Source organism: Ursus maritimus, unplaced genomic scaffold, assembly GCF_017311325.1.
Source record: "Ursus maritimus isolate PB19 unplaced genomic scaffold, ASM1731132v1 scaffold_20, whole genome shotgun sequence".
Taxonomy (NCBI): Eukaryota; Metazoa; Chordata; class Mammalia; order Carnivora; family Ursidae; genus Ursus; species Ursus maritimus.
Window position 1 is genome coordinate 3,645,208 of NW_024424453.1, and position 144,179 is coordinate 3,789,386.

Consider the following 144,179-nt stretch of genomic DNA (forward strand, 5'->3'; position numbering starts at 1 on the left):
ATATATTTACATTAACAATGAGGCTTATGTTATCATATGCTTTCACATTGCTGTTCAGGGTGTTTTCATTTTAAATTGAATTATTCCCATAAGCATTTTGTATCAGATTTCTCGGTATTTATTTAGTTGTGCATTTTTGTTTTGTTTTGTTTTGTTTTGCCTGGGAAATACTTGCTTCTTCATCTTAAAATAATTTTAATGTGTAAATTATTCTTAGTTGTAAGTTTCTTTCAGCAATTGAATGCTATCATCTCACTTTTTCCGGGCCCGTCAAGTTCCTACTGAGTAATTCATGGATAGTCTTACAGGTGTTCCCTTATATGTAGAGTCAATTTTTTTTTCTGCTTCAAAATTCTGTTTTTCTCCTTGGCCTTTGACAATTTAATAATAACACATCTCACAGTAGTCTTGAGTTGATCCTGTTTGGGGACTTTAAAGCATCATGAATCTATATGTTCATTTTCTTCTCAAGATATGGAAAGTTTTCAGGGGTGGCTTTGGCTGGCTCTAAGGGAGAATAGCATAGGCTCCAGGCACCCCAACAGCTAAGCTCAGAGTCACCCAAGACTGTGGGTGTCCTCAGCAGCCAAATTTTGAGTAACCATGGCAACAGAAAGGGTTGCCGGGGTTCTCAGCGGTAATGGCTGCATGCATTCTTCACCTATCCTTTTCTTGACCACTGCAGTTAGTCATGGCCTAGGGGATCTATCTTAGCATAGGGTAGCGGGGTGTGGGTGTACAATGTTGGTGCTGGTTCAAAATGCAGGTGTGGACAGACTAATCTTGGTATCTGTGTCTGGGTCACATGTGTATATATGGTGGTGACAGTTCAGGGGCACAGATGCACATGAGGTTATGGTGACGCCATTGTCTGTGGCTGAGCATGTACAGAGGGAACACAGAGCTAGAGTTTGGGGGATGGGAAAGTACAAAGCAGTGGTGACACCAGCGACTGGTGTATGGCTGATATGTGGTGGTTGTGACACTGGGTTGTGATACTGTTGTAGAGGGGCCACAGGGCCAGGACTCAGTGTATGTAGATATATGTGGCGTGGCCATGGACCTGGAGTGTGGGATGCCGCACACGCATAGCAGCAATGACACTTGGGGATTCGTGATGTGGGCAGGTGAAGAGCGGCAGGGCCAGGGTCAGGGATGCATTCACGCATGGAGCAATGGCAGCACCAGGGCCCAGGGATGGGAACACATGGAAAATCATGGATCTGGAATTTGGAGCATGTCCACAGTGGCACCAGGATGGGGTGTGGAGCACAAAGCAGTTGTTTGTTCCCTGTGGGTGTATACACTAGCATGACCTTCAAGTAGCTCTGTCAGCTGTGATCTGCATTGGTCAAGACTAGAGGTGGGGATAACTGATGTTGAAAGCAGTGATTTTCCAGTAGTGGTATAGGCTTCTGGGGTCCTTCTGTTTTTTCCTTTCCTTGTGGGGTTGCCACAGCAGACTGGAACCCTCTTGGTGCTGAGTGTGCCGGAGTGGGGCATGCAGTGACACAGGTAAAATTCCTCCTACACTTTCCTATTTGTTTCTGTGCGTGTGTTTCAATGGGTGATCCAGCGTCTTTTTTGTGTTGTGGCAGTCTTTTAGAGCTATTTGCATCAATAAGGAGTTTTTATTTTTTATTTTTGTGAGGGGTCAAGCATTGGGATTTCCTGACACATCATTCTTGATCTTATCCCGTTTAATTCCTTTGATTAAAAAATATAACTAGTGTGTTTTAATAGCCATATAAACTTAATTTTATCAGCAAAAGATGTATTATTATATAATAATAAATGGATTAGGTATGTATGGATGAGTGAGGAATAAGTAATGAATAACTGTTTTACGAAACCCTAATGTTTCTCAGTTTAAATATGCACCCTGGCCTTCAACATCCTAAACATTTGTGAATTTATAGGTGTAATCCCAAATCATGTGAATAATTACCAAATCCAAAGGGTGGATGTTGGATTAATTTGTCTCTAAAATTATTTGTAACTGATTACACAACCGTGACTATTAGTCCTCCAGGACCACCACTGTCTTGACTCATTAAAGATTGTAGTTTAATAGTCTTTGTTTAAAAATATCTTTATTCCTCAATATGAAGCGTAAAATAACTTTCATGTCTATATTACAGTTAAATAGGATTGTACAGGTTATTGGACTTCAACATTTATATTATCCAGAATTTCATGGGGTTTGCCAAGAATGACTGACACAATAGTGGATGTTGTCATATGTTAAAATTAAAGAGTGATAAGAGGGAGACTTCAGAGTTTACAATTTTACTTATTACTAAAGCTGTTTGATATTTAAGAGATTTTTATTAACATTAGAAAAAATATTGTATACATTTGGCAAATTATATACAAAAAGCTTGTGATACTTACTGGTCTTGCCCAAAATTACTGACTCATTTGTTGTGATTTTAAAAGACTACCTTGTAAAAAAAAATGTTGATTCACTATGGTTTACCAAGTTATTAATTACTTCCCTTTCAAAATATATTCCTTATCTAAGAGAATATATTTTACATAGTTATCATTATAATATAGGCACTATTTTGATATATCAAAACTATTCAACTGGATTGCTACTTAAACTTCATAACGATAATTTTAAGAAAGTATAACAAATTTGACAGCCATAATTTTATATCCATTCTTCTAAGTTTTTTAGATAGTATTAAATATGTACCTGACACATGATTTAAATTATTAAAATATTTAATAATCATTGAATTGATATTTTCCAAGTTTATAACCATAAGAATTTTTAATATTGCACATATATTTCTTTCACACAAGCACAGTCTTAATATTTTATCCATGGATGATTTTGAATGGTTGCTTAAATTAATTTTCATTATTAACCATCATTCTTGCTCTCTCTCATATATGTAAAAGTAATTTATATAGTTTCAATTATATTGAACCAAAAATTTTATTTTCTCCAAATTTCTAGTCATATGAAACATGTCTATAAAATCAAAATAAACACTGGTTCTATTTTCAGTCTGTCAAACTCAAAAGAAGGCCAGTTATATTGTATTATAGGTCACACCAGTAAACCTAAAGAGAAGTGTTCTTGATTTCAAAAATCAGTTTTAGCAAAAGTGAATTTTGGTAAGAAACACAGATATACCCATATACATGAATACATGTACCAATTGTCTCATTTTGCCCTCAGCAATCTAAAATATGGCCGAATTACTGGGTCTTTTGATATGCAATTAGGAAGAAAAGCTGTAGGGGAATATCCAGCTATGGTTGCTAATTCAAAATTTCGTTTTTGAAAATTATATTCCTCAACTTTAGATCTCAATTTTTAACTTTTGAAAGTTGATAGGAGTTTAAAAGATTATTTAAAGATATAAGGCAGAAAATTTTGGATAAGATACTTAGATCTTTTCTCTGTATTGAGTAAGAATCTTCCCATACACACCTGAAAGTCATCTCTTATTTCCCTTAGAGGACACACCAAGGAACTCTTATGCCTTCTCTAAATCATGCACAGGCTGGTGGGCTGCTTAAATACTATATTGGTTTTTAACACTGGTATATTAGAGGGGTGAACCCAAGTTGAATTATTAAAGTTCAAAATCATTTATAAAATGTCATCACCAGGAGCATTTGCTTATCTATCACACTAAAATGCCATTAACATTCACAGCTCAAACATCAAAGGATAAACTATCTTAACTCCCACTAGAAAAGACAGTTGTTAGAGATCCACATTTGTGACTATCAGACACTTTTCACATTCAAATCTTCTTAAAATCTTAGTCACACTTTTCCTTTAAGACTTAACATTTGTGTTTTTTGTTTTAATAATTCCTCAGTGTCCTTAATCATTGATTTTTAATAAATAGTAATGATGAGGATTATGATTTTTAACCAAATAAACACTATTACTATTGCTTTACAATGATGTTTGGTCCTCAATAAATTTACAGTTGATACTAAAAAAATTTTTTTTTCTGATAACACCATTGAAGAGAAATGATTAAGAACTAAAGTGTAGGCAGAGCCAGTGCAAGATGGTTGCTCGGGAAGATCCTGAACTCACCTCCTCCCATAAGCACAACAAATCTACAGCTACATAAGGAACAATTCCCTCTGAAAATCCTTCATAACTAGCTGAAGAGCTCCTCTCCAATAAGGGGTAAAAGGACCACAATGAGACAGAGATGTAGTCTTGCCAAAGTCCCCATGCCCAGCACAGCAAATCAACCAACAGGAGGATTCTCACAAATTTTGAGCTTCTCCCTGAGAAGCAAGGGGTTTGTACCCCACATTAAGCACCACAATGTTTGGGACCTGAACTAGAGAGAGGAGTTACTTGTTAACCCAGCAAGGCTTACATCCACTAGAACTATAGGGTCACAGGGAATGAAGTATGTGCTCTTAGGAAACAAATTGAGGGTTACAGAAGGGAGGGGGCTGGAGGGATGGGGTAACCATGTGATGGGTATTAAAGAGGGCACATGCTGTGATGAGCACTAGGTGTTACATGCAACTAATGAATCACTGAACGCTACATCAAAAATTAATGATGTAGTATATGTTGGCTAACATAAGATGATAAAAAGCAAAAGAAAAGAAAGAAAACAGTGAAATGAAGATAACAGGGGGAAAAAAAAAGAAAAAGAAAAGAAAAGAGATCATATGCAGATCACTTGCACTGGGACCCAGCCAAAAAAGCAGTGTTTGGAAAAGAGCCTAGACCATGTGTGAATGAGATTCATTTGCTAATCTTAATTTGCTGGAGGGGCAAAAGTAAAGTGACTCATCCTACTACACCCCTCCTGTTGTCCCAAAAGGGCCAGCAGGTGGGTGTCCCATCCATTTCATGGCCCCCCAAATCCAGCAGGCATACACAGCCTATAAAAAGTGGTGCCATTTGAGTGCTGGGCTCTGGAGGCCAGGGAGTATCGTTTTTCTGTGCCCATGGGCCTAAAAGAATCAAAGAGACACCTCAAGAAACGACCAGATCAAATGCAAGATTAAATGGTAAGGTTCATAATCTAAACAAGGCCACCATTCAAGAGCAGGACAGAGCTGTTTCACTGAATACATAGAAACAAACATTAAGCACCCAATCAAAATGAACAGAAGAATATCTTCCAAATGGAAGAAGATGAAACTCCAGAAAAAGGCTCAATGAAGAAGAGTTTACAATATGCTGAAGAGTTTACAATAACAGTCATAAAGATGCTTACTGTACTCAGGAGAAAAATGAACAAAGAGAGAACTTCAATAAAGAGAAAATATAAGCATAAAAAAGGTCATAGAGCTGGAGAGTATAATAATTGAACTGAAAAATACACTAGAAGAGTTCAATAGACAACTAAGGAGAAGAATCAATGATCTGGAAGGTAGGGCATCGGAACTCACTCAAACAGCAGCAAAAAGAAAAAAGAAGTTCAAAAAATGGAGATAGCTGAGGGAACAATGGGACAACATCAACTGTAATAATACTTACATTATAAGGGTCCCAGAAAAAGTAGTTATAGAAAGGAGCAGAAAACTTATTTGAAGATATAATGGTTGAAAACTTCCTTAAGCTGGGGAAGGAAACAGATACCCAAATCCAGGAAGCCCAGAGAGTTCCAAATAAGATGAATGAATGCAAAGATATCCTCACCAAGACACACTATAAGAAGCACGTCACATGTTAAAGAGAGAACCTTAAATGCAGCAAAGGAAAACAACTTATGTAAAAGGGATCCAGGACAAGACTATAAGTGTAGTTATCAGCAGAAATTTTGCAGGCCAGATAGAGTAGAAGAGTATATTCAAAATGCGAAAAGCAGAACACTTTTTGGAAGGAAAACTTCCAAACTCATTCTATTAGACCAGCATTACCCTGATTCCAAAACCAAATACTCCACTAAAAAAAAAAAAAAAAAAAAAAAAAAAAAACTACAAGCCAACATCCCTGATGAACATACATAAGAAAAATTGTCAACAAAATACCAGCAAATTGAATCCAACAGTGCATTAAAAGAACCATTCACCACAGTCAAGTGGGATTTATTTCTGGTTTCCAAGGGTGGTTCAATATTCACAAATCAAGCAAGGTGGTACACCACATTAGTAAAAGAAAGGATAAGAACCATATGATCATTTCAATAGATACAGAAAAAAATACTTGAAGTATAACATCCATTCTTGATAAAAACCCTCAACAATATAGGTTTAGAGGGAACATACCTCAACATCATAAAGGTGATATATGAAAAACCCACAGATAATATCATCCTCAATGGGGAAAAACTGAGAGCTTTTTCTCTATGTTCAGGAAAAAGACAGACACATGCACTCTCCCCACTGTTACTTAACATAGTACTGGATGGGTGCCTGGATGGCTCAGTTGGTTAAGCATCCAATCCTTGATTTTGGCTCAGGTTGTGATCTCAGGGTCATGAGATCAAGCCCTGTGTCAGGCTCTGTACTGGGCATGGAGTCTGCTTAAGATTCTCTCCCACCCCCTCTGCCTCTTGCCATATGCTCTATTGCTCTAAAAAATAAGTAAATAAAAATGAACATAGTACTGGAAGTCCTAGCCACCACAGACAACAAAAAAGAAATAAAAAGCTTCCAAATCATCATAGAAATCAAACTTTCACTATTTATGGACTACATGATACTATATTTAGAAAACCCAAAGGACTCCACCAAAAAATTGCTAGAACTGATACATGAATTATGTAATGTCACAGGATACAAAAATCAACATAAATCTGTTGCATTTTTAAACACCAATAACTAAGCAGCAGAAATAGAAATCAAGGAATCGATTCCACTTATAATTGTACCAAAATCCATAAGATACCTAGGAATAAACTTAACCAAAGATGTGGAAGACCTATACTCTGAAAACTGTAGGACGTTTATGAAAGAAACTGAAGAGGACACAAAGAAATGGAAAAACATTCCAAGCTCATGGATTGGAAGAACAACTGTTGTTAAAATGTTTATACTACCCAAAGCTAGCACATGTTTAATCCAATCTCTATCAAAATACCACAAACGTTTTTCACAGAGCTAGAATGAACAATCTTAAAATTTGTATAGAAACACAAAGGACCCTAAAGGGACAAAGTAACTTTAAAAAGAAAAGCAAAGCTCAAGGCACCACAATTCCAGACTTCCAGTTATATTATAAAGCTGTAGTGATCAAAACTGTATGGTACTGGCAGAAAAACAGACACATGGATCAATGGAGCAGAATAGAAAACCCAGAAATGGACCTACAAGTGTATGGTCAACTAACCTTCAATGATGCAGGAAAGAACAACCAATTGAAAAAAGACAGTCTCTTCAATAAATGGTCTTGAGGAAGCTGGACAGCAACATGCAAAAGAATGAAACTGGACCACTTTCTTACACTATACACAAAAATAAATTCAAAATGGATGAAAAGGCTTAAATGAGAGACATCAAAATCCTAGAGGAGAACACAGGCACCACAACCTCTTTGACATCAGCCATAGAAACTTCTTACTAGATATGTTTCCAGAGGCAAGGGAAACAAAAGCAAAAATGAAGTATTGGGACTTCATCAAGATAAAAAGCTTCTACATAGCAAAGGAAACAATCAACAAAACTAAAAGGCAACCTTCAGAATGGAAGAAGATATTTTCAAATGAATCTTATAAAGGGTTAGTATCCAAAATGTATAAAAAACTTATCAAACTCAACATTGCAAGAAATAATCCAGTTGAGAAATGGGCAGAAGACATAACTAGACATTTTTCCAAAGAAATACAGATGGCCAACAGACCCATGAAGAGATGCTCAACATCAATCATCATCAAGGAAATACAAATCAAAACCCCAATGAGATACTACCTCACACCTGTCAGAATGGCTAAAATTAACAACACAGGAAACAAGAGATGTTGGTGAGCATGCAAAGAAAGGAGAACCCTCTTACTCTGTTGGTAGGAATGCAAACTGATGCAGCCACTCTGGAAAACAGTATGGAGTTTCCTCAAAAAGTTAAAAATAGAACTACCCGACGACTTAGCATTTGCACTACTAGGTGTTTACCCAAAGGATAAAAAAATACAGACTCAAAGGGGGTACATGCGCCCTGATGTTTTCAGCAGTATTAAGAATAGCCAAATTACAGAAAGAGCCCAAATGTCCCTCAATTGATGAGTGGATAAAGTAGTAGTACGTACACACACACACACACACACACACACACACACACACACAATGGAATATTACGCAGCCATCAAAAAGAATGAAATCCTGCCATTTGCAATGACGTGGATGGAGCTAGAGAGTATAAATGCTAAGTGAAATAAATCAGAGAAAGACAAATACCATATGATCTCACTCATATGTGGAATTTAAGGAACAGAACAGATGGACATATCAGGATAACAAAAGAGAGGAAACCATAAAACAGACTCTTAAGAGAACAAACTGAAAGGTGCTGGAGGAAAGGTGGGTTGGGGGGATGGGATTTAAGGAGGGCACTTGTGATGAGCACTGGGTGTTATATGTAAGTGATGAATCACTAAATTCTACTCCTGAATCTAATATTACACTTTAAGTTAACTGGAATTTAAATAAAACTTGAAACTAAAACAAGAACAAAAAAAAATTTTGTAGATACCGTCTCAACAAAAGAGGTTAAGACATGATTTGAAACGTGCGTATTTAGATTTCCTGGAAAAAAGACAAGAGAATAGTGAAGTAGAAATCTACCTAGAATATCAGTCTGCAGATCCTAATTGTCTTGTTTGGCTTCTAATTACGTCCAAGCCTCTGGAGGAAGATCAGCTCCGGCAAGAGCGCAAACAGAATGTTTTTTCCTAATTACAAGTATCCAGAGTCTCATTTCCTGCTTCGTTTTCCCTTATATTCCTCCTTTATATTCTAGTTTTCCATAGAACAGACCCCTTCTACTAAATGCCTTCCAAATATCCCTTTTTATTCTTACATCTCTAAGGCAATTTCCTACCCACCATCCCTGTTTTCTCTAAAATAAGGTCAATTCACCCCAGTGTCCTAATACTTCTCTAATATTAAATGTTCTTACCTGATGTTCTTCTTTGAGGGCAGAGCTGGCATGAAGGCATTGGACACTGCTATTGCTAGGCCAGATTTTTTATCTACTCCAAATACCAGAGCAATGATTACTTATATTTTCAATGCAGAATTTGACATATCTAGTGTCATTAAGTCTTTACTAAATGTGCGTGCAGGGAATAACATTTCTGCCCTAATTAAGGTAAAGGTTAAAATTGAGAGGTATTATCAAGCAATATTCTGTATTACATCGATACCATTTAAAGTCTGATTCTTGTTATCCTACTGGAAAAGAAAACACAATCTATGCATAGTGCTGCTTAAATGGCTTAAAAAAAAAATTCCTATCACCAATTACCTTACTGCCCCTGAGTAAAATCCAGTATTTATTTTTAAATATGAGGACAAAAATGTATTCATGGTTATGTGCCTAAGGATTCATTGAGATTTTCATCTCAAAATTATAATTTATCTTACAACGGACTAAGAAAAATGTTGTAAAAACAATTTGATTTCATCAAAGACATTTGATACACTTAGAAAAGTACTCATATATATTCTTTTAGATATATTTTGCTTCATGAAATTATATTCTGTAAATATTTGCAAGAGTAGAGAGAATAGTGTATTTTCCCTAAACTTCAAAAAAGATAAATTCTGAAAAGATGATACTACAGCAGAGTTATTTCAAACCAGTATATACCACCCCCGCCAAGGAAAGATTCGTGTTAAACCAAATTCATTTTGTTTCCGCATGAATGCATGTGGAGTTATTCTTTGAAACACATAGGGAAACAGTAAAAATTCTTCGACACCGAAGGTACAATATAAAAAACAGTAGAAAGAAAAAAAAAATAAGACAAAAATGCTTAATATTTAACTTGCATCTTTGCAATTTAAATGTATGTATTTTAGACTATTCATATTTACAGGTATTGACTCTGCAGGAATCTACTCAAATACCTCAGAGTGTAAAAACTGATAGACTAGCTAGTTAGTATGATGACAACAGCAAGGCTATTTTAGATCCCAAACTGTGTATTTAAAAAATTAAGTCCTATATGGTGAAACTAGAATAACAATATTATTTTTCTGGATATGTTGCTTAACTGACATTTTCAGCTCATTTATCTTTTAAGAATTACTTTATTATTTTTTTGAGCACAATTGCCATTATTAAGTCATGACTGTATAGGCCTGATACCAAAGCAAGTTATAATTTTATCAGCATCTATGCCCAGACGTTAAAATTTACTAAGAAAAATCATGCAAAAATTTGTCTGATTATAGACAAATGACATAAAAAAGTAATGTCTATGAGTCTAATTAACAAGCATTACTTGCAAATGAATGTTTTTCCAACTAATTGCAAAAATTTCTTAATAAGAGGGAAAGAAAGTTAAAGCTACTGCAGAATAGAGTTGTATAAAGGGAATTTTAGACAGCAACCTAAAGTTGCATTAGACCTAGTGTGCTGCAAAATTAGTTCTAGGGTTTGACATATGATATAAATTTATCTCATATTGAGACTGTGGGGACTCAGTATTCCTTGCTGAATGTATTTAAGAGGCTTTTAGTATTATTTTGGCCTTCTGAAATTTGTTCTTACCTTCCCACTGGGTTTGAGAGAAATAGCTGGAACGATCCTGATTGAAGGCAATAAGCCCCACATTTGCCAGGTTCATGTTGAAGTTTTTAAAGTTTTCTGTGATAAAGTGAGATACTTCCTGGTATTTGTCAATTACACTTTGAAAAGCTTTTGGTTCTGACCTGTAGGTTGTAAATTTACTATCGATGGGCCAGAAGAGGAATGTTTTAAAACTTGGAGGTGTTTAAAGATTTAGTTGGGGCTGAAAAGAGCCTTAAAACCCTCACATTGCCAGCAAAAGGGGTCCAAGAGACTATAACAGCAGGTACATGGATTGAAAAGAAGATTATATCTTCAGTAATTACTGAACCCTGTTGCCACCTGTTCATGAAGCATTTCCCAGCTCCCTACGTCAAAATGAATTGCTTCCTCTGCTCTGCTTCAATAGCACTCTGGGCATTCTCGATACCTCTCTTATTTGTATTATACTTCGTTGCATACACGTCTGTTTTGTTTTGTCTTTTTCCAACAGATTAAAAGTTTCTTGACCGTCAATAACTTTTTATTCATCTCTGTAACTCCTGCAGATAGATTAATGCCTGTTACTTAACAGGTATCACTGAAAGTTGTCTGGCTTAAAATTAATTCCAGAAGGCACTGTGAACAAGATAGAGAATAAAAGAAGAAACTGAAGTTAAAAACTAACAAAACACATAAACCACACACCGTGAAAGAATTAAGTAAGTCAAATACAAGAGAATCAGTATCCCCACAAAAGTACAGATAATAGAAGACTTTTTTCAAGTTATAAAATATGAATGCTTACAATTTTTTAAAAAAATGATCAGTTAAGTAATAGAAATCAAAGTGGAGATGCTCTTCAAAAAAGATCCAAACAATAAAACCCATTTAGAAATAAAACAACAGTTAGGTAAATTAAATTAGGCACTAATGGACAGGATAAACAGAGAGTGTAAAAGAGAAAATTTAGATTCTCGTCTTCAAGTAATGATGGACTAGCAAATTTAAATAAAGTCTGCCACTGAGAATAACCGGGAAAAAAAAAAAAAAACTATACACTTGTAGATCTTAATTCTGCTTCCAGGTATTGCATAGGCAAAATCGTGGAGAAACCTAATGGAAAAATCTTCGCCTTGGCTTTGGGGGATATTTCTTCCCTTGGACTGTCTGATAACCTCAGCTAAGAGTTGCAGAAAATTAACAGTTTTAACAGCCTTTTGCGTTAGTGGTTTAACAAATGGAGTTAGAATGTGCCAAGAAGCTGAGAAGGCAGATTGAGTCCAGTAAAAACCACTGGTTTTAAGTTGGCAGTTCAAGATGAAGGAAAATGTGAGTTGGAAATAGATCCTTGACATTTCAGAAACCCAAATCTATCCTTAAGGTATCACAAACACTGAAACTGGATGCAGATGACCCATCAGAATTATTAATGCTTCCAATCTTGCTCTTGCCCTGAACTAAGAGTAAGAGTATATTGTCTCTGGAGAAAGTAGACATTACTTCAGCCGTCAATTACTACAAAAAAGGATTCATTAAAAAATCTCTAGAACACAATAATGAATCCTCCAGTCTACAAGAAAGCCACAAACTCCAAATAACCAGTAAGTATTATAAAGTGATCATTTACATGCTTCATTTACAAGAGTAAAGATGATCATACGGGGTTAAATTTTAGCAAAACTCAGCTTTTAAGAAGAAATATAAAAACGTGATAAAATTAAGAGAATGGGGAAAAAGATTTACTATGCAAACAACTAATCAAGGGAAGCTAGTATACATTTATTAACATCAATTAAAGTAAGTCTTACAGCAAAAGCATTAAAGAAATAAGACACTAGATAATAAAATGGTTAAATTTATCAAAAAGATAAAAATTCTCAATTTGTGTGAAAGGAATAACATGGGTTCAGGTATAAAGCAGAAACTGACAGAAATAAAAAATAGATAAATCTGTAATCATATGAGGCTATTTAACATACCTGTCAAAATCTAATAGAAAGGCAAACAAAGTATTAACAATATTATTGAAGATATTGAACAAGGTGATTATATCCTGGTTTAACTGAGATTACAAATCCAAACTCCAAAATACAGAGTCATGTCAAGATCACACTCAATGTTTAAAAAATTAGCTTTGTCAGGGTATAAATCAAGATGTAACAAATGTCAGGAGACTGAATTTATACAGGACATGCTCTCTGTCATCAGTGGGAAAAAGCTAGAATTCATGAACAAAAAGATAACTGGAAAATACCCATATGTTTGGAAATAAACTTATAAACCTATGAGTCAAAGAAAAATATCAGAGGAAATAAGAAAATATTTGAACAGACTGACATTTGAAACACTATATATCAATAATAATAGAGATAGCAGCAGTAATTATATGAGATGGTATTACAAGAGTAGAAAAAATAGAACAGATAAGCCACAAGATAGGAATATACTGGTACTTGGATTATAACAAAAGGGCCCTTGCTAAGTGGTAGGGAAAGAGCCATCTTTTTAATAACTAGTACTAGATAAATTGGACATCCACCCGCAACTGATGAAACCTTCCCACCCCTGCCTCATGTCTACACACAATGGATAGTTCAAAGTGGACCTCAGAATGAAATATGAAGGAAAAAACTAAGATTGCTTAAAAATGATAAAGGATAATATTTTTAAAAACTTGGTATAGAGAAAGATCTCTTAAAGCACAGACATCATTAAACCTAAATAAAAATTTGGGATATATTAAAGTTAAATATCTCTTAATAACACTCAGTATGTGAATGTGAAAGACAAACTACTGACTGAAATTATTTACAATATATAACAAAAAACTCTTATTCAGTACAAAAAATATCTACCAATCAACAGAGGACATTTAGCTCATTAAAAAAATGGGCAAAAAAATTGAATTGGTACTTCAATGCGTGAACTTAGCTACTAAAAGTGAACATAAAGAATGTGTATGCTCATCCCAGGACTACATCTGAATCATCCCGGGCTTGATTAGAGAAGCGGGACCGGATAAGCAATATGGACTAAGGATTTATTATTGCCAATAACTCTTCCTCAATTGCGGGAGCTGGTTAAACAGTTCATGTAAGACTTTTTGATTCTACTGTGGAGGCCTGATGTCAGAGGGCTTGTAGTCAGGAATAAAGATGGGGGTGAACTGCAGAAGAGAGAAAAAAAAAAATGGAAACAGCAAAGAAGTTACGAGGACAAATTGAATTCATGAGGGCAGACTGAAGCATAGCCTGACAAATTGGAGCTCTATCCTGCCACTAACCAAGGCGTCTCAATGATAGGTATGACCCTCAGCATGAGCTGGTGCCCTTTCCCCAGAGCTGCCCATGCACCTGGTCTAGAATTCAGAAACACTGGCACTGCCCTGAAATAGTTACTGCTTATCTTCTTCCTTCTAATTTTACACAAATTTAATTGTCTTCTATTCATTCCACAGAGACGGAAGATGGCCAAGCATGTGCCACTCAGCACAGGACAGATGAGAATGACAGCTTTCCACACATCCGTAGTCTGGGGAAGGAGGACACTGCACCTCGTAGGGTGACACAGGGTTGCATTTGGGAACAGAACCACCAGGGACCGCGGAGGCAGGGTTCGGAGCATCAAATGGTGAGGTGCCCCCTAGGTCCCCAGGAGGATGAGATTGGTTTACGTGAATAATTCCCCAGGATCGCAGGGAACTGAAACCCACTACTCAAGATAAGACCTGCTCTCTGTGCCCTTGAAAAGGAGGGCTGTTTGGCTGGGGGACCTTATCTAAGTGAGCGGAGCAGGAAGGGGAACCTGCAGTTCAGCCGTGGCATCCCAAGGGTCACACAGTTAAAATATTTAACATGAGCTAGTGAAGAGTAAAACAGGGACTTCAAGAATTGAAATTTATTATCTAAGACTTAGTGAGTGGAGGGGTGTCTCCATTTAACACCTCAATTTGGCCTGTTCTTAAACATAAGAAGACTGAATGGCACTTCACAGCAGATTACCACAAGCTTCATGTGTGATCTCACCCAGTAAGACCTCCATTATCTAATCTCCAGAATTATTGAAATTACTGATTCTGATATTCAATCACCAAATATTTTGCTATCTATAGATTAGGCTAAGATGTTTTATCCAGTGCCTATTTCAACGGTCTCTCAGCTTTAACTTGCCTCCTCTTCTGAACAGAAACAATATGCCTTTTCAAGGCAACCTAAGCAGCCTTTCCACTGCACACAATCTTTGCTGTCAAGATCTTAACTGCATCCACCTGTCTCTGGCATCACAAGAATGACATTATACATATGAAGGCCACCATATAAGGCCTCACCAGGACACTCCTTATTCTTGCTGGAGTTCCTGATAATGACCAAGACACACATTTCATTTCTCACAATGCACAATTCTGGGCCCTTGAAAAAGGAAGTCAATGGAACTTCCATCTTCCCCATAGGCCCCAGGCAGCTGGTTTAACTAACAGGCATAAATGGGTTCCTTAGAGAACTCCTATTTAAGTTGCAAGGTGGGAAATGGAAAAACTGCTAGGTGTCATTGTTGCAACAGGCATTAGTTAGTCTAAATCCATGCCCCCTGGGTATACACACTGCCCACAACAATGGCCTACAGCTCCCTCAATTGCCTATACTGGTCACAAAAGCCCTCTAAAACTCATTTCAGTGACAACATCGCCATGTGCACTTACTCTTCCGGTCTAGTGCCTAGCTTGCTATCTAAGGAGGAATCTTTCTGACACCCTAAAGTCTCAGTTATCACCAAGATTTAAACTAATGGCAAGGCATCAAGAAAGCAACTGAGATGCAAGGCCTAAGATTAAAGGTTAATAATATGTGGTATGTTGCTATCAGTGGGATTGAAGAGCCTCAAATGGCCTAAATCAAATTTCTCCTTGCCAGTTTGCTCTCATGGATGAGGTCTCTTCGTCAAACAACCCTCTTTATAAAGAGAACCAGACACAGTTCCTTCTTGTTCCAGAGTAGTACGTTCAGAATTAAACCACAGAATTATTCAAACAAGCCAATCATTTCCTGTCGTGGGAACTAGGGGACACCTCACCCTCTTAATATTACAAAATCATGCCCTCAATTTTTCACTAGGTTCACTATGTTCCCTGTGCAGTGCTGCATGGAATGGTGTTCTCTTTCCCCAGGCTATGAGTTACATGACTAATAAACTGCTCTGTATCTCCTCTGCTCCATGTCAGGTGTCCTGTGTTTGACCATGCCCTTAACTCTAAGGTATAAATCTCTCCTTCACCAATGGAGAGAAGACAGCATGATTAAAATAGGGAAGGAAGGGAAAAAGGTAGAAAATATGTTAGGATCATAAACATAGGCTCTAGAATTTAAAAGACAGGAGACATTTTTTCCCTCCCCAATGAATTAAGAGCATGTATTACCTGTATTTGTTCTTAGGTTATAGATCCTAGAGCAAACTTTAGTTTTGTTATTTAGAACATAAGTATTGTTTTCTATATAGTGCTTGATTGGTTTACTGATCTTTCAAGATATATTATTGTATCATTTCTATGATAGGTTTCCATTCTTTTGTGAGGTGAGGAACTGTGCATTGAGTTTTTTTTTTAATTGTGTTTAAAATGTGGTATATGCATTCCAAGAAGAAAATTTACTCGGCACCACTACCTGTTAAATAAAAGGCAGAGTACCATTCTTACAGTGTCTGTCATCAGCATTTTACTAGGGATGTCAACAAGTCCTATTAACAGGAAAAGAAATCTAGAACACATTGGTCCTATTACGAACACTCAAATGCTTAGATATTAAAAATCTACATTCTAACCTAAGAAATTATATTTAGAAGTTATATTTAAATATATCAGTATACATATGTATGTATGTATTGAATTCTCTACAGGCACAGAGCAAAGAAATACAATTCAAAATATTGTACTTTTTTTTCATGCACATTTTCATTTGTGATTTTACTTTAAGGAAGGGAACAGACTTTGTTATAGGCCCCAGAGAAACCTTTTTTTTAAAGGGAAAGAGAAGTAGATACATTATAATTGAGAAAAACCTTATTCACAGAGGTTCTTTAATATATCATCCCCTGTCTTGTCAAAAGTATAAACAAGAACAGATATCCCTTTTTCTTTGGCTCTTCTAAGTACTCTAAAGTTCTTCAAGTCAACTAACTTCTGAGGTAAAATGGTAGTGATAACTCTTTATTTCTGTAGTTGGCAAATATATATAATAAATAATTGGACAAATGAATGAACAAATTGCTGAAAACAGCAAGTAACATTTTGCTTGTTTGTTTGCTTTTAAATTGTTTTTTTTTAAATCATTTCAACCCCTAAATTTGTAAAGCATAGGGATTTGATTATAATAAAGACTATAATGAGGTATATTACCCTGTTTACTTTTGTTCTCTTCAATGTTGCCTTTGAAGTTTGAGTGAAGATCTTATAACATGATACTAATTATAAGTTCAAAAGCATCAAATAGTAACGATGTTTCAATAAAACTTCAGAAGCCTAGAGCACTAAATGATAGATTCTAAATAACATGGCATATCCTTCAAACAGGCCATGTATTTAAAATATATTATCATCATTCTTGATCAGTAAAAGTAAACAATGTTCAGGGGGAAATTTATCAAATGAAAGCCGTATTGTTGTATAGCATAAGAATTCTAATATGTTGTAAAATTGTTTTATTGGACACGAGGAAAGAGTAATGATTGGGCAAATGACCATATCTAAACTTAATTAGATACATTTATCACTTTAACTTTAGACAAAACATTTATATTTGACGTTATCCATCTAGACCAGGAGTGGGCAAATATGACCATGGGCCAAATCTGGCCCACCTTCTTATCGATAAAGATATATTGAAGCACAGCCAAGTTCATTCATTGGTATATTGTCTGTGACTGCCTTTGCATTAATAAAGCAGAGTTCAATCGTCATGACAGAGACCAGATGGCTTGCAAAGCCACATATTTTACTCTCTGGACCTATATAGAGAAAGTTTGCTGGCACCTAACCTAGACCATTCAGTTAGATCAAACATGATTGGTAAGTATTATTTGAATATCTTCTATACTTTATATAGTTTCAGCTAACATTTGTAAATCACTGCCCCTATTCTCTATATCTTATTGATATTATTGTTAAAGGAATATTAGAGTGATTGTGAACTGGAATGGAGACGTAATGCATTTTACTAAACCACAGTATTAATTATGGTGCTCCAAAAATATATTGATTAATAATCTTAGATAAGTTTTAGTGGGGTGTCGTCAAAATAAGGGAAAACAGGTATTGATTGATCTCATGTGGTACAGAATAGCATCTCTTTTCTTCATATCTCCATATCAATTCAGTAACCTATGTAAGTATAAATTAAATTTTTTAAAAAACTGATATTGATGAAAAAGAGAAGTATATTAAAACAAGTTTGGAATGGGAGTTGCAAAAACACCAGGACCTTGAACTTGTATTACTACAGTGTGGATAAAGGGACAGAATGCTCAAAGTCAGAGGATCTTGAGAGATTCTGTAGTGTTTTCTCAGGCGACACCAAGTTTGAAGCGATGTATGTCCTGAGAAGATGTTGGAGAACTTGCTGGCATATGTCTGACATCTGAAAGGGTGTAGGCCTCTGTTAAGCCAGCTTATAAATGGTAATAAAGAATTATTCTGGTTTATATGTTTTCTTATGTAAACTCTGATAATAAGGGAAGAAAACATTTTCAACTGTCAAATTGTATGCAAGCAATTGCATATTATCATTCAATTCCTGAGGTATGATAGGTGCTAATTTTACAACCATCAATTTCCATTATTTTATTATTATAATTAATCTTGCAGCCAGCAAGATAATGGGATGCATTGTTCCGGGAAGAGAATATATTGTAACAGAGTCAGAGTAATTAACTAATAAATATTTAAAATGCATTTTTTACATTTTTAATAATAATTTTTTATTATGTTAGTCACCATGCAGTACACCCAAGTTTTTGATGTAAAGTTCCATGATTCATTACTTGCGTATAACACCCTGTGCACCATGCAATATGTGCCCTCCTTAATACCCATCACCGGCCTATCCCGATCCCCCACCCCTCTCCCCTCTGAAGCCCTCAGTTTGTTTCCCAGAGTCCATAGTCTCTTTAAAGAGAATTTTGTTAACTGTGTGGTTATATAAGTTTTGGAATTTGTGTAAAAAGAATTTAAAACTCATATAATTAATTGGCCATAATTCAGGTAGCAAGAATAAAGTTTTGATCAGGAAAACACATAGAAATTCAGGCATGAAAAGAGGAAGGCACAGTTCTGACATACTTTCAAACACAAGAAAGTGGAAGGAAACAGAATGGAGTTTAGTAGCATTGTGCGGGGAATTAAAAATGCCTGAGAGCACATAAGGATGTTTTTTAATGGTAAATAAAATGTGTTCATAAGCAGGAGAGCCCAGGACCCTCTTAAACATTCTTCTCCAGCTCACATAGTGGTGAAAAGCAGTGGTAAATGACATCTCTCCTTTCTGTAAAAATCCCTCCATGGAATGGAACAACACAATATAACCTAGGGAGCTAGTGAATTTCATTTTCTGGTAGCCCCCCAGTGTCAACTTGAGTGGAGGAAGCTCCTGCATTAGTTGCCCCCCCCAACCTCTCACTCTCATGCCAACAAAGAGGATTAAAAAACAAGTGCAGAACAGTAATACCCAAATATTTATATACACTATGGATTAGGTCCCACTTGGAAAGTTTTTTGACTAAAGATAAATCTACTTTAAAATTTTAAAAATGTGCTATATACAGGTGTTTTAAAGAATATTCCACAAGTTCCAAAGCCATGTCCAAAGGAGGCTCCAGAAAGATAATTCAAACAAGAACAATAGAATGGCTAAACATTGTATAGTTCATCTAAAGTGACTATTCTGAAGATAAACACATACTGAGATGCATGGGCCTGTTGTGTTTGCTACAAAATCAGTCTCATTAGAAGATATATACAAATATATTTTCATACCTCATATACTTCTGAATCCAAATCATAAGACTATCTGCTTCAATTAATGACAGGCAGATTACAAAGGGAAAGAGGAGCACCTAGAGAATTCTACTAGAACAAAGCTATTAGTAACACTCAGCACAGAAGCACTGAAGTGTTTTAAGTAAAAAGCACTGTTTACTTTTCTAGTCCATGTTCTAAAGACAAAATGAAACCTTTAAGTACATTTGCATACATTAATACCGGAAGGAGTTTGAGGAAAAATTAAAACGAATATCCACTCTCCTCTGCTTTGGTTGTCTCTCCAGTGATTTTTAAAAAGCATGTGTTAATTGTGCTAGGAAAACTAAAAATAAATAGCCTTTGGCCAATGAGCTAGACTCCAAAGTGAGATCACCTGACCCCATCTCAGTTAGTTGTACTGTTTGACATGCTGACTCACGGAAGTCCTCTCATCTTTTTAAAATATATCTTGAGTATGTTTCTATCTGCTGAAGCTTATATCTGGTTCAATTCTTCTTTCTAGACTAGATATTAAGACTATCAACACTTTACTTTTCCCTAGACTCCTATTCACTGATATGCACAGTGCTCCAAAAAACATGCTTCATTTACCAGGAGAAAGAACCCTGCAGTGTATCTCAAGCCTGAAGGAATTGACGTACAGCACTTCATTTGGAGGCCCAGTTAATGGAAATGATTCTGGGGCACACTGGTTTCTTATAGGTATTCGCTGCTGAAGAAAGAAGTTTAAGTCTCAATAGTACATCCAAAAGAAAACCAAAGCCATTTCAAGTGGCAAAATAAGAACTAAAAGAATGATCAAAATACTTTCAAAAAATTACACACATGCATGTATGTGTATGTATGTGTGTAGTTGGAAAAAACTTTTAAATTAGCAAAGGCTAATTGATTTCTCTCTTTTTAAAAATTATATAAAGACTTCTAGTTACTCATTAACTCCACTAATGAGTTATGTAGCCATCAGAGGTCAAAATTAGAACGGCAGAAACTAAGGCAAAAGAGGATTTAATTTTCTTTCCAATAACGTTTCAAAAATATACATTGTTCAGATTGGAGTCCACAGCTGACTCCATGCATTTAAGGTGTTACATTATTAGGTTAAGTGACACAAATTTCAGAAAGTAATCACTGCAGCTTTTACTGAAGAAACAGTTTGTTTCTGGTAAGTGACTTTCTTGGGCAATATTTTCAAAAAATATATACATGATATTGTTATAACTTCACTGTAGAATCTTTCACCTAGCATCTGAGGTGTTATGCCCACATGTCTTCAGTTGATCGCTCAGCAGTGCATTCAGAGAAAGGATGATGAGGAAATTGGAGACGGAGACCCAATACAACTACCCTTTTAAATCCACCTTCTCTCCTGAATGTAGCTAAACAGGAATACTTGTTATAGCAAACGAGCAGCTTTGGCAAACTAGAACCACATACCCCAGGGGACCACCGCAGTATGATACCAGTGCTCGATGATTACATTCCTACCTCTCAAAGATGGAGAGAAACAAGTTTCCAGCTCCATGCTGATTTTCTAGTGATAATTGAATCATACCTTATCCATCCCCTAAATAACTGAATTAGCCAAGTAATCAAGGCTATTTAACCACATTCCAAATACAGAACTATCTTAAATATTCAAACTAGAAATGTTCAAAATAGAACTTACAATCCATTACCTCACCTGCTAGTTCTTTTTCCTGTGACACCTATTTCTGAATTTTTTAAGTGCACAATATAGTATTATCAACTATAGATATTATACAGATCTCTAGAACTTACTCATCTTGTGTAACTGAAACTTTTCACCCTTTGAACAGCAACTCCCTGTTTCCCTCTCCCCACACAGCCAGCCCTTGGCAGCTACCGTCTATTTTCTGTCTCTCTGAGTTTGACAATTTTAGTACCTCATGTAAGTGGAATCACACAGTATGGCTTCTAGATCTTTGCTATTGTGAATAATACCACAATGAACATGGGGCAGAAGACTTGAATAGACATTTCTCCAAAATGACATGAATATAAAATGGCAATGAGTATATAAAAAGATGTTCAATATCACTAATCATCAGAGAAATTCAAGTCAGAAGCACAAAAAGATATTACCTCATACTTGTTAGGATGGCTATTACAAAAAAAAAAAAAGTGTTGGAGAGCATACGAAGAAATTTGAATGCTTGTACACTGTTGATGGCAAGTATAATAATACAGCCACTCTGGAAAACAGTACAGTGGCTCCTCAAAGAAAAAAAAAAAAGAATTACCATATGATCCAGTAATCCCACTGTGGGTATATATCTATAGTAATTCTTAAAGAAAACAGAAGATGTAAGAACAATCCTTAACCATTTTATGAGTCCAGTATTACCTCAATATCAAAATCATACAGTGACATTGCAAAAAGTAGATTCCCAGATCAATATTCCTCATGAACATAGACATGAACATCCTCAAGGAACTATTAGGGTAAAACCAGCAACTTATAGAGAAGATAGTGTACTTTAACCATTTTGGATTTATAGAAGGGATAGAAAGCTAACATTCAAAAACCAATGAATGCATTTTACCATATTACAGAATAAAGAAGAAAAAACTTATGATAATTTCTAGGCATAGAAAAATCATTTGACAAAAGTAAGCAACAATTCAGGTAAATATTTGCACAACCTAAAAACAGATGAGGACTTCTTTAATCTGATAAAAGTCATCAACTAGAATTCTACAGCTAACATTATACTTAAGGGTTAAATATTGGTAACTTTCCCCACTATTAAAATAAAAGAGTAAAAATATGCACTCTGAATTTTTCATCAATGTTGCATTAGAAGCTCTAGATGTTACAATAAAGGAAGAGGAAGAAAGTCATAGAAATCAGATTAAAAAGTATAAAACTTTATATTTGCAGATTGCATAATTATGTACATAGAAAATCCTTAGGGATTTAAAAAAATACTTGAACTAGTAAGAACTTAGTTTGCAGGTACAAGGTTAATATACAGAAATCAATATTTCTATATAAACACTTAGAAAATTAATTAAGAAAAATAATTCTGTTTATAATAGTATCAGAAACCATTGAGTTCTTAGGAATAAAAATACCAAAAGATGTGGAATATCTCTGTGTTGGAAAAATAAAGAACATAGATAAAAGAAATTAAAAGATACCTAGGTAAATCAGATACAATACCAAGTCTTCTATCAATGTTCATGGTATACAAGGGGGTTGCCAAACTACAGCCCATGGGTTGAGTCTGCTCCACAGCCTGTTTTTGTAAGGAAGTTTCATAGAGCACAGCCACATTCATTCATTTGCACATTGTCCATGGCTACTTTCATGTTACAACCATAGAGCTGAGTATGGACACACACATGTGCCCGGCTACACTTGAAGTACAGACTACCTAGTCCTCTGTAGAAACAGTTGACTTATGCTGTAGACTAGATGATGACTGGTTTCTGTATATTAACCTTGTATCCTATGACCTGACTAAATTCATTTAACAGTACTAGTTTATCTGCAGATTCCCTGGGGAAGTGCCGGCTAAAGGAAGAAACTTATCAGACAACAAAGTAGCTGCTATACCTGCTGACTTTATTTCAGGAGTTACCGAGAGAACGAAGGTGGGCCTACATTCTGGGTGTGTTCAACAAAGGGGAGTAGAATGTCAAGTTTCAGAGTAGCAAATATATCACCATGTGGACACTCTCTCATGACAGGTAGCTAAGTCCATGATAAAGAGATTGAGAGATGGTACTAGTGTGCTGCTAGGCCATCTATCATGCTCTTGGCATCAGTATGTACATCAGTTCCCTTTGACCTCAAGTCCCATAGTGATGATGCCAACGGGTCCAGAAGGATGCTGCACTTGCAGAAGCTTTGCACTGCAGCTGTGGGACATGAAGTTTGGGGAACATGCTAGTGTACAGCAAATGATAAGTAGTCTTCTCTTTGTCCCAGAGGGAAAACGATCTCTTCCCTCAAGATTGCTTGCTGCAAACACATACTAATGAAGGAAAAAGAGTCTAGAGTGGTCAGAGCTTGTACAGTTGTCAAGGGCATGCAGAGTCACTCAAGGTCATAATAAAATGCCATAGACTAAGTGGCTTAAACACGGAAATTAATCTTCGCAGAGTTTCAGAGGATCAAAGTCTGAGATCAGGGTGCCAGCATGGTGGGTTTGGTGAGGCCTCTCTTCCTGAATTGCAGACAACTGCCTGGGAGGATAGGGTTGGGAGACGGGAGAGGAAAAGTGAAAGAGAAGGAGACACACAGAGATGGAGACAAAGAGAATAAGCTCTCCAGTGTCCTTGCTTATAAAGGCACTAATCTTATTATGTGGACCCTGTTTCTCAGGACCTTATCTAAACTACCTCCTAAAGGCCCCATCTCCGAATACCATCACACTGGGCATTAGGTCTAAAACATACATTTTGAAAGGACACATTCACTCCATACCAAGGCCTATGATGGATTGCCTATCCCAATGTTGAGAGATTAAATAACATAAGAAATGAAAAATATTCCTTGGACTTTGAGACTATGAGGTTGGTAGTCAACTTGGAGTTAAAATTTCAATGGTATGTGTGGGCAGAAATTAGATTAGAAGGGAGCAAGGTGTGAATAGGAAGTTGAGAAAGCAGGGCCAGAATATAAACTTAGAAAATAACTTTAAATCCAATGAGCTCATGGTGTTAATGTGCTGATGGCGTGAACTGCAATTAATTTCAAAGTTAGAGTGACTCTAACTTTGAGTCGCTGTCATAATTCTGAAGGCTCTGAGGTGAATATTATTTACATAAAATGAAGCATTCCACATGTTGCAGCACAGTTCATGATTGATGGGAAAATCTTTTGCCCTTTTTTGTTGCTTTTGTTTGCTGTTTGATAAACATATAATCCTTTTCTAATGACTACTTGCTAACTAAGCACACTTAAGCAAGAAAACTACCATTCATTTAATGTCTCCTAAATGCTATGCCCAACATTTTTACCTCTTTTAGTCTTCAAAGCAATCCTGTGACATGGATTTTTTAATTACCATTTTATACCCCATTAAAATGTGGCAGTGTCTGATTTTAAAGCCCATCCTCCCAATTCCTAGTCTATGTTGTTTTCCTACAATACATGGTTTTGAAGGAATAGGCCATGGCTTAGTTTTTTCACTGAACATTAAGAAAACCAACTAAGGATTCAAGGAAAAGAGGTGGAGGAAAAGGGAGCTCAGATATCAATGGAATGGTATTTTCCAGTGCCTGTCACTATGATAATTGAAAAAAAGGAAAATTCATAAGTTATCTTTTTATTTTTCATAAAAAATAAAAATGCATAATGTTAGAATTAGCAAGAAACTTTCTAGAACTAAATTTGGGACTCCAACCCAAATATGTCACAAATACACTTTAATAATGAAAGTACTGTTAACTGATGAGCATGCAAATATTATATGTGGCACTTATTAATCATTATGGAAAGGTCTGAATGTAAAATACCTAGTCCTCAATTTTAATTAAAGGAATCTCGTCTAGAGCTTTAAAGGAATAATCAGCAAAATTGATTAGGAAGTCAAAAATTAACAGATTTTTTTTTCTCTTAAGATATGGGAAACATCATAGCTTATAACAATACTTATAATGGCAGCATTTGAAAAGATAATTGTTTAACAATTCTGTCAATATCACTTCTAGGGTGTCTATCGGGAGACATTTGAAAGGATTAACTTCTCCCCCATACATGTGTTCTCTCAGTGGTTCTCTTATACATTGAAAGATAACATAACTTCTCATACATTGAGATGGTTAATATTTCTCCTACCAGGACACTGAAGATACAGTGATGTAGGGCAATTACTTTGGACTCACACCCAGCAGTGTTCAAATTCCAGATTGTCCACTTATAAGGTGACATTTGAAAAATTACTTAACTCCTCAAAAATGTTAGTTTCTTCATCTATGGGGTGTAATAAACACTAACATGTTTATTAGGATAATGAAATTATTATCATTAGCATATTGTAATTGCAATAAATGACCTCTACTTTTTATCATTATTAGGAGTGATTCAAGTGTTTTCTCATAATATAGATCAGGAAGCTCAGAGATTCATTTGAAATCACTCTCTAGACCACTCTTGCCTCCTCCTGAGTGATAGATTGAAAACACAAACTCCTTCAAATAAAGAAAATAATAAATATGAGACAGCAAGACACTTGTCAACAGGAGACACTGTCACCTTTCAACTTCTTTGTTGGTATAGCAAAAGAAAGGAATCAGGGTGTGCTTGAGAGAAACAGAATTCTTTTAGAAGCCTCTATATTAAAAAAGACAGGCCAGCATAAATGAATTTTTTATGACTTGAATGATTTTTCTTATGCTCTCACTCTGAGTGGTGTCTGAAAGAAATTAGGACTACATCTTGTCTTCTTGTTGTTAAATAAGGCATATGAAGAAAACAAAATATGTGGTTCTCTTAGAATATAATTTTCTTTCTCTAAATCTCTTTTACTTAGAAAGCTTGATAATAAAAATATTTTGTAATTGAATGTGATTCTCAAATATCGCAAAATACCTCAAATATCTATAAAAATAGGCCAATATTTGTGAATTAGTCTCTCTCCCAAACTATTCCCAGACTGGGATGTCAATCTGCCTTAATATAAAGCTCCTTAGATCTGCAAGTCCATTTGGATAGAGGACGGCTATACACCTATCTATATATCACTAGTAAAATCCTGTAGGCAGCTAATTTATGAAAAAGAACATCTTACCAGGTATATTCTGAATTTGGTGATTTAGTTAGAGTTCTTTATTCCTCTCACACTGTATTAGCTTACTAAATAAGTCATACTTGTAACATTTTCTCCATTAGGCTACCTTGAAGGGCTAAAATCTAACCAACCAACCAACAAGCACTGGACTTCCAAGTCAAACTGTAGACAGAGCATATGGATTGGTCTCCTCTACCCTGTAAAGATCCACAAAGAGAAGAAGGACAAAGAAAACCAACAGGGGGAATGAGAAAAGTCAACAACAAAATAGGATGGTGAGTTTCCAGTGACAACAACAAACAGAAGCCATAGTCTCAGAAGGGGCTTAAAACAGAGGTGGAAGCCAGTCTTTCTCCAGAGACCTCAGAGGCTACAAATCAGGTATCAGTGAGGACAGGAACCTGCAGCAATTTTTCTCTAGGGAATGTCTGTTGATTAGCTCTACCACTTGACAGCCCTGTCCATCCATGCATGGAATTTACTTTTAGGCAAAATCACTTGCTCTGTTTGGCCTTCACAGTTGCAAAAAAAAAAAAAAAAAATGCCTGAAGAGATCAGGGACATCTTTTGGGTATTGATACTTCAACAGGGTTCCTCTGCATGTTGCTGCACAGGGAAAGAGGATGCTTGATTACTGGTCATTCATTAATTCACTCTAGGACTATTTGGTTTGGGAAGTCTTCTAGATAATGGGGATACAGAAATTAATCAAACAGGCACAAATCCCATAAACCGTGAAGTGTACATGGTGGACAAGGGTGGGAGGGTAAGCCAATAAACACACAAATGGATAGTTTATATTGCATATATGGATAGGTCATATTGAGAAAATACAGCAGAGCAGGAAAAACAGGAGCTGTGTTTGAGAGAGAGAGAGAGAGAGAGAGTGTGTGTGTGTGTGTGTGTGTGTGTGTGGTGTGGAGAGGGTCACAGCCAGTGAAAGCACCTCAACTACAACTGCAGCATAGCATATAACTTTCCACTTAGGAGTAAGGAATATTTTAAAAATACAACTATTTATATAACAGCAGAAAATACTCATACCAGATACCTACTTTGTTAAAAATAAAAGCAGCAAAAATCTCTAGATATTTGAAACACACACACAACACAAAAATAAGGAACCAAAAGAAACAACTAGGATTATTGAAACCAAAATAAAAATAAGTTAGGAAAGGGGGTAAAATGTTTTGAATTCTTATTAATAGTCTTAAAGTCATACAGAGATATACATAGATGCTCTCAAGCTTGAGCACCCTTGTTGAAAGAATTAAAACAAAGGGGTACAAGTTTATGATCTCAGTAGGTGATGTAAGACAAACGAACTTCACCCTCAAAAGGATGTTAACCAAATTTATCTCTAAAAATACAGAATGCTAAAAGAAAATTGAAGGCTTTAAAGTTACATAAAAAAATAATTCTTTAAGATTTTATTTATTTGAGAGAGAGCACAAGAGAGCACATTAGTTGGGGGGGGTAGAGGGAGAAGCAGATTCTGCTGAGCAGGGAGACTGAGGCAGGGGCTTGATCCCAGGACACCAAGATAAGAACCTGAACTGAAGGCTGCCGTTTAACCGACTGAGCCACCCAGGTGCCCCTGGAAAAATAATTCTGAACACAGAACTTTAAACACAGTCAAACTAATCAAGAAAATTTCAGAGAAGCTAGACTCAAAAGTTTATTTAACAGAGGCAGTTTCTGAAAGACAGTATTTTTTTAAAAAAAGAATTTATTCCAGCAAAACAAAAAAATGACACTAAAGCAAACTTGAGTTCCAAGAAACCCTGGCACTAATCCAATAGGGCAGGGTAGAGAGTTTCCATCTAATAACTGTGCCCAGCCCCAGGATGGAAGAGAAAGTCAGAGGGCTTGAATCTACATCTACGGGAACTTCGACATCACTCAGCCCACTTTGCCCACCGTCGCTCTACAAGTAAGGCAACATTCCTGCTGGACAGCTCCTGAGGTGTGCACTGAGATACAGCCTATACACCAAGGGAATATTCTTCATGAGCAGGAAATTGATGTTAAGGGACCCAACTGTTAGAACTGAAAACAGTTTTGGAAATATTTATGGAATCATGGAATCAGTAAATCAGCAGGGGCTGCTTAGTTTAAAATGTCTTATTTTAACTCATGTGTTTATTTATTTTTTTCCTGGAGGAAGTTACCTTAGAAACAAGGTTTATTGGCCCATAAACATTAGCAAATTTTTTAAATGCTATATAAAAAGACACGTTTTTGAAATTTCAATAATCTGTTGCCATTTTACTAATTGCTTACTTTATCTCAAGCTATTGTGTATATCAGATGAAGACTTAGTTACAATTTTTGGACATTACCCTCAATGTGTGGGATTTGAAATATGTTACTGTGACCACACGTGAGATGACACTTAAGTCATTTTAAATGAAATGTTTTTTAATTCAAAAAACAAAGCAATCATATCTCTTAAATATCACTTATTCTCTTTGAGATTTAACTTTTAACATAGCAAGAATAATCTATTTAAAGACAACATTAAGTACAATATACATAAAATGAATACATTAAATTTTACCTCTTATTTTCTACAGCTATTTGAATTCCAATATCTATACATCCTAAATGATTCTTTTAGATTCTATGTAAAAAAACAAACAAAAAAACAGACAGTCCTTCCTTACCAGAAAGGCAAAAGAAAATTTACTAAAATTGCATTCTTTCCATAGATGGATCATTATGAAGAATATTTTGAAATTCTCTGGAAAATGAAATTTTGGCAATTGCTAGGATTAAATAAATTTCCTATTTAAATAAAAGAAGGGCTGATAGAGCCTTGGCATTTAAACACAAACAAAAGAAAGATAAGACTAGTCCTCCTAATGTGTTATTGCTTGATTTATTTAGGCCTTATGTAAGCAAAATTTGGTAGGAATAAATCACAAAAGAATGCACAATATTTAAAGTTCTGAGTTGGATAACAGTGAGGCTCATCCGAACTTCTATGTACTACACCATCCCAGGGATATTTTTTATAGTTTAATTTGATTTAAAATAAAAATCCCCTTTCTCCAACCTATTTCCTAACCTCTCCTTCTCTTGAAAGCTGGAGCAAACTGCTGTTTCTGCAGGTCCTACTTCCAGGTCTTAGGGTGAATGTAAACATCTATAGTTAGTGTGAAGTGCAATTCTGTGGCTCAGAATCCTATCATACCTAAATTTGTATACCCTTTTGAGAAACAGGTTTCCGTATGTTCTGAGGACGAAATGCCTTCTATTGCCTTTGCCTCAATTATTTGGTCAAAAGCTTTATAAACTGCCTGGCAAACTGTCTGGCTCTTGCTATTCCTAGGACTTGGCCTTGCTCTTATCAGTTGCTCTTAAGTAGATTAGGGACCTATTCTTAAGTATTTCACTTAGGTTTAATGCTTTTTATACTGTCTGACATGCTTCTTTAATGCAGATTATTTGCCTTATGATTTCCAAATATTGTAGCTTGTAAAGTCCTGGTCTATTGATATTTTAGCTATTGGAACACTCTGTTAATCACTTTAGACCATATGTGTCACCTTCTTACTTGTACAAAAGTCTGTTTTTGTCATTTCCCACACATATAATTTTTGTTTGACTAACTGGATTCTAAGGCCAGAACTGTATTTTTTCTTTTTCCAGAAAGCAGAGATTGTTTATAATGTCTGAACTCTAAACCACACTAACTTCCGTTTTATCCTACAGAAAGTAATTGAACAAAGTCTAAGTCTCAAGATACGTCAATCCCTGACTATGCACATGCATGCATTCAGACATTCATGAAACATGAAAACAACTGTTTCTCTTAAAATGGCTTTCTCAGGGGCGCCTGGGTGGCTGTGTCATTAAGCATCTGCCTTAGGCTCAGGGCATGATCCCAGAGTCTTGGGATCGAGCCCCACATCAGGCTCCTCCGCTGGGAGCCTGCTTTTTCCTCTCCCACTCCCCCTGCTTGTGTTCCCTCTCTCACTGGCTGTCTCTCTCTGTGTCAAATAAATAAATAAAATCTTTAAAAAAATAAAAAAAATAAAATAAAATGGCTTTTTCAAACATCAGAGTATTTCTCTACAAGACTATGAATTTAAGAGTATGAACTGTGAGCTTATAGGTAAAAAAACACTATTATATGGGCATGTTATTTATAGTATCACTCTAATGGAATTTTTCTTGTGGTACAAAACACATTGGACGGTTTTAAAGATCATGTACCTGAACCAATTAGCAATAAAATAAGACAACACAAGCTAGGGACAATCTTTCCTTCTTGCAACTGTCTTGCTGGGTTTTAATTGTATTCTATCAGGTAATAGGAATCCATTCAGGGAAACAGAAACCATGATAGGTATTTCAAACAGAGAGAATTTAATACAAGGAATTGCACACAGGTGTTGGATGCAGAAAGAACCAACAAACTATGTCAAGGAATCTCAGGTTAGTAACAGTAGGAAACAGCTAAAACTACCAGAACTGGAGAAGTAAGAGAAAGAAGAGGTTCTTATGCTTTTACATAAGGCACATGTAGCTAACGTGTGGCGGCCAGCAGAGGCCACCTGAGGCTGAGGCACAGACTCCGGAAGGGCCCGGCCCTTCCTCTCAGCTTCTCAAACCACTGAGACGACTTCAACATGCATGGCTAGCTGGGTTGATGCTGAAGCAGAATGAAGCTGGAGCCTGGGGACACTAAATCAGCTCCCTTACCCCCTTCCATCACCCAGTCATTTGCCAGTGCCTCTATGCTCAAATTCTAAGAGGAAGACCACTAAAAAGGGAGTCTGGAAACACCCTTCGCATATGAGCAGATCCACCAGGGTGAGGGAAGGCTGAGTGATGATAGATATGTAAATAATGATATACAATCAATACATATAGAAAATTTGTAAATAACTATTATATCACATATGATTTGTAGGTAACTGATAGATACTGATATATACACCTTAAAAACATAATGTGGCTTTCTAGAGTATAAAATTTTCAGCATGAAGTTCAAATCCCATAGCTTGGGGTATAGGAATTTTCATTATGTGGTTATCACATATTTCTTCATTATATGCTTTCACTCTTACAGTAATCTCATCAGGCCAGCTTTTCTTTATGCTCAAGTGTAGCTCATTGATAGCATATTAAATATCATTAGAAAAGGTACTATTAAAATAGATTTAAAGTTAACAACTAAATAATTTAAAAACCAAAAAGATGTTTACATTCTCCACAGAATGCCATTTTTCCCATTTTTAATTCAGAAAGTAAAATATGTATTGTTTTACTTGTTCTCCAGAAAAAATAAATTGAGTAGTTATTGGACCTAACTTCATGTTCAAAAATGTTTACATATTTTCAAATGAACTTGTTTTAAAAAGAATCTACATTGTAGTAATTTTTCAAAGTACTTCTCTAAGAAAATTAAAAAAAAACTTTAGAATGTTGTACATCCATTTTCACTAATTAAAAGGCTCAAATAAATTGTTTATTTTTGCTGAGGAGTTGTTCAAATTATAAAGTGTCTCTCATCCCACTGCCTTCAAAAATCAGTGTGCTGTTGCATTATTCATCCAAACGGCATTTCAACAGATTAGCAGTTTAAGTAAGAATAAAATAGATTTTTATAAATATTCCAAACTATTTGATTACACTGTTGGAAAGGCTTGTAAACATTATGGATTATGAGATTTTACTGCCATCTTCTGATGAAAATACTTTATGAGGAAAGCAAAATGTTTAGAGATTGTTCAAAAGACATTCTCAGTGTTTTACTTGTGCTTGGAGATGGGATACTAGAGTAACATATGGAAATACGTTAGTAACACACATATAACTTCCTTACTGCTCCATTTCCTCAAACATGTTATTACTACGGTGCTGATTTCCTTCTTGGCCATTTTAAACAAAAGATTCAATATTCTCTGGTTTAATTGGAATAAAAGTAATTGGAAAGATTTAGTCATGCTCCATTTTAAATTGGTAAATTTAAATACTATACCATGATTTAGCCAATTGCAAAAAATTAGCAGGGTTTTAGTCTGGAGGATCGTTACTATATTTAACATATATATAAAGACCTTCAGGTTTATGCTCTTTCTGAAAAAAATGTACTGTTCAAATTCTGTTCTTCTGTTTTTTTGTTTGTTTGTTTTAACGTATAAAGTCTGAAGGAAAAATTAATGAGATTATCATCCAAATTCCTCAGATGATTACACTGGAATACAGTGCTTGGTTCTGCCATGAGCTTGCAGTATAATTTTATGCTAGTTATACTTGTGCCCCTAATTCAAAATAAGTTCAGTATTTCCTAATAACCAGTTTCAGAACATCATGCCTATGCACTCCTTCATAAACTTCTGAGGTGACAAAATACTGGATTCCCCTCTTTGTCCCTCACCAAATATTTCCCTCACATTTGCAGTTATAGGCTGAGATACCAGAAAGTTGGTCTAGTATAATTTGGGTTAGAAAACACTGGATGATTGAAAGGCCTATACTCAGAAAATTCAAACATTTATGAAAAAATGGAAGATGACACAAAGGGAAAGACATTCATGCTCATGGATTGAACAAATATTGTTAAAATGTCTATTGTATCCAAGGCAATCTACATATTAAATGCTATCCCTATCAAAATACCAAAAGCATTTTTCACAGAACTAGAATAACCTTAAAATTTTTATGGAACCTCAAAAACCATAAAGAGCCAACATAATCATGAAACAAACGAAGAGGAGGTATCACAATTCCAGACTTTAAGTGGTATTACAAAGCTGTAGTGATGAGCACTGGGTGTTATACACAACTAACGAATCATTGAACACTACATCAAAAACTAATGATGTACTATATGTTGGTTGGCTACTGAATTTAATAAAAAAATAAAAGTAAAAAAAAAAGCTGTAGTAATCAAAACAGTATGTGATACTGGCTCAAAAATAGACATATAGATCAATGGAACAGAACAGAAAGTCCAGAAATAAACCCACAATTGTATGGTCAATTCATCTTCAATAAAAGAGGCAAAAATACACAAGGAGAAAAAGCATCTTAAATTGTGTTGAGAAAACTGGACAGCAACATGCAAAAGAATGAAATTGGACCACTTTCTTACACCATACACTAAAATAAATTCAAAGTGGATTAAAGACCTGAATATGAGACCTGGAACCATAAAAATCCTAGGAAAGAGCGCAGGAGGTTATTTCTCTGACATTGGCCATAACAACATTTTTCTAGATAGGTCTCCTGAGACAAGGGAAACAAAAGCAAAAATACTTATTGGAACTACATCAGAGTAAAAATTTCTTCACATCAAAGGACATGACAAACAAAACTAAAAGACAACCTACTGAATGGGAGAAGATATTTGCAAGTGACATAGCTGATAAAGGGTTAGTATCCCAAATCTACAAAGAACCTATCAAAACAACACCAAAAGAATAATTATTTAAAGACAACATTAAGTACAATATACATAAAATGAATACATTAAATTTTACCTCTTATTTTCTACAGCTATTTGAATTCCAATATCTATACATCCTAAATGATTCTTTTAGATTCTATGTAAAAAAACAAACAAAAAAACAGACAGTCCTTCCTTACCAGAAAGGCAAAAGAAAATTTACTAAAATTGCATTCTTTCCATAGATGGATCATTATGAAGAATATTTTGAAATTCTCTGGAAAATGAAATTTTGGCAATTGCTAGGATTAAATAAATTTCCTATTTAAATAAAAGAAGGGCTGATAGAGCCTTGGCATTTAAACACAAACAAAAGAAAGATAAGACTAGTCCTCCTAATGTGTTATTGCTTGATTTATTTAGGCCTTATGTAAGCAAAATTTGGTAGGAATAAATCACAAAAGAATGCACAATATTTAAAGTTCTGAGTTGGATAACAGTGAGGCTCATCCGAACTTCTATGTACTACACCATCCCAGGGATATTTTTTATAGTTTAATTTGATTTAAAATAAAAATCCCCTTTCTCCAACCTATTTCCTAACCTCTCCTTCTCTTGAAAGCTGGAGCAAACTGCTGTTTCTGCAGGTCCTACTTCCAGGTCTTAGGGTGAATGTAAACATCTATAGTTAGTGTGAAGTGCAATTCTGTGGCTCAGAATCCTATCATACCTAAATTTGTATACCCTTTTGAGAAACAGGTTTCCGTATGTTCTGAGGACGAAATGCCTTCTATTGCCTTTGCCTCAATTATTTGGTCAAAAGCTTTATAAACTGCCTGGCAAACTGTCTGGCTCTTGCTATTCCTAGGACTTGGCCTTGCTCTTATCAGTTGCTCTTAAGTAGATTAGGGACCTATTCTTAAGTATTTCACTTAGGTTTAATGCTTTTTATACTGTCTGACATGCTTCTTTAATGCAGATTATTTGCCTTATGATTTCCAAATATTGTAGCTTGTAAAGTCCTGGTCTATTGATATTTTAGCTATTGGAACACTCTGTTAATCACTTTAGACCATATGTGTCACCTTCTTACTTGTACAAAAGTCTGTTTTTGTCATTTCCCACACATATAATTTTTGTTTGACTAACTGGATTCTAAGGCCAGAACTGTATTTTTTCTTTTTCCAGAAAGCAGAGATTGTTTATAATGTCTGAACTCTAAACCACACTAACTTCCGTTTTATCCTACAGAAAGTAATTGAACAAAGTCTAAGTCTCAAGATACGTCAATCCCTGACTATGCACATGCATGCATTCAGACATTCATGAAACATGAAAACAACTGTTTCTCTTAAAATGGCTTTCTCAGGGGCGCCTGGGTGGCTGTGTCATTAAGCATCTGCCTTAGGCTCAGGGCATGATCCCAGAGTCTTGGGATCGAGCCCCACATCAGGCTCCTCCGCTGGGAGCCTGCTTTTTCCTCTCCCACTCCCCCTGCTTGTGTTCCCTCTCTCACTGGCTGTCTCTCTCTGTGTCAAATAAATAAATAAAATCTTTAAAAAAATAAAAAAAATAAAATAAAATGGCTTTTTCAAACATCAGAGTATTTCTCTACAAGACTATGAATTTAAGAGTATGAACTGTGAGCTTATAGGTAAAAAAACACTATTATATGGGCATGTTATTTATAGTATCACTCTAATGGAATTTTTCTTGTGGTACAAAACACATTGGACGGTTTTAAAGATCATGTACCTGAACCAATTAGCAATAAAATAAGACAACACAAGCTAGGGACAATCTTTCCTTCTTGCAACTGTCTTGCTGGGTTTTAATTGTATTCTATCAGGTAATAGGAATCCATTCAGGGAAACAGAAACCATGATAGGTATTTCAAACAGAGAGAATTTAATACAAGGAATTGCACACAGGTGTTGGATGCAGAAAGAACCAACAAACTATGTCAAGGAATCTCAGGTTAGTAACAGTAGGAAACAGCTAAAACTACCAGAACTGGAGAAGTAAGAGAAAGAAGAGGTTCTTATGCTTTTACATAAGGCACATGTAGCTAACGTGTGGCGGCCAGCAGAGGCCACCTGAGGCTGAGGCACAGACTCCGGAAGGGCCCGGCCCTTCCTCTCAGCTTCTCAAACCACTGAGACGACTTCAACATGCATGGCTAGCTGGGTTGATGCTGAAGCAGAATGAAGCTGGAGCCTGGGGACACTAAATCAGCTCCCTTACCCCCTTCCATCACCCAGTCATTTGCCAGTGCCTCTATGCTCAAATTCTAAGAGGAAGACCACTAAAAAGGGAGTCTGGAAACACCCTTCGCATATGAGCAGATCCACCAGGGTGAGGGAAGGCTGAGTGATGATAGATATGTAAATAATGATATACAATCAATACATATAGAAAATTTGTAAATAACTATTATATCACATATGATTTGTAGGTAACTGATAGATACTGATATATACACCTTAAAAACATAATGTGGCTTTCTAGAGTATAAAATTTTCAGCATGAAGTTCAAATCCCATAGCTTGGGGTATAGGAATTTTCATTATGTGGTTATCACATATTTCTTCATTATATGCTTTCACTCTTACAGTAATCTCATCAGGCCAGCTTTTCTTTATGCTCAAGTGTAGCTCATTGATAGCATATTAAATATCATTAGAAAAGGTACTATTAAAATAGATTTAAAGTTAACAACTAAATAATTTAAAAACCAAAAAGATGTTTACATTCTCCACAGAATGCCATTTTTCCCATTTTTAATTCAGAAAGTAAAATATGTATTGTTTTACTTGTTCTCCAGAAAAAATAAATTGAGTAGTTATTGGACCTAACTTCATGTTCAAAAATGTTTACATATTTTCAAATGAACTTGTTTTAAAAAGAATCTACATTGTAGTAATTTTTCAAAGTACTTCTCTAAGAAAATTAAAAAAAAACTTTAGAATGTTGTACATCCATTTTCACTAATTAAAAGGCTCAAATAAATTGTTTATTTTTGCTGAGGAGTTGTTCAAATTATAAAGTGTCTCTCATCCCACTGCCTTCAAAAATCAGTGTGCTGTTGCATTATTCATCCAAACGGCATTTCAACAGATTAGCAGTTTAAGTAAGAATAAAATAGATTTTTATAAATATTCCAAACTATTTGATTACACTGTTGGAAAGGCTTGTAAACATTATGGATTATGAGATTTTACTGCCATCTTCTGATGAAAATACTTTATGAGGAAAGCAAAATGTTTAGAGATTGTTCAAAAGACATTCTCAGTGTTTTACTTGTGCTTGGAGATGGGATACTAGAGTAACATATGGAAATACGTTAGTAACACACATATAACTTCCTTACTGCTCCATTTCCTCAAACATGTTATTACTACGGTGCTGATTTCCTTCTTGGCCATTTTAAACAAAAGATTCAATATTCTCTGGTTTAATTGGAATAAAAGTAATTGGAAAGATTTAGTCATGCTCCATTTTAAATTGGTAAATTTAAATACTATACCATGATTTAGCCAATTGCAAAAAATTAGCAGGGTTTTAGTCTGGAGGATCGTTACTATATTTAACATATATATAAAGACCTTCAGGTTTATGCTCTTTCTGAAAAAAATGTACTGTTCAAATTCTGTTCTTCTGTTTTTTTGTTTGTTTGTTTTAACGTATAAAGTCTGAAGGAAAAATTAATGAGATTATCATCCAAATTCCTCAGATGATTACACTGGAATACAGTGCTTGGTTCTGCCATGAGCTTGCAGTATAATTTTATGCTAGTTATACTTGTGCCCCTAATTCAAAATAAGTTCAGTATTTCCTAATAACCAGTTTCAGAACATCATGCCTATGCACTCCTTCATAAACTTCTGAGGTGACAAAATACTGGATTCCCCTCTTTGTCCCTCACCAAATATTTCCCTCACATTTGCAGTTATAGGCTGAGATACCAGAAAGTTGGTCTAGTATAATTTGGGTTAGAAAACACTGGATGATTGAAAGGCCTATACTCAGAAAATTCAAACATTTATGAAAAAATGGAAGATGACACAAAGGGAAAGACATTCATGCTCATGGATTGAACAAATATTGTTAAAATGTCTATTGTATCCAAGGCAATCTACATATTAAATGCTATCCCTATCAAAATACCAAAAGCATTTTTCACAGAACTAGAATAACCTTAAAATTTTTATGGAACCTCAAAAACCATAAAGAGCCAACATAATCATGAAACAAACGAAGAGGAGGTATCACAATTCCAGACTTTAAGTGGTATTACAAAGCTGTAGTGATGAGCACTGGGTGTTATACACAACTAACGAATCATTGAACACTACATCAAAAACTAATGATGTACTATATGTTGGTTGGCTACTGAATTTAATAAAAAAATAAAAGTAAAAAAAAAAGCTGTAGTAATCAAAACAGTATGTGATACTGGCTCAAAAATAGACATATAGATCAATGGAACAGAACAGAAAGTCCAGAAATAAACCCACAATTGTATGGTCAATTCATCTTCAATAAAAGAGGCAAAAATACACAAGGAGAAAAAGCATCTTAAATTGTGTTGAGAAAACTGGACAGCAACATGCAAAAGAATGAAATTGGACCACTTTCTTACACCATACACTAAAATAAATTCAAAGTGGATTAAAGACCTGAATATGAGACCTGGAACCATAAAAATCCTAGGAAAGAGCGCAGGAGGTTATTTCTCTGACATTGGCCATAACAACATTTTTCTAGATAGGTCTCCTGAGACAAGGGAAACAAAAGCAAAAATACTTATTGGAACTACATCAGAGTAAAAATTTCTTCACATCAAAGGACATGACAAACAAAACTAAAAGACAACCTACTGAATGGGAGAAGATATTTGCAAGTGACATAGCTGATAAAGGGTTAGTATCCCAAATCTACAAAGAACCTATCAAAACAACACCAAAAGAATAATCCAATTTAAAAATGGGCAGAAGACATGAACAGGCATTTCTCCAAAGAAGACATACAGATGGCCAACCAACACAACAAAAGATGCTCAACATCACTCATCATCAAGGAAATGCAAAACAAAACCACAGTGAGATGTTATCTCACACCTGTCAGAATGGCTAAAATCAATGACACAAAAAACAAAAAGGTGTTGGCAAGGATAAAGAGAAAGAGAAACCCTCTTGCACTGTTGGTGGGAATGCAAACTGATGAAGCAACTCTGGAAAACAGTATGGAGGTTCTTCAAAAATTTAAAAGTAGAACTACCTTATGATCTAGAAATTGTACTTGTAGTACTTACTCAAAAGATACAAAAATATGGATTAAAAGGGCATATGCACTCCTATGTTTATAGCAGCATTATCTGTAATAGCCAAACTGTGGAAACAGCCCAAGTGTCCATCAACTGATGAATGGATAAAGAAGTAGTGTATGTAAACACACACACACACACACACACACACACACACACACACACACTGGAATATTACTCAGCCACAGAAAACAATGAAATGTTGCCATTTGCAACAACTTGGATGGATCTAGAGAGCATTAAGCTACGTGTAATAGGCCAGAGAAAGACAAATCCATATGATTTCACTCACATACGGAATTCAAAAAATGAACAGAGGGGAAAAAAAAGAGAGCGACAAGCCAGGAAATAGACTCTTAACTATAGAGAGATGGTTACCAGAAGGGAAGTGGGTGTGAAAGTGTGAAATAGGTGAAGGGCATTGAGAATACAGTATCTCAATGAGCATAAAGTAATATGTGGAATGTTAAATCACTATATCATACACCTGAAATGAATATAACACTGTATGTTAACTATACTGGAATTTTTTTAAAAATTTGGATGATTGATCACAGGCTTCAAGCTCTTGACACTTATGAACTGTGACCACTTTAGCGGATGGATTGTGCTCAAACTATCGGATAGAGCTTGATGTAAAGCTCACCAGAAATGTTGAAAACTCCTTTTTTTTAAAGCATATTTTATTTTATAACTTTGCCATTAGGTTTTTCCTTCAGTTTTGTCTATGATTATAATCTTCCCAGTTCTCCCTTATCTGTGGAAAAGTGGTTTTAGAAAATTGTGTGATTTGTTAAATTTAATTGTGAAGATGGGCTCATTTATACTTTTCCTAAACATATTTTTATTTTCGTAATTTTGTGACACTTTAAAGAGTTGGCTCTAAATGTGGGAATTAGGTAGACATCTCACTTACGCACAAAACACAGTGTTTTAGTGTTGAGATAGCAACACTAGACCAATGATGGTGACTAGCTCATACCACATCATTGTGTAAATGACAAGATGTACTCCTTGTAGACACAATGCAAAAAGCACATTTCTTTGTCTAAAAGACCCCCAACCAGGAACATGAGTTTGGTGAATGGAGCTAAATGAAAGTCAATATGCAATGCATAACCTGCACAACCATATACAGTGACCCTAACTAAAGTAAGATTCTGAGATTTCTTGAGTTTCTCAGCTTAATTGGTGCCTGAAGTAGATTTTTAAGGTTTCTTTGCCTACTCTTTCTCTGCCCATCAAGTAAATGAGTAAATGTGAGAAACTGTCAGGGATCTGTCCTTGACCTCTTCTGTGCTCACTCTACCTTTTTTTTTCTTGACAATCTCAATCCTTTTTATGACCATGTATTCAATGCCCCAGATATACCCACGGTAGTATTTCCTTCCTGGTTCTCCAGGAAGAAATATGTCCTTTATCCTCTTGAAATCTGCACTTGCATGTTTTGCATTCATCTCAAACCCTAAGTGCTCAAAACTCAACTTGTGATCTACCTTTCAAGTCTATTCCTTCTTCAGTAGTTCTAATTTCAATAAATTGCCCCATTATCCGCTACTTCACCTTCTTTCTCCAAAACTGTACATTTATCTCCATCTTCACTACTACTTCACTTCCATATACTATCTTTGTTTCTCATCGTAAGTGTGACAAGTTGTCTGAGTCTCCCCATGATGCTTCTATCCATCTCCACTCTCTTCTCACTTTTGTCAGAAAGTCTTTTAAACACAGAGGTCTGGTCATGTCCTCTGCTCAGAATTCTTCTAAGGTTTCCTATTTCTTGGAGCACGTATGATTGGCTCCCTGCTCATCATTCTTGCTTAGGTACATCTCTCTCTTGATCTTTATGCTGGATTTCACAATATATCTTTTGAGGACCTACTATTACCATTTTCTCTGCTCTAGAGCATCCTGTCATTACACCTAATTAGTGGCTATTTTTCTTCAGTTCTCAGCTGAAAAGTTATTCTTCTGAGCCCAAGATTAAGTAGTTATTCTTGCAACTCCTTACCCCTCAATAATATAAACTCTTCTAGTATCTTGATTTTATTTTTACCTTTACTACTTGGAGTTAATTACTATGTCTACCTGGACTGTAAACTCCATGAGGACAGGGACCTCATCTGCCATGTTCATGACAACATCTCAACCATCTGACATGTGTCTGACAGACACAGAGACACTCAGTAAATATGGTTGGTTATGACATTTATTCATTTACTTTTTCCACAAATCTTTTTTAGAGCTACTATAAACAAGCAATGTGCTATTATGTTTGTAAATAAATTTACTGACTGTAATACAAAGTATGGGTTGGAGTCAGTAAAATATGAAAATAAATGGAACCATATTTTACCATCTTTTATGCTGATTTTATTCAAAACAACTGTGATCATATTATTTACAGCCCTACTTTGACTTTCCCAAGTTTTATGGTACTTTTTGTTGATAAGAAGTTACCATAACCATGGGGATCCTGTTTATTTCCATGGTGAATATAGTTAAAATATCTTCTCAGAAAGTTACCTCTGGTTTATATTCATTTAGTTCATTAAGTGTCAGGAAATGTCAATGTCATTTACTCACTAGCATATGTTTCACAGGTTTGTTTAACTTTGAACTTCCTTTATTTCTTCATTTAATTATCTGCCATGTTTTAAATACTTTTCAAAGATCATGAACTTCAAATTATGTTGAATGAAAGCAACTTCTTTACAACTGTTAAAACTTCAAAAGATGCTGGTGTTGTTTTATAAAACTACCACTAAGTCATCTGTGATGTTAATAAAATGAATTTATTCTCCACAAAATTATTTTTCTAAATATCTGAGCAAAAGTTATCTTTTATACTATGCTGAAAATATTTAGTTTTATCACTGAGTTCATATTTTCATAATTTTCATTTTCTTCCTTATAGATATTTTATTTTCCAAGTTGTATATAGAATACTAGAAAAATCAGCTGTACCTGCTAGTTATTAATAAAAATTGTCGTAAAACTAGTCCACATGATTTTTTGAGAATGAATAAAGCTTTTTACTAATTAAAATGTTAGGCTGCTTAGATCAGTTTATAACTAGATACTACACACAAGGATGTGAGATATCTACTAAGAAAACTCTTGATAGTACAAGTCAGCAAACATTCCACTTTTCAGTAATAAGCTTCACAAAATTAGACTAAAATTCAGATTATAGAAATGGCAGGATATCCTGTGATTATAGCTGAAATGTGTTTATTTGGGAAAATCTATTACCAGCACATTAGATTTTTTTTAATGTTTACGTATAATATGAGCTTGTTCAAACATTTGAAAATGAGGTTGAGTCCTCAACAGATAATGATAAACTTATGCAAATCAGCCACATCTTATGATGTAGCAGATTGCATTGTTTATTAAGAACCAAAAGCCTTAAATATATCAATGTTCACAGAGTGGCACCACTCTGCAGTGAAGATAGTTTGTGAGAGCTGCACACGCAAGTGATTTTATATATATATTTCTTATTTGTACACAATGATCCTATTATGATTCTACTCTAAGGAAGTTCACAAGGCAAAGCTGCTAAGTCCTTCACCTTGTTACTACAAATGTGTGGTGGTTACTTTGGGGGACTTGTTTTTTATATTACCAGCAGAACGTTGAATCATATTTCAGCTCTTTATAATTTAATTTCTTACCAGGTTTTCAGCTCTATAAGGATAAAAACAGTGCATTGCGTCTTTGTACTTCCAAATGCCCTAGCCTAAATTGTAGCATGCTGAGGGTAACATGGAGGTGCTGAGTGATCCTGCTACTCCATATGCAGTTATGGGGCGTTATCAGCATCATCTGGAGCTCATAAGAAATGAAGAATCTCAGACCCTACTCCAGCCTTGGCAAATTAAAATCTGAGTTTTAACAAAATTCCCCAAATCATCCAATTCACATTAAAATGCTAGAAACACTGGTGTGAAGGACATGATGTAATTTAAAGATAGGGATTTGAAACCCAGCTTTGTCACATATTGTCTCCAGAACTCTGAAAATCCCTTAAACATCTTTGAGTCTTATTTCCTTACCTGAAAAATGAGAAATTAACTGTTTTGAATCTTTCAATTATTACGAATATCCAGAATTATATAAAAATCTGAATATTTGTGAAAAAGTTCAACAACCTTTACCTTTATATACAGTGTTAAGAAAACCAAGTATTTGTTATATTCGTTGCATATGTTTTGCATGCTTTCACCTGTTTTGACTTTAATATTGGCATGTTTACTGTGTAAAAATTTAATGCTTACATTGTCAAATATATTTTTGTTCTGATTATTATTTAGAAAAGCCTTTTTTACTCAAATGCTTCATTTTTCTCAGTTCATATTTTGAATTATGTTGTATATTTTGAAGGAAAGCATACAGAACAATGTACAAAGCAAAAGTTTCCACCCCATGATTTATTCAAAAGTGAACAAAGCATACAACCACCAGCTAGAGTAAGAACCAGGCAATTCTAGCACCCCAGAACCCTATTCTCTAACTGCGCTCCTTTCCAATCACCACCCCATCCTTTCACTCCAGTGGTGACCACTATACTGATCTCTAAAACCCCAGATTATACAAAATTTTAAAAACAGGCAAAACTAAGTGAAATAAAATACTATGTATTTCTTGTATCATGTTCTTTTAATGTAGAAATTTGAGAGATTCATGTTGCTGCCTAAGTTTGTGCATGTATTTTTCTCTAAGACATTTTTATCTTATGCATAGGCCATTTTACTGTTGATGTTTCGGTGGTTTCAATTTAGAGCTATTATACTGCCACTACAAATACTCTTGTACATGTATTTTGGTACAAACGTGCACCCATTTCTTTTGGCTGTCACCTAGGAGTGTAGTTTCTTTGTCATAAGGAATACATATGTTCAAGTTTAGTGATTATACTTGTACCAGCAGTGTGTGGGAGTGTCAGTTGCTCTATAGCTTCCCTACCACTTGATGTTACCTTTTTCATTATAGCGCCTCCAGTGACTGGATAGTACCATAATAATAATGTGATTTTAATTAGCTTTTCCCTGCTAATAATTTGATTATCCTTAAACATGGCAATTATCCACTTAGACATCTTCCGTGAGAAGATGTCTTCCGTGTTACCTATTTTTTTTTATATTGGGTGTTTGTATTTATAAGGGTTCTTTAGATAATATAAACAGCATTCCTTTGTTGATACATAATCTAAAGAACCCTCACATAAATATATCAAATACCATATGACTCACAATATATTATCTTTTTACTCTCTAGCATCTACCGACTAACAAAAGTCCTTATGCTAATACAGTTCCAAGTATCAGTTCTTCCCTTCTTGATTAGGCTTTTTTGGGGGGGCGGGGGTGAAGGGAGGCAAGAGGGGAGTAGATCTTTTTAAGAATTTACTAGCCAGGGGTGCCTGGGTAGCACAGTTGGTTAAGCATCTAACTCTAGGTTTTGGCTTATGGTCATGGGATTGAGCCCCATGTGTTGGCCTCTGTGTTCAGCATGGAGTTGGCTTGGGATTCTCTCTCCCTCTCCCTCTGCCCCTCCTGCTCATGGGGTGCTCTCTCTCTGAAATAAATAAATTAATTAAAAAAAAAAAAAGAATCTCCTAGCCAGATATCATGGAGATATATTTCCTTTCATCCTGTGTAAGTTCTGTGGTTTTCTCTTTTACATTTAGATATATACAATCCACCAAGAATTGATTTTTATATATGGTTGAGATAGTTTACATTCATAATACATTTAAAAGTATGTATATTCTGGTGACTCAGTTTCATTTTTTTTTTTTAAGTCTGTCCTTTCTCCACTAACCTACTATACCATTTTGGCCACCATTTAAGTGTCATACGTATATGAGTGTTTCTAAATTCATTTCACTTTCCTTTCCAGTGATATAACAGACTTTCCTTGTGCCAATACCACGCATTCCTTTAATTACTATAGCTTTATAAAAAACCTTGTTTTCTGACAGAGTAAACCCTCCTAACTTGCTTTTTAATAGAGTCTTGGCTCTGGGAATTCTAATTATACACATATGTTAGAGTTATTTATCTAATCTCCTATGACTTTTATGCTCTTTTTTGTATTTCTTGGTTTTATTCCTTATATTTATTCCTTTACTTCCCATTATCCATGTTAGTATACACATTTTCCCCTATTTTCTCCAGTTTAATAATTCTAAGTTTTATCTAATTTGCTAATAAATCCACATATTTAGTCTTAAATATCCATGATTACAGTTTCAATTCTAGAATTTGCTTTTCTTTTTATTGTTTCATTTTTGTGCTGAAATTAACAATTTTATTTTCTATTGCACCATAACCATTTGCCATTATTACTTACCAGTCTAGTTTGGAGTGACATCAGCAACATGGCAATAAAAGACATTTCTCCTTTTAATGCTCTTTATAATCAATGAATTAAACATGCACACAGTAACAAGAACACCTCTGTGGAAATTTTCAGACTGCATCTTGCTCCAACAGACTCAGAAGGAATTTTGCCTACCAGTGCAGCAGGTAGGAAATAGTCAAATCTCCATATGGGCTGTGAAACCAATGGAACCAGAAAGACTGCCTGGACCTCCTCTGACTGTTATGTAAGAATTGAGTTAGTGCTGAACTGGGCAGGTACTCACCCAGAAGAGAGAACTTGCTCAAGTCCAACTCTTAAAAAACACTCCAACACACTATTAGAGGCAAAAAAAGAAAAAGAAAAAAAAAAAAAGAAAGAAAGAAAAAGAAGAATACAAGTTTGTAGTTGCAGTAGAGGTGATAAGAGACACCTTCTCACTGCTGCCTCATCCCCAAGGAGGTATTGATTGGGGTTGGTTTATCTGGCAGAGGTGACTTCTACCACAAGGCAAGAAGAAGGTCGTTAGAGAGAGCCCAGAGACTCCAACTGGCCCAGACATTGCTGGAGAAACCCCGCTCTCTCCACCAGCACACAGTGGACTGAGGTGGGAACTCTGTGATTGAAGGGAAGGAGGATATAGGGAAAGAAACAGTAAGAATTTCGAACAGACTTGAAGGCATTGAGCTCAGCAGAAAGTTTACCCATGAACCTCTGGGAACACTACCTTTTGGGATTTCTCCACCAGGACATGGACATCCCCAACAAACCAAGTGCTAGATCCACACCTCTTCTCACTCTGCTACCACCTCCTTGTGCATGCCCTCCAGTGCTGCCACAAGAGGAAGCTCTAGTAGATAGGGAGCATGCTCAGAAAGGCAATGATGGGTAGCAAGGAAGAAACCACAAACTCAAGCTACAGTGCCACTTTTTGGAAAACAAAAGACGTTTCTAATAGCCAGCCTGGTGTATTGTAAGAAACAAAGATGACATAAAAGCTAAGTTAAGGAGGTGTCTGCTACTTCAAATGCAAAAGCAGAAACACATAACTACAAGCAATATAAAAAGCCAAGGAAATATGTTATCACAAAAAGAAGACAATTCTCCAGAAGCCAAGATCAAAGGCATAAAATATTACAATCTAACTGAAAAAGAATTCAAAATACTTTAGAAAAAAGTCAACAAACTACAGAAGACTCAATTCAGTGAAATCAGGAATAAATTTTAAGAAAAGATAAAGTTCTTTCTTTTCCAAAGATATTGAAATAAAAATATACCAAACAAATTCTGAATCTGTAGAATTCAATAAATGAGATGAATACAATGGAGAGCGTCTGAAGCATGGCAGACTAGACAGAAGAAGGAAGAAATGATGTAGAGAATAGGAATACTGAAATAACAGAAGAGAGGTAGGTAAAAGAGATAAAAACCTACGAGAGCAATTAGATACCACCAGAAAGATAAATGACTGAATAATTGAGATTCTAGAGGGAAAAAAAGAAGTAGAAGGGGGAAAGAGAACTTAACTGAAGAAATAATTGCTGAGAACTTCCCAAACATGGGAAAAGATTTGGACATACAAGTCCATGAAGCTAATATAACACATTTGCATTATTTCAATGCAAAAAGACCTTCTGCAAGATACTTTGTAATTAAATAATCAAAAATCAATGATAAAGGATCTTAAAGGCAGCCAAGGACAAAAAAAGACTGTAATCTACAAAGGAAGCCCTGTTAGCTATCAGCTGATTTCTCCATAGAAACGCTATAGGAAAGGATATAATGACATTTTCAAAGTGTTGAAAGAAAAAAATTGCCAGCTAAGAATACTTTATCTGGCAAGTTATCCTTCAAATGTTAAGGAGAAATAAAGCCTTTCTGAGACCAATGAATGCTGAGGGAGTTCATCACCACTAGATCTACCTTGCAACAAATGCCGAAATGAGTTTTTCAAGCTGAAATGAAGACGTTAATTAGTATTATAAAAATATATGAAAATACACAACATCCTGGTAAAGGTAAAAAAAAATACAGACAGATTTAAAAAACTATACCTCTATATTATGATGTTGTTGGCCGCTCTAAGTGAAAAGGAAGAGTCAAAAAAAAAAAAAAACAAACTATAGCAACTATAAATTATTAATATATGACAAAGAGATAAATTGTGACAATAATGTAAAAGGATGGGACCTTAAATGCATGCAAAAATAAGTTACTATCTCCCTGAAATTGGCTGTTTCATTGACGGTTTATGTAAATCACATGACAACCACAAAGCAAAAACCTAGAGTAGATCCATAAAAAGCAAAGGAGAAACTGAGCAAAGCATCATGAAAATAATTTATGAAAGTATCGTGAAAGAGAGGGGAAAAAGAACCATGAAAATACAGAACAACTAGAAAGCAATTAATATGTTGGCAATAGTAAGACCTTACACATTTACATAATTACTCCACGTGTAAATAGATTGAAATCACCAATCAGGAGACACAGAATGGCTGGATTTAGAACAAAAAAACAAAAACAATTATATGTTGCTTCCAAGGACCCATTTCATATTTAGTGACTCATACAGACTCAAAGTGAAGAGATAGAAAAAAAAAATACTCCATGCAAGTAGAAACAAAAAGAAAGTAGGTATAACTATACTTCATCAGATAAAATAGACTTTAGCTAGAAAGAACAACAAGAGCTGAGGAAGTTCACTATACATAATGATAAAGGGATAAATCAATCAAGATGCAACAATTATATATGCACCCAACACTGGAGTATCCAGGTGCATTAAATAAATACTAACAGATATGAAGGGAGAAATAAACAGCAATACAATAATCTTAGGAAACTTCAATACACCACTTTCAACAATGGATATATCATCTAGACAGAAAAATCAACAAGGAAACAATGAACTTGAACCATACCTTAGACAAATGGACCTAACAGACATCCACAGAACATTCTATCCAACAGCAACAAAACACACATTCTTTTCAACTGTACATGGAAAATTCTTAAGGACAGATCATATTATAGGACACAAAACAAGTCTTAGAAAATTTAAGGAGACTGAAATCCTACACCAGGTATCTTTTCTGACCACAGTGGTATGAAACTAGCTACCAAAAACATGCATGAGGGAAGAATGAAGAGGGGGTAAACAGAAGAGGGAATGAACCATGAGAGACTATGGACTCTGGGAAACAAACTGAGGGCTTCAGAGGGGAGGGGGGTGGGGGACTGGGATAGGCCAGTGATGGGTATTAAGGAGAGCACATATTGCGTGGTGCACTGGGTGTTATACACAAATAATGAATCATGGAACATTACATCAAAAACTAAGGATATACTGTATGGTGACTAACATAATAAACTATTATAAAAAAATTTTTTAAAAACATGCATGAGGAAAGTTGAAAAATCTACAAATATGAGAAAATTAAACATCACATTCCTGAACAATGAATCAAAGAACAAATATAAGGGAAATCAAAGAGTATCTCAAAACAAATGAACACGGGATAGAAAACAAAAACAAAAACCTTACCAAAACCTATGAGACACTGCAAAGACTGTTTTGAAGGGGGAATTTATAGTAATAAATACATATATTAAGAAATTAGAAAGATTGCAAATAACCTAAATTTATGCAAGTAACCAGAAAAAGAGACTACTGTGACAATTCTATGCCAACAAATTAGATAACCTATAAGAAATATTTTTTAATAATCAAAGGTAGAAGGAAAAAAAAAAGATCAGAGTGAAAATAAGTGAAATTGAGACCAGAAAAACTATAGACAAGATCACCAAGACTAAGAGCTGGCTTTTCAAAAAGGTAAACAAAATTGATGAAACTTTAATGAGACTAACACTAAAGGATTCAAAATCAAAAATGAAGGAGGAGAAATAGTAGCTGACACTACATAAATACAGAGGATTATAAGAGGCTACTATGAATAATTCTATGCCAACAAACTAGATAATCTACAAAAAATAATTTTCTGGGATCATACAAATGACCAAGACTGAACCAGGAATAAATATAAGGTCTGAACAGATCAATAACAAGCAGAGACTGAATTAGTAATCAAAAATTTCCCAACAGAGAAAACACGAGGACCTGATGGCTTCATGGGAGATCACTACCAAACATTTAAAAATTAATGCCAACCCTTCTCAAACTCTTCCAAAAAATTTAAGAAGGGAAGTCTTCCAAACTTATTTTTAAAAAGCCAGCATCACCCTGAGAGCAGAGCCAGATAAGGACACTGAAAGAAAATTATAGACCAATATCCCTCGTGAAGTAAAAATCATCAACAATATGCTAGCAAACTAAATTCAAGAACTTGATGATTTTACCCTATGACCAAACGGGATTTTCCTTGGAACACAAAGGTGGTTCAATATATACAAGTCAATAAATGTTATATACCACATTAAGAATGAAAGATAAAGGGGCGCCTGGGTGGCACAGTGGTTAAGCGTCTGCCTTCGGCTCAGGGCGTGATCCCGGAGTTCTGGGATCAAGCCCCACATCAGGCTCCTCCGCTATGAGCCTGCTTCTTCCTCTCCCACTCCCCCTGCTTGCGTTCCCTCTCTCGCTGGCTGTCTCTATCTTTGTCGAATAAATAAATAAAATCTTTAAAAAAAAAAAAGAATGAAAGATAAAAATCATAACTATCTTAATATGCAAAAAAAAGCATTGACAAAATACAACATCACTTCATGATAAACACTTTCAACATACTAAGTAATAAAGAATATACCTCAATATAATAAGGGCCATATATAACAAACTCAGAGCTAACATTATACACTCAACTCTTTCTTTAATGTAAGGGTCACAAGAGTGTTCACGCTCACCACTCTTACCCAACATAGAACTAGAAGTTCTAACTAAAGCAATCAGGCAAGACAAAGAAAAGCATCCAAATTGGAAAGGAAGAAGTAAAATTGTTGATGTTTGCTGATAATATGATTTTATATATTTAAAATCCTAAAGACAACTGAAAAATTGCTAGATCTAATCAATGAATTCAGTAAAGTTTCAGAACACAAAATTAATATACAGAAATCAGTTGCATTTATACATACTAACAATGAAATATCTGAGAAAGAATAAATTATCTCATTAATAATAGCATCAATAAAACACCCGGGAATAAATTTAACCAAGAAAGTAAGAGATAGGGGTGCCTGGATGGCTCAGTCAGTTAAGTGTCTGCCTTCAGCTCAGGTCATGATTTCAGGGTCCTGGGATCGAGCCCCACATCTGGCTCCCTGCAGGCAGCCTGCTTCTCCCTCTCTGCACTCTGTTGCTTTCTCTCTCTTAAATAAATAAAATCTTAAAAAAAAAAAAACAGATATGTGCAGTGAAAACTGCAAGATTCCTAAAATAAACTGAAGAACACACAAATGGAAAGATACCCCTTTCTCATGCATTGCAAGAGCTAATACTGTTAAAATGTCCAAACTACCTAAAGCCGTCTATAGATTCAACTTAATCCCTATCAAAATTCTAATGGCATTTTTCACAGAAATTTAAAAAAAATCCTAAAATTTGTATGGAACCACAAAAGACCCTGAATACCCAAAGCAGTCATGAGAAAAACAAAACAAAACAAAACAAAACCAGAGACATCATACTTTCAGAATCCAAATTATATTACAAAGCTATAATTAAAACAGCATGGTACTGGCATAAAAATAGACAAAGAGAACAGAACAGAGAGCCCGGAAGTAAACTCCCACATATATGGTCAGCTAATACATAGGAGAGCCAAGAACATCCAATGAGGAAAGGATAGTTTCCTCAACAAATGATCCTGGAAGACTGGATAACCACATGCAGGAAAATGAAATTGGACCTCTATTTTACAACATTCACAAAGATTAACTCAAACCGAATTAAAGACTTAAACATAAGGCCTTGAACATAAAACATAAAACATAGAAGAAAATGTAGGAAGTACCTCAACAATGGTCTTGGCAGTGATTTCTTAATATGACACCAAAAACACAAACAACAAAAGAGATTAACAAGTGGGACTACATCAAACTTAAAAGCTCTGCACTGCAAAACAATCGACAAAGTGAAAAGGCAGCCAAGCAAATGGGAGAAAAATATTGGCAAACCACACACCAGATGAGTTAATATCCAAAATGTATAAAGAACTCATCAACTCAATAACAAAACCCCACAAATAATCCAATTTAAAAATGGGCAGAGACACTAAATACACGTTTTTTTTTTCCAAAGAAGATGTCCAAATAGCCAAAGACACATGAAAAGGTGCTCAACGTTGCTAATCGTCAGAGAAATGTACATCAAAACCATAATGAGGTATCATTTCGTCTGTAAAAATGGCTATCGTGAAGAAAAGAGAGAACAAGTATGGGTGAAGACGTGGAGAAAATGGAATCCTTATGCACTGTTGGTGGGATTGTAAACTGATTCAGCCACCATAGAGAAAGGTATTGGTTACCTTCATAACCACTTATTCATTAATTCTCTCAGAATTTTACATAAAAACTTGGTATCCTCCCCTTTATTCTGCTCATCCTCACTGCCACCACTTAATTTTGGTTGATTATATTATTATTAGTTCTTTCACTGTTGCCTTTAAAACCTCTGGTATTCTTGAATATATTTCATAAATTACACAACTCTATTTTGACCTTTTGTTTTAAAATACAGGGAAATTGATATCCTACCACCTCCAATATTCTCTTATACTTGACTTTTGTTAATTAGCCTAACACTGTCTTTCATAGTTTATAGCAGACAAATTCTGTTCTGAAACCATATTTTCCACAAGTATAGTTCTTCAGTTAAGTACATTCAGTATTCATTCCCAATTATTTTATCACTATATTTCTATTCCTTTGTAAGTTGGTGCCAAATTAATCATTTGTAATATCTGAGAAAAAAAATTCTGGGAATCCTGTTGCCCAAATTCTTACATTTGAAAATATTTTCTGTGGCCTTTATGTTTGAAGGAAAGTTTGAAAAGTTGTAAGATTCCTATAACATACTTTGAGGATGTGGTAGACACAGACACATTATTGTATACCATTGAATGTCACTATAGTGTATTATAAACGCAAACAGAGCTTTCCATTCAGAGGTCACCTGCTTTTATATCCCAATGGTGATTGTTCCATGTTTCTATAGAATTCTCTTTAATTTACAAACAGTAATATTATGATAACTTTCTCAATGATAGTCAATCTATATAACTTTCTCAATGATAGTCAATCTATTTTAGACATAGAATAACCTATCAATACATATATATTTTTCTTTTCTTATTTCAGGATACTTTTCTCAAATTATAACTTTATGTCTTCTATCATGTTCATGGAAAACACATGCCTATACTGTGTCTTTGTCTTCTGTAGGACTGTAATATAACTTCCATATGATTTGCGATAAAGATATACATCCACTTATCCTCTCTAAATAATGTCTTTCTAATATATAACCAATTATATTAAGTTGATAGATCAGGCAACACATTACGTTTTATCAATTATGGTATTTTTGGAAGGGCTGCCTATTATATACAGATAGCACTTATTTTTACCCTACTTTCAAGTAAAAATGAAGAATGAAGATAAATTAACTGTAATAAGAATGAAAATTAAATGGGTACTATTTTACATATGTGAAAAATTACAAAATCTAATTGCTATAGTAGAAAAAATTGCTTTTCTGAATTTACATATTTATTTTTAATAGTTATGGTGTTGGTGGACTTTGCTGTGTAAATCAGTCCTACCTGCATAAATACCCAAAGTCCATGGGCACTGAGACCAGGCCAACAATTAGAACCTGAGTTTTCTATTAGATTTTATTTAATTACTTAATGTAAAATAAACTCTAGAAATTACATTGCCAAAAAACCCATTATATAAAAGATTATTTCCATTTTAATCATCAAAAACATTCTTTTTTTTTTTTAAAGATTTTATTTATTTATTCGACAGAGAGAGAGAGACAGCCAGCGAGAGAGGGAACACAAGCAGGGGGAGTGGGAGAGGAAGAAGCAGGCTCATAGCGGAGGAGCCTGATGTGGGGCTCGATCCCATAACGCCGGGATCACGCCCTGAGCCAAAGGCAGACGCTTAACCGCTGTGCCACCCAGGCGCCCCATCAAAAACATTCTTGATAACAATGCTTCATTCTCAAACCAAAGAAAAAATATAATTTTCATTAAAATGTTTTATATAGCTCCATAACATACACTAAATAACTGTTTAATGACCATAGGAAACCAATTCGGTCTATACAAATCTAAAAGAAGTGTTTTTTGGGGGAACCTAGGTGGCTAAGTCGGTTGAGCATCTGCCTTCAGCTCAGGTCATGATCTCAGGGTCTTGGAGTCAAGCTGCACATGGGGCTTTGTGCTCAGTGGGGAGTCTGCTTCTCCCTCTGTGCCCCCCAAATAAATAAAATCTTAAAACAAACAAGGTGTTTTTAATTTTGTATTTACAGTAGCATTAGTCTCTCTGAAGAAAAATATGACATATGATCTATGATTCTTAGAGAACAATAAAATATTTGCACCATCCTTTCTCATCCAAATTTTCCACTCAAAAGTCTAACAGGGAACAGAAGTACAGGCAATCTTCACTTTGTTTTGTGATTTAAAAATTTTTAATTAAATTGTTAAAAGTTTCTTATATTTGGTTATAAATTCATAGAGAAATGAAAAAAGACATAGTACAGCTAACACCTATTTAGCACACTATAATTTAAAACATTAAAAACATTGAGAATTAATGTTTTATTTTGTGTGATTTATCAAGAACAGTTTGAACAATGCTTGTTATATAGCCTAAAATACCAAGAAATAATCTCTTCAAAGCCTTGAAGAACTGTCATACTCTTTTCCAAAATTTTGGATGGGCTTCTACCATTTTATCCTTTGAGCTCTCAAATGTTGTGAAATATATCCCTAACTTCCTTTACTGTGAAGTTAATTGCCAATGGTGTTTCCTCTGGGACACCTTCGTCCTTTTTATCATGACCATTTTCCTCATTTAGGTCAATAAATTTACCTTCACTAAGTTCCTCCGGCTGCAAATCGACTATCTCCAACGGTGGCAATGCCAACATTCCCAAAGTCAGCTATTTCTTGTACACCATCATCTACATTTGATTAGAATTTCACTTTCAGCATTATCACATTTTTGGGGAGGGGGTAGGGATGGATAGGGCTGCACTTTTGTTTTTGTTGGCTGATTCTCTTTACTGATTACTCAATTTTGTAAAAAGCCAGATAGGCTTATCACTGGGAACAAGAAGGCAATCCGAATGCATTCTTCATTATCTGTATGTAAGAACTGATTAATAGATGTTCTGTGATCAATCAGCAATCAACACATTTTGGAAAAAATTAAGGTGATTGGTCAGTGATTAGGATGTGCCTCTGTTACATATGTAACGATGTGTAGGCTGAAAGCCTAACAAAGAAATTTGTCCCCTATGTGATAGCTCACAGTTTAAATATATTTTGGTAACTGAAATTTGAACCATTTTGTCAGAAAACTGGTTTTATTAATTAATTAATTAAATATTTGAGAAAGAGAGAGAGAGAAAGTGCAAGTGTGTGCGAATGCATGAGTGGGAGGGGCAGAGGGAAAGGAAGAGAGAATCTCAAGCAGACTCCACATTGAGCGCACAGAGCCTGATGTGGGGCTTGATCTCACGACCCCGATGTCATGACCTGAACTGAAACCAAGAGTCAGACGCTTAACCAATTGTGCCATCTGGGTGCCCCAGGACTGGTATTAAGTAAACTGTGATTAGTTAAATTTGTACAACTCTGAACCACACAAAATGAGAACTGGCTGTGGTTCATAGTACTTAACAAGGTTCAATACCAAAACCAATGGAAATATGTTAATGCAACTCACCACATAAATAAGGGAGATTAATTCAACCAATGCAACAATATTTGCTAAAGTTCAATACTTCCAAGTGGTTTTAAAGCACTCAACAAATTCAAAAAAAAAAATAACCAACCATATCTATTTGATAATAAAATATACAAAAATGGTAACAGATCTCCAGTTTATATGGAGAACCAAAGAACCCAGAATAACCCACTCAACAATGATGAAGAACAAAGTCACAGGACACTACTCATCTTACAAACCTACTATAAAGCTAAAGTAATCAAGACAGTGTAATATTGGCAAATGACAGGCAAATAGAACAATGGAAAAGAATAGAGAGCTCAGAAATAGAGCCACATAGGAATGCCTTGGCGGCTCAGTCAGTTAAGCATCTGCTTTTGGCTCAGGTCATGAACCCAGGGTCCTGGGATCGAGTCCAGGCTTGGCAGGGAGCCTGCTTCTCCCTCTGCCTGCCTGCGGCTCTCCCTGCTTGTGCTAGCTCGCAGGCTCTCTCTCCTCTCTCTCTCTCTCTCTCTCTGTCTGTCTCTCTCTCTCTGTCTCTCTCTCTCTGACAAAAAAATAAAATCTAAAAAAAAAAAAAAAGAAATAGACCCACATAAATATAGTTAAGTGATCTTTGACAAAGGGGTAAAGGTAATAGAACAAAAATAGCCTTTTCAATAAATGGTAAACAGCTAAGCATCCACATTAAAAAAAAAAAAAAGGAAAAAAAGAATTTAGAGACTTTATACCCTTCATGAAAATTAACTCAAAATTATTGTAGACCTAGATGTAAAATGTAAAACTGTTAATTTTTAGAACATAGAAGAAAACCCAGATGACTTTAAGGATGGCAAGGATTTTTTAGATGCAACACCATAGGAAGGATCTACAAAGGAAATAACTGAAATGCTGGACTTAATTAAAACTTAAATTTTTTGCTCTGTTAAAAAAACTATCAAGAAAGTGATAAGACAAGTCACAGAGAAATATTTGTAAAAGACACATCTGATAAAGGACTGTTATCCAAAATACACAAAGAGTTCTTTAAAAAAATAGTAACAGCCCAATTAAGACATGGGCAAAAGAGCTGCACAGACATCGCACCAAAGAAGACATATAGATAAAAAAGCCATTTGAACACTTTATGTCTCAGGAAAATTGCCATTTAAAACAGCAATAAGATACCACTACAAACCTAGGAGAATGGCCAAAATCTAGAACACTACCACTACAAAAAGCTGGCAAAGATGTGGAGAAACAGCAATTCTCATTCATTGCTGGTGGGAATGCAAAATGATTGATATAGATATTTTAGAAGACAGTTTGACAGTTTATTATAAAACCAAACATACTCTTACTATGTGACCCAGTACTTGCACTCCTGAAACCTATGTCCATGAAAAAACAAAAACAAAAATAACTGTACACAGAGGTGTACAGCAGCTTTATTCATAACTGCCAAAACTTGGAAGCAACCAAGATATCTTTCAATAGGTGAGTGGATAAATGAACTATGGTACATCCAGATAATGGAATACTGTCAATACTAAAAAGAAATGAGCTATCAAAACATGGAAAACATAGAACTTAAAGGAATATTACAAAGTAAAAGAAGCCAATCCGAAAAGACTACACTAACTGTATGATTTCAGCAACATGATACCTCAAAGGGCAATATGGAGGCAGTTAAAAAATAATCAGTAATTACCAAGTGTGGGGTGGAGGGATAGATGAATAGGCAGATGGAAGGGGATTTTTAGGCAGTAAAATTATTCTGTATGATATTATAATGGTGGACACACGTCATTATATATTTGTCAAAACCACTGGCATATACCCACTCAGAATGAATCCTAAAGTAAACTATAGACTTTGGGTGATAATGATGTCAAAAATAGGATCACATTTGTAACAAATGTACCATTCTGTTGTGGGATTTCGATGGTAGAGGACACTGCATATGTAGAGACAGGGGTATACAGGAACTCTCTATTTTCCATTCAATTTTTCTGTAATCTATCTGCTATAAAAAATAAGATTTAAAAAATTTTAAATAAACTTCATGAGTTTTCCTTATGAGTGAAAAAAAATAAAAGCAATAAAACAAAAAACCAAAACCAAAACAAAAAAGCCCAGTCTTCCATTACTGTCTAACACAGAATCAAAATTACTGACAAGGTATAATCACTTGAAGAATTGACACAGTATTTGAAACAATGTGATCATTTACCTAGAAGAATCCACAAAAAAACTATTACAACTAAAAAGAGTGTTCTATGAGTTTATCAGATACAAAATAAGCATATAAATTTAATAGCACTTCTCTATATAATTATCAGTATGGTATATAATTTAAAAATGATACTGCCAACAATAGCAAAAACTATTAAGCACAAAAGTTAGCACAAAAATGAATGTGTAGGATATCTATGGAGAAAACTTTAAAACTGTAATAAAATTCACAGAAAACAGTCTACATAAATGAAGACATTCCAAGCACTTAGGATTTTTAAATATAGATGTTAATTCTGCCTTTAAAAAGTCTCATCAAAATTCCATTTTGATTTTTAAAGATTTATTTGGTGGGGGGGAAGCATGTGAGTGCTGGTGGAGGGGCAGAGGGAGAGGGAGAGAATCCTCAATCAGGCTCCCCAAGGAGCATAGAGCACATCATGGGGCTCAAATCATGACCTGAGTTGAAACCAGGAGCCTGATACTGAACTGACTGAGACACCCAGGTGCCCCTCCATTTTAATTTTTTTAAGGGTGCCCACATTTTTACAACATTCTAAAATGTTGTAGAAAAATAAACATTCATTTACAAATTAGTTAACCTTAAACAGAATAAGCAAGAGAATAAGAGGGAGGGTGGGTACTTTCCTTACTACATATAACATTAAGAGATAAATAGACCAATGGAACAAATAAGCAGCTGGCTAAGAAATGACCTACACATACAAAAATGCATAGTAGGTGATAAAAATAACAAAAATCATTGGTGATAAGACAGATCATTTAGTAAGTTGTATTGGAAAAACAGGAAAGAATTAAAAACTAATAGAAAATACAGAGATGAATAGTAAAGGAAGTAGTAATCTAAATCTAAATGTAATTATATTAATTTTAAAAAATAGCATTTTTTGTGAAATAAAAGGCAAAGAAGGACTTCCTCAAATTTTAAAAGACAAACTTGGAAAAAATAATTGGTGATACACAGAACTTAACATCTCCCTTGTTGGGGTTAATGTAGAATATGAAATCATCCATAATACCCAGCTTGCTAAAATGTAACACAGAGGCCGCTGGGGGTGTTGGAAGGTTTTGGAGAAGGGCATAGGCTTTTGGAAGGCCAAGTCCTGCGTGACCACTCTCCTGTAGGAATGCCACAGGGAGTCACCTTCCCTGGAGTTTTCTTAGCACAAACAGCTATCCTGTGATCTAAGAGATGGACACATTGACCCCTAGGCTATGTTTAGCAGAACTTGTAGAACAAGGTGATCAGCACATCGCATCTTTCCCGTAATCACTCTTCTGTAAGACCTCTTGCCACACATCACTTGAGAAACAGAGTAATAAAGATTTATGATTATCCTGAAGCAGAAATAAAGGTGACAGCAAAGAAGAGCAAAGGGTCTTCATCTCTGAGCATTGACCCCCTTGCCTTCTCCTCTCTTTCACAGCAAAGTGATCTTTCATTCGTCAGTAAAGGGATTGCTGGCCATTCCAGCACTCCTTCAATAAATGACATCATGGACAGAGTTGACAGACCTAGCATACATTGTGGAAAAATATTTACTGAGGCTAACAATTTTTTATAGAAAACACAAGAGATTTCTGCAGAGTAAGAGGCATAAAATAATAATTTCCACTAGATCTCTATGGACAAATATTACACACAAAATGCTACTTATGGAGGAGAGAATAAAAAGGCTAAGGGAAATATGAAGCAATGCTCCAAAATAATAAATAATAAGAGTAAAGTAATTATTCAAGTACTGGTAGGGATGTTGGTGGAAACCCTGCATATTGTTGGTTAGAATGTAATGGATGCAGAGCCATTCTACAGAGTGAGTATCTATTAGTATTTGGTAATATCAAATATCTTTATAGTTTGTGAGCTAATAATGCTAATATCAGTTTGTATCTCTAAGAAATCCTCTCATTGTCTATGAGGAATACACATATTAAAAGGTATTTATTACAGCATTCTTTGTGTGGTGAAATGTGGAGTCAGCCATAGCCTGGGTTTCTATAACTGGGTTGGTGGATATGCAAAATGTGGTATGTGCACCTCAAAGATTACTATGCAGAAGTAAACAATGTGATAGGAATCCCAGTGGATTTTTAAATTATAGTGCTGAGTAAAAAACAGAGCAATGGCATTATACATTTATATATTTAATATACAAAGTGTTATATATATAGATTTATATAAATTAGAAATACATGTGTGCAACACAAATATATTTGATGAGAACACATGCAAGCAAATGTACATCTGAATGAGTGTCTATAAATAAGGAGCTTGTACAAATATAATTTCAGAAAAATGATTCACTCAACATTCTGTACCCAAACAATCCTACTTTCCAACTTGCAGAGCAATTGCTATACATATTTAACACCTAAACCAAAGAGGTTTTTGCATTTGTAGTACTGAGATATCAAACTTATTTAAAGATTTAGGAAAAATGTCTGTTCATGTCTTCTGCCCATTTCTTAACTGGCTAATAGACACATGAAAAGATGTTCAACATCACTTATCATCAGAGAAGTACAAATTGAAACCATGATGAGATACCATCTCACATCTGTCAGAATGGCTGAAATTAACAACACAGGAGACAACAGATTTTGGCGAGGATGTGGACAAAGGAGAACTCTCTTATACTGTTGGTGGGAATGCAAACTGGTGCAGCTACTCTGGAAAAAAGTATGGAGGTTCCTCAAGAAGTTAAAAATAGAACTACCCTACAACTCAGCAATTGTACTACTTGTATTAACCCAAGGGATACAAAAATACAGGTTCAAAGGGGCACCTGCACCATGATGTTTATAGCAGCATTATCCACAATAACCAAACTATGGAGAGAGCCCAAATGTCCATTGACTGAGAACAGATAAAGAAGATGTGGGGTGTGTGTGTGTGTGTGTGTGTGTGTATGTGTGTGTGTGTGTGTAGGTAATGAAATATATGTGATATATGTGCGTGTGACATATGTGATACATACATGTTTTATACATTTTATATATATATATATATGAATGATGGAATATTCATCATCAAAAAGAATGAAATCTTGCCATTTGCAATGACATGGATGGAGCTAGAGTGTATTATGCTAAGCAAAATAAGTCAGAGAAAGACAAATACCATATGATTTCACTCATATGTGGAATTTAAAAAACAAAACAGATGAACATAGGGGAAGGGGCAAAAAGGGAAGCAAACTGTAAGAGACAACTATAGAGAACAAACTAAAAGTTAATGGAGAGATGGGGGTGGGCTAAATGGGTGATGGGTATTAGGAGGGCTTTTGTGGTGATGAGCACTGGCTGTTATAGGTAAGTCATGAATCACTAAATTCTACATCTCGAACCAATATTAAGTAGAATTTAAATAAAAACTTAAGGGGTGCCTGGGTGGTTGAGTTGGTTAAATGTATGCCTTCAGCTCAGGTCATCATCCCAGGGTCCTAGGATCTAGCCCTGCATCCAGCTCCCTGCTCAGTGGGGAGCCTGCTTCTCCCTCTCTCACTCCCCCTGCTTGTGCTCTGTCAAATAAGTAAATAAAATCATTAATAAATAAAAACTTGAAATTAAAAAAGTTTTTATCTGCCACAGATTTTTGAATAGCTTACTGGAGTCCAAGTTGTAGCCCAGCATTTCTTACTTCATCTTTTCTCAAAAACTGCCTTAGTTATAATAGTTTCTTATTCTGTTAGATCTAATTATTCTGGAAGACAGAACTAAATTTTCTATTGATATTGATAGAACAATTAGTATGGAACCCATCAAAGTTCAGAAGTTTAAAGAAGATTAAAACCAATGGTCAGTAGCTTAACAGAGAGAAGACTCATCATAATTTGTACCAGTTCTTATAACACTTCTACAGAACCAGTTAAAACCCCAACAGGTAAGTATATATTGTTTTAGAATCTCAGCTTTATAAAGTAGCCATTTCTTTATTTCTACTGGTAGCAAAGTCAACAGAACTGATCTCAGAGATAATACTGAACTATCTCTGGTGAAAATAACATGATTGTGACTAATGTATTAAAAGCTAGTAGAAAAGATAAATGATATGCATAATCAGATGAGTAATTTCAGCAGAGATTCAGAATCGTTAAAGAGAAACAGTAACAGATACGGACTGCTTTTAATGAGCTCATCAGTAGACAATACAGCATAATACAACATAAAAATCATCAACATGAACAAAAATAAGTGGAAATCACCAATGTGAAACACAAGGGGATAAAAAGGTTAATCAAAATCATCAGAAGTCTGTGAAACACCACATTTTAATTTTTATATAATTGAAATCCCAGAAGGGTAATAAAGATTTTAAAAAGGCAAGAAATATTGAAGGATGGCTAAGAATTTTCCCAACTAATGATAGACACTATAGTTTTAAGGAACTCTAAGAACACCAAGCAGGATGAGTACAAAACAACCAAACAAAAAAAATCTCATGCCTAAACATATCCTATTTAAACTCCTGCAAACCAAAAAAAAAAAAAAAAAAAAAAAAAAAAAAAAAAAAAAACCAGAGAAAATACTAAAGGCAGGCAGATTTTTTTAAAAGGTAATTTCATAGAGAGGAACAAACTTAAATAATTACAACTAACTTCTTTCCAGAAACTATGCAAACTGCAATACAGTGAAAGGATCCTTTAAAATGCTGAAAGAAAAATGTCATCAACCAAGCATTCCCTACTGGTGGCAACAGCATTTTAAAAATGAAGAAGTGATAAAGGCTTTTTCTCCCCTGGGTAAAAATTGAGAGATTCCATTGCTTGTTGACCTAAACCAAATATTAAAGGAAGTTCTTTAGGCAACAGTAATATGATGTTAGAGAGAAACTTAGCACCACACAAAAAAATGAGTACTGAAAAAAAAAATAAGAAAGGAAATAAAGTTCATTTTTATTTTTAATATACTAAGGAGATATTTGCGATGTTGTGCCATGCAAAAGACTGCACAAAGAAATCTATGAAGGCTAAAGGAAGGCTAATCTTTCTGTCAGGCAAATAGTCCTCACTCTTACGTCTGCCCCCTTGATAACAAAAGAGACCAAGGTTTTGGAAAGTTTCAAATACAACATTAGAAACTGAGTGATTAGCTCTATGAATCAGAAAGGGATATCAGGAGAAATCTATTTTCAAATTACATAATTAAAATTGCTGGCACTTTCAAGATCGCCACTTAAAGATGCTAGAGGAATCTGAAAGGAAGCTTAAAAGAATATTCTATGATTATTTCATATTAGAACAAGTTGGCCACTCACTCCACTCAACCAACATTGTACATGAACCTTAACTAAAATTGCTAATGTTTTTGGTACTCGTCTCCTGCTAATTTTGGTAATATTATAAAGCTGAAACTTGAACAAGTCCCTAACCTCATATTTCCTCTTAATATCTCCTCAGGGTTACATGTAACTACACCACTATATCCTCACCAATGTTGCCTAATTCACAGGGTGGGCTGAAGCTTTTCCTTCCAGAGTTTTGGCTGTGACAGTCCTGGGGAATTCCAAGTTATTTCTGCAGCTACAGAAGCACTCATTTTCATGCAGCTGTCATTAAACTATGTTAGCAATACTTGCAGTAAGGGAGATGGTCCACTGTGTGTATCACTCCAATTTTACAGATAGGAAAAATAAATGAATGGAATTCTTAAACTAAAGTTAGCAAACCCCTCAGAGATCTTCAAAGTCCTATGGCCTAAGATATTTTCATTGACCTTAATAACAATGAATTTAACTCATTTAGGGGAACATCACCTCTCTTTAGAAATAGGCCACACCATGCATCAGTAAATATCAACTCTATTTATAGATTCTATCCTGTTTTAACAAGAGATGGCCAAATCCCCCAAGAGATTCATACAAATCCACTCAGTGTGAATGGGCAGCGTTTCTTCAACATTCTGCTAACGACACTTGTCAAGACCTAAAACCTGAATAATTAGTCTGTTGGAAGAGAGGTCAGACGTACAGCCCTTAAATCTAGATAGGTTGGGCCTCACTCGATAATGACAGTAATCAGAAATTAGACGTAAACATTTCCCCGAGACAGTAAACAGGTGCCCCTAAATTTTCCAATTCTTATAAACAACAATAGATGTTTTAGTCAGTTATACTGTATTCTCTCCCCCACATTCTTCAAACAAAATGGTTTATACCCACATCATCATTCTTCATATTTTTAAAATAAACATTCTATTTAGTGTTTATTTTTTTATATTTTGATTTTTAAAAATATTTCCCATTAATATGCTTTCCAACTGTTAGAGATTTGACAGATGAAGGTTTATATCCTGTCAGGGATAGTCTCTCTGTGACATAGTAACCAGACAGTATTTGGTAGAAACATCTATTAAATTGAAATTCTTCACACAGGGGTGCCTGAGTGGCTAAGTTGGTTAAGTGTCTGCCTTCAGCTAAGGTCATGATCCGGGGTCCTGGGATTGAACCCAACTGGGGTTCCCTCCTGTGCTCTAATCTTAACAAATAAATAAAAAATTTAAAAAAAATCTTCACACAGTCAGAAATTAGATATAGAGATCTTTCCTTTGCTGGATTCTCTGGTACTGAAATATACGTGGTCATTTTCCACTTGAAAAGTGACCCATTAATTACTAATTAACTTTGGATGCTAGAGGCCTTAGAATCAATTATTATTGTTTTAAAAAATGTAGGAAATTGACCTTAGGTTAAAAATGTATGCAGAAGTAAAGGCCTCTGATGAGTAATAGTATTGCCGTTCTCCCGTGGGAGTACAAAATAGTTTTCCCTCATCATCCGTTTGAATACAATAAAGCCTATTTAAATATTATGCCACCAGCTCCCTCTTATCCTCCTTCCACTCAAATAACCAACAGAGTGCCTGTAAAATCAAGTCTTGTTTGGTGAACACACCTAATCAATACTTACAAATTCTGGGATTGTTCCCAATTATTACAGCAATCAAGCAGGCACATGTCTCTAAAATACTTGAGAGGAGGCAAGGAGATATAAAAAAGGCTTAAATATATGGGAAAATTAAGGCCTTGAATAGAATTATCACTTAAATTAGGTTTTATATGACCAGGCAGGGTGCCTTTGTGACAATTTAAGGTTAAAAACAAAACCTCTTCCATTGGTAGAGAGTGCCACTCTTCCCACCTCCACTGAGTCCTCTGACCATGTTAAATAAACAGGCTTTCTTGACTTTTATTGTGCCTGTCAGCCAAGCCAAGGTCCCTTTTGTGACAGCACTATATGCAAAATGAAAACCAATATAATACTGAGCCATTAAGTCAAAGAAATACCTAAGTGTAGTCATTCTTATACTTTATAATGCAAATATTTATTCAGTGTTCTTTCCAGATATATCTTATGGATTTATGTAATTAAACTATAGTTTCAGCTATTCTTTAAGCATGCTACATATTGCTCTTCTGAACAATTAAAAGTTACTAAATTCTTGCTTATATATTAATAAAGAATTATCAGAACACTTCATTTTATAAATGTAGATTTTTCATTTTCTTACAAAACAGAATAAAAATAACTATATTGTGTGGTTTCCTTAAAATTATATTTTCAGTTTTTTAAAGATGAACATCTATGTTGACTTCTAATCACAACTCTACTCATATGGGTAGGGAAGGTAAAGAGTACACAGTATAAATTAACCAAACTGGTAATGCAGGAAACTTCTAGTACCATGCCTACATGCTCATAGACCACAGGCCAAAAAAACAAAGAGGATCTTTGTAAATTAACCAAACCAGAGGCTATATTGCAATTTTGTTGTATGTCCATTCCACAGGTCAGGGTCAGGATTAATTCCAAATAATGTTACAAAAAAAAAATAATAATGTTACCATTTGGTTTCCAAACTCTTTAAAGTATATTAGCTAACATCATATTCTTAGTTTGGCATGGTCTAGAATTGTACCAAGGATTAGAAATATAATGAGCTACAAATGTCATTTAAAACTTTCTGTTAAGGGGCACCTGGGTGTCTCAGTGAAGCATCTGCCTTTGGCTCAGGTCACGATCCCAGGGCCCTGGGATTGAGCCGTGCATTAGGCTCCCTGCTAAGCTGGGAGTCTGCTCCTCTCTCTCCCTTTGGCTGCTTCCCTGCTTGCGCTCTTGTGTTTGCACTCTCTTGCTCTCTCCCTCTCTCTCTCTCTCTCTCCAAATAAAAAATTTAAAAAACAAAACAAAACAAAAAAACTTTGTTAACTACATTAAAAGTAGAAACAGGCAAATTAATTTAATGATACATTTGGTTTAATCCAATATATCTAAATGTGTGTATTTCAATACGTTATCAGTATAAAATTGAGATATTTTATATCCTTTCCTTTATAGTACGCCATGGAAAACTACATATATATCACATCTCAACTGACATGCTAAATTTATTTGTAGATATATTTCATGAAATTTATAGTTATAAAAATAGATTCATATACTGAAATTGTTCCAAAAATACTTTTAATGTCTGATTCAAGTGCCAAAACATATTTCATTTAGCTTTCATACCCAGTGATGAAACTGGCTTATTCTTTTTGGGAGAATGGATTTGACTTCGAAGGAAAAACATCGATTTTGAAACTACAGCTCTCTGACACTCTTGTGTCAACTTAGTATTACTAACATTGAATGCAAAGCATTATTAACATTAAATGTATAAATTGAACCACAATCCTAAATATATCAACATAAAAATTAACATGATGTTGTAAATTAAAATTATATAATTGTACCAATTAACAAAATTAAAATCTGCATATTAATCTGTTCAAAAAATGGATAAATCTGTTTCATGGATTTATTTTATGAAAAGTTTAATTTTCAACATAAGTTATCATATTATCTATCTAAGTCTCACACAGGCCTCTCCTCTCTTAGGAGCTCATTTGTATGCAATCTAATATTGGTAAGGAAACAAACCACACTGACATTTTTGTCTTGATTGTTGAGTATTTGGCAAGCATTCCTTTTGTTCTAAGAAAATCTTGAATTGGAGTTAACAGAACAAGCAAATCTTTATAAAACTCTTCCACAACTCAACCAATGAGCACTGACAAAGAACACAAGATCATTAAATTCATTGTCTTCTATTTCTCTAAACAGTTCCATAAACTGGTGATGATTCATAACATTTGCATATACAGACGGAAAGATTTTAACAATTATATCCATGACACTTTTCTCTAAGCATCTGCTTCAGAAAATCTAGCAAAAATATATTCAGTATGTATCATACAGTGAAATAAAACTAGAAGGGGAACATTAGTCTCTTGTTTTGAAATTCCAATAAATCCTAATTTTGGTCTAACAAAAAGAGTACCATCTGTCATGATAGAAGCTAATTTTGTTTTATTTAGATGAATTCTTTCTTGACAGATAAAATGTACAAAAATTACTATACCACAAAATTTATATTTCAGGCTGCAAATTTACAATATTTCTTCATAAATATGGAACTCTTGAGGCAACTCAAGATATTAATTGGGAAGTATCTCTTATTGCATACTTAATCTAAAGCTAGAAAGGAACTTGCAATTTTTTTGAATTTTGAACCAAATGATCTTTGCTATTCGAAAAATCCTGTATTCTGCAATTAGTAGCCAATTGAAGATCTCTAACTTTTTGTGAAACATCTTTTTTAGTCTGTTCCTCATTTCTAACAAAATTTTAATAACTTTTTTGCTGTTTCTCCATCAAAAAATGGCTTTTTGTGTACAAATAAAAGTTGGTCAAAATTACAAGCTCAGATCTTGTTAAGATTGGTTTAAAAATTTTTATTTTAGGCAAGAAATTTCATTGGTTTTTGATTAGTGAGAGAAAAACATCAATTCATTATGTAGCCATTGAAAATATTTCTTTTGTCCATTGTATTACTTTAGAATTTTTACATAACAATTAACATTATATCGCTCTTCTCTGATGCAACAAATTTGCAACACACTTTCAGTTTTTCTTTACTGTTCTCATTACAGTATTCGTTTTTGCATCTTCTCTAAATTCTGCATTAGTTGTTTGCTTTCATGTTTAATTTTTAAAGAATCTATACTTATTTCTTAACCTAAAAAATCTAATTACATTAAAGGTATTCTAATTTGCATAGGCATCAGTATTAATGCTATCTTCATAGGGCATTCGAATGAACATGTTATATTTGTACAGAGGAAGAGCTACTCCAACTGAATCAATGCATTGACCACAGCTAGATCAATGAGGTGTTTGTAACACTGGAAATGAGGTCTACTCCCAACACTTGCACTGCAACACAGTAATATAGCTCGGGCAAATCAGCAGTTGAAATTAAATGAAGTCCCACTAAAAGAATAGAGTTTAACAGGAAACTATTTCACACTGTCTTCACAAACAGCTCAAAAGAAAAACATTCCATAATGCTAAAGTAAAATTTAACATTCAGTTCCTCTGTAGTCTAGCTATATTTCAACTATTCTATGCTGACCTGTGCGTTAAACCCCTCCACATTCCATACTCAAATACAGAAATTCAATCGACAAGGAAGATTTCTGATGTGATCTCAGACCCAAGACGTTAATATAGTTAGTTAACTAAAAGTGTGATGAGTTATCATTAACTACCAGAAGATAGAATAGATAAGACAGATTAAAAGGGTGGATAGACCACAAGTTTCCTAAAAAAGTGAATCCAAGAGACGAAAGAAAATGCACTACAGCATTTAACAGAAAACAAATGTACTAAATTTCCTTCAGACTATGCTAGGACTTGTTTTTATATCCCATTTACATACCTTCTATACACTCAACTAATTTTCAACCTTTTATTTTTAACTATTTCTGACCCGCAGAGAAGTTGCCAAAACAGCACTATGCCTACTTACTTTTTCCCAAATGCCTCAATGTTAACATTTTACATTTCCCCTTTAGGTTTTTATTTAAATTCCAGTTAGTTAACATATAGTGTAATATTAGTTTCAGGTGTACAATATAGTGATTCAACACTTCCACAGAACACCCAGTGCTCCTCACAATAAGTGCCCTCCTTAATCCCCATCACCTATTTTGCCCATCCCCCCATCTACCTCCCCTCTGGTAACCATTACTTTGTTTTCTATAGTTAGGAGTCTGTTTCTTGGTTTCCCAGTCTCTTTTTCCCTATGCTTACCTGTTTTGTTTCTGAAATTCTACATGACTGAAATCATATGGTATTTGTCTTTCTCTGACTTACATCATTTAGCATAATACTTTCTAGCTCCCTCCACATCATTGCAAATGGCAAGATTTCATTCTTTTTATGGCTGAGTAATATTCCGTGTGCGTGTGTGTGTGTGTGTGTGTGTGTGTGTCTGTATGGGTGCACACACACACACACACACACCTTCTTTATCCATTCATCCATTGATGGACACTCAGCCTGTTTCCATAGTTTGGCTATTGTAGTTGATGCTGCTATAAACATCAGGGCACACGTATCCCTCTGACTTAGTAATTTTGTATTCTTTGGGTAGATACCTAGTAGTGGAATTGCTGGATCATAGGGTTATTACTACTTTTAACTTCTTGAGGAAACTCCATACTGTTTTCTAGAGTGGCCGTACCAGTTTGCCGTCCCACCAACTGTGCAAGAGGGTTCCTCTTTCTGCATATCCTTGCCAACACCTTTTGTTTCTTGTGTCATTGATTTTAGCCACTCTGACAGGTAAGAAGTGATATCTCCCTATGGTTTTGATTTGTACTTCCCTAATGATGAGTGATGTTGAACATCTCTTCATGTGCCTGTTGGCCATCTGTAGGTCTTTGGAGAAATGTCTACTCATGTCTTCTACCCATTGGATTATTAATGTTTTGGGTGCTGAGTTTTATAAGTTCTTTATATATTTTGAATACTAACCCTTTATCAGATATGTCATTCACAAATATCTTCTCCCAGTCCATAGGTTGCCTTTTAAGTTTTGTTTCTTGTGTCCTTTGCTGTGCAGAAGCTTTTTATTTTGATGAAGTCCCAATAGTTTATTTTTTGGTTTTGTTTCCCTTGTCACAGGAGACATATCTAGAAAGAAGTTGTTACAACTAATGTCAAAGAGGTTGCTGCCCGTGTTCTCCTCTAGGATTTTTATGGTTTCATACCTCACATTTAAGTCTTTAATCCATTTTGAATTTATGCAGCAAACCAACTCCAACAATATATCAAAAGGATCATTCACCACGGTCAAGCGGGATTTATTCCTGGGCAGCCAGGGTGGTTCAATATTCACAAAGCAATGTGATACACCACATTAGTGAAAAAAAGGATAAGACAACATCTATTCTTGATAAAAATCCTCAACAAAGTAGGTTTAGAGGGACCATACCTCATCATCATAAAGGCCATATGTGAAAAACCCACAGCTAGTATCATCCTCAATGGGGAAAACCAGAACCTTTTCTCTAGAGTCAGGAAACAAGACAAGGATGTCCACTCTCACCACTGTTATTTAACACAGTACTGGAAGCCTGAGTCACAGCAATCAGACAACACAAAGAAATAGAAGGCATCCAAATAAGCAAGAAAGATGTCAAACATTCACTATTTGCAGAGGACATGATATTTTATACAGAAAACCCTAACAGCTCCACCAAAAAATTTCTAGAAGTGATACATGATTTCAGCAAAGTCACAGGATAAAAAATTAATGTACAGAAATCTGTTACATTTCCATACACCAATAATGAAGCACCAGAAAGATAAATTAAGGAATTGATCCCACTTACAATTGCACCAAAAACATAAGATACGTAGGAATAAACCTAGCCAAAGAGGTGAAAGAAATGTACACTGAAAACCATAAAACACTGATGAAAGAAATTGAAGATGATTCAAAGAAATGGAAAGATATTCCATGCTCATGGGTTGGAAGAACAAATATTGTTAAAATGTCTATAATCCCAAAGCAATCTACACGTTAAATGCAATCCCAATCAAAATACGTGCAGCAGTTTACAAAGGCTAGAACAAACAATCCTACAATTTGTATGCAACTACAAAAGACCCCAAATAGCCAAAGCAGCCTTGAAAAACAAAAGCAAAGCTGGAGGCATCACAATTCCAGACCACAAGTTATATCACAAACCTGTACTGATGAAAACTGTATGGTACTGGCACAAAAACAGACACAGAGATCAGTGGAACAGAATAGAAATCCCAGAAATGAACCCACAACTATATGGTCAGTCTTCAGCAAAGCAGAAAAGAATATCCAATGGGAAAGAGACAGTCTCTTCAACAAATGGTGTTAGTAAAACTGGACAGCAACATGCAGAAGAATGAAACTGGACTAATTTCTTATACCATGCATCTCCACTTTATGATTCTTTTTCTGTACACACATATGCATACACACATATTTTCTAAAACATTTTATAAATTACAATCATGTTGCCCATTTACCTCTAAATATTTAAATGAATTTTCTTAAAAATTGTTTTATATAGCCATTATACAATTATCAAAATCAGAAAATTATCAGTGACATAACATTATTTAACTTACGAATCTTATGCAAATTTCACCCCATTAACTCTCTTCATTGTAAAAGGGAAAATAAATGTTTTTTCAGGATTGGGATCTAATTCAGAATCAAAGGTTTCACTCATTTCATGTTTTAGTCTCTTAAATTTGTAATACGGAACATTTTTCACTCAGACTTATTTTTACAAGGTTGAATATATCCTAAAATTAACAATGAGCTATAACCTATAATTATTTTTTGCCACCTGTTCCCCTGCCCAGGAAAACACACTGAGTTCTAAATGTATGCACAATTAAAACCCAACATTAACTTTCAATTCTATCATTTTCCAAATTATTAACAACACTAACTGCCATAAACAGCAAAATTTTACACGGAAAATGCACTCAGAATTGAGTTTATCTTGCCAGGAAAACAATCACCTATTTCTCTCCTTGGACATGTATATACAGTTTAGGCCAGGTAAGTATCCCTCTCATTTTATCTTAAGAAGGAGGTAAGGGGTGCCTGGGTGGCACAGCGGTTAAGCATCTGCCTTCGGCTCAGGGCGTGATCCCAGCGTTGTGGGATCGAGCCCCATATCAGGCTCCTCCACTATGAGCCTGCTTCTTCCTCTCCCACTCCCCCTGCTTGTGTTCCCTCTCTCGCTGGCTGTCTCTGTCTCTGTCGAATAAATAAATAAAATCTTTAAAAAAAAAAAGAAGGAGGTAAAGGATATTTCTGATCAGGCTCACAAATAACACACTTTGGGTAAAGATAATAAGGATGGTCAAAACCATTCCTCTCAGATTTTAACTCCAGTGTCTCACAGCAGAAGAGGCAGTGGCAAAAACAGCTTCATATAGCACTAGAAACCAAGGTAAAACCTCAAGATCTTATTTCTAAACAAAAGTCAGGGATCTTTCTGGGCAATAATCCTGCATTGTTAAAATTAAAAGAGAAGCAAGGGAGCTCTATCACCCACAAAGGCCTGAAGGGAAAAACAAAAGGAAAGAGAAGAAAGAAAGAAAGACAGACAGACAGACAAGACAGGTCTACCTGGAAGCACAACACACCAAAGTTGTATTACCCAGAAGCATTACCCAGAAGCAAAGTAAACCACCCCCTCTTTGGTCAAAAACTATGGGTTCTTAAATGATCCCAACTGCTTCCCTCTTTTACATTCTAAATCATGCACATAAATTTCTCAGGCATGAGAACCTCTGGAAAAGAGAGAAATAGATGGTTTTGAAGGAAAAATGAATTCCAGATCCCCAAACAGCAGTCCCTAACTTCTTTTTTTTTTTTTTTTTAAGATTTTATTTATTTATTCTACAGAGATAGAGACAGCCAGCGAGAGAGGGAACACAAGCAGGGGGAGTGGGAGAGGAAGAAGCAGGTTCATAGCAGAGGAGCCCGATGTGGGGCTCGATCCCATAACGCCGGGATCACGCCCTGAGCCGAAGGCAGACGCTTAACCGCTGTGCCACCCAGGCGCCCCCTAACTTCTTTTTTGAGGGAATCAGGGAAGGTATCCTGATGTAGGAAACATGTGAAGCCTTTGGAGGAGGAAGAAGAATTAGTCAGGAAAGCGGAATGAAGAAGGAGGATTTTGGTACAGCAAGAGCAAAGGTGAAAGAGAACATGCTATAGTTAGGAGAGTGCTTGGTATCACTATACTGAGCAAAGTTTTATGTAGAGAGGAGGTGTGGAGCCATGGAAAGAGAGAAGATTGTATAGCTGGGCTGGGGTTGAATCTTTGATATTCTTTCCCTTTGTGGCAGGTCATCTTGAAGACTCAAAGGATCTATGAGGGGTTTAAATAATGGAATGAATTCCTGCCTCAATCAGATTCATATTTCAGAATACCCCTTAATAAGTAATGAGAAATGTTAATGGGTTAGGGGAGAACAAATGAAAAGAAGTGGCAACTGATAGAGGAAGGTTGATTAAAAAGTTATTAACAGAGACAGAAATCATGAGAAACAGAGTTATGGCATAAAGGCATTTGTCTCTTAGTGTATTTGAGATTAGTGATTGAAATGTGTAACATTTTCATGCTTTTCAGCATCCTGTCGTCCTGTCTACTACTGCCCTCTTTTCTTTCTTTGTTCAAAACTATTCTACCGTCGGACCTTCTATAAGTATTTGAGGAAAAACATGCAGATTTTGTATTTGCAGAATGAAAAAGAGTAGGACTTTTGTTTGCTTAAAATATTTTACACCCCCTGTTCACCAGGGACTTCCCAATAACGGCTAGCTCAACCTTGACAAATTGGACTAATACCCCTGATAAATATTGATGCAAAAATCCTAAAGAAAATGGAACTCAGTATCACATTAAGGGATTATACACCTTGACCAAGTTGGGATGCAAGGATTGTTCATTATACAAAAAACAATGTGATACACCAAATTAAGAGAATGAAAGACAAAAACACATAATAATCTCAGTTGATGCAGAAGAACATTTGATAACATTAAATACGTTCATGATAAAAACCACTCAAACTGGGAATAGAAGGAACTTACCTCAACATCATAAAGGTCATATTATGAAAAGTCCACAACTAACACCAGAGTCTATGGTGAAAAACTGAAAGCTTTTATACTAAGATCAGGAACAAAACATGGATTCCTATTTTCATATTTCTATTCAGCATAATACTGGAATACATTAGCATAATTGGAGTGACTAGCCAAGAAAAATAAAAGAAAGGCATTCAAAACTGATAGGAAGAAGTAAGATTATCTCCTTTCATAGATAACATGATCCTCAAAAACCCTAGTGATTCTATAGTAAAACCTTCGGAACAAATAAACATATCTGGCAAAGTTTCTAGATGCAAGATTAATATACGAAAATCAGTTGCATTTCTACACATTAACCATGAGCAACCCAGATAGGAAACTTCAAAAATAATCTATTTACAATACAAATAACCTATTTACAATAGCTTCAGAAATAATAAAACACTTAGGAATAAATTTAACAAAGGGGGAAGGGTGAAAGACTTACACACTGAAAGCTATAAAACATTGATGAAAGAAATTTAAAAGAAACAAGGCATCCTATGTTCATGGATTAGAAACAGTGTTTTTAACACCCATACTTCACGAAGTAATCTAGAGATTCAATCCCTATCAAAATGCTAATGTAATTTTTTTTGGAATGGAAAAATCCTCCCTAAAATTTATATGGAACCCCAAAAGATCCCAGATAGCCAAAATAATCTTGAAAAAGAACAAATCTGGAGACTTCATACTTCCTGACTTCAAAACATGTTACAAAGCTCTAAGGAATCAGAACAGTATGGCACTGGCATAAAGACCGACATAGACAAATGAACAGAATAGAGATCCCATATAGAACAAAGCAGAGGGAGGAGGAATTTGTCCCTTTTTTCCTGACTCACTAATTGAGCTAGTACATTTTGCATCATTCTCATTTGCCCTTAGATTGGGATTTATATATTGGTCCCCCCATGTTCTCATGTCTTTAAACACAGAATAAATTATACCATGATCTTTCCTGGGTCTCCAGCTTGCAGATAACAGATTGTAGGACTTCTCAGCCTCCATAATTATGTGAGCCAGTTTCTCATAATAAGTGTATCATCCATATCCACACATCAATCCACTCATCCTACTGGTTTTCTCTGGTGAATTCTGACTAACACACGTTAGTCTTTGCAATGATTTCCTGGATAGGACACTAAAACACAGGCAACAAGAGTAAAAATGAACTTGTGGGACTACATGAAGCTAAAAAGTTTCTGTGCTGCATCTCAGTCAACAGAGTAAATAAGCAATCTATGGAATGGGAGAAACCGTTTGTAAATCATGTATCCAATAAGGAGTCAATTAAAAAATACATAAGGAAGTCCTACAACTGAATATAAAAGAAATGATAAAAAGGCTTAGTCATTTCTCCAGCAAAGACATACAAATGGCTAAGAGGCATACGACAAGAAGTCCAACATCACTCATCATCAAGAAAATGCAAATCAAAACTATAATGAGTGATAACCTCACACACTTGAGGATTGCATTATCAAAAACAAACAAAAACAAAAACTCAGAAAATAACAAGTGTAGGAAAGGATATGGAGCAACTGGAACCCTTGTGCACTATTGGTGGAAATGCAAAATGGTGCAGCTTCTTATGGAAAACAGCACAGAGGTTACTCAAAATATTAAAATAGAGCTACTATATAATTTAGCAAACTTACTTCTGAGTATTTATCTAAAAGAATTGAAAACAGAATCTCAAAGAGATGGTTCCACTTCCATTTTCACCGTAGCATAATTTACAATACCTAAAAGGCAAAAACAATCTAAATATTCATCTACAGATGAATGGATAAAGAAAAATGTCACACGTATATACAACAGGATAGTATTCAACTTTAAGAAAGGAAATCCAGTCATATACTACGACATAAATGAACCTTGAGGACATTACACTAAGGGAAATAAGACGATCACAGAGAGAAAAATACTGCATAATTCCACTTATATGAGGTACATAGAGTCATCAAATGCCTAGAAACTGAGTGTAGAATCGTGTTTACCAGTGGCTTAGAGGAAGAGAAAACAGAGTTGCCATACAACGGGTACAGAATTTTAGTCAGGCAAAATTCAAAAAGTTCTAAAAAGCCGTTGTACAACAGCGCACATATAGTTAACAAATTAAGTGTACAGCACAGCATTAGTTAACAGGATAGATCCCAATTAATGTATTTTATATAATAAAAAATTATGTCAACAACCCTAACTCTAACTCATTTTTTCAAATAATTTTAATTGTTATGAATATTCATGAGCACCTATTGTGAATCCTCCATTACAGCTGAGTCAAACAGACAAAATTCTTTGCCTTCATTGTAGAGAATATTTCAATAAATATCCATAAGGCAAGCCTCCTTCACCATATGTGAGAGTTTTTCCTTAATGGAGGATAACAAGAAAAAAAAAACAACACTGCTGGTTTTAAATATTGGGGATTTCAGAGTCAATTTACCTTCTTAATCAGTTCTGTCTACTATAATTTTACAATGTGCATAAGCTATTTTAACTTTTACTGATAATATTTTTAATAATACTTAAATATCACAATTTTAGATAACAGAATATCTTCATAATTCACTGTAATAAAGGTTAAAAAACGTAGTTGACTTCATATTAAATTCCTTTCTGAAAAGACCTTTTAGTATTATAGGAGGATGTGCTCCTTACCTCCTCCTATAGTTTTTTTTTTTCCACTTTCTTCAAAAATATCCATGAGTAAAAACAAAGTATCTTTCTCAAGGTACTAAGTAGCTAAATTCTCTTAAGATGAAATGGATATATGTGATTACACTTTATAAAAGGAGATTTGTACAAAATATATTTATATCAAACTACTATTGTAGATTATGATTCTAATTATTATAATATCCTTTTGGTGTTAGTTCATATAATTACACACAACATGTATTTTGAAGGACCAAAGACAAATTGGCATTGATTACATCTTCAGCTGGTAGAGATTTTTAGATATAAAGATTTATAAAACCATGTAGAAATTTAATTATTTCATTGTGCTCTTGTGAATATCTCTGATAGTTTTATTTATTTTTTCAGTAAATAAAACAAGCCATGATTTAAAGTAATGCATACCAACACAAAACATCATGGATGATATATTATTGAAGAATACATTATTTACTAATGCCACCTGGCTCAGAGTGCAGCTTTGTTCAAAATGTGTTGAGAAAAACAAACTTATTAGCAATTAAACTTTGTTTTAAATGTATGGACAAAAGTGGGTGTAATAGTTTTTCAACACAGTGGACTTGGTTAAACTGTTCCTATTTTAATTACTGGGTTAGTTTGGGTTCTCTATATCCATATCATCCATACTTATCATGCTTGATTTATCACTATGAATTGGCTCCCATAGTTACTAAGACTGAAGTGCACAATCTGCACTTGGCAAGCTGGAGACCCGAGACAGACTTTGGCATAGTTCTAGGCCAAGATCGAGATCTGGGACCCAGGAGAGCCAATGATGTAAGTACCAGTCTGAGGGCAGGAGAAGATTGATGTTCCAGCTCAATCAGTCGGCAAGGGAAGTGCCCTCTTTCTCAGAATTGTTATTCTATTTACTTCTTAATCGAATGAGTTCCACTCACCACTAGGAGGGCAATGTGCTTCACTCAGTCTACCTATTCAAACATTCATCTTATCCAGAAATATCCTCAGATACACCCAGAACAATGTTTGCACAAATATTTAGGAATGCCATGGCCCAATCAAGTCGACAAAACCGACCACCACAGGATCACCTCTTGCCAACTTGGTACACATGTGTATATATACACTTGTTTATATACAGGTACATGTATATGTGTGTGTGTGTGTGTGTGTGTGTGTGTGTGTATGCACACACACACTTAGACCATGCTTTATCTCCAAAAAAAAATAACAGTCATAATTATGCCTAACGTGATACACCTATGTTGCATACCACCAACAATGCAATAACCCCTCCTACAGAAGTGGGGATAAAGTCCTTTAGTGATGTTTATTCTTTTCCTTGATATCCCATAACTTAAATATTATGGTATTACTATCTAGCTGGCACTGTGAGTCCTCAAAAGGCCATTCTACCATTCTATCAAGCAGCTGCTTCAGGATGGTTGCAAACAGTAAAATAATAAATTCCATGAGCATGAGCCCACTGACATCCTTCTTTAGCTGTGGGTTCTCTCTCTAAACAGAAGCAATCCTGTGGAATACCATGATGGTGAATAAAGCTTCAGCAAATCAATGCCTGGTACTTTTGGCAGAAACATTGTATGCAAGGCAAATTCTTATCCAGTGTTAGCATGCATTCTTGTAAGAACAAAATGTTGCCCTTTCATGTTGGAAGTAGTCCAATGTAACCAATCTTTACCCAATAGCCACATAAATAACCCTGGGGAATGGTGCCATATTGGGGACTCAGTGTTCTTCTCTTCTAGTAGATTGGGCATTCAGGACAGCCACAGCTAGTCTATGTTGCTGAGTCTGTGCATATCTCCCACCACTGTCACCATAGCTACTTTATTCATGAGTCCCTTGTGTGAGGACTGACTGGGAAAGAGGGGTGACTGGGAAAGAGGCTGACTGGTATCCACAGAGCAAGTCACATTATCCATCTGATTATTAATAGTGAGCCTTTGGTAAGCATTCACATGGAATAAAAATTATCTTCAGGTTTTTTGCCCGTTCAGTGAGGTCTACCCATATGTCTCTTCTCCAAATTTCCTCATCACAAACTTATCAATCGTGTTCTTGCCAAGTCACTCTGAATTGGTATATAATCATGTCTGGCCATTTCCTCTTCTAAATAAAATTAACAACCAGGTACAATGCTTGCAGTTCTGCCCACAAAGGGGATTTCCCTTCCCCTTTGTCCTTTAGGGTTGTACCAGAAAAGGGGTGTAGTCATCCACTTTTGGATAGTGTCTGCATATCCTGCACAACCATCTATAAACGAGGCCTGGTCTTTGCTTCCTCTGTCAACTGATCATGGGGAGCTCCCAAAGAGCCCATAGGTACCATGTAACATGGATGGGGACCACAGAATTTGAGCCACTTCTTCACTTAACTTGCCTAGGCCTTCAGGGTCTACCAAGGCCTTGTCAAGTATAACTGCTTCCGTTTGATGATGAAATGCTTCTGTGCATGTTGAAGTTTATGGTTTGTGGGTCAGTTAACACCCAATTCCTGATGAGATGCTCAAGTCTCATGGTAAATTGGTGGTCCAATCATTAAGCATTTTCCTTAGGCCCAGCAGCAAGCCAAGACTTGTTTTTCAAAAGGAGAGTAGTTACCAAAAGAAGGGCATCAGAACTTTGCTCCAAAATTCAACTGTGGGGACCTGCCAAAGCTCCAAACATCATCCCCATGTTCCATGTCAAGGATCGTCAGATGTGCTGCTTCATATGACCCAAGTGGGAGAGCAACTTGTACAACAGCCTGGACCTAGTGCAGGGCTTTCTCTTGCTCTGGGCCTCACTCAAAATAGCAGCTTTGAGACCTCTCAGTAATGAACTGGAGTAATACATCCAAAGGAGGAATATGTTGCCTCTAAAATTGAAAGGAATATGTTGCCCCTCAAAAACAAATAAAAATAAATAAAATTTAAAGGGGCCCACTAGACACCGTGCCTCTTTTTTTGGTTATAGGAAGGGCCAGATACAACTTATCTTTCACTTTAAAAAGGATAGCTCAACATATCCCACATACCACCAGGCCCTTAGAAACTTCACTGAGGTAGAAGGTCCCTGAATTTGTCAGATTTCCCACCCTTGATATACAGAAGTCTGAACAACAAGTCTAGCGTAGTTGCTACTTCTCATTCCCTATGGTTAATCAGCATAATGCTCTCAATGTAATGAAACAGTGTGAAAGAGCTAGTGTAAGGGAAAGGCCATCAAGATCCTGGCGAACTAAATTGACCTGGAATACTGATACACTCCTGCAGTAAGTCAGTGAAGGTGTATTGCTGGTCTTGCCAGCTTAGTGTAAACTGCTTCTGATGGGCTTTATGGACACAGAGGATAAAAAGCATTGACCAGATTAATATCATAGGTACCATAGAATGTGTTAATTTGCTCAAGCAATGGAGTTGCAGCAGGAACTCAAGTCACCACCTGGCTAATCTTACAATAAGCTACTGTCATTCTCCAACATCCATCTATCTTCTACACAGGTAAAATAAGCACCTTGAATGGGAATGAAGTAGGAATCCGCACCCCTGTATCCTTCAAATCCTTGATGGTGACACTAATCTCTGCAATATCTCCAGGAATGAGGTATTGCTGCTTTAACAGTGGACATCCTATGAGACTGGGGGTTTGCATTGTAATTTAGCCAGTCACAGGACGAGATTCTGTGTTTGATTCTCAACAATCTCTGCTCTGTGGCTACAAGAGATCAGGGTCTCCTTCAGAGAACACATAAAAGCTTTCAGGTCATTTAGGTTGTGCTTGAGCTAGGAATTCAAATATTTTTTAAATATATATATAGAAATTGATACACATACTTATGGAAGCTGAACAGGCCCGGTATCTGTGGTTGTCAGGCTGGAGACCCAGCAGAGCTGATGGTCTAAATTCCAATCCAAGGGCAAGTGAAGACTAACTTTCCAGGTCAATCAGTCAGGCAGATGAAATTCTCTCTTCTTCAGCCCTTTGGTCTATTCAGGTTTTTAAGTCATTAAATGAGGCCGGTGCTCCACTGGAAAGAATCTTTTTTATTCGGCAAACCTATTCAATGTTAATCTATCCCGAAACACCTTACAGATACACTCAGAATAATGTTTGACTGTGTACTCCATGGCCATCAAGTGATACTCAAAATTAAGCATCACTATTACTAGTCTAAATGGCAAAGGTTGCCTGAAAAATGACCCAAAACCACCAAAATAGTGTACCAAATATCCCCAAGGGAAGATCAGCAATGACTAAACATTTACTTAAATGTTTGACTACAACTAATGAATATTTTATGATAAAAATTATGAACAATGTCTATAATGAAAAGTTAGGCTAGTATAAGATTCCATAATTAGGCTGATTATATTGTTTCTCCTGTGTTTAAATTCATAAATATCTGATTTCTTGTTTCCTTTGAGTATATTTAAATCCATGTGACATTCTATTAAAACGTATTCAACATAGGCATTCCATAGAATCATTTAAGTTTCTTTTACTTTTTCCGTACCTTAATAAACTGCAATGTCATTTTAAATCTAAATGGTAATCAAAACACTAAAATGATGTGACTTAGATATCTTTTTAAATGAATTAGTTGATATTGAAAAGTGAATACCATAACTGATGAAAGACTAAGCAAATATAAAACATTAAACGATTTGAAAACAAAAAGATACCCAAATCTGATAAAAAGTATTGTTTACAAATATAAATGTTGCACTATGAAATATTTTCATGTGTAATAGCACTTCACAAAAAATTACTTTGCAAATAAGTTATTTAATTTTACTAAGAATTCCCTTTTCTATTGTCAGTATAAAATGATTTGAGGAGTATTATGAAACCAAAAGGAAAAGCAAAAAATAAACAGAAGGTTAGACTTGCAGGTATAACTGTTCTTAAATTAATACTTAAAAGTTTAGAGCACATGGATCCTAAGAAGGGTCTCTGTGTTCCTTTAATTTTTGTATTTGCTTCAGGGTTTGCCCACTTTACTTCATATTTGCACTAGTATGGTCGCTTTCACGTGTTTGCTATAACCCTTACCACCTGCAACCCCAAAGTGGACAGAAGTCCCTTTTCACCGACAAGAAACAATATTATTTGTTCAAAAGGCCATCCCATTTTTTTTCTGAACATAGAAGACAATATTAGAAAAACTAAAAATAGGACCCATGCCTATATGGTAGTTTAAACATTTTAGCAGCCAATGATCAACTTGTATCTCAAATATTTCCTTTTTCATTCCCAATGTTACCTCCTCTATCAAGTTTTCATTATCCCTAACCTTGTTTTAGACCCTGGATTTCCTGCAACTAACTAATTTCTGTATTCCAGTCCATCATCTCTAATGCTAGTTTCTGCAGAAAATTATTTTCTGAAAAATCCGTGTAGATGTTATAGCCCAGGTAACTCCAGAGTGCCTACTGAATTATAGAGATATTCTAGTTTTACCTTTAAAAAAACCTTCAGAATATAACCACCACTCTAACTTCCCAACTTTTCTCCTTACAAACTTGAAGTTTCAGCCAAACACCTTCAAGCACCTGCCTGAATACTCCACATCCCTCAGAAACTCCATGTCTTGTGGTGCCTGGGTGGTTCACGTGGTTAAGTGTGTCTGCCTGCAGCTCAGGTCATGATCTTAGGGTCCTGGGATCGAGCCCCACATCGAGCTTTCTGCTCAACAGGGAGTGTACTTCTCCCTCTCCCTCTGCCTGCTGCTCACCCTGCTTGTTGTCTGTCAAATAAATAAAATCTTTAAAAAGAAAAAAAAAAAGAAAGAAAGAAAAAAGGAAACTCCATGTCTTTATACACACTTTTATCTTTTTTAAAAAGATTTTATTCATTCATTCATTCATTTACAGAGAGAAAGAGTGTGTGTGCGCACACGTGAGTTCACGTGAGCAAGGGAAGAGGGAGAGAGAGAGAATCTCAAAAAGGGCCTGATCCCACAACCCTGAAATCACTACCTGAGCAGAAATCAAGAGGTAGACCTACAAGGACTGAGCCACCCAGGTGCCCCCTTCTATCTTTTAATAAGCATTCCCACTTTACAGATGGTCATGCTTCAACTCCTTTTCCGAGACCTCAGAGGAACACTATTTCGCATTAGGTTTTTCTTAGTCACCTAGAAAGTTAACATGATTTTCCTTCTGATTCTCACATGACTTTATTCGTATCCTATATAATTATCTGCAGGAGTCATGTTCAAGTTTGCTGAGATTAAGAGATCATTGGATTGGCTCTTTCAGCAAGTGTTTCATGGGAAAATTCTGACGTGCAGATTTCTTTTCTGCCACAGCATTATCATATCCTCATTTTATGGGGAAAAAAATCAACTTGGAATACAGTCACCTTTACTTTGGTTACACCAAAACACCACTAAAATAAGCCAGGTGAATTTATAATAAAGTGGATCAAACTTCTTCATTGCTTTAGTTCCTTTGACTTTTGTTCTGTCCCTGAAATTACCAGGTGTGTCACACTCTCACATAGAATACACACGCACACACAGAGCACAGAGCAAGTGATCTCATCACAATTCTCTGGCTGAAAGGTTAATTTGTCTTTTGCTCTGAAATTTCAGTGTGGTTTATTGTGTTACGTACTTAGATCAAAAACAACTATGACAGAAAAATGATAGTTTAGTAGGCATGGAGCTTTTGGATGCCAACTGTGGTTTTAAATAAGTTTTTCCCTACAGATATACTTCTAGAAAACACCTTTATTGATGGACATGCAAATAACATTGAATTTAAATACCTTAGGTCTAAATACCTAAATACCATGTTATATTCTTTGGAAACCTAGCAAGAAGTAAAATGCCTTGCATATATTAGGCATAAAAGTAAGATGCACTTACTGACTCCAAATAGAACTGAAGCAATCCTAATTTCAATTTATATTTCCTATATATATAGGAAATATATATATATATTATATATAAATATATATTTATATTATATAAAGGAGATTAACTAAAAATTCTTGAAAACATTATATGGAAACATTAAAGACTTTCCATCTAAAGAAATGGTTGTGAATAATGGACTGGAATTATTTCAAGATTAGATTTTTTCCTAAAATCTATATAGTTCATGCAGAATTTGAGAAGTGGCTCACAAGAATAACAATTTAGTAAGAAGGTGGATCTATATTCCTAGTACTAAAATTGTGGTGTCTGGATATCAAAATTCTGATTCATTTTCCATATTACATGATTCGTAATAACATATTAAAGCTTGATAAAATTGGTATTACATTAAATATTTAATATTTATACCACAATTTTTAAAAATCTATATAGAAATTACACTTCTGATATAGTAAATAGATACTGCATATATTAGAATTCTATTTGTAATGCTTTTTATTTTTAATTTTTTTAAAGACTTAAAGTGAGTGAGAGAGTGAGCAAAAAAGAGTGGGAGTTGGGGGAGGGGCTGAGAGAGAGGGAGAGAATCTCAAGGAGACTCCCTGCTGAGTGTGGAGCCCAACAGGGGACTCAATGGATCGATCCTATGAACCTGACATCATGACCTGAGCCAAAATCAGGAGTTGGACACTACACCGAGTCACCCAGGCACCTCAATTTGTAATGCTTTTTAAAGCTTGCAACAAAGTAAGGAGATAAACGAATATAGAGGACAATAGCTGGTTAACAGTTATGCAAACAATATCATATCCTGATTAGAGAAACAAATTATCCTCAAGGCAATAAGTCCAAAAGAAAATACCCAAACATGCTTTCATCAGCAGTTCTTCTTCATAGCAGACCAGACTGTTTATAAGTGAAGATCACAGGTGACAAAATTCACTCAGACAGCTTTTAATCAGCTTTTTAATGCCGGACTCTTAAATACCAGGTAGTCAAGGATCATCAGACATTTGAATAAAGCAAATAGATAAAGCAAATTAAAAGAAAATAATTGAGTGGAAAAATGTAAAAAGAAAACATTAAAAGTAATTGTCATTATGATCAGACAAGTTACAAAAGTTATGACAGCAGATACTTGGTTCCTGGACCTGTTTTGAAAGCGTAGGCAGAAATATAGTTGTATTAACTGCATTATTAACTCAGCTCCACATTCTGTTTTGTTTCCTACTTATGTTTTATTCTCCTCAATCTCCTGCATAATCAGTCATTAACTTTGCCCTTTTACTCCTACTCTGTTTACCCACTGACCGCAGAAACCTAATGGAGATTGGAGGGTGACATTTGTCGTGATGTATCTGATTGAACCAGGTCTCAAATATTGCCTCAGTGTCCAAAAGAATGCTTTCCTCTAGATTACTTCAAGGCCTCCCTCCCTCAAGGTTTCAAGAAACCCCTTACCCTCCTCTCAGGTACATAAGGTGTCCCTAGACTCAGTAAGGGGAAGCAGCTTTGGGATGATACCCTGACTTCTTGTTTTCTTGGCTTCAAACCCAGTCTCAGGGATTGGTTTACTGTACACTGGGTGCATGGACAAGTCTGGCTTTGGTAATAGTTATAGTATCCATGAACCAAGAAACATGCCATTAAAAAAATTGAGAAATTAGAGTTGAAATGAAAAAATTCAATTATTTGGGATATAAGGCTAAGAAATCCCTAAGAAAACGGGGGGGGGGGGAAGCAAGACTTAAAACAGGAGAAAACACATAAGAAACTAGAAGAATTTGGAAAGAAGAAATTACAGAGCACAGAAAATAATTCAAAAATATTTCAAAACCTTTCCCAGAATGGAAGGACACAAACTCTACTGCAAAAGGCCATTTGAGGACCTGTGCAAATGGAAGGAAAAAAATAATCTCTAACAAGGCGTATGAAATTTCAAAATGTAGAAATTTTCTGTCTTTTACAAGTTTTGAGGAAGGATATCAAAAGCATAATAAGGGCACCTGGGTGTCTCAGTGGGTTAAGCCTCACACTCTTGATTTCAGATCAGGCCATGACCACAAGTTCATGAGATCAGCTCCAAGAGCCGCTTATCAGGCTCTCCGCTGGTCTTGGAGCCTGCTCAGGATTCTTTCTTTCCCTCTCCTTCTGCCTTCTCTCCATCACCCTGTTCTAAACACACATACACACACAACAAAACAAAACAAAACAAAACACAATTCATAGAGTCCGGAATAAAACTTCAGACTACTTCTAAACACTACTCAGAAACTATATTAGAAAAAGCTCTTTAAATTCTGACGTAACAGAATTTCCGGTCCAAAATTCTGTACCCAAACTCCCAGGAAGTGAAAGATAAGCATATTTTCACATTTGCAGGATTTTGGGATTTCAAAATAATGACTTCCCATGCATCTGCTTTTAGAAAGCTTTAGGAATACGTGCTACATCTAAGCAGGAGGTGAACAGAAGGAAGAAGACTGGATTGTGGAAACAGTGGATCTCATACAAGAGCACGGTGACAGGAAGTCTCAGAGTTGAAGGGTCCTTGCAAACCCTTGACTATGCAACAGGCCTAAAAAATAACCAGTCAAGACTGGACTACGTCAAAAGCTATAAGAGATTTTTTTTTCAAGAAGATGAAATTTTAAAAATACTTGAAGTTACTGAACTTACTGAGTAGAGATCAACATTATTGGAAGAGAGCTGGAAGTTATACCGGTGAAAAAAACAAAAATGAAATAAAAGGTAAAAAGATATTATACATGTTAACTAGAGGGAAAATAAAAGTTCTAATAAAAGAAATATTACTAAATATACTGTATGGCTCAGCTCTGAATAGCATTTAAATAGTCATAATATAATAAGTGTGGATTTTAATATACTTTATAATTTGATTTAATTTGTTTTCATATGATTTTTAATATGCTATTAAAGCACTGGTTTTATTTCAAATATAAGCTTAATAAAATTTTATTACATTTTTTATGCCATAAAAATATTGACAGGATAGTAGGAAGTGGTTATAAGTGTGGTGAAGAACAGAGTTTGGGGATTGTAAAAGAGCTAAATCCTTACCTTCCAAAATGGAAAGTCAATAAATAATGGCTAAAAAAGAAAAGGATATAAACATATATTCAAAAAATAAGGATATAAAAAGCATACCCTCAGCTAAAAGAATGGAAAAGGTCAGTAGTATGTTCTACACATCAACACTTGGTTTAGGACCTTTCATGGCACCAATTCAATAAAATGGGTGTATAACAAAAATTCTTATCACATTTAGAAAACATCACCTCTAAGCAGTTTACCGTAAGGGAAGACAGGTAGAATGTAAAAGTACTATTTGTGAATATTCTTTTTAAAAACTGATATATCTTTCAAGGACACAACTCTACCATGACATCTGGTACTAGAAGACATGCCGTACCAGAAGACATCTGGCATCCTCTACAACTGTATTATTAAAATGTAAAACTATTTCAGACAATTTTTTCCCAAACAAGAATAAAACATGATAGTAGTCTCAATTCCATGTGAATATTCAAATACACTTACACAATTCACTGAAAATAAAAATAACACATTAAGCAGAAGATTTATCCTTCCTACATTTAACCAATTGTTACAAAGTATTAGGAATATTTATACATTTTAACTTCAAGATTACAGCACTTTGTTCTCTGAAAGCCTCATGTAAACATGAATTTACTTTCTAGCTATTTAAATGTTAACTTTTTACTTCTAAAATATTTTCAGAAAACACTACACAGAATAGATTTCTTATGAGTTAGTTTGTCATTTCTTTATGTGCCATTTCTCACAAAATTTTATGTAGAAGGTGTAACCCCAAATGTAAAGTTCTCCTAAAAAGTGAGCATTTTACTATCTTAACAGGACTTTAAAATAGATGTACTTCAGATTTCTGGCCTGGCACCTAAGGAGTTTCAAACTTGCCCCTTTATCCTAACAAGTAAAAAGGTGAGCTGACAAATCAACAAATCTTCCGAGATCCATAAGAAAGGTGAGGTCAGTGGGCAAACTGCTGCACCCAAAACGGATAGTCAGACAGGTGGCTACAGAGAATCACAATTTACTGGAGGAGAAACCCATGAGTAGAAACCCCTAGAAACCAGTCCCCACATAGGAAAACCTACAATAATTTCTGGAAACTGAGTGGACAAATCAGAGTTAAAATATCCAGGGGGGACCCAGTCATCAGGGGTCTCCACATTTGAGTTTTATTTTACTTATTTCTAATAAAGAACAATTTGTTCAAAGTAATGGTGACAATATATTTAATCAGGTATGGTTAGGTTAAGGGAAATGGATAACAAAATAAAACAAGGGACAGGAAGGAGGAATCAGGTTTATTTTGTTATTTTAAGATGCTATACTCATGAAGTGGTAGAGTTCTTGGACATTTGGATTAGCTATAAACGTGTATTGTAAACTGGGGGAATCGTCAAAAGAAGTTAAAAAAAAGTAAGATTGATGTTCTAATAAAGAGAAAATAAAATGTGAAATTAAGACACAAAAGGTAAAAGACAAAAATAGGAAGAAACAAGAGCACATAATAGAAAATAGTAACAACTATGGTAAATATTTATTCAACTATATCACTATGAACACTAGCAATCTAAATACACCAATTAAAACACATTGTCAGAGTGAATCAAAAAACATTATATATAAATATATGTGTATATATATATATACGCATATATATGTATGTTGTCTACAATATATATATAAACTCACTTTGTAAAGACACATCGATTAAAGTAAATAAATATATACTACTCTAACCATAGCTTTCCAAACCAAAGAAAACAGGCATAGCTATATTAGTTTCAAACAGAACAGATTTCAGAGAAGGAAAGTTATCAGGGATAAATAAGGGCATTACATATTGATAAAGGGGTCAATTACCCAAAAAAGATTTAACATCACTTAATGTGTATACACCTATCACCAGAACATCAAAATATGGGAGGCGAAAACTGATGGAAATGCAATATGTAGATGAATCCACTCTAAAAGTTGGAGACTTCAAAATCTCTGTATTACAAATGGACAGATCCAAGAAGCAGGGGGAAAAAAAACAATCAGAAAAGACATAGTTGAACTCAATATCGCCATCAATCAATGGGACATAATTGGCATCTGCAGTACTTTATCAAAAAAAAAGAAAGAAAGAAAAAAGCAGGATACACATTACTTTCAAACTCACATGGAACATTCACAGACAGAACACATTCTGGGCCATAAAACTCACTTTAACAAATTTAGAAGGATAGAAATCATACAGTGTGTACTCAGACATTTGGGAATCAACCTAGAATTCAGTAACAGAAAGATAGCTAGAAAATTCCAAAATCTGTAGAGATTATTATTTATACTTCCAAATAAAAGATGGTCATAGAAGTTAGAGAAACTAAGAAATATTTGAAACTAAATTAAAATGCAAACCAGGTATTGTATGTATTTGTTGACTCACACTTGAAACTAATGTTGCACTGTATGTTAACTAACTGGAATTTAAATAAAAATTTGAAGAAAAAAAAAGAGCTTCTAGGGAGGGGGGAAGAAAAAGAAAACACAACTTATCAAAATTTGTGGAATATGTGAAAGCAGTGCCTACAGCAAAGTTTATAATCTTGAATGAACCTATTAGAAAATAAATATAAAATTAGTTATCTAAGCTTTTACTTTAGGAAATGAGGAAAAGTAAATTGAATTTAATGTAAGCAGAATGAAAATTAGAGTGGATTTAAATGAAATTGGAAACAGGAAATAAGAAAAAGTCAACTGAAACAAAACCTGGTTGTCTGAGATTAATAAAAGTGATAAACCTCTAAACCTCTAGCCAGGCTGACTAAGAAAAGAGAGAAGACACAAAGTAGCATCCAAAATGCAGGAGGGGGTATCACCACAGATCTCACGGGCATTAAAAGGAAAATGAACGAATAGTATGAACAACACTATGCCCACAAACTGGTAACGTAGATGCAATGGACCAGTTCCTTAAAAGACACAAGCTGCCAAAAGGTACACCAGGAGAAACAGACGATGTGAATAGGCCTAAATAAATATTAAATTGAAATAATTAACCTTCCAAAACAGAAAATGTCAGCCCAGATGGGCTCCTAGGGGAATTCTACCAAATGTTTGAAGATGAAATCCTATCAACTTTCTACACTTTAGAAGACAGAAGCTGAGGGAATACTCCCTAATACATTCTATAAGACCAACATTACTGGTCAAAATTATTGCCCAAGATCATAGAGCCAGAATGTGACAGAGAATGAATTGAAGCCCAGGTCCCTGAACACCATATAATTTATTTTCAGACATTACGAAAGCACTGTACTCAAGAGCTCCTGCTCGTGTCTGTCTGTGGTACTTAAAGCTCTGAACAAAATAGCTTTGATTGTCTATTTTCAGTGGGCCCCAAATTAATGCCCCTTCCATGTGAACACCTCTATTCTTGCAAGTCAGAAAGTAGTCCTTAGAACAGCCTGTCCCCAAAAGTCAGGATATTGGACTTATATTACACTTCTCTTTTCCTCCCCAAGGAAAAAATCAGGGGCTGAGAGCTTTCTTCCTACTATGCCACACTGCACTGGAAAAGAAGGCCTCTGAAGAATAAGTACAACAAATGTTGCTACTGTGTGTTCATGCACATGGCTTTTCACTTGCCTGAGTTACAGAAACCTCTTAACTGCGTTTATACATTTTTTATAAAGGCAATTGGTCCACATACTGTTAAGTCTGTGCCTCTGTGGGAGAAAGTCTGGGGCTTCTATTCCACCACCTTGCTGATGTCCGTGTAGGTTTTTAAACTAGTTTAATGTGTATTCAACCGCTGCTAATTTGATTCTATACTCTACTTTTGAGGGTTTAAACTTTCATGTATTATCTTAAAATTTAAGTCAATATTTTAAATAGGGTAAATTGTGCAACTTCTGAAGATGGTCCTTATGTAAATATTTCTTTCACATGCATTATTTCCTGCAATGAAAATCTATAAAATTACATTGTACCAGAGAAATCTGCAACTGACTACAGCTCTGAGGCACAGTGGTTCTAACTTATTTTGGTTCTAGATCCCTTTATACTTTGAAATGCCAAAATAAATACTATTTTTAAAAGTAAATGTATTTACCAAAACAAAAAATATATATTTAAAAACTATTATCTAGGGGCGCCTGGGTGGCACAGCGGTTAAGCATCTGCCTTCGGCTCAGGGCGTGATCCCAGCGTTCTGAGCCCCACATCAGGCTCCACATCTGAGCCCCACATCAGGCTCCTCCGCTATGAGCCTGCTTCTTCCTCTCCCACTCCCCCTGCTTGTGTTCCCTCTCTCACTGGCTGTCTCTGTCAAATAAATAAATAAAATCTTAAAAAAATAAAAAAATAAAAACTATTATCTAGCTTAATAAATATGTTGAGTTTTCCTACCTAATTATGTATTCAAACTGTCACAGCACGGCTTTTGTTGAAATATAGAAAGAAAAGCCAGTGTTCCACAGGTATGTAGTTGGAAAAACAAAGTGTAATTTAGCAGCCTTTCCAGATAATTGAAGATATTCCTTGGATACCTCATCAAAACTCAAAGCAGTATTTCTTTCAAATTTAGTTTTAATGTGAAATTTGAAATCATACAAACTTTTTGGATACTATCTTAGTAAAATGAATGGGGGTCTGCCTTGAACTTTGAATGGAATTTTACCTGAGTAATTCTAGCCCTGCAGTGAAAAAGTCTTATGCACTCTCAAGAGTCACCAAAATATTTTGAGAACTGTTTGCCCTAGCTTATGCCTGAAGAAGTGCTCTTTCCCTCTCTCCCTACATTGAGGTAACAAAAACTAGATATATATAACTTGAAAGCTTGCTTTATTCACTAATCATATTAAACAATTTCTTTTATTGGGACACCTAGGTGGCTCAATCAGTTAAGCATCTGCCTTTGGCTCAGGGCTCAGGTCATGATCCCAGGATCTTGGGATTGAGCCCCTGCATCAGGCCCCTGCTAAGTGGGGAGTCTGCTTCTCCTTATACTTCTCCCCTGCCCCTTCCCCAGCTAATAGTGCATGCTTGCTCTCTTGTACCTGCTCTCGTTTGCACTCTCTCTCAAAATCATAAAAAAAAAGTTTCTTTTATCATGAGATAATCATTTACAATGGAGTTATAGGTTACATAATTGGCTAAATTCTAGAAATAAAAAGAAATAGGGGATGCTAAGCAAAATAAGTCAAAGAAAGACAAATACCATATGATTGCATTCATATGTGGAATTTAAGAAACAAAGCACATGAACATAGGGGAAGGTGGGGGGGAAGGGAGGATGCAAACTGAAGAGACTGTTAACAGAGAGAACAAACTTAGGGTTACCTGAGGGGAGATGGGTGGGGGATAGGTGAAATAGGTGACAGGGATTAAGGAGGGCACTTGCTGTGATGAGCACTGGGTGTTATATGTCAGTGATAAATCACTAAATTCTACTCCTGAAACCCATATCACACTACATGTTAACTAACTAGAATTTAAATAAAAACTTAAAAATAATTATATAGCGGGAGTATTTAACTATTTCCCTATTGTTGGGAATTTAGTTTTCATTGTTTAAATATCATACATAAAAGGCAAACTTTAGCCACATTCCAGTTAATTCATGAATGGGGAAAATAAACATGATGTGAATAGAGAGCAGAAAAAGAGGTGCTTTCATTTATTATATTACTAATGAAATGCAAATTATTGCATTGGAATCTCCTGGTCATAAAACAAAATTAAAGAAATACCTACTTCAGTCTTGTCGATTTTACTACATAAGTATTTGGTAAGCATTACAAATTAAACTTAGGGCTCTGCACAAACTAGTTTTTTAGTTGTAGGTAGGAATATGGTATTACAAGAGTAGACGATGAGGAAAGATATGGAATGCTCTGTGTGTCTGACTCAAGGCTAAATGCAGAAGCTGTATATATTCTTCTACATTCAGGGTTGGAGAAACAGATAAAACAAAAGCACAGTAAGGTTTCTGGGCTCAAAAGAATCTGACTTACAGGAACACCTACTTCTGTCATTATTATTCTACAAATTTACTTCTAAGTTTTTACAAGACAATGATAGCTGTCATGTTATAGTTAATTGATTTAAAATATTTTAGCATAGATAATAGGATTTTACAGTTAAATACAATACAAGGGGCTGAGCTATTGACCAAGACCTTTCTAATTAGCATGATGAATATCAGAAATGAGTTTTCATCAGTAAAATTGATACTACTCAAAGTCAGAATTGTGTGTTCACTTTAAAATGAGAGGCATCCAAGATGATTAGCTGGATAAAGTATCGTAGAAAAATTCTCCATGCCCATATAAATGAGATAAGAACCCACCCAGCAAGCCCCACAACCTCTACTTTGGGAATCGTTTAACTCACTGAACAGGTCTGGATGTTTAATACCAACAGCAAGACTAACCAAGTCCTCCTGCCTCTGGAGTACACAATGCCTAAGGAACGGGGAACACAGACTCATTTCGAACCTACACAATAGTTTTTTCGACCTACACAATAGTTGTTTCCTTACGCACTACTAGCTAGTGCTTACTTAATAAACACCAGCATGTGAAGAAGAATTTCTCCTGGTGAGATTACCTCTTTTCCAAGCTCTTGGTAGCTAATTTTATTTACTTCAAAGAACCTAAGAGTTGTGCAGGACTAAGCGTAGGTCACTTTCCAGCCATAGCAACATGAATTTTTAAATTTTTAGTAAACACTAGTAGAAATAAAAAATTTACATAACTACTAAAATACTTAGAATTATACAAAGCATAAGTTATATAGCAGAGTCTGAGTTAAAAATCCAGAAGCCACAAAAAACAAAAAGCATAAAACTTAAGACAAAGTAAGATAGATATATTAAATATCAACAATTATGTATTTTGTGTAAATGTTATTTAATCGGTACTGTGTACTTGAAATTTGCTAAGAGGATAGATCTTAAAACTTCTGAACACACAGATGCACACACACACTGGTAACTATGTCAAGGTGATGGATGATTATTTAGGTTGACTGTGATCTTTTCACAGTGTACAGATAGCAAAATATGTTGTACACTTTAAATATACACAACTTTTATATGTCAAAAATCTCAATAAGGTCAAAATTTTATGCCATCTGAAATTTCAAGTGTGGCTTTACTATTAAGTCTTTATTAATCTGGACGTGTATTATATAAAATTATGTAAATAAAGTAAGCATTGCAATACTTCCTAGAAAAAAGTAGAAGTTTATGCAGAAGCTAAAATTATATAGGAGTAAAAGAAAAGCTAAAGAGGCAATCAAAAAAGTAGAACTTCAGTAGAATTAAAATAAAGTAACTTCCAAATTTTACATAAATTGTGATCAATAGGTAAAATTTAATGTTGTGGAATTCTCGGGCCAATATTACATTAGAGCAATGTCAGGCAGTTGGTGCCAATATTTTTTGTTATGCTCATAAACCAGGCCAATTTTCTCTTAAATCCTGTAGGTGAACTAGAGAATATTTTTTAGTAGCTTTTATTATCCTCAAATACTACAGCTAACTCAGAAACACCTTCAGAAGCCTTGCCAAACTAGTATATGTAAAGAAAAAAATTGAAGAAAATCATATTCATCTGGTAATAAATGGTATTTCGTATTGATATGATTGCATTTGTATCTTTTTCCCTGTAAAGCACTTAAACACTATAAATTATAATCTAATTTACACAAGAAGTCCATTGGAGAAATATCTTTAATCTCTTTGAATATCAAATTAGCTAAATATTAAAGTAGGAATGTTGGGGCACCTGGGTTACTCAGTCATTAAGCGTCTGCCTTCAGCTCAGGGCGTGATCCCAGGGTCCTGGGATCAAACCCCGCATCGGGCTCCCTGATCTGCTGGGAGCCTGCCTCTTCCTCTCCCACTCCCCCTGCTTGTGTTCCCTCTCTCACTGGCTGTCTCTCTCTCTCTGTCAAATAAATAAATAAAATATTTTAAAATAAATAAGTAAATAAAAATATGAATGTAAAGTTATGGGTAATAAGAATATATTACATCTCTTTTCTATTCACATGTAATCATTCCGAACTATCCAAATGACTAATATGAGTGAAAAACTGTATGGTCAGTTGAGTGCTAGAAAAAAGTAAAGGAGTCATTTGCAGCAACATGGATGGGACTGGAGGAGATAATGCTAAGCGAAATAAGTCAAGCAGAGAAAGACAATTATCATATGGTTTCACTTATTTATGGAACACAAGAAATAGGAAGATCGGTAGGAGAAGAAAGGGAAGAATGAAGGGGGGGCAAACAGAAGGGGGAATGAAACATAAGAGACTATGGACTCTGGGAAACAAACTGAGGGCTTCAGAGGGGAGCAGCATGGGGGACTGGGATAGGCTGGTGATGGGTATTAAGGAAGGCACATATTGCACGGTGCACTGGGTGTTAAATGCAAATAATGAATCATGGAACATTGCATCAAAAACTAAGGATACACTATATGGTGACTAACATAACATAATAAAAAATTATTATAAAAAAAAGAAAAAAAGTAAAGGATTTCATTAACTCTTCAGGCCAAAGAGAAATATAAATATATAAGATGTAGTATATTTATTCACTGTACAGAACATTTATTGAGCATTTTTCCAAAATTGAAAAGTTTCACAAAAGAAACACATTGATATGAGAGTGTGTTTATGTAGTAACATTTTTAAGAATATTACTTCATTGGGAGAAAATACTTAGAAAATTCCAGTAAACTTTAAAATATTTTATCACATTTAAATATATTTCAGGGGCGCCTGGGTGGCTCAGTCGTTAAGTCTGCCGTCCACTCAGGGCATGATCCCAGGGTCCTGGGATCGAGCCCCACATCAGGCTCCTCCGCTGGGAGCCTGCTTCTTCCTCTCCCACTCCCCCTGCTTGTGTTCCCTCTCTCGCTGGCTGTCTCTATCTCTGTCAAATAAATAAATAAAGTCTTTAAAAAAATAATAAATATATATATTTCAGAAACCTAATTTCTTTAAATCATGATCTTGTTTATATTAAACTAATGTTTATATCCTGACCTTTATTTTCTTGAAAAGATCATTCAGTAGAGGAGTGACACATTAAAACACAAACTGTAAGACAGTAAAGAGTTGCATGGACTCCTTTGTTCTAAACAACTATCTTTCCAAGAGATCATCCAAGTCCTGAAGGGCTGCAGTGTGAATTGCAATTTGTGTAATAAAGCTCTCACTCAAGATAGAAGCAACATGACAGTGCAGGATTAAGTAATCTAGTTTTCCTATTGAAGGTCTTACAAATTTTAGTTATATCAAGAAAAGAAAATTTTAAAATAAGACACGTTAACAATTTCGTAATCTTATTTGGAATGAGGCATACGGTTTTGTTAAATTGTAAAAGATGACTATAGAGGCAATTACAGAGGGTCAAGATTATAACGAGTAAAAAATGGAAAATGTAAAATTGTAACTTTTCTGTTATATCCTTCAAGCATTTTATTATTAAATATTTTAATATATCTACCACTATAAACAAATTAAAATTTAGATATAATCTACAATATTTACACAATTAAGAGAATTATATATAAAGGCTGCTGTGTGTTTTTCAGTTAATCTTTATAAAACTAATTTATTATTCATGCATTGTTTATGATGAAATTTTTAGAAAATTCTTTAATCCATTAGAATGCTGGACAGCAGACCTGAAAACAAATTATATGGTGTTCAGGGACCTGGGTTTCAATTCATCCTCTGTCACATTCTGGCTCTAGGACCTTGGGCAATAATTTTGACTTCTCTGAGACTTAATTTGGGGCTAATGATAAAATAGTATTCTACTGCATCAATGGTTTTGCACAAACAGCTAAAAAATTGTAAGTATAATGATTAGTATTTGTAAATTGGGTTTACTTATTGGGAATATCCATTTGCCTCCAGGACACAGTGAATTTTCTGTTATGAAACTCTGTCACACAGTGCTGGGAAGCCAATAAAGTCTTGCATTATTTTTTAACAAAATAGAGCAATCTCTGATATATCAGTTGAGCTTTTTCCCCCTAGAAGCACCAAGACAAAAAGAAGCTTTTCTGTACAAAATTAATGATTTTGTTTAAAAAAGAGAAAAGCTTAAAAACCACACACACACACACACACACACACACACACACAAAAACCCTCTTAAAACAAGCAAATCTTATTAGGCCAAAAAGTTTGCAAGACTAATATAACAAATCTAATGACAGATTTTGTGCTTGGAGATAAAGAAGAATGAGTTATGGAAAACTGTCTGTACTTGTTGACACTTTTGTTGTGGCATAATATCACTGAGATAGAAAAGCAATTATTCTCACTCTTCGGGTGCTAAGACAGTCTGGGAGAGGGGGCTCTGCACTCACTGCCAACAGAAACAACACATGTTGACAATTAAGGGTGATTTCTTCAGAGTATTTTATGAATCCATGAATGTCCATCTTGTAAATTATAACCCTCACATGTCAAAATTTTGAATGTCATATTGTCACAAACTAGCAAAAGGTTTAAAGTAATTTTTAGTACACAATGTTTAGGTTGGCTTTGATTTGAATATCTAAAGTTATCTGATACAGATACTAATGTTTTTGCATTCCTGATCACGTAAGATTGAGCATTGGGATTGTCTGATCTATAGTTCAAGTTATTGCTCAGTCAGATATGAATAATTTGGTAAAAAACTGAACAGTATGCCTTTCCAAACATAAAACAAGCATTGTAATTATGTTTCAGTTTTACTGTTAAAATATTGGAGAAGACAAATGCTAAGTGATTCATAGACATTTACCTATGATTAAGCTGTGTGGAAAAGCAACGCTTAGAAAATATTTAGGTAATCTCCCCAATATTATTTTCCTCCTACACTTAAAGCCCTAGTGAACTTCAGATGAAAGTGTTTATTTTTATATGGGGCTTGACTGAAAGACACAATGATAATGTCCTCCAAGATTCATAAGAATGTGGCATGGGGAAAAAAAATCCTTATTTTTAGTACAAGGGAAGAAGTGCAAACTAAACTTATTAACTACTTGACTTCCCCCCTTTAGTATTTTTAATAATAGCATTGTCAATTCCAGTGATTGTGGAGGCAAGGTCTAGGGCAGTGGCTGGGAATAAATGGAAATAGATGTTTAGTTTTGATATTCAGGAGCTGGATTATTGAATGTAAGAAGACAAAAGGTAGATAAATGAGGAGAAGGATCACACCATTTATTGGCTTAGATAACAGGGTGGGGAATGGTGGGAAAATTCATGAAGAGAAGCAAGCTTAGGCTACAGACTTATAATCACGGGTTCTATCATATTAAATATGGCTGAAGGTTATTAAAGATGATGATTAAAGATGAAAAGAATTAAGATTAAAGATGATTAAAGATAAGAATTAAGGCCCTAAAGCTTTGGATGGGTCCACAGATAATGCTTAGTAAACTTTCAAAACTTGCAGAGTACAGAGGCAAAGATAATGACTTCATGAGAAGTGCATGAGAAGAACAACAAAGAAGCTGATGGTATAGCCAAGTGCCCCCAAATAAATGGGTTTTTATTAGAAACAGAATGATCTAAGATCATCATTAGGCATGGCTGATTCCCATCTGCCATGCTGACATTTGTGGAATGTCGGACCATAAGCACCTCTCCTTTACAAGGCTGTACAGAAAGCAGAGTTTCACTTAATGTCGAGGAAGCAGAAGCATGTTTTGAAGGGATTGAGAATATAGCTGGTTTTTGCTTTATTTTGTTTTTGGCACTGTAGAAAGTTCCATAGGGAAGAGTAGATATTTCTTGGAAGGATAAAAGCAACAGGAGCTTGCATGAAGGGAAATAACGCACAAAGCAATATAAAGAGCAGAGTAATGGAAAGGAGGGCTCAGAGCTGTTTATATTAGGATCATGATGGAGGTACACCTGGGATGTATGGAAGAATGAACGGAGTTACATCAAGACCTTAAGGTAGTAGTACCAACACACCTGTTTAGTTTTAATGTAACTTTTTTGAATAAAACTAACAACAATGTGTGTGGGTATGAAATCAAAGTATCTTACCCTTTAGCCTATAAACTATACGCATGAGGACAGGGATCCAATAGTCATGTTCCTCGTTGTTCCTTGGACCACAGGTCCAAACACTTAGTAAGTTTGTAATGTACTGAGTCAAAGTGGTTACAAGATCTAGATATTTTTTTATCTTTCCTTAAATGAAAATGGATTTTAATAGGATATGTGTAGAATTAGTCCACAGGATACTTGTATGAGACAGTGCAAAGAAATTAATCAGACACTAACAGTTTTATTCCACCTATTTTCTTGATTTCTTTTTTTTTTTTTTTTAAAGATTTTATTTATTTATTTGACAGAGATAGAGACAGCCAGCGAGAGAGGGAACACAAGTAGGGGGAGTGGGAGAGGAAGAAGCAGGCTCATAGCAGAGGAGCCTGATGTGGGGCTCGATCCCACAACGCTGGGATCACGCCCTGAGCTGAAGGCAAACACCTAACCGTTGTGCCACCCAGGCGCCCCTATTTTCTTGATTTCTTTTCATTTTTTCTTCAGTGGAGATGCATAATATTTATAGTCTCCATGAAGGTGAGGATGTTTGTTTTGATCACAAATAGATTCCTAACATCTAGGTGGGTACCTGGCATATAGTAAACATTTTCTATATTTGTCAAATGAGTGGTTGAACCCACCCACTTCATCATGTGCTCTTCAGGAAGAGTAGTATTTAGTAATAATGATACTTGAGAACATTCTCAACAGATCTACTGCTTCCCTTCCTACAGGGAATCAAGATATGTGCTGGTCTATTATAACAGTGACTAGTCATGCTTGCCATAAAAATAAGTTATTCGAAGAGTAACATAAGGTGTACTAGAAGCATCATCTTCCAAGAGGTTAAAGTAATATTCTGAGAAACACAACGAAGGATTTGTAATGAGGTCACAGCTGCTGAGTAATGTACACAATAATAGTATAAACTATTTGTGTACTCACTTTTAAATGTATTTCTAACATCAACTTCAACTACCTTAGGGGAATAATTTCATTTCCTATTTAATTTCAGGTGTTGCAACTGCCTTAAGGTGGTTATAAATTAGGTACAGCACTATACAGAAATAAAAGTTGCCATTTCTATTCTTTACCAAGAGCAAATTTTGTTTTAAATTAAACATAACATGCTTTAGATTCATGGTTCAACTCAGGATCTTGCTGTGGTTGCATACTTATCAAAGGACAATTTCAATGGCCAGCTTTGAAAAACACCAGTTTTCAGTAGATTACCAAGAATTCTATTGCTCCACTCAATACTTTTTAAAATTCACAAAATAATCACATATATAAAACTATAATTAAAAGCCTATTTTTCTAACTGGAAATTAAGTTACTTTCCTTAGAGCTAAACCCTCACTAGTGGTGAATTTGTCTTTTACTTCCAATTGCAACTCTTGATTCATTTTATTCTCTCACATTAGAAATCTGATATTTTTTTCTATTTCTATTTTGTATTGTGCAGCAAGAAAACAAGGGAGTAAGGCTGTCCTGCCCCCCACCATGACACTTTCAAATGAAATTTGACAAATTCTACTGTTATATAAGAATTTGATATTTTCTTTTTAACTCTGTTTAAATTTGCTTCTCAAACAGGGTTATCATATAACTTCATTATAGAGTTTTTTGTACTAATTTCTGATCAAGCTTTTAGTGGGTGTTTCCAGAATTCCTAAGCAAAAAAAGATAATTATATCTATTGAGAGCACTTATTTTAGAATTAAGCAAATATTGAATGAGAAATTTACTGCATTTCATAAAAGGGAATATAAGACTTTTTTTGGTAACATCAACAAATTAAATCTATTTCAACACAGGCTCCTTAATCTTGAGCTTCTGCAGCATTCAAGATAGTTGATTGCGTCACCCATCAATAACATTCTTGGCTCTTCAGGTTCCTGGCACTCACCTGCTCTGCTTCTCCTCCTACCTCTCTGGCTACTTTCCCTTGTACTATTCACATCACCTGCTCTATTCTGTGCTGCCACTGAGGTTGGTTCTGAGCTCTCTTACTCTCCTTTAGGCTCTACACACCTCAGAATCACCATTTTGAACTCAGAATTACTATGTGCCTGAAGGTCCTTTGCCCCCCTTCCTTAATAGCTAGTCTTTCCCTATTGTGTAAAGTGTTGAATAGCCCCCAAATCTTTACCCAGTTCCAGAAATAAAAATGTAAGGGGTTTCTTTATCCATCCCTTTTGTTGAGACCACACATACACTTAGCAAGTGCTTTTCCTGTTCTTCCAACTTTCCCCCAAACCTACCTCAAACCCATCCTCTTCCATCTCCACTACTACCACTACTATAGCTCATCTACTACTGAAAATGGCTTTCTGACAGATTTCCCTGGCCTGCTCATGATCCAGTTACTTCTCTATACGACAACCATGGTAACATTGTAAAAATATAAACCAAATAATTTCACTTGTTTAAAAACTTCAGTGGCTCCTTACTGCTTTCAGAATAAAACATGCCTTGACCTGGCCTACAACACCCATCTTGATGGGGTTGGACTGTCTTTCCCACTTCATTCCATAACACAGCCCTTGCCTCCCTCTCAATCATGTTACACCTTCACTAGCTCCCTCTCAGTTCTTTGTAAAAACCTTAAGCCCTTTTTCACTTCAGGGACTTTCATCTTACTGCTTCAATCCTGAGAGAAGTCCCTTTAAACTCAGCTCAGAGGTCGGGTTTCATCTTACACAACAACCTGTTTTATTAACGTCTTAATTCTAATCAGGAATCATGTATATATGGTCAGTTTTCCCTTTCTTGAATGGGACCGGAATTAGATCAGATAATATAGGTCTTGTTCAAATACACAGTTCTATCCATTAGCATAGTCCTGGAATATAGTAGGTACTATGTAAATGCTTGCTGCCTTATGAATAAATGAATTAATGAAAGAATGTGTAGCTCATGCTTCCCCATATCAGTGAATAAAGTGATTTCTATCACAGTCTATCTGTATAGAGAAGTCATGCGTTAGCGCAAGAGGATAAAAATACCATTAACAGAACTACTCAATTCTCCTATATTTATAGATATTATTTTAAACCACATAAATGACCTTCTTTCAAATCTGCTCACAAATCTGTGGAATCCAATTTAATGTAAATATTCATAGTATTAAGTTCAATAGAGCAATGATGTTCATAGCTTAAGAAATTCTTATCTCTATCTTTACAACATGGACACAAACCATCTTCCTGAGCTCTACGGAAATAATCATTTTTAAGGTGGTCATCAGAGAAAGGGGTCTTCTGACCAAAGTTCTTTGCTTGACCTACACAAGCTTATGTTATTATAACATCCGATTCCAGGAACCAAGAAAAATTCAAGATTGTTTGACATCCCCAAGCTCAATGATACAGAAAAAGCATGTGTTGCCACTGAAGGACTAGGACAACATGTGCCAACTCCTCCAGATGCTTCTCCTTTTAGCAAGATGAAGCCTCGCAGCAAGTTTTATTTTATCCAGATGCTACCTTTTTGAGATCTTGGCAAAACGAAGGTAAGCTAGGTCTATGATTCAGATAAACATAACATTTTTTTCTTCTCTGCCCTTAACATCCCCATCAGGTTAGCAAAAAAGAGCTACAAATATCCCTTCAGAATTGTCTATTTTGATGACCCATTCAACTGATGTTATAGTTTTTTTCTGAATGTCTGTAACCCCTCAAATGTATCAAATTAGGCATTTTATACTGAATTGCCACACATGGGTGGACACGTGAATACACAGCTGTTGTTCGTTACCACTAAAAAATTTAGATTTAAATACAGATCTTTTGACTTTTTGCATTTTTAAAATAAAAAGTTGTTTCATTTCAACTTTGTTTTTTATCTAAAGTTATAAATCTTCAGTCTTCACTTTAGGTCTAGAATCTTATTAAATTTTCTCTTCTGTCACAGTGGGAAAGCATGGCCATTTGAGTCAAAAAATGTGTTTTCAAAACTGGGGTTTGGGAGTAAATATGCGGACTCCCTAAGTCTTATTAACTGGAGTCTTACCAGAGCTAATAATTATTCTATTAAAAATTTGTTAAATGATTAAATAATACATACAAAATGTCTAGAGAAGCGCCTGATGGTAAGTGCCTGATGGTAAAAATACATGTCTTATATTATGCCACTAATGAAAAAACAACTTAAAAATCTTTTTAAAGAAAAACATTGGAATAAATGAGGCAATGCTTCCATAAATAGCTCACATCTGAAATGACTAAAATATCCTATGAATAGCACATACCATCTTCAAATGCAAAAGGATATAAAAACTGAATTTTGACTAAATAGGATTCCAAAGTAATTGAAAGTAATGAATAAAAATGGGAGCCTGAGCCAAATAAAACAGCTCAAAACTATTGAGGGAGGGAAAGAGGTAAAACCGAACGTGTGTATTTTAATCATTAAGTATTTGTGTTCCCCACTTTTTCCCCCATTTGCTTGTATTTATGCAGCTCACAATTCATGTGGAAAAAAATATATATATATATATATATATATATATATATATATATATATATATATTTAGTGCCCAGGTAGGGTTTCTCAAAATGTATATATACTCATGAAAATCTATAGTGAGTCATTAATGCCAATAAAGAAAATGAGATTTTACATAAAATATGCAAGTAGTTTTTCACAAACCTGTTCTGAGTCATTCAAATCAGGTCATTTTATATTTTTCTGTACACATATTTGCATTTATAAGGTACTGTTCATTTTTGACATTTTAAAATTCAAGAAAAAACATAAACCTCATTTATGCTCAACAAGACCTATCATATTTCCAATTTTAGATTGTTTCATTTCTGCTCCACCAGCGTCTTCCACACAACAGATGCAACTCCCATTTGCCTCATTGTCAGGAAAAAATTGAATCTGTTTCAGCCTATCAGAGAGCCAAGAGGCTTCTGGGGCAGAGACACATTGCTACTTAGGATGAAAGCATCTTCATTATGCTAACTGATTCAGGGCAGGTTTGTGGCAGAAGTGCAAACTCTGGATTTATTAGCGAAAGGACACTGAGGGGCAAATGTATGTAACATTTGGCTAAACCAATTCTTCTCATCATTTTCAATTTCACTTGGCTCAGTTAGTTTATTTACCATGAATTTGACCTTGGAATGTGTGTTTTTAAATCACAGGACAAAGTGTTCAAAATGTCCCAACTAAACACTTATTTTAACTTCAAGAAAATTAATTCTATCTCTGAAAAAAGATAAATGTGAACTTCTGCAATTATGCAATGTATTATCTGCATATGAAAAAAAGGTGGTATGATTTTAAGTTTTGTTCTAAAAACTTTAAGACTTTCCCCAAAATGCTAGAGGCAAACTAAAAACACTAGATTCAGATTTATGACTATTTTTTAGTAAAACTATTTTTTTTTCTTCAGAAGAAAGGTGTGCTCTCTGCAAAGTATTTAGCAAAAAGCAAATAAAAAGTTTTGCAGGATATTCGTGGATACTATTTTTTTTCCTGATCTTTCATTTAATTCCAGCATAGCGAACATATAGCATTAGTTTCAGGTGTACGATATAGTGATTCAACAACTCCATACATTACTCAAGGCTCATCATGTTAAGTGTATTCTCAGTACCTTTCACCGATTCCACATATCCTTCCCCCTCCCCCCACCCCTTGGGATCAGAAGTTTGTTCTGTATAGTTAAGAGTCTGTTTTCTGGTTTGTCTTTTTTTTTTTCTTTTCTTTGTTCACTTGTTTTGTTTCCTAAATTCCCATGTAAGTGAAATTATATGGTATTTGTCTTTCTCTGACACTGTTGTATTTTAAATTAAACTGATGAAATTGTCATTTTATAGGTCAAAATTCAAAAGAGTTTCACGTTTCAAACTTAATAGCCTCATCTTTATCAAGTCACAAAATCTGTACATTTGTTTCAGTTGTTTCATTATGCCAGAGGTTCCCAAACTTTGCTGCACACTTACATTTAAGACCTAAAAATGTCTGTTTCCCACCCCGAGACATTCTAATTTAATTGATACGTATGACCTTGTGTCAAGATTTTTAAAAATCTTCCCAGACATTTCTAACGCGCAGTAATATTTGGGAATCAGTTTGCTGTATCTTTGGTTTTCAATCTTTTAAAAATAACCTAGGAAGCTAGTTAAATCTCAAGATTTAACTCTCTCCTATGAGATTCTGATTCAGAAAAGCTAGGATGGTCTTGTTTTGAACTCCATAAAAACAGTCCAGCTACCATTTTTGTAGAAATCCCTAAAACAATGGTTCTCCCAGTGGATGTACTCTAGAGTTCTTCCAGTTAAACCAATGAAGTAAAAGAATTCAGAACTCCTAACGGTGAAGCCTGGCACCCAAATTTTAAGATTTCCACACATAGTTGTAATGTGCTGGTAGTGATGATAAACCATCGGTTTATGGTTTCAGTTAGGTATAATGATAAAGGCTACAACTGGAGTCAAAAGCCATAATTTGATCCCTGCAATTCACCTAATGACCATGTATAACAACATACAGTTTGGGACAATTACTGAAACTTATTTAATTGTTTATCATATGGATTATTTGACGACAGGGACCGCAGCAGTATAGCTGTTATAATTAGTGAACCAGGAAGCTATAATTACTAAACATGGTATGAAAGCATAATTTTTTAAAAAGCAGCAACAACAATAATGAAAAATAGAATCAAATCATTTTCCTCCTACAGCCAAATTCCCAGCTAATCTGGTTACCAAGATATAACCTAATGAGTCTTTAGAGTCAGACTCAATCAATATTCACAAATAGCAATGAAAATTAATAATCTGCTACAAACACTTAACTCTATCCTCAAGACAACAGTCTCTCCTGGTTTTCCTCTTACCTTACGGGCCGTTTCTTCTCGTTAGGAAGTACCCCAGGACTTAGTCTTGAGAATGCTCTTTGTTTACGTTCACACTCCATAGATGTGATCTCATCCATCTCTATAGCTTGAAATATTATTTGTATGCCAGCACATGTGAGCACTACTCTAACACCAGGCACAAGGTCAGGACAAGCCCTGGCAGCGACTTTCCTAATTCCTCTTTGGAACCGTTCAGCACTGTACCAACTCCTGCAAAGCCTCTCCAGCTCCCTTTTTGAGATACCCTGAAAGCTTCTTGGGAGCGTGCTCTCCTTTCTTGCAGCAAACTAAATAAATCTTTGATTGACTTTAGCTGTGTTCCTGGAGACTCGCTCATGCTCCTTGACAGCTGTCAATATTTGACAGATACGTTAGCTTGTTTAATTATTTACTTTCTGTCTCCAACACTCAATTGTAGGCTACTGGAAAGCAGGAACTTTGTTATCTTCACTGCCATATCCCCAGAGTCTGATCCAAAGTAGATGCACAATAAATATTTTGGAGTGAAGAGTAGTAATATTACAATTTTTTTATAACTGCTATTTTCTTTTCTGTGACACTTATCAGTATTATAGAAACAAAACTGACATCTTGCCCTTCCTCTACGTCATAACCCACAGTCACAAAAGTAAAACATTATGCCAATGAAATAGATGAAAAATAACGAAAAAAAAAATAGGGTGATCCTCTCTAGCTCTCTTCCCCAAATAAAGAAAACCTTGGTCCTTTTCTGTAAGTTATTGATTCTAACAACCTTATTCCTTATCTTGACAACAGTAATACATGATAACCCTTGCAGGAATAATAATTATGTGAAAAAAAAAAAAAAAACCTTTTCTGCCACCATGAACAGATTAGTTGTATTTGGTTACCCAGTGGGGATTTGTTTGTTTTTTAAAATTTGTTTTTCTTTTAAATACTTGTATTTTTATTTGTTAGGCCTGAATATCCAAAACATGAATCCTCTTTAAAAAACTATTTGAAATAACTTAGGTTTCCTTCTAAAATTCTTTTGCCTTGGAGTCTTTGCTTAACATTAGAAAATACCATAAAATGGGGCGCCTGGGTGGCACAGTCGTTAAGCGTCTGCCTTCGGCTCAGGGCGTGATCCTGGCATTATGGGATCGAGCCCCACATCGGGCTCCCTGCTCTGCTGGGAGCCTGCTTCTTCCTCTCCCACTCCCCCTGCTTGTGTTCCCTCTCTCTGGCTGTCTCTCTCTGTCAAATAAATAAATAAAATCTTAAAAAGAAAATACCGTAAAATGAAAATCAATGAGATAGATATAAATATCATCCCATAAGTTAACAGTCTGATTCCAAGTTCCTTACTTCCCCTAAAGAATCTCTTAAAATATTATAGCAAATATAAATTACCTTACAACCATATAGAATCTCTTACTTTTGCATTGCAGGCATATATATATATATATATATACACACACACACACATATATATGATTTATGTATGTATGTATATGACATATATATCAGGCATATATAATGTATAATTATATATACATAATTTTACATTTACATATATGTATAATTATATATAAAATTATATATATAATAGTTACAATTGGAAAATGAAAAATGTGATTGGGTTAAATGAAATGTCCTATAGCAGCTGTCATAATATAACCCAAAATAGCTTGCTATAGGTAGACATTGATGGTTTAACTAATGAAAAACAGGTGGACTAGTTGAAAATAGAGGGCAGTAAGAGCTCTGCCATCCAAGGATTTGGCTGTTAATGATAATAAGATCACTTACAACAGCAGGTGTTTAAAATGTCATCTACCCAAGTGGAATATGTGTTGAGCATAGAAAGCTATATTTAACTTGTTCAGGACTTTTTCTCAATTTAGGAGATTAGGTTCCATTTAAATGTGATAAAAGAATCTCCTTGAAGAAATTCAACTGATATTAAAAATTTTCAATTCCTTAATATGTAGGTTTACAGATGAATGTGGTGACATACTTTGATAATATATAAGCTATTTTAACAGTTCTGTGCTTTATCTAGGTCTTTCTAACATAACATGATTAGCAAAGATATCTTTTGTATATTTTGTCCCCAAAATAGACTATAGTCAGTATTATAGAGATGTAAAATGGTCCTGTTTTCTTCATGCTGTTGAATTAAGATTCAAGGAAATAGCTTGAAAGTGTATATTAGTGTGTAAAATGTGTTTATATTTGTAATATTTATTAGTTACTAATAACATATTTTTAATTAAAAGATGTAGGCTGGCACTAACTACACTATTTTCACTTAACATTTGTGGTTGTTAGCAGTTGATTAAATAGTTCCCTTGTGAAAGTTACAATATCATGGCAGATTGTGAAAGTTAAAATGAATTGCTTTCTGTATTTGAATGACTTTGCTTAAGCCTTTTATGTGTGGCAAGATTCTTTTTCCCATTACTTTGTTAAGAAAAGAAAAATATCCATAACTTGGAAATAAAGCAGGAAGATGACTACATGTCCTTTCAATGTCATTAACAGGATCACTCAAGAATTTAATTATCTAGGAGGATGCACCTGTGTTTTACTTTACTATTTATTATTTTATTAGAGCCCTGAAACTGTGAAATTCAATGTTAAGTTACAGGTTTCTGTCAGGTACAAAAGATAAACCCAAAGGTTTCAGGGTTTCACTTTCAAGGCTTGTAGGACATTTAACAGTTTTATTTCTATCAAACACTTTTCAGGAATCCTTTGATGATAAAAATCTCTGTTCCTTGAATCATCCTTTGAGCCAGTTTTACCAACTTACTGGTTCCCTTATTGGTGAATAAGATGAATAAAATAATTGAAACATGTTTATTATGTGTTTATATGGTAGTCATACTTCTAACTTTAGAAAACTGTACTTAACACTTCTGAAAGTTCCAGTCTCACCTCCCAGAGACAATTATACTGAGTCACCTGAGAAAAACACCTGACCACACATCTTGCCTTTGAGACCACAATAAATCCCAAGAGGCATTAGACCTTTACCTTGATGACTTTTAGTTTCTGTTCTTTTCCTAGCTTTGTGTGTTTTAACTTGTTTCCAATTCTAGACCAAGTTTGGATCTGGTTCTCATTTGTTTGGGCCTGCTAAATTATTTCTTGTTAGTGGCAGCAAAAATTAGGAATCTGGTTTTATGATCTGATTACTTAATAGTCTTTGCTGAGCGAATGATGGTGATCTTTGTCTGTTGTATGAGAGCTGATAAGGAATGTTTCTTGATGATCTTTTAAAATTTGCTCTCTTATTTGGGAAAACAAATTGATTGAGAAAATACCCCATTGCCCCTGGAATCGTAAACAGGTCTTTGAAATCTGGGCTGTTTTGTTTCTGTATTTATGTTGACTTATTATAGAGGTTATAGACCTTAACCTCCAAGTTCTGTGACTCTTTGAACTGATAAGAGCCTTTACCTCTCAGTTCGTGAGATGAAATATTTTCCTAGTTTAAGAAGATATTAATAAATTATATTATAGGGGTACCTGGGTGGCTCGGTTGGTTAAGCTTCTACCTTCGGCTCAGGTCATGATCTCGCAGTCCTGGAATTGAGCCCCATGTCAGGCTCCTGCTCAGCGTTGGAGCCTGCTTCGCCTTCTCCTGCTGCACACCCCCTCCACCAGCTTGTGTACTCTGTCTCTCAAATAAATTTAAAAATCTTTAAAAAAAAATAATTACAAAGACAAATTCAAGGAGCTCTGTATTAATTGCTTTATGAAGAATAAAAGGTACTTACATAAGTCTAATATTTCAAAAATAGAAAATAAACTGATTAATATTTTAATATACTAGGCTTTTAATAGATACAAACTATTTTCTCAGAAATTTCTACATCAAAAACCTGTTTACATGAGAATCCACATTCACACGAATCTCCTGATGACCCAGGACATTTTAATAATTTTGGTTTAAAAACACACATCTTATATTTTTCCTTGTGTTTATTACTGTGAAGTATGTATAGAGTTTTTTTGGGTTTTGTTTTTATTTTTTTAAAGATTTTATTTATTTGAGAGAGAGAATGAGCAGTGGGAAGGAGCAGAGTGAGAGAGGGAGAGAGAAAAGCAGACTCCCTGCTGCACAGGAAGCCTGATGTGGGGCTCTATCCCAAGACCTGGAGATCATGACCTGAGCAGAAGGCAGACGCTTAATCTACTGAGCCAGGTAGGTGCCCCGGTAAGAGTTTTTATAAGAGTTGAATTTATTAATCCAACATAATATTTAGGACTGAGAATATGTAAAATTATATGCTCAATTCAAGCTTGAACACAATTTCCAAGATCGATCCTTACCTAATTTAAAAACTTGGACTGATAATAAGCTGATTTAATTAATAAATAATCCTTTTTTTAAAGATTTTATTTATTTATTTGACAGAGAGAGACAGCCAGCGAGAGAGGGAACACAAGCAGGGGGAGTGGGAGAGGAAGAAGCAGGCTCCCAGCGGAGAAGCCTGATGTGGGGCTCGATCCCAGAACGCCGGGATCACGCCCTGAGCCGAAGGCAGATGCTTAACGACTGCGCCGCCCAGGTGCCCCAATAAATAATCTTTTGATAGATAATTTCTAAGTAAGATTAAATACAGATGCTTCAGTTACTAAATATAATTTTAATACACATATTATATTTATAATATATAGTTACATATTTGTATATATATTTATAATATACAGTTACATATATTTATATTTATATAATATATATATTTATATCTTTATATAATATATACTACATATTAATTTACTTATAAATAAAATATAGTCAATATAATATAACATATAAATATATATGTGTAAAGTGCTACTTTAAGATATTGCTTCATATTTTTATATATTATAGAATAGACAAGTTCTTAGGCCGTGTTCAGGACTGTGCACATTCACGTCACTTTAAGAAATTATGAAAGTGATGTTTGTGGCTATAAAAGTTGTGCCATATATTTATGTTAACTTGTACAATTACTATAAAGGATTGATATTTCTTGCTTATCCACCCACTTTTTTTGTGAAGTACAGGCAATTATTTTTGTTAAAAGTTATCATCAATATGGGTAGTTTGAATCACAGTAGAATTAATAATAAAAGAGAAATACAACTGTATATATAAGGTTATGGGATGAGTTTTTGATTTTCAAGGAAAAAGAGAGAAGTTCTGCTGTAAGTTTCTATTTGTTTCAGAATATGATAGAGTATAGTGAAAGACAAAACTAGAGTGTTTATAGCAAGTTATGGAGAACTAAGGGAAATGAAATTTGTCTTGGTTTCTAGTATCTTAGTATGAGAAAAAGCTATGAAATGTGTCAAAGTTTTAGCAATGTGTACCCAGTTTTGATGAATTTGGTCATAAGGAAATCACTTTTTTAGAAAGGAGAGTATGAGTACTTTACTTTCAATTATTTTAAATTAATGCAAAATTAGACTTTGGCTTTTCTTTATTAGAATAACAATTGATCTAGAAAAATTCAGTCTTCTCTTATCCAGAAGTACTACATGGTTACTAATTACCTTCTGTGAAATCTGACCAGGAAACAAAGGTTCTGTATCTGACCAGAATACTTTTCTTTGTCTTGACTCTTAATGTTCTTGATTATTTTTTTAAACAAATTTATAGTTTCCTCAATTCGGAACTGGCTAAGTCTTTATGAAGTTGTATGAATTCACTTTTACATTTATGCTATAATATTTTATTAGCATACTGATTAGATATGCAGCCATGTACTGTTTTGCAGGCACCAATGATCCTCCTATCAAGTGGCCTAATCTTTGACAGCTAGTATTTGTTTTGAATGTTCTTGGTATTGTTTTAAATACCAATATGCATCTATTTTCTAATGGATATATAATTCTTTTCTCTTTATTCTCATACTATGTAACCCTCGTGATCTTAGAAACACTTTTAAGGGGTCTGCTAAGTCAACATTATTGTTATAATAATACTAAAATGCTATTTCTGTTTTTCACATTTATGCTATTTTGAATGTATAGAAGAGTTTTCCAAAAGCTGTATCTGTGATATTGCAGCAGATACAATGCAGATAACAGGATAATCCAGTTGTTTCCTATTAAGGGAGACATTAAGAAAAAATTGCAAGAAAAGTGTATGCATTTCTCTTCCTACTACTTTATTTTTTCAGGGTAACAGTTTTTTTCATAAAAATATTTGGTTTTAAGTACTAGACTTATTATTGTTATTTTAATATTTATATAGTAAATGTTGACAAATATAGCCTATGTAAACAAAAGCTCTTTGGAATTTTCTAGAATATTTAAGATTGTAAATCTGTATTAACACGAAAAAGCTTGAAAACGACTGTGATATACTATGCTATGTAAATTGATGAGAAAATATTATTTGAATGGTGTCTGATTCTTACTGAACAAAGAATATTTAAATTATGTGAACAGATATTTTACTGAGCCTCTTTTTGTGGAAATACAGTTATTTGTATAGGTTCATTAAGAGTCTGTCCTGCTTTTATCTTTTATTATTAAACAAATCGATGTTGCAGCCAAAGCCTAGAGTGTCACTGAAGAAAGAATAAGCCTTATTTAATCAGATATAATTAGCCCACCATCAGAGAACACAAATTACTATTCTAATGAGTCCAGGGGTAAGAGAGCAAGAGGTAAGTCAGGGCAAATAGTCTCAAAGGAACAAAGTAAGAATGAGAGCCAACATTACAAAAGAATGTTTAAAAACAAAAAATTTCTCTAAAAAACAGGAAAAAATCAGCAGAATTTAAAATCCTAAACCCACAAATAAAGGAAAACATAAAAAGGAAAATATAATGAATTTTAGTAAATAAAAGAATAATTCTGGGGGTGGGGGTTCTTTAGTCATAAGGAAAATGATAGCAGATGGAAAAGCCCAGAGATTCAGAAGGAAATAAAGAGCACTGGGAAATAAAAACAATTATATAAATTTGTATAAAACAATATCCTCATGAGATTTAAAGTGTATATTGTATTAAAATACACAGCAAAATTGTACAAAAGAAGGAGGCTAATAAGGATACAGTATTCTAACTTCTTGAATTATCTGGGACATGGTGAAAGTAATTTTGATGGTAGATTTTAATAAGTCAAAAATGTATGTCTTTATTTCTAGACTATTCATTAAAATAGTGGTAAAATAATTATAAATTATAAATTATATGTATTATATAAATTATAAATAAGGGAATACAGAGAAAAATATATATTTTTTTAAAGGAGCGAAAATGGAACATAGAACATATGGGACAAATAAAAGACAAATAAAAGACTAATCTTTTATATTCCAATAAAGTATAGACAATAAAAAAATCAAAGATTGAATTTTTTAAAATATTGCTTTCTAAAGTGACACACCTTAAATATAAGGATAAAGAAAGTTGAAAATAAAATGATGAGAAAATATATGCCATGTAAGCAGTAACAAAAGAAAGATGTCATAGTTTTATTCATATCACACTACATAGATTTTGAGATAATTATTTCATAATAATATAATATCCAATTCACAATGTAATTATAAATCCTAATTTTTAATGTATTTAATAACAGAGTAGAATATTTAAAAACTTGGCAGATATAAAGGAGAAACATATATATCTACCATCATATACAAAATTTGAATAAAATTCTCTCAAAAATTGGTGGAATAATCTTAAATAGCAAGAGTATAGTTTAGACAAAACAATGAAAAACGGACTACTTGACACATGTAGAACACTGCATTCAACTGCCAGAAACACATTCTTTGAAAATACATGGAGTATTTATATTCTCACAAAGTTAATTTCACACCCAAATAGTTTCACTGGAGGATATTTTAAAATATTTGCCTTCACAGGGATTAACAGAAAGAGGAAATACTTCCCAAATATTTTCATAAGGCCAAGTTACATTTGACACCAAAACCTGTCAAGGCTATTAAGAGGAAAGAGCATTACAGACTAATACATTCTTGAATATGATAAGATAATCCATTTTAAAAGATAGCAAATTATTCAATAATATACATACATGATAACAAATACAATCATAATGTGAATATTCCAGGAATACAAGGCTTATTTAATAATCAACAATGTTAATATAATTAACCACATTAAATTTTAAAATATGATGTCAACATGTGATAATTTATTAAATTTATAAAAGATGTGAACTTACTTCATATGGTAAGAGAGGTGTACAAAATTTCTATATAAAATTCAATGTAATAGGAAAATATTGAAAGGCTTTTCTTCTATGTTTTTTAAAAAAGTCAAGGATGCCTTCAATCACTGTTTATATTGAACACTGCACCAAACATTCTTGTGCAGAAAAAGAGATATGAAGGGCACCTGGTGACTCAGTTGGTTAAGCATCCAACTCCTGATTTTAGCTCAACTCATGATCTCAGGGTCCTAGGATCCAGCCCTGTGTAGGCTCCACACCCAGTGGAGACTCTGCTTCAGATCCTCTCCCTCTCCTCTTACTCCTCCACACTCACACACACTCTATCTCTCTCTTTCAAATAAATAAATCTTTAAAAAAATAGATATGAGTTGTTAAGATTAATATGGAATAAATGAAACCCATTACTTAGAACCTGATTGTGTTTATAAAATATACATATATATATGCAAACATTCATATAGACAGTCGAATAGACTAGTACAATTCATAAAGGAACAGAAATCAATTCTATTTTTATGGATTATCAATAAACAATAAGAAAATAAATTTTAAATTGTTATAATTATATCATCAAAGTCATTAAGTACTTATATCTATATGTTTTATATATCTATTATTATGCATTTATATTTACATATATTATGCACAAATTATGTACAGACATGATTGAGGAAAATGAAATGTGTACAAAGGTGTAAAAACAGCCAAGACAATTTTAAAGAAGAACAAAGTTGGAAGACTTATTCTAACGGATATCAAAATTAGAAGTCTGAAGTAATTAAGACAGCTGATCAATGCATACCAATGATAAAAAATAAAAAGTCAAGAAACCATACATATACAAATATTCATAACAAAATGTTCCAAAGGTTTATAGGAATACTGGCCTTTTCAATAAATGGTGTTAGGTGAACTATATTTCTTCTATGGGGTCAGTAATCTTGGCTCACATCTAACATTATACAGCCTTAATTACATGATTTGTAGATGTAATTGTGAAACATAAAATTAAAGATTCTGGGAGTTGTAAGATGATACCTTCATGACAAAGGGGCAGCCAAATTTTCTAAGACAGGACACAAATTGTTTAAACGATTAAGGGATTAAGTAACAAATTGGATTTTAAGATTAAACCCTTTCTCTTAAAGTTCCATTATTTAAAGAGCTAAAACATAAACTACAGACTGAGAGAAGATATTTGCAATACATTTAACCAACATAAAACCTATACCCTGAAAATATAGATAATTTCTACAAATCATAGGAAAAAAACCCTAAAAAATAAGAAAAATAGTACTGAAGAGGCAACAAACAAAAACAAAAAAGACATACCATGGGAATATGAAAGATTTCTAAACCTCATTAGTCACAGAATATATACAAATGAAAAACAAAACAAAACAGAAATAAATTATCATTCTACCCCTACCAGAATTTTTAAGATAAATAGATAAAAATAGATAGATAGATGATAGATAGATAAATAATAGATAAAATAACTTTGAATTCACATACACTGAAGGTGAGAGTAAATCAGTTCAACTAGTTTAGAAACTGCTTAGTAGTATCAACTAAAGTTGAATATGCACATACTTCTATGACCAAATAATTCTATTGTTAAATAGAAAAGTTTACATATGTTCACTGAAAGATAAGTGCAGAAATATTTCTGACTGCACAATTCATAACAGTCCCAAACAGGTAACAATGCTGTCAGAAACAGCTGAATGGTTAAATAAATTATGTTATATTTGTGCAATGAAACATTGTGAAGCAATGAGAATGAATAAATGTGCTACACATAACAGTATGGAAAAATCTCAGCATAATATTGAGAATAAAACAGGCAGATACAAAAGAGAATATGCTGTATGACTCTTAATTTTTAAAAATTTAAAAATAAGAAAAACAAATGTGCAGTGTTACAATTCAAGATTGTGTTTATCTTCAAATAGAAAGGTACAATGTATTGACTGAAAGGTGCAGGAGGGACTTGTGGATTGATAACAAAGGACTTTTCCTCCTCTGGATATATTATTTATGTGTGTTCAATCTGCAAAAATTCATCAAGCCATATAGTTATAAATTTTGTATTTTGCTCTTGGTTATATTTCAACAATCTTTATAACATAAGTAGAAAATATTACCAAAACATGAATCAAATAGCCAGACAGTTTCAAATATGTAAGAATTCATAAAAGATAATACCTATTACTCCTTCTATAAATAAATGGTTAGTATTGAGTACACAAGCAATTAAGTGGAGAATGAATACAGAGGTCTGAATACAGAGGTCTCAGGAATAGAGATGGCTTGTGAAAAAACCCATTATGAGGCTGGGGTTTATTTAAATATAAAATCAGTGCTAAGGGAGTTAGGAATTAAAGTTATCAAATCTAATTGGATATATTTTTATAGTATAACAATTACGATTAACAAGGACTGCATCCTTGACATGGTGACCTGCAATAGAGAGACATATCACTACACACAAACTTGCCCGCCCTGGGGCACAGCAAAAAATAGCAGTTTAAAAGGCAACTAGACTAGAAGGAAAGGTAGTTAATTTACTAACTTAGAGTCCATCAAATAGGCAGAAAACTAATGGAACTCTCTCCAGGGTTGGAGATGCCAGTGAGCACAATTTTTTATGCCCCCTCTCCCCACCACCATCATACATGAGTAGAAGCAGGGATCAGGCACTTAGCCAGCCTGCTAGGGTCACTCCAGTGCATTCCATACCTTTGGCCCATGCCAGCTCCAGTTTCCTCTCCAAGGCAACCCCAGCATGGCACACCCTAGGCCTCTCTGCATATTCCTATCCCTGCTCCAGCTCTCCTGTCAAAGTGGCCCTCACACAGCATTCCCTGAGACCCCTCTGACCTACACCTGACAGAATATCCTACCAAAGTGGCCCCAGTATGGTGTGCCCCAGGACTACTTGATTCCAGTTGGCCCCATCAAGGCATGCTCCAGGACCTTCCAGGGCTACCCACTTCAGCTCCAACTGGCCTGCCAAAACTGCCAGGGACACACAATTTACATAGAGGATACTTCTACACAAGGCTACTCTTTTAAGACTGGGAGAGGTAGCTATTCTGTCTAATTCATAGAAATAAATGGAATGTCAAACAAAATGAGACAGAAGACTATGGCCCTAAAAAAAAGAACAAGAAAAAAAACCAGAAAAACTCTAATAAAATGGAGACAAGTAACTTCCCTAATAATAAGTTCAAAGTAATGGTCATAAAGATGCTCACAGATCTTGGTTAAGAATGGAAGAACACAGTAAGAACTCCAAAAAAGAAGAAAAATGGGAAAAAAGCAATCAAAGCTGAATTGTAGCTGAAATGAAAAATACACCTGTGGGAATCAAGAGCTGAATAGATGATTTAGAAGAATAGCTCAGCAATCTTGTAGACAGAATAATGGAAATCATCCAATCAGAACAGAATTTTAAAAAATTTAAAAAAAAATAAAAAATAAAAGGTAAGGATAGGTTAAGAGATCCCTGGGTCAACATCAAGCATACTAATACTCACATTACAGAGGCCCCAGAAGAAGAAGAAAGAGAGAGAAAGGCAACTTTATTTAAAAAAATAATAATAATAATGGCTGAAAACTTCCCTAACTTTGGGAAGTAAACAGACATCCAGGTCCAGGAAACTCAGAGAGTCACAACCAAGATGAAATCAAAGAGATTCACATAAAGGCATTTTATAATCAAAACAGCAAAAGTTAAAGAGAAAATCTTAAAGGCAGCAGGAGAAAAATAAACAGTCACATACAAGGGAAACCCCAAAGACTGTGAACTGATTTTTCAGGAGAAACTCTGCAGGCCAAAAGACAGTGCAGAATATATTTAAAGTACTGAAAGGAAAAACTTAAGCTTAGAATACTATACGTAGCAAGATTATCACTCAGAATTAAAGGAAGGATAAAAAGTTCCCCAAACAAGCAAAAACAAAGGAGTTCATTATTACTAAACTGTCCTTGCAAGAAATGTTAAAGGATTTTCTTTAAACAGAAAAGGAAAGGCCATAACTAGAAATAACAAAATACATGAAGAAAAAAAAATCTCACTGGTAAAGGCAAATACACAGTAAAGTCAATGGATCAGCCACTTAAAAAGCTATATGAGTTTAAAAGACAGAATAATAAAATCAACTATTACTATAGTAAGTAAAGGCTACACAAAATAAAGACTTTAAAATATGATGTCAAAAACAAAATCGGGGGGAGTATAAATACAAAGTGTCAGGATGTGTTCAAACTTAAGTGACTATCAACTTAAAATAGACATATAAGGGCACCTGGGTGGCTCAGTAGGTTAAGCGTCTGACTTCAGCTCAGGTCATGGTCTTGCGGTCCTGGGATCAAGCCCCATATCAGGCTCTGTGCTCAGCAGGCAGTCTGCTTGTCCTCTCCCTCTCCCTCTCCCTCTGTCCCTCCCACCACTCATGCTTGCTCTCTCTGTCATAAATAAATAAAATCTTTTAAAAAAGACTATCTATCATCTAACTATATATAATATATTGATATATATTTACCTCATGGTAGCCACAAACTAACAATCTATAATAGAGACAAAAAATAAATAAATAAACAGAAAGGAACAAACCCATAATGCTACGGGAAACCTTCCACAAAGGAAGAGAGCAAAAGAAGAAGAAAGAAAAAACTACTAAAACAAGCAGAAAACAATTAACAAATGGTAAAAGTACATACCTATCAATAATTACTTTAAGTGTAAATAGATGAATTGCTCCAATCAAAAGACTGAATGGATGGATAGAGGACTGAATGGATGATGAAAAAAAAGAAAATAAAAAAAATAAAAATAAAAGACTCGCTTATATTCTAGCCACAATGACTCACTTAAGATCTAAAGAAACACAACACACAAAAGATCTAAAGAAACACAAAGACAGAAAATGAAGAAATGAAAAAAGATATTTTATGAAAATGAAATAACAGAAGCTGGCACAGCAATACTCACATCAAAGAAAACAGACTTTAAAACAAGGATTGTAAACAAAGCCAAAGAAGAGCATTATGTAATAATAAAGGGGTTAGTCCAAGAATATGTAATATTCATAAATATTTATTCACTCAACATAGGAACACCTAAATATATAAAGCAAATATTAATAGACATAAAGAAATTGACAGTAATACACTAATAGAAGGGAACTTTAATACTCCACTTACATCAATGGATAGATCACCCAGACAGAAAATCAATAAGAACCTGTGGCTTTAAATGCCACATTAGACCAGATGGACATAATAGCTACATAGAGAACATTTCATTCAAAAACTACAAAATACACATTCTTTTCAAGTGTATATGGAACATTCTCCAGGACTGATTATATGTTACACCACAAAACAGGCTCAAATTCAAGAAGATTGTAATCATATCTAGCATCTTTTCTGATCACAGTGGTATGAAATTAAACATTGATTACAAGAAGAAAACTAGAAAAAACACAAACATGAAGACTAAAAACATGCTACTAAGCAATCAATGGGTCATGAAGAAATCAAGGAGGAAATAAAGAAAATAGCTTGAGACAAACAAAAATTGAAATGCACTGGTTCTAAATCTTTAGAATGCAACAAAAGCACGTCTAGAAGGGAAGGATACAGGCCTATCTCAAGAAATAAAGAAACAAAAATATTAAATAAAAAATCTAATTCTACACCTAAAATAACTATAAATAAAGAATTAGCAAAGCCCAAAATTAGCAGAAGGAAGGAAATAATAAAAATCAGAATGGAAGTAAAGAAAATAAAGACTAAAAAAAAAAAAAAAAAAAACAAAGGAAAGATTAATAAAACTAAAAGCTGACTCTGAAAAGATACATAAGATCAATAAACCTCGAGCCAACATAACAAGAAAAAAAGAGAGAAGGCCCAAATAAGTAAAATCAGAAATAAAAGAAGAGAGGTTGTAACTGACACCACAGAAATACAAAAGATAATAAATCATTGGAAAGCATGGGAAAAAAAGGATAAATTCCTAGAAAAACAAACCTTCCAAGACTGATCTAAATAGAAAATACAAATAGACTGACCACAAGTAATGACATTGAAACAGTAAAAAAACAAAGAAACAAACAAACAGAAAAATGCTCAAACCACAAAAGTCCAGGACCAGATGGCTTCACAGGTCAATTCTACCAGACATTTAAAGAAGAATTAACACCTATCATTTTCAAATTATTTTAAAAAATTGAAGAGGAAGAAATGCTTTCAAACACATTTTAGAAGGGCATCATTACCCTGATACCAAAACCAAAGACGCCACCAAAAAAAAAAAAAAAAAAAAGAAAGAAAAGAAAAGAAAAAGAAAATTAAAAGCCAATATCCTTGATAAACATAAATGCAAAAATTATCAACAAAATGTTAGTAAACCATATTCAACAATACTTTAAAAGGATCATACACCACAATCAAGTGGGCTTTAATCCAGGGATGCAAGGATGGTTCACATTTGGAAATATTAAAAAAATAAAAGATGAAAATATGATCTCAAAAGATGCAGAAAAAGACTTTGACAAAATTTAACATCCGTTTATAATAAAAACTCTCAACGAAGTGTATATAGAGGAATGTATCTCAACATAATAAGCAATTAGGTGAGAAAAAGAAATAAAAGTAACCCAAATTGGAAAGGAAGTAAAACTGTCACTATCTGCAGATGACATGTTTGTATATACAGAAGACCCTAAAGACTTCTCCAAAAAAAACTTGTTAGAACCAATAAATGAATTCAGTAATGTCACAGGATACAAAATTAACCTACAGAAATTGTATTTCTATAATAATGAACAACCAGAAAGAGAAATTAAGAAAACAATCCCATTTATAACTGCACCATAAAGAATAAAATACCTAGGAATAAATTTCACCAGGGAGGTGAAAGACTTGTATACTGGAAACTATACACATGATTGGTGAAAGGAATTGAAGATGATGCAAATGAATGGAAAGATATATCGTGCTCATGGCTTGAAGGACTAATACTGTTAAGATGTCCATACCTACAGATTCAACACGATTCTCACTAAAATACCAGTAGTACTTTTCCTGGAACTAGACCAAAGTATTCTAAAATTTGCATAGAAGCACAACAGACCCCCCAAATCCAATGCAGGCTGAAGGGAAAAATAAGCTGGAGGCATCATGCTTCCAGATTTCAAATAATACTATACCACGTCATTACAATCAAAAGAGTATGGTATGGCTACGAAAACAGACACAGATTAATGAAATAGGATAAAGAACCCAAAAATAAACCCATGCATACTTGGTCTGGTAATCTATAACAAAGGAGGCAAGAATATACAAAGTGGACTTTTCCTCTATGGTCAGGAGTATGATAGGGATGTCCATTCTCACCACCGTCCTGGAAGTCCTAGACACAGCAACCAGACAACACAAAGAAATAAAATGCATCCAAATCAGCAAGAAATAAATCAAACTTTCACTATTTGCAGATAACATGATACTCTATATAGAAATCCTGAAAAACTCCTCCAAAAATGGCTAGAACTGATACATGAATTCAGTAAAGTTGCAGGACACAATATCAACATACAGAAAATTGCTGCATTTCTATACACCAATAATGAAGCAGTAGAAAGAGAAATTAAGGAATTAATTCCATCTACAATTGCACCAAAAACAATAAGATACTTAGGAATAAACCTAACCTAAGAGGTGAAAAACTTGTACTCAGAGAAAGACAAATATCATATGACTTTGGAATGTAAGAAAAAACCAAATGAGCAAAGGTGGGGAAAAAAAAGAGAGCGAGAAGGAGGCAAACCATAAGAAATTCTTAACTATAGAAAACAAACTGATGGTTACCAGAGGGGAGGTGGGGGGGTGGTGAAATAGGTGATGGGGATTAAGGGGTGCACTTGCTGTGATGAGCACTGGGTATTGTATGGAAGTGTTGAATCACTATATTGTATACCTGAAACTAATATTACATTAGGTTAACGAAGTGGAATTTATATAATAACTAACTAACTAACTAACTAACTAACTAACTAAATAAAATAAATAAATAAAATTTAAAAGAGTAAACAATGTGGAAAACACAGTCTCTTCAATAAATGGTGTTTAAACCATTTAAAACTGGACAGCTACATGTTAAAAGAATGATTACACTCAAATAATGAAACATGGAACACTACATCAAAAACTAATGAAGTATTGTATGGTAACTAACATAATAATAATAATAATAATAATAATAATAATAATAATTAATAAAAGAATGAAACTAGACTACAAGTTTACACCATAGACACAACTAAATTCAAACTGGATTAAAGACTCGAATGTAAGACCTGAAACCATAAAACTCCTAGAAGAAAGCATAGGCAGGAAAATCTTTGACACTGGTCTTGCAATATTTTTTGGATCAGTCTCCTCAGGCCAGGGCAAAAAAGCTAAAATAAACAAATGGGATTACATTAAACTAAAAAGTCTTTTTCACAGTGAAGTAAACCACCATTAAAATGAAAAGGCAACCTACTGAATGGGAAAAGATTTTTGCAGCCATACATTCAGTAAGGGGTTAAGATCAAACTGTATAAAGAGCTTACACAACCTAATTTCAAAAATACCAAACAACCCAATTAATAAATGGGCATTGGATTTGAATAGAGAGTTTTCCAAAGAAGACATACAGATGGCCAACAGACAAATAAAAAGACACTCAATATCACTAATCATCAGGAATTTGAAATCAAATCCACAGCAAGATATTACCTCATACCCGCCATATCAGCTATTATCAAAAAGACAAAAAACAACAAGTGCTGGTAAGAATGTGGAGTAAAGGAAATCCTCACACACTGTTGCTGGGAATGTACATTGATGCAGCCACTATGGAAACATTATGGAGGTTCCTTAAAGATTTAAAAATAAAACTACCATATAATCTAGCAATTCCAAGTCCAGATATTTATCTGAAGAAAATGAAAATACCAATTCAAAGAGTGATATGCACACCTATGTTCAATGCAGCATTATTTACAATAGCAAGATATGAAAACATGGTATATATGTACCCACAATAGAATATTACTCAACCATAAACAATGAAACCTTGCCATTTGTGACTACTGGTTGGATCTAGAAGGTATTATGCTAAATGAAATAAATCAGAGAATGATAAATACTCTATGATTTCATTTCTCTATGGAATTTTAAAAAGAAATAAACAAACAAAACAAACCAGAAACAGACTCATACATACAGGAAATGAACTATTGGTAACCAGAGGGTGAAGGGGCTTACAGGAAAATAAGAGAAAGGGATTAAGAAAAAAAAATTCCAGTTATGAAATAAGTCATAGGGATATAATGTAGACTATAGGGAATATATTATAAATGTTTATGGTGACAGATGGTAACTTGACTTATCATGGGGATCATTTTGTAATGTATAAAAATATTGAATCACTATGATGTACACCTGAAACTAACAGGATATTGTAAGTCAACTGTACCTCAATAAAAAAGTTAAAATTAGCAGTAAAAAATGTTTTGTAATTGTTAGAGACTACATACAATTTATACATAAAAGGTCTCATAATTTCAGTGAATGTTCATCTCTCCAAAATGATCTTAGTATTTATTTAATAATAGTCCAATTAAAAATGTATCTCCAATTAAAGTCACAGTTACCAAAGTACTAAGAATTATTTATGGAATAATTGTAATATTTTTAAGGAATATGTTTTCTATTTTAAGGTAAAAAAATTTTACATATTTTTGTTAAATCTTATATATGATTATAAACACAATTTTCTGACTTATCTACTCTAGAATATACTTTGTAAGATATTAAGTTTCAATCTGATTTACTATCTGTAACTGTATTCTTTGCAATCCTCCAACAAAGAAAAGATTTCAACAAATACCCTTTTCAAGTCATATAGTGGGTAGTATGCTAAAATTAATAATTGTACTTATTTCACATTCATTAATATTCAGATTTTTAAAAAGATTTTATTTTTTATTTGAGAGAGAGAGAGAGAACACACAGAGGGAGAGGAAGAAGCAGACTCCCTGTTGAGCAGAGAGCCCAATGCAGGACTCGATCCCAGGACCCTGGGATCATGACCTGAGCCGAAGGCAGATGCTTAACTGACTGAGCCACCCAGGCACCCCCAGATTTTATTTTTAAATAACTAATATGGTTTCCTCAGTATATACATGTAAGATTATTAATTCCATTTTATTAAGCCAAAACAGGCAATACAAAAACTTACTTTTTCCTAAGATGTTTTATATTATTAAATTGTAGTACCACTTTTTAAATCTAAACTAATTTTTCATCATCTCCAGTTTTATTTTGTATAAATATAAATTTAAAAGTCTATAACAAAGCTCATAATACAGTCACTAAAACATATGTATTACTTTCAGTTCCCTGAAAACATGAAACATCTGAAAAGTTCTTTTTCCTTGGATTTGTTAGGAAAATTAGTGATAAACATTTTTATAGATAATCGTAAAATTCAAAGACAGAGAATAGTAGCTCTCCTACAGAAATACTTAATGGAATGCATCTCCATTCAACTCATGGGAAAACATGGGAGAGGCAGCCAAAGAAAGAAAGCTATTTTTTTTTTTTGAAAATATGTGATTTCTTTCTTAGAAGTTAAGATTTTATTGCCATTTTATTTATTAAAAATATAGAAATTCATCTTATTATAACACGGCATTATTCCTACCATTGCCTAATTTAAAGGATAGTTCCTAACTGAGAAGTCCTACTTTAGTCAGAAATTAAAAAGTTCCTTCATGCTGTCATCCTCACTAAAGTTGAAAACTTATCCAAATCTTGTCCTGAGAGACCTGAATACGTCCTGGTGATGGAACTGCATCTGCGGCAGCGTTTGGTGCTACATCCTTCTATTCAACTCTTTGTCTTTGAGATGCAAGGTTGCTTTTCCCTCTCTTTTTCCACTCCTCTCTTTCTAATCCAAGTCAACCTTCTGCCTTGTCCTCTCCTTTCTTCTATCCCTAATTTCATCTACTTCAGGCAAGCACACTTTTGAATCTTTTTATTATCTAGTTAGGCCAGAAAGTTTTAGTATACATTTATGCTTCACTTTAAGATGAAGGAAGAAAAAAGTTGCCCTTGTGTTCTCAATGAAAGAAGAATGAGGACAGGAAATACAAAACACATAGATTAATTCCTGGAAATATACTGCTGTCATCTAATCTTGAGTACCTTTAGATTTAGAACTCTAGGCTACAGAATCCTATGATTCTCGAATTTGAAGTAGAGAGTAACACAGATACAGAATAGAGGTCTATAAAGACTTGGAAATTGTCAAGGTAGAGCTGGTAGAAAGGATTTAAGTGAACAATGGTAAAGTGGATTGCAGATGAACCTGAATCTAAGAGAAGATAAAAACTGGGCATTCAAAAGGAAAGATCTTGATACTGAAATGCAAGGCACAGAAGGCACAATTATTACTTATAAATTCAGACAACCAGTAAGAAAGCAAGCCAATAATGAGACAGTGTAGGCAGACAGGAAACAGGAGCCTGTCTGTGCAATCTAGGCTGCACAGAATAGACACACAAACTAATAAAGAGAAAAAAGTCAGCATCTCCAGGTGTGGGGTTTGGAGAACAGGAAGGATGGCCAGCTAAACATAAATTGTTACACAATCAACTTTTTCCTAAATAAAAAATCTTTATCTGATTTCTCCTAGGACAGAAACTAATCAAAGACACAGACAGTATATGGAAAATTCATATCCCAATTAGATACATTGGTACATTTAGTTTTAAGAAAGAACAAAGACCAAGGAGAAAATAAAAAAATTATAAATATTTGGGATGTCTGGGTGGTGCAGTCAGTTAAGCATCAGACTCTTGGTTTTGGCTCAGGTTGTGATCTCAGTGTCATGAGATCCATCTCCAAGCTGGGCTCTGCACTCAGAAGTCTGCTTAAGATTCTCTCTCCCTCTGCCCCCCCACCCTCTCTCTCAATCATAAATAAATCTTTAAAAAAAAATTAAGCTCAATCTTATTTTATAAAAGGTATCATTTAGAATGCTATATGCACTAAACTCCTAATTATAAATATCTATCATTTAGACTCTCTACAGTGGAAAGAAAAAGAAAAAATACTTCAGATTATGGTACAGCAGTTAACTACTCATCCAATAAACTGTCAGGTTGTTCACAACTCTAGTGATGTCAAGTAGTGCCCAAGTATCATCCTTAAGAACTTGAATTTCCTTACATTTTTGTGAATTAAGCATTAAGCTGTGTTAATGTTAACATATGTTCCATTAGGACAAATACCATTTGTGTGAAAGCCATCCGTGATGACACATAGGTAAGTATCAGATTGAAAACTTGCATTCAATCCCTCATGTAATTTATATCATGGAATCTCTCAATTAGTTGGGAGGTTCCTTGGCCAGGAAAAACATAAGTGCCAAGGTATTTGGATACATACCAATACTGATACTATAAAATATTTATTAACCATAGTCATGTCTAGTTTTATTCTGTTCTATTAGCACAACTACTAGTAGAAATATCAGTGGTTTTCAAAATCTTATGTTGAATTTTTAAGGAATCTTTAAAATAAATATTTTCTGAAATAAATTTGATTATATTTTGTATTATTCATGCTGTATGATGCAAAAAACTAAAATCAGCAGGCTTTGTTTGTTTTTGTTTTTCTTTTAGGCAGAAAATGTTGCCCAGATGACATGTATCTCATGACCAATCTCTGGGAGAAGAATAAAACTACTCTGATTTTTATAGCAGAGATCTGACCTTACTTGGTAGTCATAACAACCAACAAAGGGAAATATATCGAAGCAAAGATATCTTCTTTCAATTATCAACATGGAATGCCCACATTTTTGAGGAATGTTTATCTAAAAGTACAACAGAAATGATTAATAAATAAAGTGTACCTGTATTTTATGAGGTAAAATAAAGAAGGTTCCCACTTTCACACAATTCCTACCATCATGATGGGAAATTTTTCCATTGTAAGTAATTTTTTTTAAAGGGATGTAATTACTAGAAAGCAGGAGAAAGTCATGATTATTTTCAATTAGAACAAGTATGTCAATAGTGCTATTCAGGTTAACTATACCCTTAACTGATTTTCTGGGTGCTTGATTATCAATTACTGAGAGAAGCACATTAGAGTCTCCAACTATAATAATGGACTCGTCTATTTTCTTTACAGTTCTATCAGTTTCTGCATCATTTATTTTAACAGTATGTTGGTAGGTATATAGACATTAAGAATTGTTAGGTCTTCTTGGAGCATTGGGCCCTTTATCATTATGTATCTCCTCTATTTCTGATATTTTCCTTCTTCTGAAGTTGGCTTTGTCTGAATTTATATAGCTAGTCTAGCTTTCTATTTATGTTAGCATGGTATATCATCCCTTTATATTTTAGCCTGAGTATTTATATTTAAACTGGGTTTCTTGTAGACAGCGTATAATCAGGTCTTTTTTTTTTTAAATGCACTCTGATAGTCTCTGTTTTTTAATTGGCATAATTGGACTTTCTACATTTAAAGAAATTAGTGATACAGTTAAACTAGTATCTACATATTTACATCTGTTTCCAATTTGATGTATTTGTTCTTTGTATCTTTTTTTCTGGCTTCTCTGGTTTTTATTGAACTTAATATAGGAGTCTATTTTATTTCCTCTCTTAGAATATTAGCTATACGTTTTAAAAATAAATCTTAATGAATGAGCCAGAGTTTGAATACACATTTTTAAACAAATCTAAGTCCACGTCAGAAGCCACTGTATTATTTTGCAAGCAGTACAGATACTATATGAGTATTCCCACTTTCTATCTCTCATCTCTTATGATTACTGTCAGTGATTTCACTTAACCATATGCTATTATCACCCAATACATTTAGATTATTGTTATCTTAAACAGTTATCTTTCAGATTAAGAAGAAAAATAATTTTATTTTACTTTCATTTGTTCCTTCTCCCAGTCTTCCTTTTTCATCTAGATTCAAGTTTCTGACCTCTATCATTTCCTTCTCCCTGAAGAACTTCTTGAACATTTGAAAGACAAGTCTACTGGTGATGGATCCCTCAGCATTTGCCTAAGAATATCTTTATTTTTCTTTCATTTTAGAAGAATAACTTTTCTGGAAATATAAGTCCAGGTGGGTGGTCTTAAAATTTCCTTCTTCTTTTAATACTTTACATGTTCTGTTCCACTCTCTTCTTGTTTGCATGGTTTATGACAAGAAGTCTGATGTAATTTGTATCCTTGTTCTTTTATCGCTAGAGCTAGGAGGCATCATTTTTCTCCCTTACCCCCCAACTTAGATACCTGGACACCTGCTGGAATCAGCATGAACACTCACCACCTAACTTGCTAACACTGCATGCCGCACCCTTGTGTTCTCCTGGGGACTGCCCCCCTCACTCAGCAGGAGTCCATCCAAAGCAGTGCAAGACACATCTCATTCTGCAAGCAGCCCCAGCAGGGGCCAGCACCACTCTAAAGTAACTCTTACTCTGGGGAAAGGAGAAAATAACCACATGTACCAGTGCCGCTGCAGCCCTGGCAGTGGGTTGGGAGCAGACATCTGATCTGACTGTTGGCCCCATCCACAAAAAAACAAAACAAAACAACACCTGATAGAAGGCAGCACAAAGAGAGACCCTGGTAGCTCAGGGTCACTGCGACCCCAACATATAGACTGGTGGCAGACATCTGTTCTGACTGCAGGCCCCACCCACCAGTGAAAGCCCCTCAGGAGGACAATGCAGGCAATGCCTTCTGCAGGTTACTGCAACCTCAGTTCCAACAAATGGGCTGAGGACAGGCTTTTGGTCTGATGAAATTCAAGCCCAAACCAGCCTCAGACTGGCCCTTTAGCAGCATAGAAAACAAACCTTGACCATAAGAGGCAAAGAGAACCATTGCATACAACAGGGCTAAAGGCAAATATGGCTCAGCCACAACAGATGCAACATACATAGAAGACAATCTCAAGTGCCTGGTTCTAGTGAACAGGAGATATTGTACTAGAGGGCACGACAAGAGCTCTTCTTCATATGGCCACTACTTTCAAGATCAGGAGATATAACTGACCTTTCTAATATAAAAAGAGATGCATAGAATTAGACAAAATGAGGAGACAGAGCAATATGTCCCAAATGAAAGAACAGGATGAAATCACAGCAAAAGAACTAAATGAAACAGAGATAAGCAATATGCCTGATGGAGAATTCAAAATAATGGTGATAAAGATACTTACTGGACTTGAGCAAATAGTGGAGGATATCATTGAAACCTTCAACAAAGAGATAGTAAATATAAAAAAGAACCAATCAGAGATAAAGAACTCAATAACTGAAATGAAGGAAAAAATTAAAAAAAAAAAAAGAACACTAGAGGAGAGAATAAATAGTAGCCTAGAAGAAACAGAAGACTGGATCAGCAATTTGGAAGACAGTAATGTAAAGCAACCAAGTTGAATAGGAAAAAGAAAAAACAATAAAACATGAGAATAGATTAAGGGAACATACCAAAACCATCAAGCTTAATAATACTTGCATTATAGGGATCCCAGAAGAAGAGAGAGAAAAAGGGGCAGAAAATTTATTTGATCAAATATTAGCCAAAAATTTCCCTAGGGGAAGGAAACATTTATTAGAGCCAAAAGATACAAAGAGCCCTGAACAAAATCAACTCAAGGAGGTCCACACCAAGATATATAATTAAAATGGCAAAAAAGTAGTGATAAAGAAAAAACTGTAAAAGCAACAAGAGGAAAGAAAATAGTTACATACAAGAGAAACCACATAAGGCTAACAGCTGATTTTTCAGCAGAAACTTTATAGGACAGAAGGGAGTGACATGATATACTCAAAGTGATGAAAAAGAAAAATCTTGCCACCAGAATGCTCTATCCAGCAAGGCTGTCGTTCAGAATAGAAGAACAGATTAAGAGTGTCCCAGGCAAACAAAAATTAAATTAGAGGAATTCATCACCACTAAATCAGCCTTACAAGAAGTGTTAAAGGGAATTTTTTGAGTGGAAAGGAAAAGCCATAAAAGGAGAAACAAAATTTCGCAGGTACATACAAACATAATAAAAGTAGTAGATTAATCACTTAAAAAATTAGCAAGGAGGTGAAAGCACAAAAGCAGTAAAGCAATTATATCTATAAAAATCAGTCAAGGGATTCACAAAATAAGAGGATGTAAAATGTGACATTATAGACATAAAGCATAGAGGAAGGGAGTAAAACTTTAGTGTTTTCAGAATGGGTTCAAACTTAAGTGACCATCAATCTAAAATAGATTGTTATGCTTTGGATATGTAAAATTATGTATACATGTAAAATTACATATATGTGTAAAATTAATGGTAAAAAAAAAAAAAACTAATGGTAACCACAAATCAAAAATCTTTAAGAGATAAGCAGAAAATAAAGAGAAAAGAATCCATATCACTAAAGAAAGCCATCAAACTGAAAGAGAAGAAGCAACAAAGAACTGCAAAAACCACCATAAAACAAGTAACAAATGGCAATAAGTACATACATATCAATGATTACTTTGAATGTAAATAGACTAAATGCTCCAAAGACAAAGGGTAACTGAATGGATCAAAAAGCAAGACCCATCTATATGCTGCCTATAGGAGACTCATTTCAGACCTAAGGACTTATGCAGATTAGAAGTGAAAGGATGGAAGATCATTTATCATGCAAATGAAAGCAAACAGAAAGCTGGAGTAGCAATACTTATATTGTACAAAAGAGACTTTAAAACAAAGACTGTAGCAAGAGACAAAGTAAAACACTACCTAATCGTAAAGGTAATATCCAACAAGAAAATATAACAATTATAAATATTTACGTACCCATTTCCACTATTTGCAGATGACATGATACCATGTATAGAAAACCCTAAACTTTCCATCAAAAAAAATATTAGAGCTGACAAATGAATTCAATAAGATTGCAGAATATAAAATCAACATACAGAAATCCATTGTATTTCTATACACTAATAATAAAGCAGCAGGAAGAGAAATTAAGAAAACAATCCCATTTATAATTATACCAAAAATAATACAATACCTAGGAATAAACTTAACCAAGGAGGTGAAAGACCTGTACTGAAAACTATAAAGCACTGATGAAAGAAATTGAGGATGACACCAAAAAATGGAAAGATATTCCACACTCATGGATTGTTATAACAAATATTGTTAAAGTGGTCATACTACCCAAAACAATCTACATATTTAATGCAATATCTATAAAAATATGAACAGCATTTTTTGTAGAACCAGAACAACTAATCTTAAAATTTATATGGAACCACAAAAGACCCCAAATAGCCAAAGCAATCTTGAAAAAGAACAAAACTGGAGGTATAACAATCCCAGATTTCAAGATATACTACACAGCTGTAGTAATCAAAACAGTACAGTACTAGCACAACAACAGAAACACAGATCAATGAAGCAGAGTAGAGAGCCCAGAAATAAACATACAATTACACAGTCTATGACAAAGGAGACAAGGATATGCAATGAGGAAAAGGCAATTTCTTCAACAAATGGTACTGGGAAAACTAGACAGCTACATGCAAAAGAATACAATGGAACCACTTTCTTATACCATACACAAAAATAAACTCAAAAGGCATTAGGGACCTAAATGAGAGATTTGAAACCATAAAAGTCCTAAAAGAGGGCACAGGTAGTCATTTCTCTACCTTTGGTTGTAACAACATTGTTCCAGATATGTCTCTTGAAGCAAGGGAAACAGAAGCAAAAATAAACTATTGGGTCTATGTCAAAATCAAAAGTGCTACAACAAAAGAAACAAACAACAAAACTAAAAGACAACCTACTGAATGGGAGATGATATTTGCAAATGGCATATGATAAAAGGTGTAGCCAAAATATATAAAGAACTTATAAAACTCGACACCAAAACAAAACAAACAACAAAAAACTGCAAACAATTCCACTACTGGGTATTTACCCAAAGAATACAAAAACACAAATTCAAAATACATGTGCACCCCTATGTTTATTGCATTATTTACAATAGCCAAATTAGGGAAGCAGTGCTAGTGTCCATGGATTGATGAATGGATAAAGAAGTGGTATATATACATACATAGTGGAATAATTACTAAGCCATAAAAAAGAATGAAATCTTGCTGTTTGTAGCAATATGGATGGATCTAGAGGGCATAATGATAAGGGAAAGAAGTTAGGCAGAGAAAGACGTATATCATACGATTTCATTTATATGTGGAATTAAAGAAACAAAAGAAGGAAGAAGAGACAAAGCAAGAGCAGACTCTCTTTTTTTAATTCCAGTATAATTAACATACAGTGTTATAATAGTTCCAGGTGTACAATATGGTGATTCAAAGATGCCATACATCACCAGGCACTCATCACAAGTGTACTCCCTAGTCCCCATTCCTCCACCCACCTTGCCTCTGATAACCATCAGTTTGTTCTCAATAGTTAAGAGTCTGGTTTGTTTTTTTTTTTTTTTTTTTTTGGCTTGTGTCTCTTTCTCTTTCTTTTTCTTTGCTTGTTTGTCTAATTTCTAAAATTCCACATATGAGTGACATCATACGCTGTTTGTCTTTCTCTGACTTACTTCATTTAGCATTATACATTCTAGCTCTATCCATGTTGTTGCAAATGGCAAGATTTCATTCTTTTTTATGGCTGAATAATAACAGATAGGTTTTTCTGTTGGTGTCCCTTTACTATCACTTTCTGTATGCTGCTATAAAATACTAATATAAAAAGTTTACTTTAAACAAATACCTAACTTTGAGAACTCCCAATACTTCGTGCTGGGAATATCCCCAGCTTATTCTCTGGCATGTAATGGATGACAGATTTGTCCTTCCTGACCTGATATACTTCCTGTTGATAGTTTGTAATTTCAACCAAATGAAATTTTAAATATGCAGGTTAAACTACTAGAGTGGTCATTCAATTTGGCCATTAATCATTATGAGCAATAGGTTAGAAATAGTAATTTCCTAAGAGGCTTAAGACCTTATTGAAGTAGATGTTCACATTCTTACCAGTTCTCATTCTTATTTTCATTTATAAAAAATAAATTTTAATGTGCCAACTACTTATCACTTACTTATCTGCAATAATGATTTCAGATTAAGACTCCAAATTTTTTAATCTTAACTCTTTTTCAAAACTGAAAGCAATATGCTGGCTCCAAAGCAATATCATATACAACAAAGGAACTAGTACTAAAATTTTGATAACAAATAAAATTTATTAGCTAATTAGCTAATAATCTTTCTACCATGTACATGGCTACTACCCAAAGAGATACGTCATTTAATCCATTTAATCTTTGCTTCAATTCTACAGAGTAAATATTAGAGTAATTACTACCCTTTATTTTTTAGATAAAAATTTGAGTGTAAAAATAATTTAATTGCTCAAGATCAGATATCCCTTAAGATGTAGATTCAGATATCAAACCAAATGCTCTTTGACTCCAAACTGAGTGCCCATTCCAGATACTCTGAATGGAACTAGATTAGATTTCTATATAAATAATTTGGTTTGGTTTGAGGTCTTGCATACTGAGAGAAATATACAAATCTGACAGAATTCATAGAGTATACTAAAACAATAAACAGGAAAATATGTCATGAAAATTGAGTTCTCACATTTTTGCCTCTCCTTTTAAGAACATTTTAGCAGAATGATGAGAATTACCCCACTGTGTAACTTCAAAAAATGTCCTGGTGAAATATGTTAGAGAAACTTGTTACCTACTCATGATAGGTTAGTAGAAAGTTGTAACCTGAAATTTTTAGATTTATAACTATTGCCCAAGAAATAATATCCAAAGTATTAGTTAAAAAAGGAAAAGATTAGTTGTGGGAATGTAAAATTGAGAAAAACTTCTATTTCCAGTGCTTAGCCAAAATTTTTGTCTATTGCTCTATTGAGAGAAGAAATAGAAATGTTGGGAAGTGTATTTTATTATGTAAGAGTAAAATAATATTCAGGAACATTAGAGGTCTTCAGGAAGCCAGCATTAAAACGTGGGTTCCTGTTCTCAGAACGTAGTGCCAAGTCGTGGTACTCTCTGAGTCTTAGTTTCACCACCTATAGAGTGCAGGTACTTTCCCTCTCTCCCAGTATTTCCTGGAAGCAAATTCACAACTATGGATAAGCCCTTTATAAATTCTACATTTATTTTTAATACAAAATTGTATGGTTCTCAAGTGCTATGGACATGTGCAGTGTCACCTCTCTGGACACTTTTAAACATCATGTTCTTTGTTTAAAAAAAAGTTTTAAGAGATTCTTAATATGGTAGATGTTTATATCCTCCCAATATTCATATGTTGAAACCCTGATCCCCAGTACAATGGTATTTGATGATAGGGCCTTTGGGAGGTAATTTAGGTTAGATGAAGTCTTGAGGGCCATGGGGTCCTCATGGTGAGATTGTGCCTTTCTAAGAAGAGACACCAGGGAGCTTGTGCTCTCTTGCTCACTCTCTCTCTTCCATGTAGGGCACAGAGAGAAGTTGGCTCTCTATAAGGCAGAAAGAGTGCCATCACCAGAAACTGACTATGCTGCTGCGCTGATCTTAGACTTCCACACTCCAGAATCATGAGAAAATAAATTTCTATTTTAAGTCACCAATTTGTGATATTTGTATGGCAGCCCTAGGAGACTGAGACAGAAGGATACATTATAATGATGATTTATTTGAATTATGTATTTTAAAAACAAAAACAAAACTAAGACTGCATTGGGTTATTATGTCTCAATACTATAGATTTTTACCATTCTTATAAATGAAAATTTATATTGTAAATTTTAAATACAGAACTACAATACAGAACTATAATTCAGAACTAAATCACAGTCAAAAGGGAAATAAATAATTCCATGGGTTTATTAGCAAGTGCAACTGTAAAGTTCTGAAGAGTGAGAAAATGTTCCATCTTCAGCCAAAATTATTCAAGCGTAACTCGATCAAAGATAATATTCAGAACGCTGCCTTCAGTGAGACCACAGGACCAGAAGGCTTCAGATGGACACAAGCCAGTTCTGAGTGCTGCAGCTGACAGGAATTATCTCAGCAGTTCAATTACTGTTCTTTCCAACTCTTCTTCCATATTAATGTCTATATAAGTTCCCAAAGCTGCCCAAATATCATTTATATGGAGGAATACTGCTCCTTTGAAAAGCAGAGCAGACTTAAAACTCTACAAAGAAACTAGGAGAAACTGTACATCTAGTGACTCAATCAAATTTATAGGCTGACCTTCCTATTTTAACCAGAGTGGAGTAATAAAGAGAAAATATGAATTCAGGACAATGTTATCCTGATGATGAACACTGGTGAGCAAAGATTAGTAGACAAAGAGATCATAGCTAATAGCTGAAAGGAGATTATATAAGTGATCCATCTACTTCAATAGCTCTTTCTTCCATGATAAACTTAACACTGTTCTTTCAGAACATTGTGGAAATCCTGCTACTCTCCAGGTATGGACTGAAAAATCACTAACTCCTTTGATTCACTCCATTTCTATTTTACACAAATAGACCATATTGACTTCAAATAAGAATTTATGGAAAAACAAAATTACACTATCTTTGCACAATATTTTACTTTTTAATTTTTATTTAGAAAATAAATATCTCAAATGAATTTAGACAACTTTATTTCATTCTTCAGCATCATTTTCAAGTGTTTCATAAACTGTTTATCAGACCATTTTAAGAGATATTTCACTATTTCTATTAATTTATAAATTAATTATAACAAATATTTTGTGGTGCTACAACATACAAAAATAACATTTTGAAAAATATATTATGGCCCTGGATTGCAAACGAGGATTTGAGACTTTTTAAGTTCACTATCTAGAATTAAGATATTCAGTGAACTCAAAAGAAAACATTCTTCTATAGAATAGACTTTTATAGACTTTCTATTCAAAGAGGGAAACTGAGTAAATGTTTCATAATCCCATTTTAAATTTTCTCTAGAAAATGTTTCCCATGTTTCATATCCTCATTTCTTTCCACCACGCTTCCCACATAAAATTATAGATTATTTGAGGTGGCTTAGTTAGTTAAGCACCCAACCCTTGTTTTTGGCTCAGGTCATGATCCCAGGGTTGTGGGATCTAGACCCATATGGAGCCCTGTGTTGGGCTCCATGCTCAGCAGGGAATCTGCTTGAGATTCTTTCCCTCTGCTTGCGTGCATACATGGGTGTGTGCACACACATGCTTTCTCTCTCTTTCAAATTAGTAAATCTTTTTAAAAAGTTATAGATTATGATTAAAACCGTAAAGTCCAGGTAAATGCATAAAAGCAATTTTCCATTTCTATCCAAGAAGAATGGATTTTAAAATTCTTGTTGATCCTTTATTTCTCATGTTTAATCCTACAATCACATTTAGCTCCTATAATAACTTTTTTAAATGTGCAGTTAAAATGTACCCTTTTGGTTTCAAATCCACAGCATAATTTCCCTCTACAAGCTGTTTTTACTTTTAAAAAAAATGTAGTCCAACAGTACCCTATTTTTTTAAACATTTATTTTGTAGTTATATATTCACAGTCAGTTTCAAAGAAATATGCCAGGATGTCCTGTGCACTCTTCACCCAGCCTATCCCAATGGTAATATCTTCCATAATTTAGTACAACATCAAAACCAGAGAGTTGGAATTAGTTCTCCATTGTTTTTGCTGAGCTAAATGAGTTAATGAATTTTCTCTAAACCTTCTAAATTTTACATAATACATCTTTATATAGGTGTGAGTGTGCGTGCATGTGTAAACATGTGTATAAATAACTACGTTAAATATCTGAAAATTAGCTATTCCATTCCCTTTTCTTTCACACAAATACTTTTAAGCTCCACTATTTAAAAATTATTTTTACCTAAATATCTTTTTTTTTAAAGATTTATTTATTTATTTATTCGACAGAGATAGAGACAGCCAGCGAGAGAGGGAACACAAGCAGGGGGAGTGGAAGAGGAAGAAGCAGGCTCATAGCGGAGGAGCCTGATGTGGGGCTTGATCCCACAACGCCGGGATCACGCCCTGAGCCGAAGGCAGACGCCTAACCGCTGGGCCACCCAGGCGCCCCTTTACCTAAATATCTTAATCATACTACATTTATAATCATTCTTTGCTTCCTTGCCATAATTCTTCTAAAGGTAAGTTTCAAAATAATAAATTAACTGGATAATATGTATTCTTTATCTAGACTTAATACAAATGAAATGAATTTAATATCATCTCAGGTGTCTAAAAATGCCCTCAGGAATATCGCATTGGGAAGACACTTAAGGAATCTGTCTGCTTTTGAAGAGTCTGGAGCAATTGCCTCAATATAAATTTGACTTAGAGCTTAATGTTTCATTGTAATTTCTAGTATTGGTTTCTAATATCCTTACATAATAGTATTTATAAGTTAAATATATCATTAATTTCATAATTTTCATGATAATGTTACGGCTAAATTTCATATTCCAGTTTTTGTGGAATTATCTCTAATCCTGATGGGAATTAATGTTGAAGCAGAGCTCCTTTTTTTTCCCCTTCTGTTAATCCACTTACGTAGTCTTGAATTTGAGATTAATTTTGCTATATTTTATATTTGCATCCCTTATTTAGACATGGGTAGAGAAGTACAGATTTCATTTTAGGCTTTGACTTTCTTCAAAACTGTGTCTATGAAACAGTGTTAGCAAGTAGAAAGAGCCTAGGGATTGTTAGTCTTGTGCCTGGAGGAAAACTTAAAAAATAATATCACACTGAGATGTGGGCAATATTTTTTGTGTTCAAGCTTTAATATCTCTAACTTCCTGAGGTCTTCAGGAATCATGGAATACGTTTACAGTCAATCTGGAGCTGGATAAATAGAGAAAACTACAACGTTGGTCAGTGTCTTTGATAGGACCCAAGGAAGTATTGCCCAATTGGTGATACTAAGTGAAAAGGAGGAATGGCAGAGTTGTAGGATTAGAAGATTTTCAGGCACATTTATTGTTTCCAATATCCACACAAGTTTGGAATTATTACCCTTACTTTAAAAATACGAAAAATAAAATTCAGAAAAGTAAAGTGACTTACCTAAAGTTGCAGATGTGGCAGTTATTGAAATCAGGGTACAAATTCAGTTGTGAGTTCTCCAAACACTTCGAACTTGCTCATTTGTTATAACAGCTAGAGACTTCAAGTGTTTCTTTTCAATTAATCTTTAAAAAAATAAAGATTAAAAAATTATTTTTCAATTAATGTCAAAACAACAATGCATGTATAAATGCTATTTTCTAGAAACATGACAATTAGTCAAAAGGAAAAAGTTCAAACAAGTTCTAATAACTGAATTATGTGTTATTATAATTTTCAGAACTCTAAGTGTGCTAAGTATTCTGCATTAACAGATATTTGACATATCACATATCCCCTCTTGCATACCTGTCTAACCAGGGGGAGTTTCTGCATTGTCCAGGTGGGACTTTTCTTTCCATATCATTACTGTCCATTCTGTGAGTGCTTCAAGAACCTCAACTGATGTTTTGGAAGATTGAGAGAAAGTTAATGAGTGTTCTGGATGTTTGACATGGGACAGAGTTGACATAGGTGCTAAGCAAAATTTCAGAAGACATAAAATTATTCTGCTAGATAATAAGCAGGCCCCACGGGCCCTACAGGCAGCATGTACCTAATGAGGCTACTGAAACTCTCTCCAAATAACTATAGAAATGGCCTCTGTGTTCCATACTTACTTGGACAAGGGAAGGGCTACAGGCATGCTCAATTTCAAGGTAGAAACCTGGCATTAGCCAAAATGTGCTCAACTGTCTCAACATCTTTATTTCTATCTAGTCTGCACAATGTGAATTTTCCTGTCTACCAGAGGAAGATTGGGAATTGTGGGAAAGCAAGAAAAACACAAAAATACATATTCTAAGATTGTATGTAGCTACATGCATGTATGCGTATCCAGGTAAATAATACAAGTGTACACACGCATGCACATGCACACATTATATAAAAATATGCAGTAAAATATGAGCTCCAAGGACAGCAAGGATGGTGCTGACTTCCTCACCTTTGTGTTCTCAATGCGTATAAAGGTACTTAGCTTGGAAAAAAAAATTTCTTAAACACTTGCATACCCTGGGTATATATTCTAGACATTTGGTTTGTATATCCTAGATATTTTATGTAAGCCCCCAAGACCCACTTGCCACTCTTCACCACTCTTCTCTGTGCCATATGGAGCTAACTCTGTGAACCTCATCTAAAGGCTCTATTGGCCTCTGGCTTCAAGTTTGGTCCAGTCACTGGGTATAACGGGCGAGTGATTACAGGATGGAAAAACAATTTATTTCCATATCCTCCCTCAGAGTTTGGCCATGTCTCTCTACCAGAGGGTCATCAGAATTTGGTGAAGTCTGTACACCAAAGAATACAGCTTCTATCCGGGAGGTAATGCATCTCTTCTTTCTCCGTCTCTGTGACTGTTCCCTCCAACTGTATCTGAAGCCTACGGTAGCTGAAGCTCCAACAAACAGTGGGAAGCTTGATACTTCCCATTCATGTTAGCCACATATTCCTAAACAGCTCCGCTCATTTAAAATTTTTTGATTTTGACATGTGTCTCCCATCAGGACTCTGACTGATAAAATTCACTTCTTTTCTTTTTCTATAGAGTTTTAAATTAGACTTCTATTTCAGTGCCCACTCTCAAATAAACCATGATAATATTATAAAAGCCCTAGTTCTTCCAAAAGCAAGAATTCTTGCTGAGTCTCTCTTTGTCGACATTCTACCTTTCCAGCTCTAGGAGTTCCTGCTATATTTTTTGTTCAAAGCAAAAATGGTGTCAGATGAAGGGTAAAAAACAGAGGATTGTACATAAAGGAAAAGACTGTAAAACATGATGTACACAAAATACTTTTTCAAAGATAAATCATACCATCTTGCAGAACAGAAGTAAGTGAACGACAAGTAGCAAGAATTTCTCCGAAACAACTTTGCTGTGGACTCTGTAAGCGTGACTTCATTCTTTTTACTTCCTAGACTCTGCAGCTTTCCTTATCACTGGCTTCTTTTACTAGCAATAAGAAATATAAATCACCAAAAAGAATCACAAGTCTCATTTTAAAACTCTTTCCTCTTAAATCTAGACAAATTTCCTTTTTTCTGATAAAGAATTTCTCCAGAGTTTTAAGAGATCGCCTTCCCTCTTAACAGATTTCTTTTAAATCCGATTGCTGTTATGTTGTTCTCCTCTGATTCTTCAAATTGGTGTGTTTCCAATTCAGTCTTCTTATCAAGGCACATTATTACATAATCTTCTTTCTCTACTCCTTCTAACTAGTAAGAGTCTCTGCAGCCCTCCATAGACCTCAACTCAGTTCCTAAAAGTCATGTTGTTTCACGTTTTCAAACCTCACTGGAGGGAAGGAGTAATTGGAAGTGTGATGTGAAGCACTGTATACACAGTAAAATTACCTTCCCCAGCCCTCAGAGGAGACAGATGTAGGTGACTGAAAGGAGGTTATTTTCTTTTTGGATAGCAGAGCTCTCGCCAATTATTGTTCAAAGACGACTTCATAGGAAAGTCAGAGGCATCAATTATTAGCCATTTTTCTCTATTCTTCTAACCCAATCATATCTCTAAAATTATTTCTAATATAAACCCCATGGAAAGAATATAACCTCTTAGAAACAAAATTATATCCAAAATATATAGAAGAATAAAAGAAAATATACCCAAGTGAATTTTGATAAGCTTTGAACTGTCTCCTTCAGTCACTAATTAAGGTCAAATACAGCTCGCAATGTGCTTTGTCTTGCGTTCAACAAATTCTTTCCTTTTCAAAATATCGAAGCAGTTATCATTCAGAAATGATCCAAGGAACTCTATCCAGGTGAGATGGATATTTTGGTCACTCTGATATTTGAGGTTTTAGGAGAAAGTTGAAAGACACTTGAATGTTGATTGCTAAGTTATTATACTGTTATAGTTATGTTAATTGCTACAATTAGTTATTCACACCAAGACAAGAACAAAGCTGTCTAATTGTGTTAGAGCTGATAGAACTGATTAAAAACTAAGTGAAATAATATGAATATTTCTCTTAAAACCTTACACCTGATCTTAGAAGTCAGATCAATTTAATTTAAACAGGGAGATTTTTTCCCCTTAATTCTTTGCTTTTGGTTCTTGAGAAGACATTGAAAAGTTTGTCTAAAGCCAAATGGATTTCATAATTAGTAGAAATAGCTTTCAAAGTAAATTGTCTTTTAAATATTGTACCTGAAGAATAAGAGAACTAATTTTAAAACAGATTAATAAATATATAAATGACAACTAACATTTACCATTATACATCAGGAATTGTTCTAAGTGCTTACTGTGTCATTTTAATGAATCTACAGAATTACCCTAGGATATAAGTCATTATTATCTTCATTTTACAAATACGGGGATGAGACATCAAGGTTTAAATAACATGCCCACAGGCAGACCTGGCATTCATGAAAGAGATCTGTCGCTACCCAAGACCATGATTCTATCCCACATGTTAAATTTTAAATATGAAGAGTACCAATTTGTTACATAGTTATAAGAGTTCTTTTCAAAGTGCTAAAAATAGCACTGGTATATTTTAAATCACAATTCAGTGATCTCAGCAAATACTGTCCTATTTATTGCATTACTGTGAGTCTACTGATCCATGCACATGATTATAAGAGTTTTAAAATAAAAATGTATTTTTAGCATACATAAATCAGTTACTTAATAACCAAATACACACTTTTTAAAGTCTTAAATGAACCATTTAAACACCACTAGAGCTCTTATTTATAAGTGCCATTTTCTAAACATAAGTTTTAATTGCTTTCGTTTGAACTCTTAAACTTAAGGGAGTTCAATGTATTTACATTTCTAAGAGCAATAAGCATAAATTATAAGACAAAGTTAGAATCAGAGGTCTTGTCTCTTGGTCATTACAAATGAGGGCAGATGTATACAAATACCTGTTCAAGTTCTCTTTCAATTCAATTTGGCCTTCATCCCATTTTGTCTAATAATTCTATCTAGGGCCTGCATTTGGTTGAGGACAATAGCTGGTTGTTTGTTTCCTTTATACTAGGACAATCATCCTGTTTGATTCTCTTCTAAAACAGGTTTTATTTTTATTTTTAATAAACATAAGTAAAATTAATTTTGATTAAAATTTGCTTCTATAATTATTGTAATTTAAATGGTTCAAAGGAAAGCTATTGATGAATATTAGCAAAGATGAACTTATTTATAACAGTGATGCAGTAAACAGAATTAGAAGAAAAGTGATAGATTGGGAGTATTTGCACTACTTATCCAAAATCCAAAATATATGTAGAACACTTAGAAATTGATGCAAATTACTAGAGAACTTAAGAAAAATATGCAAAAGATAAAAATCAACCAACTCACAGTAGAAGAAATATAAATGGCTAATAAACAAACAAAAATATTTTCTCATAAAAATCAAAACTACAAAACTGAAATAACCATAACATATTTTAACATTGTTGTTTCAAAAATGAATAGATTGAATGGAGGAGTTAAGATGGCGGAGGAGTAGGGGACCCCTTTTTCAGCCGGTCCCAAGTCGACTAGGATACGTACCAGACCAGCCTGATCATCCACGAATCAGCCTGAGACGCAGGAAGATACATCTGGATCTCTACAAACGAACATCTCCAGCGCTGAGTATTGAGGTACGAAGCGGGGAGCCGTGAACCCGTGCACAGATATCGGAAGATAAATGAAGGGGGAGGGAGCCGCCGCGTTCGGGCACCGGGAAGCGGTAGCCACCTGCATGGGGGAGCGGGCGGACTCACGGAGGGCACCCATGAGAGAGATAACTGAGACCATGAGCGGGGAGCACGCACTACCAGTCTGAGGGCCGGAGCTCCGGAGTGAGCACGAACCACACGGAAACGGAGCTCCGGAGCACACGGGGGTGGCTGGCGGCTGGTGGTGTTAGAAACACAAAGGACAGAGACGCGCCGGCCCTGGAAGTGAGGGCAGGGACGCCGGGTTGGTGCGCACATCCCGGGACGCTGCAGGGTTGAGCAGCACCAACAGTAACAGAGTTAAAGTGGCCAGAACATCAGTGGAGAACGGGCCGCAATCCCTCTGTTCTGTGACAGAGGCTGAGATTCGGCCCCTCCCCCAGAACACAGAAGGCAGGCTGAAAAATCAAGAAGCCCACAACCCGGGCGCCTGGGTGGCGCAGTCATTGAGCGCCTGTCTTCGGCTTAGGGCGTGATCCCGGCGTTCCGGAAAGGAGTCCCTCATCGGGCTCCTCCGCTGGGAGCCTGCTTCTTCCTCTTCCACTCCCCTGCTTGTGTTCCCTCTCTCGCTGGTTGGCTGCCACATAAATAAATAAATAAAATCTTTAAAGAAGAAGCCCACATCCCTAAGATCCCTATAAAACAAGGGGCACGGCCTGGGACCCAGTCAATAATTTGGGCTCTGGAAACCCCGCAACCTCTCTTCATCAGAATGACAAGAAGGAGAAGCCCCCCCCAGCAAAGAAAAGACAGTGAGTCTGTGGCCTCTGCCACAGAAATAATGGATATGGATGTAACCAAATTATCAGAAATGGAATTCAGAGTAACGATGGTCAAAATGATGAGTAGAATTGAAAAAACTATTAACGAAAAGGTTACTGAGAATATAGAATCCCTAAGGACAGAAATGAGAGCGAATCTGACAGAAATTAAAAATTCTATGAGCCAAATGCAGGCAAAACTAGAGGCTCTGACGGCCAGGGTCGCAGAAGCAGAGGAACGGGTTAGTGAATTGGAGGATGGGTTAATAGAGGAAAAAATGAAAATAGAAGATGGTCTTAAAAAAATCCACGCCCACGAATGTAGGTTACGGGAGATTACTGACTCAATGAAACGATCCAATGTTAGAATCATCGGCATCCCCGAGGGGGTGGAGAAAAACAGAGGTCTAGAAGAGATATTTGAACAAATTGTAGCTGAAAACTTCCCTAATCTAGCAAGGGAAACAAACATTCGTGTCCAAGAGGCAGAGAGGACCCCTCCCAAGCTCAACCACGACAAACCTACGCCACGTCACGTCATAGTGCAATTCGCAAATATTAGATGCAAGGATACAGTATTGAAAGCGGCCAGGGCAAAGAAATTTCTCACGTACCAAGGCAAAAGCATCAGAATTACGTCAGACCTGTCTACACAGACCTGGAATGAGAGAAAGGGTTGGGGGAGCATATTTAAAGCTCTTTCAGAGAAAAACATGCAGCCAAGGATCCTTTATCCAGCAAGGCTGTCATTCAGAATTGATGGAGAAATAAAGACATTTCAGAATCGCCAGTCACTAACCAATTTTGTAACCACGAAACCAGCCCTACAGGAGATATTACGGGGGGTTCTATAAAAGTAAAAAGGCCCCAAGAGTGATACAGAACAGAAAGTCACAGCCAATACAAACAAAGACTTTACTGGCAACATGGCAACATTAAAATCATATCTCTCAGTAATCAGTCTTAATGTAAATGGTTTGAACCATCCCATAAAACGCC